General features: G+C 43.9%; 1 protein-coding gene across 4 annotated transcripts; it reads right to left on the reverse strand.

Moving 5' to 3' along the window:
- Nucleotides 1-19,577: 19,577 nt before the first annotated feature.
- Nucleotides 19,578-71,995, reverse strand: phf14 (PHD finger protein 14). 4 transcript variants are annotated; one of them, XM_062558430.1, is made up of 18 exons: nt 71,906-71,995; nt 70,494-70,604; nt 69,357-70,174; nt 68,580-68,712; nt 63,948-64,107; nt 63,123-63,234; nt 62,257-62,394; nt 61,525-61,671; nt 60,521-60,791; nt 59,847-59,953; nt 58,451-58,546; nt 53,647-53,753; nt 53,277-53,408; nt 51,507-51,657; nt 48,217-48,279; nt 47,603-47,724; nt 32,977-33,082; nt 19,578-20,377 (listed from the first exon to the last, which is right to left on the reverse strand). In XM_062558430.1, coding segments are annotated over exons 1-18 (2,868 nt in total). In that variant the 5' UTR covers nt 71,907-71,995; the 3' UTR covers nt 19,578-20,284. The 4 variants fall into 4 exon arrangements, with proteins under 4 accessions (XP_062414414.1, XP_062414413.1, XP_037330158.2 ...); XM_062558429.1 differs by having other exon boundaries at nt 19,578-20,383; XM_037474261.2 differs by having other exon boundaries at nt 19,578-20,386.
- Nucleotides 71,996-144,179: the final 72,184 nt, after the last annotated feature.

The following is a 144,179-nucleotide window of genomic DNA, read 5'->3' on the forward strand; positions in this document are numbered from 1 at the left end:
GTGAACTTTGCACTCTGTACCAGTTCAGTACGTACTGATGATACATTGAGAAATGAGGCGGTATGCGTTTGAGCTGCGGGTAAAAATCTAACCAATAAATAACCATTGATATAATTTGCGACATGAGACATAATCTAGTCCCCATGGAAAACAGAACCGCGTGCGGTCCATTCAGCAGACACTTTGACCTTTGTGGTCAACTGAGCAAATGCTTAGATTTTACTGCTGCCATCCAAACGGATCAGATCGGGAGCGAGGGCACAGATAACCATGCGTATGAGACAAATAACTTTAACTGTGTAAGTTAAATTGAAAATATAAATGAATTGTGCCATAAAAAAACCACAATGAACTACACCTGGTATTGGAAGTGTGATGCGAGCTGTGACTCGTGTGTTCAGGACAAGGTTGAGTCAGGAAAATTTGACATCACTCAAATCAGTAAATGTCCTACTCAAGGAGTCCTAAGAGTTTTCTCAATAATTCCAAACAAGCCGGGGTTTGTGCTCAGGACCTCTGACTACACTTGTACTCAAGGGTTGGGCCCTTGCTGATAGCCTTGTTGTGTAGATGTGAGCATACACCGTGTCCAGAGACCCTGTGGGCTGTTTGTACACCTGGGCCAGGTGTCTCCTGTTCTCTGCCGTGCAGCTGGTGAACCACATGGTGGCGCAGAGGATTGACTCAATGGTGCTCCTGTAAAAGTTCACCACGAGCTGAAAGGTGACTTTTGTCCACACAGTGCGGTCCCATTGAGGAAGGACAGGTAAAAAAAACGATTCCTTCAGGTCACGGCAGCACGTTGTCGGGTCATGGTGTTCGTGCTAAAACGTGGCACAACAGCAACACAAGTAAAACAAAAAAAGGGCTAAATTGAGTAAACAAACTCAGTTACACAGCCGTGTCTTTCTAAAGGTCATCACACGTAATGCATGGATGCAACTTTTCATTTGTATCATTTCCTCTTTAAAGGTTCAATAGTCCCGCCTGAGTGCAGTCAGACAGCTTGTGGTTCATCGCTGGTGGATAGAAATAATTAGCTTTGCCTTCGCCACGTCCATTTTGTTTGAACAAGTTTGAACATTGTTAACGGGTTGCTACACCCAAAAATATACAAAAAATGTACCCCAAAACCTCACCTATTGTAATTCATTCCTGGCGGTCAAGAGGCATGACAAATTATTTGAAATGGATGGGTGCCATTTGGATATTTCAAATGTCATGTCATTATGTTGGTAATTTCCTCCTGTTTCTCTAATCTGCTCGTCCATGCTGCCGTGGACGGTGCATCCTCACTGTGTATTCATACATTTCATTGTTCAAATCAAAAGAATATTCAGCAAATACGAAGCCCGCTATAGAGACGAAAGAGAAAAAAGATCCCATAGCATGTCATTAAAAGTCCATTTGATATTAAAAAAATTACACAAGACATGAGGAGCATTGTTTTCTTTGATGACATCCTTACTGACATCCTGTCAAAAAGATGTGAATCAAATAGACGACTCATGTTTTCTATCTCTAGTTTATTATGTATGATTATGCCAAAGGTATAATCATAAATGAATGGCCCATTAATACAATAATGCAACAGAAATAAGATGCCTACAAAGAAGACACTGGTTAAATGCTGAGTAACCAGTGTCAGATCCGGTTTATTTACTTCATCGATAAAATATCAAGGGATGTATTTCTGATAAATTGACTTTTTTTCTTAGTCTAATTTGACTTTGTAGGGTATCAGGAGGAATGCCTGCATTTTTTTGGGATACATCTATTTAAAGCAGGGCTCATGTTACCAAAAAGCTCACATTTTTAGTCAATTTCAGACATTTCCTCAAAATAAGACAAAATTAGACAATTTTTCCACAATTATTTGACTTTTGAACTGAACCAGAATAAGTCTTATTTACTTATTACTTTGTCCCAAATATCTCCAGGAATAATGATGAAATAATTGTATCATGGAATGTAAAGAGATAATCAAGGTAATGATGAGAGGGCAGATGATGGGCCTCTCAGAATATCTGAGCTTGTGTGTTCGATCCTCGTGCGCTGCTGTGGGTCTTGAAGTCCAAATATAAATGTCAAACGTACAGAGAGAATTGTTGAGCGCTTCGCTTTGTGGGCCCAGGGACCGGTAGAAGGAGACACGTGTCTCACAGGGTTTCAGAGAGACAGATAAATGGGGTTATAGGACAGAAAAACACTGCCTTGAGTCATAGTGTGAAAAGATGCAGACTTCCATAAGAGCCACTAATTGCACCACATGGTGATTTCTTTTGTATCACTAGAAATCAAATCTTGAATAAAGTGTCAAATATTGGTGGGATCATTATGTAATTTAATACAGACTACATTTTACATTAGAGAACAAACCTAGTGGTATAATGTTCAACATTTTAAAAGGAATAATTCATTTGCTCTGACATGCAGGAGTGCAATCATCCAGCAGGTGGCAGTAAAGCACCACAGTCCAGCTGTCCACTAGCAGATTCCTCCTGCTAACTAAAACATCCTCACATTAGAAGAAAACCATTGTTGGCCCTGTTTCAACTACTAATCGGCTTTGTCACAAACTCGATTTCCTGCACTAATCTCCACCTCGCAGCAAATCCGAACAGGGCACACAGAACAAAGGTAAGACTCTTTAAAATCAAATTAGGTAGCAGCAAGACTCGTGTAATCCTCTGTTTCCTACCCTTCTTAGCCATGCTGCTGTTTTCTCCATTCAGACGAAGCTTCCTGCTAAATCTAATCCCTATTTATCAAAAACAAACAAAAAAAGGTGATAGATGGCGTCGAATCAGCACCCTGCTGCTGGAACACGTGACCTCCGGGTGGATGACGACATCCCAGAGTTCACCACACAATCACACCGGTTGCTTTGCCCTTCACTCTGCATTCCCGTTGCGAAACAATCAAGCCGTTTAAATGAGCGGCTAGTTAGTGAGAGTGGTCCTTAATCAGAGGCCCCCTTATTCAGCCAATCAGACCTGCTGACATGGAGGCAGAGCTCGGAGGTTAAACCCCCCCCCCTCCCCCTCTCCGGCACTCCCCTGACTGGATCCGCATAGCTGTTTTTTGAGACCTGCTGTCTAATTTCACAAGCTAATGAAAAGCCAGATTCCAAGCTGAGATGTGCACACATGCTTAGAGGCAGAAGTAGTTCCACAGGTGCAGCGTTAACATAACAGAGCTCACTGGATATCACAGATGTGTAGAGTCTGCGTGGGGAGACAGTTCTTCAGAGATCATAATTCTGCAAGATTGACAGCAAGTTTTACCTCCTTTAAAATCCAACTCAACACCTCAACCGGTGGTGGAGAACGATGGGCGGTGTGACCTTTGAAATCACAGCTTGAAGGTTGTCTGTGACTACATCCACACTTTTTTTAAAAACGCTTATTTTTTGCTACGTTTAAACAACGTTTTCGACCGGTTTGGAAACACTTTCAAACCACACCCACCTTCGCTATTTGATTGGTTCTTAGCATTCATGACATATTCTTCCCTGATTTGTCACACTCCTATCACGTGACCGTGTATATCATCTCCAGTGTACGATAATGGTTCTCCCGGGATGGACAGACTGCAATGGATGTCATGTGTACAGAATCAACAATGTAAAGGATGTACAGTACATTCAAATCATCCATTAGAAATGATACAAGTAGTTGCAAGTAGCAGAACAAGTGTACGGCAGGACCACTGCAGGGACAACCACCATCAGATAGAACCACCATCCACAGAGTCTTCTGTGGGGAGGGAAAGCAAACACTTTAGGAAAGGGTCATGTTGGCATAATTTTATTTGGGTTCTTTCCATAGAGATAATCTGACCATCTCAGCCCGGTGAGTAACAAAACCAAGTACTTTTATAAGAAGTGTGTTGCGTTCAGCTGCAGCGATTTCCCTCAATACTGGACTTGACTTGCGTTGAGGCTGGCTCAGGTTTGGGGCTGGCTCAGGTTTGAGGGTAGCTAAGGTTTATAATTGGGGCTGGCTCAGGTTTGGGGGTAGCTCAGGTTTATAGTTAGGGCTGGCTCAGGTTTGGGGGTAGCTCAGGTTTATAGTTAGGGCTGGCTCAGGTCAGCTTGGACTGAAAAGTTCCCCCCAGAAAATCCGCCAAAGCGCTAAACTGCCAGACTTATGGGGACTTCCTAGGACACACTGAGCTCCTCTCTTCTTTTCTCTCTCTTTCTATATGAATTTAAATCTCATTAATGCACTGTGCTTTCTCTCCTCACAGGTTTCCATATATTTGTGGCTGTATCTGCATTAATATGTACAAATAGGGGGCAATTTTCCTTATTTGCTCTAAAAAGGTAAACCCCAGTGATCTAGTGCCCTTAAGCTGCCATTTATTCATAAGTCTGCTCTTTGAATTTCTTCTTTCAGCAAAAAACAATCCTGGAACCATAGCCATCTAGAACATGAACACCCAAGAAAGTCGCCCACCCCTCCTATTTAAATGAGTTTATTCCCGGTGTGGCTGCAGCTTCGTGAACTGAGTTTAATGTGTCAAATGTGTCAAATATTCAGTACAATGCTGCTGAAGGAGGCTTTTGTGGGCCATCTCACCGTCTCGGGGGACAGGGGACGGACTGTCAGATTGGGCTCTTTTGTCCGTCCATCTTGTCTCGTGGGTGCATTGTGGAGGCTGGACAGGCCGATGCCACTGGCAGAAACCAGCTGTCCTCCTTGCCTTGTATGCATGTCAGCCTTCCCCTTTTCCCTGGGAGGGATTTCATCGCCCCCGAACCCCCGCCCCTTTTTAAATCAGACTCCTTGAATGCTACACTGATCAAGGAAAAATAATTACCTGCCCTTTTGTTTTAGCAGCCGTTTGAACAGGCTAAAATAAACGTATGGTAATGAAGCCTTATCGTGTGCGGTTCAGACACTGGGTGTGATGACATTTGTCTTCCTGTGGCATGGATCCGTCCAGTCTGTAGCGGGCTGAGGCCTTCAGCCAGCTGACCTAGCTCCAATACATTCTAATGCTGCCTACGAGTCCAGCGTGGCGCCTCACTGACTGACTGATATACATGTGGTACAGACATCGTTATATGGGGTCAGATCAGTTTAAATAACTGCAAATGCACACAGAACGACTCACAAATGCAAACCGGAAGATTCAAAACAATTCAAACAATTTATATTTGCGGATCGCACTGCATTTATTTGCAGATCCCTTCACATTTGTGTGTGGTTTTTTTGAGACTTGACTTACATAAGAAATCCACAAATGACAAACAATCTGTAGCCAAAAAAATGTTGCCTTCATTTTCAACCAATCACATGAGTGAAGCTCTCCCCTCCCCTCCCCACAAGCCATCCAGCGATACAGCATCGCAACTTGCAAAGCGGCGGGTCTGAAGTCAGCAAACATTGGCGTCTCGTAGTGACAACACGCTGCTTCTCGTGTCACTCTAGTGAAGAGAGTGTCCTCGGTCTCCTCTTACTGTACAGACTATATATTTTTGTCTGCTTCCACAGTAGCAGATGTGCTCTCGCTCAAGCTAACTGGTAGGACATTTATATCTACAGTAGCTATTCTAGTAAAGGCAGTGTCCTTGCTGCCTCCTCACTGCTAAGAATCCCATGCAACCCTACCATAGGTCCTGGCTGAGGTAACTGTTGAGGCTGGACCCCCTGTCACCACCCCAGGGGGGTAATACTTAAACCTACTTTCTGGTAAGGTCCTGCAGCACAGGGCACTGCTTACCTCCTCTCACTTGGCTCGGTGGGGCCTCAAGGTGAACATGGTGTGGAAGTGCCCAAGCCATTCTCATTACCACTATTAGTGTGGCTCTGTGGGCCTGTTCGTTGCCCCAATGCATGTGGACGGATTTCCCAAAGCCTCTTCCCTTCTAAAGAGGCAGATGTTGCCTTACATCCTTCATCGATTATTGGGTGGACTGACAGATGCCTCAGCTGTTGTTCCCTCGGGCTTGCAGCCAGCTGCAGAGCCTTCACTTGTATGCCAAGTCTCAGGGCAATAGTATCAAAACACTGCCTACTCACTCTATCCCCAGGGAGCCTCCATGGCATTTCGTCTGTCATAAGAGGTGCCTGCCTCTGGAGGCGAGGCGCAGTATTGTTGAACAGGACTGTGTTTTGCACCACAGAGGCCTGCCAATGTTCAAGAGCTGGCGCTCAAACATTTCCTGCTATAGGTAGGGAAAGCAGGTGTTTGTCCGGTTGACAACAATATCAGGGAGGCAACAGATTTGCGGAACTGATTGCGGCTGTGCCTTCTTAAGTGGGCAGCCTTTGCCTGACCAGCCTTCGGCAATAACCCAGTCAGGAGTGGCTACTGCAGCCAGAGTTGATGATGACCCACTGCCCCCACTGGTTCTCCCTGACAGAGAGGACCACCGCTCCGGGTCAAGATGCCCTGGCCTTTGCCTCTGATCTTGAGTTATTTTATGATGGGAGGAACCTCTTGTTGCAACTGAAGGGTTGGGTTTGACATCCCAATCCCTGCCGCCTTCCACTATGGACCTGGCCATGAGGACACCTAATCGGATACTAGGTGGTTACATAGAATCAGGCCAAACTCACTATTCTGAATCCCAGAAACCGCACGTGAGACTTAAACAGATAGGAGCTGTTTTCTGACTGGTGTGCCGTTCCAAACAGAACGTAGGTGCAAGGCCCCTTGCATGTTGTACTTGGGTTTCCACAATCCCTCCTCTATAAGGGCCAGTCTCCCTCTACCCTTGGGGTATGCTGCCAAATTTATGACGCAGAAGGGAGCCATAGACTCGTGTTCCTCTGCCAAAAAAGGGGGGCTCCGCTATTGCGTCCTCCGATTGGCAGAAAAGCCCCTGTAGGAGATGTACCCTTGGCAATGGAGACTCTAGACAAGCCTCCTTTTGGTGGACCCGTTATGGCTATTGGCCAAAAGGGGTATTTCTCTCTTTGCAATCACAGCCGCTAAACCGATAGGCTGCATGCCCTGTTGGTGACCAAATCATGTCTGAGGTGTACTTCAGATGGCTCGGGCATTACTCTGTGACCTAATGCAGCGTCTCTCCCGAGGGTGAAGACACGCTCACGCATCAACCAGCCTATTTAGCCTGCACATTACAATTTCTCTGCTTTAGTAATACAAGATAGTTACTTGTAATCCTTGTGATGCTGTTGATATAAGTCATCCAGTGTGAAGCACTGCCTCTGGCAGTCCGGAAGTATGAAATCGAACAAAGGGTACGTATGTAACTACGGTTCTATGAATGCTGGATGACCCCCAGAGTTCTTAGTTACTCAGAATCCTGTGAACTCGCGAGAAGATTCTGTAGGACTGAACTCAGGATGTTAATGATTGCAACATGAATGAATCTTTTAGGCATTCTATGTAAAACACGCAAAGCTCTGAATTCTGAATACACTAACCATACCTAAGACCATTTGTACTTGGCTTTTTGTCTCAAATAGTATTGCTTCCGTTTCTTGTTTTACATATTTGTTTACTGACAATTTTGAAACTATAACACATAACTCAATGGTAGAAACCCTAGGGGACTATAGTATAAAACATATTTATTGTCCTGAAACTCCCCCAGTTCATTATAACTCCCATTATTTATTTTTATTAGATAAATAATAAAGAAGAAGTATATTTTATTAATCCTCATGAGGAAATTATTCTCTGCATTTCACCCCTGCCACACAGAGTGGGAGCAGTGTGCTGTTGTAAAGGTGCCCAGGGAGCAGTTAGCTGTCTTGCTCAGGGACACTTAGACACTGGACATGTAGCAGCCAGGGTTTGAGCCACCAAACCTGCGGTTACCGGCGCACCCGCTCTACTCCATGCACCACAATAGTCCCAAATATTTACCTTCATCTTACCAAATATGTACTAATTTCCGTACATTCCCAGAGAAGATATGTGGAAAATCGAACAAAGTCACACTCATTATTTGAGTTTCATTTTGTTGATATATTACCGTCAAAGGGTGTAACTACTGGACAAAATAATTAAGAAAACACTGTCAACAGCCATAACACAAACATTTTTTTTGTTTATTAATAACAGTTCATTATAAGTATGGCTATGAATGATATCTGAACAAAATCCTTGGTAAAAAAAATACAACATAAAAACATAATATAGATAGGAATAAATAGTAAATGGACTTGTACAGCGCTTTTCTAGTCTTCTGACCACTCAAAGCACTTTAACACTACATGAAATCATTCACCCATTCACACCCATTCATACACTGATGACAGGACCTACCATACACAGTGGCCCCTGCCCATCAGTAACTAACATACTAACATATGTAGTCACAGCTACAGGAGCAATGCTGGGGTTAAGTGTCTTGCCCAAGGACACATTGACATGCAGGTTGGCCGGGCCTGGGATCAAACTGCCAACCCTCTGATTGGAAGACGACCGTCCCTGGATGGTAGAATATGAAACCTTCCACTGGCTGTGTGTGCTGTGTGTCTATCAGAGGCTGTCACAGTTCCTCGGCTGCTCCTCAGGTGCATGTGAGCGAGCGAGCAGGGCCCGAGGAGGACCTTATTTAAATGGAGCTGCTACAGTTACACCATGTGCGATTACACGCTCTGCTCATATAAAGTTGAACCGGCCGGAAGATGAAGATGAAAACAAAACGTAGAAACTGTACTCGATGGTATCAGTGCCCGGCAGAGGTGGGAGATAGAAGCATGCTAAAAACGTTGGGCAACCTCAGCTCTGCGCTCTGCTGGACTGGCTGTTTCCCTCAATGTGAGCCGGCTGAGACATCACAGGAACGACAATCAACATCAGGCTACCGGGGAAATAAACACGTCAACCTTAGATACTGCCATCATGTGATTAGGTGCAGGTTTCCTCAATTTGAAGGGGGTTGAATAACATATTCATAGATTTAATGAATGTGTGAATGCACTGTGGCGTTTGATTGGAACACAATCAATTAATTAATGCCATGCAATTTTTGAATAGTGTAAATTCTATTACTCTCCACTACTGCAAGACTGATCAATATAAACCCAATAATCTCTCTATTTTAGCTCTTTTCAACCCCACTTTGCTCATCAGCTAATCTCAGACTGGAGGCAAACTCCAATTATGAAAAGTGAATCCAATGCAGAAGTGTCTTAAACCTGCATTGGCTCAGCAGAAGGTGACTGCTCCGATTGCAAAAAGAATTCAGATTGTGGAGGAGTTGATGAAGAGTATCTGCCTTTTTACCCCAGTAAAGCTGTAACACCTCTCTGCTTGCCATGTGGGTTGCTCTATGCGCAATGATACCAGTGAACACAAGTGTCACACAATTCATTATTTATTTTTCATTTTATATTCAGGCCTTGACTTTCGCCCCCACTCGTGTCTGGGCTTTGCTGACTAGTTGTTGGACCGCTTATCTTCCGTTGCTACTAGTGTTTATAGGGGCTAAGAGAGCCAATTAACGCCTAGAAAAGATACTAATGAGGCTAATTACGCCTGTTCCATGAAACCCTCCCCTACTCTGTCCCCTCTGCAGCTGAGCCCAACCAGCCCCCACCACCACCATTGTAAAAATGTAAAGTCTTCTTCAATACAGCATGATGTTCATCTACTAAATGATTAGCCGTTTAGAGTCAAATACACCATAAAGCATATGGGTATTGCTGTGATTGGAGATCTCTACCAGAGATGTATACACCGCCTCTACTCCTTGAAAAAAAGAATAATTAAAGATGAAGTATTTTTCGGAACGGCCTTTCCCTCCTCATTAATTCTACTACACCATTAGGCTACTCACAATGTTTTCTTGTACTGTACCAGTCAAAGGTTTGTACATATTTTCTTTTTTTGACTGAATGAAAAAATGTGTCCAAACTTTGGAATGGTACTGTATCACTTTAGCAAAGATGCTCAGTAATAGATTTGTGCAGAGGCAGTAGGACTGTGTGTGGGCTGCACCAACGGGCAAATTAAACATTGCAGATATAGCACAGGGTTGTGCGGCGGCGTTGGAGCATCATTTAATGGGCCATTAGCCCTGAGCTCATCGCCATGGCCACCGAAGCGTGGCGCCGGTTCGCCTTTCGCCAAAAGTTGATTTTGAAATGTTTCCACCAGAGGCCTGGTGTCACACCCATATTTAAATGAATGGCAGGACTGGCATTTTCACTGCAATGTGTGTTTTAAAGTGAATGCAGCCGACAGTCCGACCTTAATCAGGACAGTCTCTGCTGATCGGTTGATACAATAATGTCTTGCCGCTGCACCTGGATCAAAATGGCAGCATTGGTCGGAACTGTCAGCATTCTACTAATTCAGCAACGAACTGGAGGAATTGCCGTACTTTATCGCATCAGAAATGAGCAGAGTGGTTCGGAGAGGAGCAATCTGCTCATGAAGCAGCCTTCAGTGAAGGATCCCACCAGTGACCTTTAAATATGTACAGAGCTGGTTATTGGGACTCTGCCTCTGGAGGAATATTATGAACTCCTCAGCTTCCTTCTGCTCTTCAAAGTGCCGCAATTCAGAGGGTATTTTTTTTTTGTGATCGATGTTTGACTGTAAGGGTTACATAGAAATAACACATTCCTAACCTATTCAAAAGATGCTGATTATCATGTGCTATGTTGTGTTGTATTTACTATTAGACAAAGGAAGGTGCGATGGGATACATTCTGCTTTTTAAGGTATTTAAGTCTGTTGGGTACTGAGCAACAAGTATGTTTTATTCCTTCAGGAATCCAAATGATTTTAGTGACTGCTCTCCTTCCATTTTTTCCCCCCTCGCTGACAGTTCCACACTGACATGAATATGTTGCAAATATGTGCGTGTGAGCTCGCAGCAGCTTAATAATATAATAGCATTATATAGATGCATATTGTGACTATTGTTGAGTTTCCTTTTGAAATGCTCAGTGAATTTACATTTTGCACAATGTCAATGTGGGGGCAATGAGATTGTTTTTCCAAATGAATGTACAAATTACTTTGTGTTTGTTTCATTTAATATTACAGTTTATTGAAATGAATTTGTCCACTTCTCCGCCCACCAATTACATTACATGTTATTTAGCTGACGCTTTTATCCAAAGCGACTTACATTGCATTATAACATTGCATTTTTGCCTGGGGAGCAATTAGGGGTTAGGTGTCTTGCTCATGGACACTTCGACATGGCACATGGGGCAGCCGGGATTTGAACCACCAACCTTGTGGCCCCCAGCATACTGCACTACTCCATGCGCCACCAATTCCCGCCCTCCTTTCTTTATTGTGGAGTCCCGTAGATAAATAATAATTTACACTACATACAATGTGATACCGACACAGTCAGCACTTTGTGTTGCATGTTTCAACCTATGAAAGATTTTTACAGCTCGCTATGTGCAGCAGGGGACACATCAGCAGCAAAGTAAGATTTCACTGTGACATTTACCACAAGATTTCAGTGCTTTCTTATTCTGTTCTGGGTTTTTAATTGCTGGGGATAATTCCTCAGATAACATCTCCTCCATGTGGGAAAGATGTTTGGATGACCTTTTCCTGCTCTACTTTAATGCCAAATCCGGCGTCCTTATTGTTCCGGCTGCTGTCTGTGTGTGTGTTGGTGTGCATGTTCTTCAGTGGGTTCTGTAGCGCAACAGCACACGGAACACAGTGCGTTATATTCCTGAAGGAGGTTCTGATAGTATGCTTTCTGCCTTCACTTATACACACAAACACTTATACAGACACACTGATGATCAGATAATATGTAACACAAGAGTCGTTATTTGACAGACACTGAAAAACACACAGAGTAGTTAGAAATGGATGAGAAAATGAACCAATAAAACAGTGGCAAATAAACCAATTTCATTTATTTTGTACAACACGAAATCACAAATGGCGTTTGTGTCCCAGGACCCTCACATTAGTACAAGAATAATTCCATCCCCTTAAAAGCAAAAAACCCTGGTGGGAACAGAGGAGGGATCCCTCTATTAAAGACAAAAAGGTCATTTGTACAGAATGAGACCTTCAATATCATAAGGGATTCATATATGTGACGGAGAGGCAGAGGCATTCGGATTCATTTGCAGTACTTTATTCAAGCAGGAAAGCCAGCAGTGAAATGCCGACATTAAACTCAAAAGCAGCCAAAGTGCAGGGGCAACCCCGTGGTCGAAAAGCAGAGCACACAAAGGCCCGGGGTTACAAAACTATAACAAAGTCCAAGTCAAAATCACGAGCTCCAAACAGAAAGTACTCTAGAAACTGGGCATAGGTGCAACACGACTTCACAAATGAACAGAGGACGGGGGAGTCTAGACAAAGAGGAGCTGATGGCACACAGGTGATTCTAATGCAGTGATTAGCGAGGATAAGGAGAGCAGAGGTGGATGATGGGAGATGCAGTCCTAGTACTCTGGAGAGAGGGATCTGGTGAAACCAGGAGGAGGCGTTGTCGGGCGTTCCGTGACAATATAATTAGAATAGTAGAGTGTATAAGTGGGGAACTGGGCTGCATGAAAACATTCAAATCAGTCAGAACAGATTCAGGGCGCCTTATATGTGTTTAAAGGAAATATCCATGGGTTCAAAGAAACGTGTATTGATATAAAAAACAAAAACAAAAAAATTGTTTGTTAATCATTAAATCATAAAATAAAAACCCACAATTACACATCATATGTGCAACGTCATAATATAATATGACATTGCACATATGAGTGTGCAATGTGATATGTCTTCTTCATAGTTAATCCGTTCATCAAGCCCTTAACAGTCTCTCTCCCTCTACCACTCTGTGGTAGCCTTTAAGTCTATTTATAATCTACTTGACTCTAAATGGACCATCATTTACTCAATGAACATCATGATGAATTGAAAAGACTTGAAACTAGATAATGAGACCATAAACTCATGTTTACTGAGGGAATAAATAAAGAGAGAAGTAGAGTCAGTGGCACTTTCACATCGGCTTCACTTTCTCTTCTCTCTCTCTCTCTCTCTCTTGGCAGATGCACTAATATTTATTTGGACTCTACAAAAAAGTTTACACTTGGAACCAGAACATAATGCTGACCTCTGTTAAAGCAGATCCTATAAACTCCATGCATTTAAGGCCAGATGCAATGCATCAGCGGCCTGTGGCCCCGCCCCCCTCTGAGCAGCAGAAGTGCAGGAGGCGTGCAGTGAGCGTTATTAGCAATATTGACTCTAATTCAGGGGAACCACTGCTTAAAGTTGAAGCACTGCTTCCTGCACCAGTGTTTTGCCTCAGCACCCCCCATCGACTCAGGACACATAAATACAGCTGATGTTCCCCACAGATTTTCAATGAAAGAAATCCAGAGCTCGCTCTTCTGAGTCCGATTTATTGCTAAAGCCAGTGCTGACCAAGTGGACATGCTGCAATGAATGGAAAGCAGCCAAGGACAAAGAAGTCTCCATGCTTTCAGAGTCCTTAGCAGCCCAGTCTATATATATATATATATATATATGTGTATGCCTTGGATTGTTTTTGTTGTATGATTGAATGTCTGTTTTAAACCAAAGGTTTCACATGCTGTTACTAGCGAACATCATCTTGTAGAAACGGGTGTTGGGGGAATTATTGACTGCTCTCTGCTTCTATCAGGAATGTATTGGCAGATCTGGAGGAAGGGTCCATAAAAGCAGGGAAATTAGCTCATGGAATCTTTAGCTGGAAGGAAATCTTTCTCAAATTGTAATCTGAGTTATATAAAATGAATCTCCCTTTGCACATGTGTGTCCAGCACGTGTTTGATACGCCTCTCCCCGTCCTTTCTTTCATCCTAACAACAACCCATAATTTAGTCCGTTCATGTATCCGCAGCTTTTATGACAGATCCAACAATCCAACAAGCAGCAATCAGAGCCCTTAGGCAGACAGCTTTATAGTTATGAAACATTCATTCCCTCCACCTTGTACATAGCTAGTTGGATTTAATGGCCTAAAGAAAACACCATCCGTTTTATTGCAGTATGTAACCATTTCATTGGTAAAAACTCTGCTTTGTTAGTGTGTATAATAACTGGTTTTACTTTCACTCGAATGGATTCAGTGGTGAAATGAAAAATATATTTTTATGGTCATGTTTAGGGTTGACTATTAAAGTTATAATAGCTTATTCTGCTTCACGTGTAATCTAAAATGATCATTTTATTTTGATTGTGCCTCTGAACCATCATACACAACCCTGTCACAACATGATATTTGTGTTTTGAGTTTCCACGATATGTGGCCATATGAGTTAATACAAAAAGGAAAGATACCCTGGAAGAGGCTTGTCCTTGGCACGTGTCAAATTTACACCCACATAAAAGGGTAAATAGTCTGCAAGGCTGCACAGATACAAGCTGCTGATTGTCCTTCCTATTACAGCTTTATGGAAGATGTAATTCATACAGACATCACCCACCAGTGAGCCTGAACTGAGAATTCTCTCCCTTTGTGAAATTATCAGCTCATATACAGAGCTCCAGAATATCTCAACCAGTAAAAGGCCCCTAGAGGAGTGTCTTAGATGATGGAAATGTCTTTTCCTTTTTCTCGTTGTATTTCATGATAAAGAAAACGTGGTTATGTGATGTGTTGGTTCCCATTCCTATCTTAAATGCAACATGTTTAATCCTGGCTGTGCAATCACAATCTAAAGAGCACATGTCATAGCAGTAATCTGTACACACACACACACACACACACACGTCCATGTACACACCCTCAGGGTATCGGACACATGAATGTGTAGTGCGTCTGTGCGGTAGAGAAGAGGCTTGTGGTTGGGGGGTCAGCTCCGTCTCATAAAACACCCCCCCCCCCCCCCCGCCCCCAGAGGACACTGCAGACCGGCTCCTGCCATTCTTCTCAACTGCCCCCAAGGACATGCACATCACTTGTGTCCCCCAAGCTGTCACTGCACTTTGTTAACCAAGACAGTAAGGTTAAGCTGCTGTACTTGTTGGGGGGGCCGGCCGTGAGGTTGTACATCAACGCGCCAGTCTCCTGCCATGATGGAGGTGGAGCAGCGGATCCAGCTGGTTTTTGTCTTGGGTAGTTGTCCTTTGCTGCATCTTTGGTTGAGGTAGCTCATCTGCATCATTTTAATCACTGCAGTCTGAATCCGACCCACTTGACTCATCATTCTCCATGTTTTTGTGTCTGGGAATCTAATCACGGTCTTCAGGGTCCTCTGAGCTACTTTCAGATCACTCAAACTCAATGCTTAAGTGAGTGAATCTTACCTTTAGCTTTTTCAATTGAACCAGTTGGTAAGATCTGTTACAAGCTAGCACGGTCAACTCGGGGGTCTGGTAAGGGGAGACAAGGTCACATGATCTGTCATATGGCCCACCATATTGTTCAGTAGGTGTCACTTAGGGACTTAATGAGTTCAAATCAAGGAGAGGGCTGTATAAGGAACCTTACAGAACATTTAAAGCAGTGTTTCTCAACTGGTGGGTCCCGACCCACTAGTGGGTCGCGGACCCGTTTGTAGTGGGTCGCGGCTCGTCATTAAGGGGTAAAGGTGGGTCCCGGAGCCAGACAAGTTGAGAACCACTGATTTAAAGGATGGGTGATACCTGTGTCCTTGTGGGCTGATTAGGCTGTTCTTGAACTTCTTTAGACTCGATTGAGGTTTGTCTTGAACTCCTTTAGACTTGATTTAGTAAAAATAATCCAACTGTATAAACACAGGGTTTAAAAATGGTCGTTTTGTTGTTCTTATTGCAGTACAATGACTGATAACATACCTTGGTCATTAACCACAGGGCATTGATAGCAACACACCATCATGGTACTTTCTTGTAGCCTTCAGTTGGAACATTTTAATATCGTCAAAATGCCCTTTTGGGACATGGATACATTTAATTCCTCGCATATCTCCAGGTAAAGGCTTTCTAAAACTGATAAATAAATGTATTATTTTTCATTCTGAACAAATAAATGTCAGTTCATATATATCTGCTCCATGACTTTGTGTGTTTGCAGATTGTATTCCTTGTATCTGCTCTGTTTTTCAATCCATCTTGTGCAGCTATTGAAAAACAAGATTTTCCAGAGTGGGGGCTATGCTGAGGTTACTCTGTCTCACTTAGGTCTGGTTCTACTTCCGTTTGTTCCAGTACTCTTATTAAATCGCCATGCCGTAGCGCTCTCCATGACCTGCCAAGGATAAAAAATCTGTTTACTGTAAATTGCACCCCACTCTCTCTCAAATACCATCTGCTGCCCGAACTGTGCTTTGCTCACATCGTCTAAATATAGGCGTGCTGATTGGCTCCTGGGCAGACTGGGGTCCACATCAGCCTCAAACCCTCACCGCTGGATGCTGTTTTCATCTCTTTTAGTCCAATATTGAGTTCCCCAATCTGCCCTAACTCATGTCTCATTCTAAGCTAAGAACTGGACACCCACTTTTACAGGTCTACAGATTTTATTTTTACATTATTAAAGGTAAAACGTTTTCCTTACACCACTAAGGCTATTGATGTTTATTAAAGGATTATATGTTGTGAATAAATTACATTTGGGGCCACCGTTGTGCTCAGCAGATTAAAAATCAACCTCGTTGGGTGTGAAAAGGTAGATGTTTTCCTAAGGATGATACTAAAGCTCAGGAAGTGTCCAAAGTAGACATTGTTCTCTCTCTGACTGCTCGAAAAGTTTAGGACCATATGCCCCTCGGTTTATGAGACGGCCCTTATGTCTAGTTTGACCAGAGGGTGGCGCTAGAAGAAAGGACATGAAGTGTTAAAGGGAAAGGGATGATCCTTTGAGGAGCATGAATGTGCTGAGTGTGTATGTGTAGATTTGTTCTGTTCATGTGGACATCTTTACAGTCAAAATTACATTGCATTTGGTTTTGAGGTTTTTGAATGAATTTAAACATTTTAAAAATAACCTTTTTAATAATACTTTGTGACACTATCACTAACTACTGAAAATGCAGATGAGAAGGTCCTACGGACATTTGCTAAATTTCCACGGTCTGAGCAACCAATCGGAGACAAGTATCTGAGAACTTGAGGCATTGGCTGACATTTTACGACCTCCAGGTAGCTGACCAGTGAATTGTTCCCAAGGTTTGCTCTAGACTTGCCGGCTTGCTGCATAATATTGGATCACTGCTGCATGGTAAATAGAAATATGACCCAAACCACAAATCGACCCTCCGAGTCGCTGATTGTGATGGTGTACAATGTAAACTATAGTGGAAACATGAGGAGCGTCGTACATTATTATATTGTACACCACCCAAGTGACAACGAGATAAAGAAAACACCATCAGCATCATGACGCGTGAGTTATGGGATGGGAGAGGATGTGACATGGATGCGAGGTCATAACAAAGCGAGCAAGCTTCTAAGCACTGCTCCCGCCTCTGCGTACCATTGTCATCATCAGGATCTGCTTAGTATGCTGTGGGTGTAAATGGGAGATTGGCGGGGCACCGGGTGGCAGAGCGGGCCACTCTGTCATTAATGTGCCCATCGCTGTTATCATACGCCTAATGACATCGCTTTCAGAGAGCATGCTGGGAGCCCGACCGCGGGGAGCCCGGCTCAAACGTCTGCAGGCACCGACGCCTCCCGTCATCAATTCTACATGTCTCCACCAAAAATCGGAGACCTCCCGATAATGGCTTTCACGGTTGGGCAGACTTCCAGGGCTTCCCTCCTGCCTGGCCTTGAAATGGGCAAATTAATAGTTCCTTTGAAACAAATTGGAATTACACCCCTCGATGCCTTAATGTCAGAATGCGAGAGCGTTGACGTCCCGCGTCTGACTGCTGATGGAATATGAAGATCTGAGAAACATACTGGAGGGGAGGACATTGTGGCGGTGCAGAGATATGCAGATATGTGAGATATCCCCCTCACACACACACACACACACACACACAGATTCCTCCCCCACGGCTCAGTGGGGCCCTTCACAGCCCCACTGTGTGATCCGTGGGAGTGGAAGCTTGGAAACGTGGAGTTGAGCATCAAGAGGGGGAAACCCTCCTGCCCCGTGAAGACACTGTGAGACTGAATAATGTCAGGAGACATTATGCACTACAGTCTGACTTCATGCCGTTGATATGAGCTGTTCCCATAGCAACACAGTGTAACAAAGAAAAGTCTCAAAATCTTTGAGTTTTTTCTTTCTTTGCATTCTGTCCGAGAGTAATCCTGATATTCTGAGAGGCAGAGGGCGAGGGGGTGCAGTAGCAGCCATTTTGGACTCAGGCCTTTTAACAAAGCCTAAAGCTAAATCAGAATTATCTCAGTTTTATCAAGCTTAGTCCTCAAAACAGATCCAGGGATTATTGTAATGATTTATCTCACTATTAGATTAGCCTGGCTTCTATTAGTGTACAGAAACCTACTCAAGAACATTTAACAGTCTTTCCACACAACTCTCTTATAGTGAGCCATTATCTAACAACTTCTCAATCCTTACTACCGGAATGTATTCCATTTACAGTAAATGTCTATCTGAAAGTCCTCGAGCCAAATTTAAAGAAGTGATTCCATCTGGATTTAATTCAATGTAGTGTCTTAATGTAACAGAGGACTCCTGTGCTTGTACAGATTGATCATTTTGCCGATAGGCTCTCTGCAATGCCCCCCTAACAAAGAAGATGCTCCACACTATGGGACTGATCTGGCTCCACAAAGGTGGAGCAGAGGCACAACCCATTGGGAGATAATATCGCTGGGATTGACACTGACAGGAAACCTTTTTAGAACGTCTTTCTGCTTCAGGTGTCACACTGTGGGCTCAACTACTGAAAACTCTAAAGACCCTTTTTCCCACAGGTGATAATGCGAAAAATAAAATATGCCATTATTCCGGCATTGCTTTTAGACACTGAACCAAGGAGCGTAATGCATCCTCAGTGTCAGATTATAGATACCACTTGTCTAGTCTACATGTCTAGTCTGTGTATTGTTATCTCACACTGTGTCCATCGTGAGCCGGTACCTGCTGGGGGTCCCGGTGGGAGAAACCACGGCAAGGACTCTGTTCACAAGCCGACTCCTTCTTCCTCCTCAGCAACTCACGTCTCGCACCTTCTGCATCGCTGCAGCCAGCGCCAGCATCCACACTGATGACTGTGTGGTAGCTGGTCCTCAGCCGCTAATGAACGTTCCATTTACCTAAGAGATGTGGATGAGCGCTACCTCCAAGACTACAAAGTACCTCTATGTGTCTGTGATCATTGAGATAAATAAATACTCATACATCAAATAAATAGCTGCTTTGCTGGCTTTCACTGCCTGACTGCTCTTGGGACGCATGCTTGCATCCTTCCCAAAAGCGACAGCTTCAAGCTGAGGTCTGCAGCATGCCTGCTGCCAGACATAAATATAAATAAATTTACATTTATTGGGATGCATGCTTGCACCCTTATTCCTAAAACAACGTTTTCTGAGGTCTGCAGCATGCTACTGCTGCACAGATAATGCACACAATGGTAGATTAACCCTATTCTAGGATTAATGTGGATATGATAGCTAAAGCGGATGGATTTAAATGGAAATGCAATCAAGGATCAAACATTTAAGATTTTATTAGAAATCCAATGACAAAATAGATTAGTATATAGTGCTTAAAGATACTGTAAATGAAAGATTAAAATTTGTTTCTTTTTAACACAAAAAACAGACGCAATACTTCACTTAACCGTAAACGACTGAGCAATTAATGAGTTTCATATTTTAGATGGGGGAAGAAAGAGAATAGGCATGAAATATAAAAATAAAATCCTCCGGTGAAAAGTGTGCAAAGAAGATGAAAGGACGCTTCACTGCGGACGGCAGCGTCCTCAGCAAGGGGACAGAGACGTTGTCTTTGGACCCCACTGTGCTCCCTTCATCACTGAGGATACTCGGTTTGGACACAGCGGCCGATCAGCATTAGTGTATGAAAATAGATTGCGTGGAAAGTGCCATAGACACGTCAGGGTGCTCGGGGTCGGCAGCCGGTAGAAGAAGCATCGTGTGTGTGCCCCCCCCCCCCGGGTGGATGCTTTCGTGGGCTGCTTTGGGAAGATGTCTGAAATGTGTCCGTCTGTGCTCCATCACTCATAAAAAGTACAAACTCTTCCCTTGGATCCAAACATTTCAAATTAATAAATGGTGTTCTCTTAAGTCCACCTCTGCTTTCTACACTATGTGTGGTGGGAGCTAACTGCTGGCTCTCTAGAACTTTGGGAGGCTAGTCGAAAGTTACGTGTGCCATAGTCTGAACGGAAATGCTAAGACTGGAGGTGAAGCCTCGGATGGTGCGTTCGTGTCCGCTTGCTCAGGTTCAGTTTGGAATCTCCTGCTCTGCTGTTTCCTCTTTAACAGCGCCATCTTCATCCAGCTGCTCCTCCTCCTCCTCTTCCTCCTCCTCCTCCTCCTCTTCCTCCTAGAAGCACGAGACACAAGAAACCGTCACGTGACAAGTCACCTTTGAACACGGCAGTGTTAGCAATGAACAGAAAGAATGAATCAAACGGACCCTTCATGAATTCCTGACCACAGTGTGCTAGCTGACTACACAATGCACTGCAGGTAGGACTCATACAACCCACAAAAGAGTCACCATTATGGACCTTCTACTTTCCTAGTCTCCAAGATGATGGGCTTTCGATTAGATGTGGTCAACAAAAAACACAAATGAAGAGATTCGGACAACATGACATATTTAGGCAATACCCCGTAGCAAACTTTCAAACTTTTTTGTGTCTTAAAAAAGATATTTGAAAGTGTCTTAATGAGAATACCAATAATAATAATAATAATAAGTAGATGTGCTGATCAGTCAGTCTTTAGTGACAGGTCCAGTAGAATTATGTAGTTAGTTTATAATGTGACGTCCCAAAGTAGGACTCACATTCAGAAACATCGTTTCAAACACAAATTATCTTTAATAGAAAGAAAAAAAGTAGCCGGGAAGTAAGTAGACCCCTAGGCCAGGAAACATGCTTATACACCCTAGTAAGTGTCACAGGGAGAACCCAAGAAAGGTCAAAACAATTGTTACACCGGAGGACAGGAAACATGCAAAATTACAGACAGTGAGACAAAAGACACACAAGGCATGAGATGAAGTTAATTGGACACAGGAGGGAACAATAAGGGACAAAGCTGACAATCACGAGGGAGGGAGAAACACACCAGGGGAGGAAGTGAAGCTACACCACAGGAAAATACTAGATAAAACAGGAAGTAACCCCACACAAGGACAGTTTGTTTGCACAGGGCCTGTTTTCAGCAATAATTTAAAAAAAGGAACCAGCGCAACGCAAATCACAAATCAAATTCTGAAATGACAAATTCTCAACCGGAAAAACAAAAAAAAATTAAATGGCAGAAAAAAAAGAGATGAGACCGTATGCAGAGCGATGCACACCATTGTCAGGGTGGACATAAAAATAATTTAACAGAGAAAATGAAAAACCACATCACCTGGAGATCCACACGGACAAAAATGAAATTGAGGAAAATAACTAAGTTTCTGTAAAACTAAAGCAGTATTTCTTTTTTTACCTTATCTAGGTAGCTAAACACGCTTGTGATGTTCTGAAATACTTGTTACGGAGTTTAAAAATAAATCTCTGTTCAGCCTCTTACTGTAACAATTTTACTATTACCCAACATTTAACACTTTAAGACCTCTGGATCCACAAAACCAGCCTGATGATGAACCCAATCTGAGCCGGCCGATGCTTTACTGGCTCTGAGCTCTAGGGGGCAGGACTTCACTCATCAATCTGTGTGGACGTGGGTAAAAAAAGATTTCTTGAAAAACATGAATATATATAATAAATGCATCATAATAGACTCGAGCTTTTGCTCAGAATGCACAGCGTAAATGGAATGGAACAAGTTGTATAAATGTTAAGTATAAAATGTAACGAAATGGCTGTAAAGACCTTTCTCTACCATTATTATAGCTTCTGTTCACAACTGAGGGGAATTCATCCTTAGTGTTCTGCCCCGATAAATGTTTCATGTACTGTACATTTCTACAGATTTAAAGACGCTGGATCACATTATTAAGATGTAGCTTCTGATTTATTTTCATCAGAACTAGTCTGACCAATCCAGTGGATTTGATTGATTCATTATTAACCCAAATATGTTTTGCCCACCCTCAACTGTGTGTTGAAAACAATTTTTGGCCATAATTCCTCTATATTATTTCCTGGACCCAGTTGTACAAACAATAATCAAAAATGAAGAAACAGTTCCCAAATGTACACGTTTTTAAGCCAACAAAAGGGAAAGTGACACAAGTGGAGCAGGAGTCGTTTTGGGCCAAGGGGGAGCGAGCTGATTTAGTAAAACAGACAAAGTGAAAGTGACAGTGGTGAGAGCTGCAGCGGTGATTAAACGACTCTGACAGATACAATTATCCCCCCCCCCCAGGGGTTAATAAACACATTTACACTCCAGAATGTGTGATCACCAGGTTAGGACCTGCAGCCCACGACACCTCATGAATTCCCATTCCCCCTGCTAGCTAATTCTCTGTCAATCACGACGGGTTTCTCTCTGCTATGGATCCACACACATACGTCTTAAATATTGTGAACCTTCCACCAGTAGACCCACCCTTACACAATCTCGTCCAGGCCTACAAGGAATATTGGTTATTCAAAATAGATAAAAAAACAGAAATGCTAAATGTTATTGTTGCCCCTCAAGGCCCATCATCAGGGAAGCACTTTTTAATACTGCAGCATGTCCCTACTGTGCACTGGCTAATTAAGAAAATTCATTCATCTTTTGACAATAAATTGTGAAGGGGAGTTTTACTGCAGACTCATTTAGTAGCATTAATAGCAAATACTTTTAGGTTTAAAGATACTTTAGGATTTAATTCAAACTAGAAAATGAGCATATTTAAAACAAACGCTTCATTGGACAAAATGAAAATCTTTGACCTCATGATGTCACAGGAGGACAATGAATTAGCCAAAGGTATCCCCATCCAATCCTGTGAAACTATTTCCATCCTATTGCTCCGTTGTTACCTTTATTAAGTCAATGGTCTGCTCAAAAGAAGAAGAAGAAGATAGTCCTCCATTGCTGTACAAACATCTGCATTGATAGCTGGGGGGGACTAGTTAAAAGGTTTTAATATATTGCCCAACCCTAAAACACAAGCACTTAACTTCACATAAGTTAGGTACAGTGCATTTGTTCTAAGGAGGATGCAAAGGACGGATCATATATGATCTCTTTTTTTAACAGTGACCTCCCCCCTGGAGTCGTCTTGATATGCAGTCTCGCCCTTGAGAAAAATGGGCTTCTTCTCCTGATCTCTGGATACTTTGTTGTGCCGCTCCATGGGGCCGATATGAATCTAGCTGTGGGGTGACACCTCATGAACCCCGCTGTTGTATACACCCGTGCCATCCACCAAATCTCCCTGACAAGCCTGCCAATTTTCCAATTACCTGTGGAGCCATCCGTTATCGCGGGGCCAGTCAGCTCTTAAATGGGAAACAAGAGCGGGGAGTAGGGGCCAGCGCATACTAACTATCTCATAAAGCCAGAGATGTGCCTCCCCCACTGATTTAGTGTGTTTCCATGGGGAGAGCGGGGGGTGACGCCGCCCCCCCCCGGCGTCTCTGGATTTCTCGTGTGTTTTCATCCTCCAGACTCCAACCTCACCTGGGTCTGCCTAAAGGCTGCTTCACTGCTCCTGGTGTTAACCCCCCCCCCCCACCCTTTAGGCTGAGTGGGAGGGCAGCAGCGGGGAGAGACAGGCCCCAAATCTTCATCAGTTTTTGGTGTATCTTTGAACCTCAGTGAAATGCTATGCTGGGAGTGATACTAAAGCTTAAGAAGGGCCCACTCCTCCTTCATCCGGCCTTAAAGTCAGGCTTATGGAGTGAGTCTCCCCAAATTGCCTATGCAGCATGCAATTTAAAGTGTCAGAGAGATGAAGAGGACAAGCTGTTAGTTATATTTGAAATGCACGCGTCACCTGGGGAGTCACTTAAGAGTTGTTTAGAGAGGGGTTTAACTCTGGATGAAGAGCACATAGTGTGTCATTACCTGCGTCATCGGGTTATTAATCTTTAATGGAAATATATGTGCTGCAATTAAAAGAGTGCGAGGGAATTTTCTAAAGGTATATTCCCTTACTTCCTGGCCTCCTTAGCATCAGAAAAAGGCACATTTATGCTAATCCATGTGGAAAAAAGGGGGGGGGGGGCAAGTAAACAGGCCGTATGTTTGACACCACTGGTCTAATCTAAATGTACACTTTTTAATTGTTTCATAGGAATTCCTGGTAAAACTGTGTGCTTAGTCTGCAGGGGGGAAGTTCACCATCACTACAGAGGAAAACTTAATGGCGATTGATAACTAAGTCCATCATAGTTGCGTCTGTCCTTTGACAGCCTAATTCATTTCTCACGTGGCCCCACATGGATAATATTCTCTATTAATTTTAACTAAGTTTTGGTCCCCACCACCCACTGAGATAAATAGCCGTCTCTTAAGCGGTTAAAAGCCAGCTGCACTATGTTCACTAGCTAGGCACTAACTTTCTGTGTGTGTTGCTATGCAGGTAGTGTAAGGTGTGTTTACTAGAGGCTTCCTTGAGTCGCCTGCTGCCGATGGAACCAAAGTTGATGAGCTGTGAGACTAAACACGGCACTAGAGGCCTCATGCTGAAAATACTCAGAGCTCCTGAAGTAGTGAAGTGAACTGCATGACTGTGAGGATAAGCGCCCTCCTTCACTTCGATTCTCTTTCAAAATGAAAATATTGACTATTGGAGTGTGAAAAAAATCACCAATAAATATTTTTTATCTGGTAATAGAATTGTTTAAAAAGATTTTCCCCGGATAAAAATACCCAGTTTATAAATACATGAAAATACACAGGGAATAAAGATTGAATATACTACTTAAGAAAATATGTAAAAATGTCTAATTCTTATGGTGAACTATGTTGTTAAATCAATGTGCAATTATACATCTCATCACATTTACATTTTCCTACTTCAGGAATCTACATATTGGTTGGATCATCTTTGACAAAGTGAAAATACTCTGTGATGACTGGAATAATAATATGGTAGGCACTAAGATGATGAGGAATAAGGTGTAAGTGGCTTTACTGGGAAGTGTCTTTGGAACAGTGTATATGTGATGAATACGCAATCAATCAGACGCCATCATGTCCGTGACACCGATGAGCTACAATTATCAGTACAAACCCAATATTATCTGTGGTTTGAAGACCTGCAGCACGTTTCAAAGCTGATCCAGGGAGGGGAGCGAGGAGGCGGGGTACTACGGAGGTTGAGGTATGGAGCTGCGTTTTGAAACAGAACCCCCCCCCCCCTTCCCCCCCTCAAAGGACCTGCAGGAGCTGATGGGCTCTGGCATTGTGTGATATCTCCAATCCATTCCCTCTGGAGAAATGAGGGGAAGGAGAAGGGGGAGGGGGGGGTGTGTTAGCGCTCACTTTCCATTGGCTGGCAGGCCCTCTGGCACTAACATATACATGTATGATAATGAAATGGCACATTTTTCATCGGAGTCGGGGGTGGCGTTTTAAAGGGCAAGAGCCCGTCATGTGACGTCGGGGAGAGGAGGACTCACCCCCCCCCGCTGCTTGCAACATTAACACCGGCACAAACACGCTCCAAGCAATCACGCTCATAGCCGCGGATTACATTTTGGGCTGCAAAGGCAACATAATGCACCGCACAGTGTGCGCTTCAATAAGCTTTGCCTTCCTTTATCAAACTTGTGCAGTCCTCTAAACGAATTAGCAGCTAATTAGAGGCAGGGATTTCCTAATCTGGTTTTGTGCTTTCATCGTATTTATTTATGAGTGCGTCTCATGCTGCACAACGTCTGTATGCAGAAGAGGCTCCGCTTCATGGTGTCCTCTAACCTTTGATGGATTCCCTGTATCTCTCCCAGTAAGAGCAGCAGGGCAGAACGCATAAACACATCTTTCTGCACATCCGTGTGCACAAGAGGAAAGCACAACCATCGAGCTTTTCAATATCTATCCGAAAAGAAAAAAGGTTTAACATGTTTGAAGCAGTCCAATCAGAGGTGGATTTAAACGTTGTCATGTTGTACAATTCATTTTACACTAATTTGTTAAAAAAAAATCATCTTTCAATGCTCAAAAAAGATGCTCAAAAGACTGGTACGGCTCAAGCAGTAACTCACCACCAACCACAGGGTCAACGTTTGAAGCTTTGATCTGATCTAAATGATCTAGGCTCAAGGTCGACTTGTGTCAGCTCCACATAAAGACAATACTTTTTTGGGGGGTTTTCTTTTGGGGAATCTCATGTTTTTGGAATTCCAACAATTATTGGGAAATGAAAGAGAAGAAGTGTTTTTATTGGTGCTGTTACATTTGATAGCTGCAATTACTAACAGAACAACATGTGAAACTGTTGATAGACTAATTAACTAAGTGACCATGTTTGGATTGTTTCTTAAAGCTCAACACAAACACATCCCACGTGTTTAAATCTCAGTCACACAAATGGAATAAAACGGATTCATATCTTAAAAGGTATTGACAGATTCATCTGCTGTGCATGTAGTCAATATGTACCGTCTATTTATTTATTTTATATGATTATAAGATCTTCTCAAATCATGATCTATAATTTATTTTTATTTCTAATTTTATCTTATCTCCTCAAACTTACTAACCCATAGCTTTAGTGTACTAACCCATAGCATATAATTTATTATCCTTTTATTTCATTTTTATCTTATTGCTGCACTATGTCGTCATTATTGTACTGTCTTCTGTCATGCACCACCGCCAAGACAAATTCCATGTATGTCCAACATATTATGGCAATAAACTGATTCCTGATTCCTGACAAGAAATGCACCTGTAGTTTATTGCACAATGTCCATACATGTTCCATACATAAGTCCACTACATACCTGTAGTTTCATCAGCTATAACTGTTGTATTTACATTGTGTTTTTCATATTGTGATGTGAGGCTTTCGGGACAGAGGATGTTGCATGTGTACAGACTGTAAAGCCCTCTGAGGCAAATTTGTAATTTGTGATTTTGGGCTATACAAAATAAAATGAATTGAAATATTCCTTTAATTTCTACGTCTCCTTTTTTTAAAATTAGACACTCGTTCTAACTGACTGTTTCATTGTACTAGTTATGTGTCCTCTTCTCAGCAAAAACTAAATTCATTAACATGTTAATTCATTTTACCGAAGACAATACCTCATTGTGTGTGTGTGTGTGTGAGCCGAGTGTGTCTATCTGGCATCTTGTTCCCATCCAAGAGATGACACATTGCAGCGGGTCATAAACAGCGGCTTCATTAGTCTGTTCAGGCGGTGCGTTACGCGCTACATTTAACCAACTCTGCCCCCCCCGAGCGCTCCACCTACAACGCCGCCCCCCAGCGCCCGCAAACCAGCCACCGCAGAGCACAATTACATTTCATGACTGCGCATATTTGCAATTCCCGTTTCATTTATTACAAAGGGCATTCTTTAATGTCCCTTTTTTTCCTCCCTCTCTCTCTCTCTCTCTCTCTCTCTCTCTCTCTCTCTCCAACAAAGGTATTTCCATTTTAGTGAGGCATGAGCGATACCAAGGGTACCAGGCGAAGCCTAATTCAATCAGAGAAAAAAGCTTCACGGCAGGTTCTGCTTCTTTATCAGAGAGCTACAGATGTTGCCTGGAAGAGGATGTACGGTCGGGCTGCTTTTTCTCTGTTTCCAATTTGAAGCATTTAGAATAAAGCAAAGGATCATAAATAGCGTGAGTGCTGGGGCAGTGTGGTATAAGTGGTTGTGTATCTCTGCTTTATCTCTGAACCACGCAGGGAACACACAACACGTCTCGGTAAATGGAAACCAACCGTACACAACTTCTGAAGGATTTTACATGGCTTAATGAATTCTACTCCAAACACAGGATGCAGGTCCCCACAACCTTCATTACTCAACACCCCCCCACCACTTCTCAACCACTGGAGAATTATACATCCATGTGGAGACATTGGGTTCATCCAAGCTGTGTTCGTGTCCATACCTGTGGAGGAGGATTGGACCGGTGTGCACTATGTGGCAGCTATTCTTCTGCCTGATTATGACGTTTCTTTCTCTCTATTACAAGAACCTGCCATGTCGATCCAACTTTGTTAAACGTCTCCCACTCCCACTAATTTTCGGACAAACACTTTATTTCCATAGCACAGACGGCCTTATGATGTTCAGAACACTGTCTTTTATTTCCTGCTGGTTCAGCCACGGTGGCCTTTGATGCTTAATGTGACATTAGCGTGACGTTAGTCCTGTGAAATAGTCCACGGCGACCCCCGATGGAAGCTGTGTGTGTGTGTTTGTATGCTGCGTACGAGCCAGTGTGAGGACATCCGCCTCCTTCGGATTAACGCATTTAAACAAGTAAGGCGAACTACTTAACTGGACTCGGAGCCACATCTCGCCCCCCCCCCTGTTCAGGGTGTGCAATGCTGTCCTAATAAAGAAGGACGATCAAGAAAAACTCACAGCTACGAGGGCTGCTAAAATGAGCCAGGTCCAGAGAAAGGGGGGGGGGGGGGGTCCCTGGGGACCATGCCAGCAATCACACACTCCTGTTTACTCCGCAAATTGGCCCCTGAGAGGGGCCACCGCCGTCTGTGGCGCCTAGTTACAGTGATTGAGGTGACTCCCGATATTGATTTCCTCTTCGGCCGCCACCCTTGACCGCGTCGCGCGCTCCCCCCAGGCTAGTTTAGCTGCCCCCGGCTGGCCGTTAAATCACATTAAACTGTGGTTAAACTTTGGCCGTGACCAAAAGACAGCCGTCATTGACGAGGCTCTCGTGCTTTAAGCACTTCATATGCCTGAGTAGCAGGCCACCAACTCTGGGCCCATCGATCGCCTCCACCGCAATGCAGATAAGACAATTTAGAGAGCGACAAATTCAGATTGCTCTTCGGGATCCGTAAATGCACCAGTGACACTGGTGAAACCAATCAACCTGGGAATGAAAAAGGCCTCCTTGGGAAAATAAAAGCAGGCCAAAGGTTAGTTTTTGCACAAAGATAAGACATGCACTCCCTCCGCGTTCCTCGAAAATACCATAACGTCTGTTGAGTAATGATGCCTATTTTTCTTTCAATTGACTCAACATAGTAAAGGCAGCCAAGCGCGCCACTTCATCAAGTTAATTAGGCCACCTTAATTACAGTCTTTCACAGGTCAAGCGATGGCGCTTCTGATTGATGGCGCAGCGCGTGAAAGGTGATCTTCCTCCGAATCGGGAAGACGTCAAACATTACACTCTTAAGAGCTCGTTGCTTCGTAAACAGCCAGCAGTGAAAGACTTGAACACACAGCCGGCATTTACACATAAACAGAGCCGCACTCGCCTGGATGTTCCAACACAAGCTGATTGCTGTGTAGGAGAAGGCCGGGAGATGAAACTTTTATGGACAGTAATTCCAACGCTTGCAATCCTTTTGATGACAACACGTCTGAGTGCAGCTAAAGTAAAGAATCCCACACAAGTTCACAGTTGAATACTTAAAACACTGCCTGGGCAACTTCAAGAGCTTTTGGCATTTCAAACCTTTTATCCGAATCTCCGGGTTCTGAATCAGCGTGGAGCCCAGCACGCCAGGCGACCCCGCGAGGGTGTAAATAAAGCCTTAAACAAGCGCCCCTTGGCTCGGTAGCAGGCTTGAATTACAGGCCGTCCGTATATTAAGGCGACACTGTCACTTTACCGCGGAAATCAATTCAGCGAGGGCCCGCGGCGACAGCGGGCCCCGTGGCCCCCGGTCAGAGCGGGGTTTATCTGCGCCGAGCAGGCTGAGAGAAACACGCCGCCTGTAGTGGACTCCGGCCTGTCTAATAAAGCCTTTTATTGCTCCGCTCCTGCACTCGCTGGCCACACTGTAAAACCCGCAGCTTCCCTGTAATGACCACGGCAGAACAAACAGTAGCAGCCCGTCATCAGCACCGAAGGCTTTGGATCATCAGGACCTCACAGCGTATAAGAAAACAATAAAAAAAATACATAAACATCTTGTTTGGTGGTACAGGATATACTCTGTGGTACATTTGTATTTGGTTTGGTCACACTGAATATCTCATGGACATCTGTAATATGTATCAACATTACTAGTGATGTGCCCTTGGACAAGGCACTTAACCCCCATCGTTGCTCCTGTAGCTGGGACTAAGGCGTGTAATGGTGGGAGTGTTAGCTACTGATGGGCAGGTGGCACTGCCTATGGTGGCTCCTGTCATCGGAGTAATGATGGGTGAATGATGACATGAGAGCACACAAGACTGGAATAGCGACATACACTAGCGCCCGCTTAACGTGCAACGCAGAAACAGGCTTCCAAACATTTGAGCAAAGCGGCGCTCAGATATTTGGTGCCTCTTCCTGCATAGCTCCCCCTTCAGAAGTCATCCAGCTTCCCCTCAGATAAGAGCTCAAATCACTCCATGCACAACTCCAGGCAGAAGGGTTGACCGTCCGCTATCTCTGCCAGCAGCCACGTCTCACTCGCAATGATCAGGTAATGCTGTGCACTTAACGTTGGCATTTCAAAAAAAAAAAACAATCTCCCCCATGGGCAGAAAAACGGTGCATGACTTGGCATTTAGAAGCAGATAATAAAACTTTCCTTAAATACAGCTCTCATCTCAGAGTGCTTTTTAGATGCCCTGAGTGGAGACAATTATCTCCCTCCACTTACTATTACTGAGACACTCTGAGCACCTCGTGCCTTAAAAAGGTCTGAACACCGTGCTCTCAAAAATGTCACATTCTTCACTGCCTCTCAGAATGTACCCCCTGCCACATTAGACACGCGTTGGCTTCTTTTACCCTTTTCTTGCTTAAATATAGATCGGCGATATGCTAGAAGATCCTTCAGCAGCGGAAACCATTGACCCCGTCCATACATTTCCAAAGGAGAATATGAACAGATTGGTAGAAGCAAGGCTTCCAATGGGCTCAGTTATTTAACACGAGTGATCTCTGCCGGCGAGAAGAAGCCGAGAGAAGAAAGGTCACGGCGATTTGTCACGTCAACACATCAAACGTTCTTCTCCTGTCTCCAGTGAAACGTCCACCTGCTCTGGGCCAGAGAGAGCTGAAGGCAAAATGTTCTCTCATTTGATGTTAACAAGTAGGAGGGAGGGGGAGGAGGACGGGAGCTGCTTCATGGGGACGAGATCCACCAGAGGGAAAGGGAACGTCTAGATGAGAGCTGCTTAAAACCCACCATTTGTTTTCACACAACTTCTGATCGCTTGCAAAGTCACAGCAAATTTCAACAAGCAGCTGGAGCCGGTCGGAGTTGGCAATGAGACAGATTTGTCCACATTTTTGAATGGTACTGTATACAACATTTGGACTCAGGTGATATCACGTTCGTGCTCTGCAGAGGTTAACCTCCATTGAACTTTTTGAAGCGGTTTTTACTCAACATTGCAGCCTCTTTGATGAAAAAACACGTTTTAATTTCAATGTGTGAATACAATCCTATTGTTGCCACTTTATGCATAATATTGCAGCTTTCATTTTATTCCAGTAAAGTTTGTCGGGGAATATATTGACCTTATATTGACCTATTTGGGTTAGATCAGTTTGAGTGAGGGTTCATTTTAGGTCTCATGTCTTATCATAGCGGTGATGTCAATGCTTTGACACTGTTTTCTTATGTGTGTTGAGGGCAGAACAAGTGGAACCAGAATGAAGCCATAGAGGCCACATCAGTGGATCAGTGGACATGATTTGTGTGTATATAAAATGAAACAAAACATATGTGGCACTTAGAAAGTACTAGCAGCACATTACACATTAAAAGAGGGCTTTAACCTTTTGGTTTTTCATCCCTATGACGTAGCATCTCCACTATAGCTTTTATAATCCATTATTTGTGCATCAATCAGCCCGCATATTCCCAACATGGGCACTAATAGGACAGAAAATGGGTACACATTTAACAATTAGAGGCAGCAAAGTCCTCTCTGTTATTGCAAACAAGCAAAGAACTAAATGGAAATCAGGAAAATGCTATTCCGCTGTTGAGGATCTTTTTTTGAGATGGAAAGCTGCTGTACTGCCTTTTATTTAATTATTTTAAATGAAAATACCTTTGGTAGTGGCTCTGGTTAAGGATTGGGGACCTCTGGTCTATTTGACTCTAAATGGACGATAATTCACAAAGTGAACACCACGCTGTATTGAATAAGACCATAAAACTCTTGTTTACAATGTTCACAAAGGGAATAAATCAAAAGAGAAATGCATCATTTAGGAGAGCTAAAGAAAAGGCAAGGCACTCTGTAGCATGAATTATATAAATATCACCTTAGTCAAGACAGTAGTGTCAGTCCTCAGGCCGTCGAGGAAGGTCTTTCTTTAAGTTATGCTACATCCTTTCATATAGTACCTTTAACAAGTGATACACCATGAAACAATCTATAAAATACTCTATTCTAAGCTTGCAAACCTGTATTCTGTCCTCTCTATTTGTTTTTTTTATTTAAATTGTAAATGTGTTCAGTCGGTATGGTCTGACTCCTACACTGTGTTTGTATGCTGGTTGTTTGTGTTGCCCCCAGGAAATGGAAGCTAGTATGCTGATATCAGCATTGATTCCCAGCGGCATTGGTTTTAGCGTGTGCTATTTCGACACCTGTTCGGTTAGTCCTGAATTAGAAAAAGGACCAAATCTAACAAGCAATTGTCTCTCCTTGGCGAGTCCAATTTCAGTGATGGAAAATACAGGCCTTGGGGGGTCAGGGTAGGATTCAGATTGTATGATCAACAAAAAAACAAAAGCTTCACGTCAGGCACACAGTCAGGAGATACTGTGACTGCTGGGGAATGAAAGCGACGTACCATCAGGCGAGGGGCAAAATGTCTGAAAACTATTGTTCAGCAGCTAATACAACCAAGTTGCTCTGTGAGCCTTGCACACATGCAGAGCACACTCACCTTGTCACAGTCCTGGCAGATCCAGCCGTATCCCGTCTGCTTGGGCGATTTCTTCAGCGGGGGGTCCAGACACCCGAAGTGGTAGCAGAGTCGGCACTCGTCGCACCTGGACAGGAAGGGCACGCGTTACGCCTCACCAATACGAAGCGGCGAGGCCGGCGCGGGGAGCTATGATGGATGATGACGAGGCAGCGAGTTGTCATTCATGGGACTTTGTTAATGCGTCCCTACGCCCCTGTAATCACTCGGGTCCCTTGACCTTACGCGGCCATTGCCTGTTCAATGGTTCATATCAGGAGCCAGATAAATAGGTGCCTTGTTAGTGTCCCACACATCACGGTGAGGCCTGCTAAAGTGAAACAGAGGCTGTGTCCTCGGGTGAAGTAGCAACGGTCAGACAACGGACACCCTGGAAACTTTTTACGAAATCCCTCACTCACTGAATATTAGAAGCACTGACCGATTAGTCCAGAATGACACCATTAAACCTTTTAAAGGGGGAAACTATTTGCTGTTACGCACACAATATGAGTTGAAGTGTTTAACCAATCCCACGCTGGAGCAGCCCCACGAGCGGCTGATCGTCCGTAGGTTGATCAGCAAAGTGAACAAATCAATCCAGGTTGTGTCTGCTGACACCCCTCCTTCTCTGTCACATACCATCGGAGAAAATGCGATCTGAAAAGCATGTTAAAGGAGTAGTTCAACATTTCTGGAAACGTGGCCATGTGCTCTGCCAGCTAGCCTAGCTTAGCTTAAAGAACAAATAGCTGGCCTGGCTCCTTTCAAAGATCAGAAGGTCTAGCAACATCCTCAATGCCCTTGTGCATGCAAAGTAACGTGAAAACAAGAATTAGTGCTTTGGGACTATAACAATAACCACGATGAAAAGTCAGCGATTAAATAAATGTTGACAAGTCAACCAAAGTTGTGGTTGAGATTCTACACCATGTTTCATGTTCATCTACTTTTTAACTTCATTATAAGCTCATTGAGAAATTAAAAACCACTACAGTCAAGATATAAGCGAACACTCGAAAAAAAACTGATCCTTCTCCCCATTGCCTAATGTAAAGAAAATAAGAAAATTCTTTGGTTTGGAAAACAGCATCAGCTTTATTCATTTTCATCTGCCCTTTACAAGACTATATGTGGCTTGATCTCCTCCGCTCAACGATGCTGCATATTGGCTCACAAGAGGTGCAGAAAGGGGCTGGCAATATCCCACTCAGGAAAAGTGCTTTCAGACACTCTGCATTTTCTGTAAAAGATTCACTCAAATGGGACTCCATCCCATCAGAGTACTTAGGACACACAGTTCATTTAAAGCTCATTTAAAGAAATACTGCCAGCACTACAACCCCTCTGTCCTGTATGCACATCTTCTATTGTTGTTTCGCTGGGTCAGGCTGGCTTGTATACTTCACGTATTGGGCACGCTTTCATGCTTTGTGCTTCCCGCGTTCCTTCTTTGTGTGTCTGACAATGCAGAATACCTGTTTCTATTGAACATAATTATCCCTCACGTACTGGCTTCTTATATGTTGTTTGGGAGCCTTTGTGTGACATGCCTCGATGGCACGCATAGCACACACTAGTATGAGTGTCCTGTACGATATTTCAACTTGTATTAACATTCTCTCTTCTTGCGTGGTTTCTGCATATTTTGTTAAGGGTAAATATTGTAGAATTAATTTTGTACATTTTGTGGGAGACTTTGTGACATCCAACACAAGGCTAGAGAGAGAAAATAGCCCGTTGTCAGTTCTGGTGCATTTACAGGAATGTATTTTAAATGTGTGCTGTCCCTAACCAAATAATTAAATATACAAATTTTGACCGTAAAAATACCAGCAGTCAAACATGTTTTTTTGTTAATGTAATGGAACATATGCTAACACAATCATGTTGCCTTTTTGGAAAACAACACATCCTTTTTTGAACGGCGTCATCAAAAATCCAATGGAAGTGTCTTGTGCAAGAGCCATGCAGACCAGCTAGCAAGCTCTAAAAAAAACTAATCATAACTGTCATCAGCAACAAACTGTATCGTTGTTGCAAGTAGGGGGTCAGAACTACAAATGAATACAGGAAGATTATGACGGTTTCGGTGCATCAGCAGTTTAACGACTGACTTTGAGCCAAATGGCTGGTCCTAATGGACACTGTGGGCTGCAGACACAGCTGAGTAAGTAAGAATTCAAAATTGATTAAACACTTTTATGAAGACAACAGCATGTTTGGTTCATGTTTCCAACAGCTGCTGCCATGATGTGCATTCTGGTAAAGGGCTTCATTTGAACCAAATCTATGCTGTTGACTACCACTGGTGAAACATGCCTGTGTTTGTGAAAACTCAGGGTCTATGTTATGGATTATGATGTCCTGTATATGACCAAAGACATGAAGATTGCTCTTAAAGGGGACATATTAGGAAAATTCCACTTTTTTAGCGCTTCTACACGTTAATTTGACTATCTGGCATGTCGACCCACCCCAAAACCCCCGTGATTTGTTATGGTTCTTGTACGGCAGAAACGTCATGCTTGATTGACTACGAATGAGCTTCCTAAACATTCTCTCGTCACTATGAAAAGGGAGTCTCTTTTCCATGGCCACGATGACTGTTGGTTACATAAATCCACTGCCCAAAAGCGAACGCCAATGTCGGGTGCTTTTGCAGTATTCTGCGGTCTTCCATGGTCTTCCATGGTTACATTGCTCTTTGTTGTTACTCATGGACCTCAGTTCTGCGTTGCATCACATATTGTTGAGGAGGCTATGGGATGGGGTAGGCATTTCTGGCATAGCATTAGACTGGAATACCTTGTAACTTGCGGACAGAAGCTTCAATGTCTCTTGGGCTTAGTTTGGGTCTCAAACCTCTCCATTGTTTTGTGGTGTACCACAGGGCCCGTTCATGGGGCTAATGTTATTTTCTCTTTATATGTTACCATCAGAACCGACTGTAACAAGCTATGATGTTGCCTATAATTTTTACGCAGATGATATACAACTTCCAGTAAAACAGAGGTGTGCACAGTAACTAGGTTTCTGGATTGTGTCAATGCAATCAGTGACTGGACAACAGAAAACTGCTTACAACTGAACAACAGTGAGACAGAGGTTCTAGTCATTGCACCTGATGAGTTTGTCTCAATAATCAATCCCAGTATTGGTCTTCTTTCCTCTGCTGCCCACTGCAACTTGGGCCACCTAGGGATTTTCTTTGATCGATCCATTTCATTTGACCGCCCCCCTCCCCCCCGATATTAAGCAGCGGACTAGATCATGTTTTTTCATATTAGAAATAGAAGTAAACTCAAATCTGTGCTCTCAACTGCTGAACTTGAGATGACCAAACATCCATTCATCTCTATTATAGTAATTCTCTTTCTTCATCCCTTTGTGTAGCTTTTCTGAACCGTTAACAGGTCCTTCAAAATGAATGTTCTCACATCACCCGTATTCTCCAAACTCTCCACTGGCACCCAGTAGCTTTTAGGATACACCACAAAATTCACACCCTCATGTACACGCCCCCTCCTATATAGCTGATTTACTATACCCCTACGCACCTGCTCGCACTTAGATCTAAAGGCTGAGGTCTTCTGTCTGCCCCTCGTACACCGTGTATCACCCGCAGTGATCAATCTTTGAGGCAGTGGCTTCCTGTGGAATGCTGTACCTGCATGTCTACAAAAGTATTCACTCAGCTGCTCAAAAAACGCACCGTTTTAAACAAGTATTATAACCACCCTATTGCTGCTTTTAAACGTTGTTTTACACCATGTATTGTGTGTCTGTTACTTATTGGCCCCTTTTGGTCACACTGAGTTTTCCTCTTTAAGATGAATTGTTGCCCTTTGTGATCCTGGTCTGTGAAAAGCGCTCTATAAATAGATTTTACCTACTTACATGGAATGATCGATGAGCTTTAATAATTACAGACTACATATATAGTGTGTGTGTGTATATATGTATATATATATATAACTCATGTTTTTTTGTTTTCAGTTAATCCCTTCGCACAGCTTGAGAAGCTATTGCATTGATCATTCTCTTTAGAAACTTTCAAGAGATCCATACAACAATCACGAAAATCGAATCAATCACGAGAGCAAGACCCAGTAGAAGCTTGTCAAGTGAGCCTTAGTTCTGTAATGCCAGGTGAAGGAAGACAACCACTGTGAGTAGTTCCCTCCCCCTCTCCACCCCTCCCCGCTCTCCTGTCCACATGAGGATTTCCTCCATATGTCCCACAGTCTTTCTGATACATTGCCCATTTGTAGTTGCACAGGTTAGACATTAGACAGGTTAGACTTAAACTGAACCTGCAGATACACTTGTCCTTGTTGTCCTCTCGTGTTTCTTTAAAGCCCCCCCCCCACCCCCCGGTGTCCTTCTTTGGGTAGTAATGGAGACGAATCGAGAGGGTTCAGATTGACCTCCCTGGCTGTGAAGCTGTTATCAGATTTTCATTGAAGAATGTGAATCTCCTCCATTGATTAGGCCATAATTGGCTCTAATTGTGGAGTGTGAGTGTGTTTACCAGGCAGGGGGGAACTCGATGAAGGGCAGGCAGCCTCATAAATGATTAAAAGAAGTCTTCTCTCTTTGTGCTGCAGTCACAGGTCAATCGTTCCATGCCTTTAATGTGGTTTACTGTGGGTCTAAACAGCACTGACTCCTCCCAGCTTCTCTTGCTGTGAGGTATTTCAGTAGCTCTGCTGACCCCGAAAGAGACTTGTGAAAAATAGTAAATAACAAGATAGTAACGCACTTGTGCTGCAAAACGCTTAATCATCAGCTCGATCATCATCAGTCTGAACTGAGTCAGTTTAAATTGCACATCAATTTTAAAATACATCCATAAATATGACCCTAGCCCCACCACATCGGAAACACTGCAGTGCAGATCTTTATTTTAGTTTCTGTGAATTGATGGTAAGAATAAGAACAGACCAAGCATTCTCCTTGATTTCACAAGACAGTAAAAGCAAACAGACCTGTTTCCACTCAAAGAGATTCAAACAAACCCTGAACATTCACACTACTCCATAATCAAGCCAAGGTTTGCATGTGTGAAGCATTGGGGATGTTTCTGTGGTTAACAGAATACTTTGCACATTGATGTAGAATAGCATTGGACATTTGACTCAAACTGCATTTGGCCAGTAAGAAACACATCAGACATCCCCCCTCTCTCTATCGCTCTCTCTCTCTCAGTGCTGATCCGCTCTCCTCCCCTCAGTGAATACAAATTACAAAAAGTCTGGAATCAGCAGGGCACCACACCGATTGGGTTTCATTCTGTTGGGATGTTCCGTCTTTTGATGCTGTGTTTCAGGAGGAGTATCAGGAAATCATATTCTACGCTCCGTCCAAGGGGCTGTCTTGTCCGTGATTTATGGCAGCCCGTGTTTGGATATGAGTTACTAGCTCTTGCCAACAAAGCCAGCGTTTTCTGGACGTGTGCGCTCAGAGCAATTGGGCAGTTGTGTGCCAATGAAAATACAGCAATGTGAGCAAAACAACAGCACATTTATGACATTCAAATTCTCTAATGATCACCAATTGATTTAATACAACTCCGGCAGTTTGTTATTTTCCTGAGGATACTGATAACTGCCTTGTCTGATAGTAACCAATAATAAAAAATAATTAAAAATCATCCACAGCGCTCTGTACCTGGAAGGCTAAATGTATAACAAATGAACATTTACCGCTATTTGCACAATATCAAATTATTTCTAATATAATTGTTTTACACCCAATTGACAACAATAGACTCCGAGCCAAACAGTGGGCACCTGCAAATATTCATATGATTTCTGAAAATGTATATTACATAGAAACCGGTTGGGTGGTTTATTAGAGGACTGTGATCCCTGATGTCAGCGATCACTAGACAACGGCAAAAAGCACCACAATAGTAAGTAAACAGCGCAACATGGTGGGATCCTCCATCTGGAAGAGTATGGATAGAAGCACTGTGAAACCACGGCTGAAACTAAACGTCATTCTACCTGCAGCGTTTAGATATATGAAGTCTGGGGGATTTACTAAAATCAGAGTTGAAATCTAATTGGTGTCGATAATTGGCATCTTACGAGTTGAAGGGGCAAAAGTGAACAGCTGCTGCACATTTGCGCAAATGTGCAGAGGCAGGTCTCTCACTCTCTCTCTCTCACACACACACACACACACACACACACACACACACACACACACACACACACACACATACACACACCATAATCTTGGATGGGCTGAGCAGGCATATCTGCCTTGGAAATGATGAGAATTTTAAGTGCCCTCCAGCCACCTAGTGAATAGAAGACAAATGACCAAAATGTGTGCTCTCCACTAATGAGCACTATCCTTTTGTTGCACACAAACCACCCAAATGATTTCACATGAATCTCAAAACAAGGCAGCAAACTCTTCAGTTTCGCTGCAGGAGACTTTTGAAGACCTTTCAAACTCACAGGAGGCCTCTTTTTATTTTGCCGAGACTGTGGGGGCTGCACGCACGCTTCTCTAATTACGTTACCTTAACAAACCCTTGTTTTATGTCTGTTGTGTATCGCAGGAAGGTTCCTCTAACTAAAGCACTGCTCACTGATGCTTTTTTGTGGTTTTCAATCTTCATTTAAACATTTATAAATGAAGCTGTGATAGCATTAGCTGTGTCACAGTAGCATGCACTAAAAGAGGGAGGTTGATGGTCTGGTTCAAAAGGGGGCAAAGCAGTAAAGAGCCTTATGAAGAACAATTTAACATTTGGGGTATTCGTTTCGTAACGATTCTATCTAGATATACCACAAGCAGAGAGACCATAGACTGTATGAGAAGTGGAGGTGGTCACTGGGACGTCACCCACTAGTTTGTGTGTTGCCATTATGAACGCCTGATCCTGGTAACTTCGATATCGCCATGTTGTTGTTTTTTGTCACCAATGAACAGAAGTTACAACGAGAAAAAAAAAGAAAATAATTCACTCAAAGCAGATATTCAAGTCAGTTTCTCTGTTCGGCCACTGTGATCTGCAGGCTCGCTGCAGCGTACATTTTGTCCTCGTATACAAAATAATGACAATATCTTTATTGGCAATACACAATTTTTGTCAGATTTATGTTTGTTCAGGAAAGTCGTTCGAGCCACATAATAAACTTTGTGCCTGCGGCCTGACACCAAAGGTTACGCCTCGGGGCCTGGAGTGACTCTGGAAAGATCAGACTAAGATCTATTCTGACTAAACATCTCCCACACGTGGTTACGTGAACTCAATTCAAACTTCAATGAACGCAAACAACTGACAGAATATGAGGTTGTCAGTGTTGAGCAATCATTTACCAATAGAACCCTTTTTAAAAAGTGTATGCAGCATTTCATGTTATGACGTACCATGGATGAGATATTTTACCGTACCTTTTCATACCCTGGACACACTGTGCAGAGGGGATCGTTCAAGCATTCGTGAGTATGTTAGTGTGGTGGTCACCATTAGACATAGTGGGGGCCAAAGGCTTTTTTTGAAATGTCTGATAGGACCACTTCAAACCTATCTAGACCAGTCATGTCTTGAGTTTCTTGTCCTGGTCTCCAGCAGCTATAATGGGTCTCTTTAGCTGCCTAATGTGCTCACCACGCTGGACAGCTGAACAATGAGCTCAAACTGACTCTCTGGAAAGGACACCTTAGAGAAAGGTCCACTTTAAAGCCCATTTGCCCCAATTGGCATTTTCTTGCTTCGTGGTGGGTTCCATTTGCTTTTCACAGTTCCCAGTCGGATACTTCAACTAGAACTTTGCCTCAGGTCAAACTGTGGAGAACCTCACCTGGGCTCAAAATCCAAGGGAGCTGCTCCGTACAGAATCATTAGTTAATAGCTTAGCAATTAGCATGGCTGACTCTCAATAAATATGTTAGCAATGGCTAGCCTACAAGGAAATGGAAGTGTCAACTTTTGCTTACTAGGTCATTGGGGTTTGATTTCCTAGCTTCAATTCAAGACTTCCGAGGTGAATGGAAGAGAACTTTAATAACTAACTGGACAACCAAAATGTCAACCGTGGAAGTGTTTATTTAGCACGAATCTGGACCCTCGCTGGCTCATCTGTTGTCAGTGTGTTCACTGTCTGAGTCACCTGCTGCCACCAGCCTATCTACTCCAAACACTGCCCTCACACACCCAGCCACAGCAAGGTCCTTGATGTTATCAAAGCAATTTGGCCCTGCTTTAATCATTGGGAAAATTGAGCAGCCCCCCCCCTCCCGCTTTGGAAGCAGACAAAATCCAATCACTCATAAGAGAGGTTATTGATTGATGTAATCTTATTGGAGGTGATGTGGTGGAGGGGACATGATTGATTGCTTTTGTCTGCTACACATGTTGCTCTCAGTTGGCGATTCGTGTCTGCTTTCATCTGGTATTTAATCTCTGTGTGAAGTTCCGAGATCCGCCCCCCCCCCCTTCTCGCCCCCCCGGACCACCCCATCCTTCCCCTCTGCTTCATCGGCAGACCTGTCCTCACCACGCAGGGACCACAAATCTCAGCTGGCTTCATTTGATCTAATCCACCTCTTCAAAATCCCTGTCACGGTGCGGCCCCCCTTCGGGGGTCGGTAAAGAGCCCCCCCCCCCCCATTCCTCCACAGACGTATCACCAAAACTAGGACATTGATACCTCAATACAAGTCGACGGTTGGATGGAATAGAGAATGATGTTTTTAAATTAATGAGGATATTTAGTTCATATCTAGACCAGGATGTGGCTTCACAAACAGACATTTCTATATTAGGTCTCTTTGTCTAATTTCTAAACTTCATCACACTGATTTTTCTTCAGTGCTGAATTCCCAATGACAAGCGTTTTGTGTTACACAAAGAAATCCAACTGCTTCACACCCAAAGTCACGCTACACGATGGGTTTGTGGTCTTTTCTGTGCAGCAGCCCTGCCGCCTGAGCCCATGTGGCTGAAACAAGGCAATGAATTTATCACGAGTGGGCAATGCAATTACCTTGGGAGTGGCCACGGGACAGAAATCAATATGACACAAAGCACCGAGCCATTGACTCTCATCCATGACAAAGTGTGCCGCCGGTGTCTTTCCATAGAAAGGAGTGGATTATAGGACTTTGTGAGCCTCCTACCTTTTTTGATTTACTGTTGGATCACTACGTCATTAGAAAAGAGCCATTGTTTTACAAGAGGGGCGAGGAAAAGAATGGATTGCTGAAGTCGCACCTATGGTGAAAGACAAGTCAAAGTGGCTGGCTTTATTAGCTCATCTGGACACAACTCATTCACACCTCCCTCCTGCCTCGTATGGGACTGAAGGCATGTTTCTTTCGACCTCCAGCAGGGGGCCCCGGTGAGCTGAGAACAATCCTTGGAGGAGAGGGGGATTTCAGCGGCAGGTCCCTTGTAGCGTCTGACCCCGGTGAGGCACTCAGTGTTCTCTATTGGTGCCTCGATGCGGGAAGGAACCCCACTAGAGGTACAAACACTGCAACTGCATTAAAACGGTCCATGACCAGGTTATCAATTAAGATTTTAAGGCCCCCACGGGGGCTTTGGGACTCATGTTGGCTATGTAATGATTTAAAAAAGGTGTTAGGTGGCCACCCAGTGCCGTTAAAAGAGGAGCACGTCAGGAAGCGCTGGGGCAGACCCACACCGTGGGCGGAGTCGGTGGGATAAAGAAATGGTGGAAGAAGCTACGGAGTAATAGCTTTGAGCTGCTTGGCCACACTTCCCACACAGCCCACAGTCACAGCTCTGGTGTTTTCGGTTTTAAAAGTAGGGGGGGTGGGGGGGGGAAAGGGTGAAGTCAGCAAAAACAAAATGCCGCCATTAAATCATCTCCCCGGATCCGGTGTCAGAGCAGTAATGGGAAACGCACTCATCATCGGAAAGGTTACTGCCTTCCAGAACCCCCCCCCCCCCCTAGCCGTGTGTCTCCTTCCCGCACCCCCTGGTCCCCGTCTCATTCCAAGCAGGGCCGAGCGCATCACCGGTTGGCCCGTTGCTGCAGGGTCCCGAAAGCCCCCCTGAGAGGAGGGGGGGCCGGGGGGGGGGGTAGTACAGTTCACCACGGTAAGTTGGTTCCATCTCACAAAGATGCCACAAACCAAAATGTCTCTCTTTGTGTCGCGGTTTAACAGACAAGAGCAGGGCTCAAATCCTTACAAAAACTTTTCTTAATATATTTAATTCATCTGCTTTACTTTAGATTTGATTATTTTACAAACAATGACTCCTGGATGACACATAAAATATATATATATTTTTTTTTAAAAGATGTTCAATTCGGATGTGAATATTTAGCATTGAAAATATTGTTTTTGAAAGTCTAAATACCAACAAATATGAATTAAAGAAGAATTGTTAAATGTTAAATAACGACATGCTGTGGATTTAGCAAATGGCCATGGATCTATTATTTTTAATTGATACTCTGGATTTCTTGGAAATGTTTGACAATCTGACAATCCACCGCCGGCATGTAATCATTTACATTTCTGCTGCAAAGTGCCCATAAAATGTGTTCTATATCTGCATTTAGAAGGTACTAACAATAGGCATAACTATACCTTAATTAGTATATTTTGTCCAAATGAGCCCATCATAAATGAACAGGATGTTGGTGCATTGCCATATTTCTGCTTACTGGGAGTTAGGGAGGGTAAAAGCAAACTTTGGCAACTAAGAGAGTGGTTTTATTATGGTATGGTCCTAAGCGAGGCAAATGGCATTACCTCGCACACTTACTGCCAGTCTGCCATTGGCATGTGCCACGGTCGCATGCCCCCCCGATGAGGCCTAAAATTTGCTATCCATGCAGAAATGCTAGTTCGAAACTACATGAATAGACCAGTGCGATTGATGGGTCGTCTTCAGACATGAGAAGTTGGGATTTTGGGAAAAGGTGAAGGTCCTTCCAGCCAGCAGCTTCAATCCAGTCACTAAGAGTTAAAGGAGTGTGTGCTGATCAAACAGGGCCAACGACTGCAGAGAGGGTCCAGCAGGTTAGCTGTAGACTGGATAGTATGTGGGTGCAGAGTATGTGGGTGCAGAGCAGCAGGATCCTGTCTTAGAGCCCCCCCCCCCCCCCCCCGCCCCCCAACAAGAAGGCCACTTCCCAGGTGATAAATCACCGATGACAGAGGGCATTACACGCACAAACGGACTGCTGCCGCCGCCGCACCTTCGGGACAATTAATTAGCCGGCTGACAGTCATTTATCAACGTGGCAATAGGGTGAAAAAGTCAAGAGTTTATTAAAGCTCTGCTTCATTTTCAAGAGCTGTAGGCCAGAGGCTGAGACACTTCACATACACAACAGCAGCAACATCCACATTCCTACTTCATACAGTATCACAATACAGCACACAATTATTCACATGTATCCCCCTAAAGGCTCGGGTGTAAACAAGTGACGACTAATGTCTGGCGATTGAAAAAAGAAAATATGGCAGTCGCTCACAAATCAGAGTTCACCTCTTCTCACAACACAATCACGTATGTAGGCACCACAATGTATGACTGGCCTCTTCAATAAATACTGTACACAGTAGCTACCTGGCATTCAAACCCAACAAGACCACATCACTTATTTTACATTTTGAAATGACTGTACAGATGTGGACAAACAGATAAAGCCATGCATCGTGGATGTGACTGAGCGTGAGTGACGGGGGGGGGGGGGTGCAGCGTGGCGCTCTGCACCGAGGTCCGGCCTCTAAAGACGGCCCCCGGTGTGCATCGGGGTCTCCGAGCAGCAGAGAGCCGTGAACTGCTCCCACACGCGTGCACGCAGAGTGACACATGAGGGCAGAGCGTGACACTCGCCACGAGGCCTGACAGCGCAGCCAGCCCCTGCTGGTCATGACGGCTCGGACAGTGGCGCACCAGGGACATCTGAGGACACCTCAGGTCAACTGTCACTTTGAGACGTGGAGACGGAGGAAGACATTGGGACTAATGTACTAACTAACTACAGATGCTATATGCTAGCATTAATCAGGCTGAAAGACTTTTCTATCTATCTATAACACTGACCTCTCTTAATCATTCCTCTATGGACAGAGAAAACACAACATAGCATTCACATCTTGGGGGGGTTGGGTTCAAGTTAGTCCCTAGAAATCCTCACTGAAAGGTGCAGGGTGATGATGTCAATCAATAATGCTGATTGGTACTTATGAGAAGTGGCACTGACGGGTGACCAGTGAGGGGATCAGAAATGATTCCCACACACGCACGTTGGAGGCCGGGACGGTTCTCTGCCTCTTGGAGCGCTGTGATCTTTCAACGGTTTGCAAGGCCTGAGTCCTCTACTTACGTCTCACAAGGGAAGTTCAGCTACCACGAGGACAATCAGGAGTTACCTCAGCCTCGGACAAACTCATAGCAGCCAGGTGGGAACACAACCTTTAAGATCCCATGAAAGGAGCTTTTCTTTTTTTAGAAAGTTGCTTCTTGGTGGAAAACAGAGCCTCCTCAGTGGTTCCTGTGGTCTATGAGTGGCCTTTAGAAATGCATCTACTAACTACAACTACACAGGGTTTGTCCTTGTTTGTCCTGGATACCTTTTCAGAGGCTTCTACCTAAAACGCAAGGTAAAGGGGACACCTCAAACTATCTGTAAAAAGGTCATAGCCAGAACCCCCCTCTATGGAGCGGAGGTCCTGGATCGGATCCCTCTGGAGGTTCTATCTACAACGTTTCCAACTTCAAAAAGGTGTTAACAATAACCGAACAGGAGGGTTCCACCAAGAACACTTTATTTCAACACCAGTTCATGGGATATTTAAAGATAGCAATGACTCAAGGTCTTACAAAATAAATGTGGAGCACTTCGACCATAAATTGTCTCCAAGTCTAACTAACAATTCGCCTTCTACTTATTTATATTTGATGCGACCTAGCTAGCACAAAGCGATGTTGTGGTCATTCGCCAGAATGGTTTAATACATGAGTTGTATAAAAAAACATACATTTTTCTTACTTGGTAACACTTGGTAGATGCACAAAAATTGCATAGATGCAACTTGAGCCACAGGCGTTCACAGAAACAATCAACCAAGTCACAGGTAGTCTGTAAAAGCAGTTAGGAGTCCAACTTTAACCAGAAAACAAGTGGGCCTCTGGATTCTGGCACAGTTCTTGGTCCCGTTGGGATCAGAGGCGGTCGTGGGGGGCGGCGTGACGCTCTCGATCCTCCGCCTGACCCGAGCGCCATTCTTCAAACGCCTCAATTTGCCTCTCTCTGTCTCTAAGCCAACGCCGTCTGTCCCGACTGTCTACGGGAGGCGAGCTGGCTGCCCCGGCTCTCACAACCTGTGCAACGCAAAGATAGAAAGAGTCAGGGCAGCACAGCTCACAGCCTCACAGCCACCAACACACTGCTCTGCCATGGGGATGGGGTATGGGTCAGCACGGATTGGCTTCAGCCTATATATACTGATGTGTAAAGTGGTGCAAAAAAAACTAATAATTAAACTAATTTTTGAATAGAAAAATAATTTTCAGAATAAACATGCCATGCCACTGGGTGGTGGGACATTTTTGGAATAATGCGATAATTCTCATTTATTTCCAGAGATTTGAACGCTGGATGAAGCCAGGTGTTTATGTTATTGAAGTGAGTTGGGGTTTCTACAGAGGGAGTTTGAAATATCTCATTCGACCACATGTTGTTGTTTGAATCAGTATATAGATGATGCACAAACTATAGACCTGAGGAATATGGATATGAACCAAACTAGAAGGTTTAGTGTGAGATTTCTGGCATAACTATTGTGAAATGACATGCGTTCTGAAGACATATGCAATAGCATAGGGTCGAACTAGTGGAAAAAGGTAGTGAAGGTGTCTTTCCTTGAATGAAATTTAGCACTAAAATCAGTATTTATTAATTTATTTTGGATTTGGATTATTGCGCCAGAGCTAAAAGTAAAGTCTTCACATATCATTCACAAGTCATTAGTCAATAATCGCAGTAAAGTAGTAGTGAGTGTGTGACCAGAGCAGGTAGTATGGCCACACTGTAGGGAAAATAGTGCTTTCATTAATGAATGGTTAAAATAGGTTTATGTAGATAATGTACATAACACAAATAAAGCAGATCAGAATCAAGGAACAAGAATAGAGACTGTGACAAGAAGTGGGACTAATAGATAAAAGCTTCCTTCAGAAGTCAGAAACGTGTTCAAGTCACTGTGTACCATACTTTCATCACATGACCCCCTTCTGACCATGTGTCTGCTGTGATCTAATCTTTTTTCTTTTTCTAATATGCTTTCTCACAGAATTCCAATATCAAAGGGAAAAAAGCCTGCTGATTAGATTCCTGACACCTGGAATCCAAGAAGGGAGCCGAATAAATTGTGCTATTCATTACGCCTTAATGAACTGTGCAAATGTATGTGGCAGGTGAATGCAGGGGGCCCATGGATGAGGGACCCTCGGCCCCCTCGTTCTCAGAGCCCAGGCGGCCAGGCCTAATGAAGACTGAACTTTAATCATCAGGAGGATATGGCTGCCCCCCCCCCACACACAGAGCGTGTCCGATAGCCCCTCCCCCCGCTTTCCTCTCTCTCTCTCTCTAACCTCACGAGGTTCTCGTTGTCGCCCGGTCCGCTGCAGGTTGTGCACTCGGTCCTCGTGTCGTCAGCTTTGGGTTTCTTCTGCATTGCAGATTGCCGTTGTCGGCGTTCCCGTGGCAGCGGTTCCTATGGAAACACAGCTTATTAGAATCCAGGGCTTGTTTGAGCGAGGAATGTTAAAGTGGGGAGAGACGGGGACAGCGCCGGAGCATAATTCGGAGGAGGACCTTCTGGACACAGAGCAACTACTGTGTAACACGTCTGTGTGGTCAGAGACAATGAATCAGTGATTCCTGTGGATCACTTTGTTGTTTCTTAAAAGGATAACATCCATCTGCTGCTTCTTAGTTGATCCTGTTGAATCACATGAAGGCAAAAATACTAAAATAATTACACACACATATATATATATATATATATATATTTGCATATATTTTCATATAATAGTTAAAGTTTATGTTTAAGAAATCCGTTATCTGATCTCTTCTTTTTTTAATTGTTAATATTAATACAACTGAAATATACCTGGAATAGAAAAGCAAAAGGGTCCAAACCAATGTCAGCAAAGCTAAAGAGCAGAGGTGAAAATAGGTCATCAGCATGTGAGCTAGGACCAACCTCGGCTTTATCTTCTCTGTCTTCACCCATCGGAACCCTCTTCCTCTTCTGCCCTCTGGTTCTCTGCAACACACAATCAGCTCCACCAATCAACACATGACAACACTGCGGTGACATCTGCATGGATTCATTGTAGCATTTCAGTCACAATCTGACAGGGTCTTTTTTTAAGATGCAAGTATTGTAAAAATCTTTAAACTCATTTAGATCACATACTATTCACAAAAACTATGTCGTCCTATTTTAATGGTATTGTTTAAATGTTTGTTTGCTGGCTTCTCTTTTTTTTGGATTTGTCCAGTCTGTCTTCCAGTCTGTCTTTATTATTATGTTTAAATCCCATTCAGTCCTGGAAAAGCAAAACATGACTTTTAAACTACTACAGACGAATTTCCACCAATTCTATGTCATGTAACATGAGGGAGGTGTGTGTGTGTGTGTGTGTGTGTGTGTGAGCCACAGCCCACTTTGCATTAAACATCGAGCCTCCCTCAGGGAAAGGTGACAGCAGAGAAGCTACGGACGTCCATTCCAACGGGCCCCCGGCCCTGAATGGGATCCTGGCCCTCTGGGGGCCCACGGCAGCGATCCATTCACCTCCCAGCAACACGTCGGGCCGAAGCACTAAACCAAAGCGTGCCCCTCCCTCACAGCACAATGAGCAGAGCACGGAGGGAAAGAAGAAAAGTCAAACATCCCCTTCTTGTTTGCTAGCAAGTGAGCGTTTAAAAAGGGGAAGAAAAATCGACAACATATTTAAACAGATTGTGAAAACAATCCCATCTGTCGCCTTTGGCTCGCCGACACTCGCCAGATCGTTAAGAACGCTAACAGCAAGCCGGCTGCCAATTGGCTGCCGTGGACCGTCGCCGCTTCTCCCGCGGCCGCCACACAAAGGAGATTATTTAGTTCTTTGTGCATTAAAGTAGTGACTGTAAAGTCATGAAGGAGGCCGGGCACAGCCAGTGCAGCTCGGCAGCTGTTTCAGCAGTAAAAGGCTCGGGCTCACAGCACAGCTAATCTCTGCTCAGGTGAGCAAATTAAAACTGCAGGCAGTTTATAAGTCCTGTGCAAAATCAATTCTGTAATTAAGTACACCGGTGCGTCTTTAACGGGCAAAAATCGTCTCTCACAGGATTAGAGAAAAGGAACAGAGCGTAGACAGTGGTAGTTACCCGATCTATTAACTCAATTCTTATCATTTCCAACTGATTAATGGCGTATGTGCATATTGGAGGTTTTAATGTTGGCACTGCAGCAGTACATCATGTCCCATTATAGGGAGCATTTCATTACATCACATGACTGCAGAGCACTTCTCCCTGTCGTCCTTTTTAACACCATGTCATTACAATGGACAGGTTTGAATTAGCGTAGCAGAGATTAAAACAACTGCAACTACTAATAATCTACCCACAATGCAATCTTCTCGGCAGGAGCTGGTGTATCGCCGGTGCTCGATTTGAAAATATTACCTGACGTTGTGGACACACATCGCTTGTTTAAATAACTGTGATGTCATCAGAGCTTTGGAAAGAGTCATCCTCACAGAACCCCCCCCACAAGGTCAGGGACAACACAACGCCCGGGTGTCTTTTTTTAAAACCTAAAGAGACGCCGTTACGAAGCACGTGTTCCTTTCATTTCCACAGTGATCAACTAATGCGTCATATGACTATCTCTCAGAAACACCTTTGCTTGGTTAGAGCATGTGGAGGACAGGGGACAGGCAGCAGTGAGAAATGCTCGGTATGAAGTAGAGTCGGACTGAACTCAACTATCAGGTGGTACAGACCTCGCACGGAGCTCCATCTGGATGCGAGAGGGTCCGCGGCGGTCTATTCCTAGCAGGCCAATCATTTCTACAGCTACGTCGTGTACACGCTGAATGAAAATGAGCTCACGGGTTGGCTCTAACGGCATGCCCCAAGTAAGAGCCACAACACCCGTGGCTTCATCCAGGTGGAGCACCCACACACACACACACACACACAGACACACACAGACGCCTCAGAGGCGAGCGGGAGGTCGATTAGGCAGCCCTGATAGATTGAAACGTGGCTTTAGAGGAGTGCCAGTGCTTGGGCGCCCTGGTAAAAGCATTAGAAATGCAAAGCGGGGCCTTTTAGCGTCTGCCATGGCGCGCCTTGCATTTGAAGATAAACGCTGCACTGAAGTGCCGCGCCCGAGTGGCCGCGGGGGAAAATCAGAAAGCCGCTTAATCCCCCCGAGAGCTCCGGCGGGGTCCTCGACACACGCCTGGGCCCAGGGATTCCAAACATGAACAGAGGAGCACATTAACCCGGACTGGACTAAGACACACAGAGAGAGGCGGAGGCCTTTGTTCTTCTCCCCAGTACTAACGCAGACAGATGGCGTCTGGTGGAATGGACTCTGCTGCCTGCGGTCACTGGCGTGGAAAGTTCCCCCCAAGTTCCAAGTGCTCGGCAGCAGGTCACATGCTGACAGTGGAAAAAAACAAAAAGCCTGTCCACCGATATGTCAGATTGCAATCCGGATGTGTTCCGTTGAGGGAGCGGGGAGGCTGCTTTGTGTTGGCGGATCAGAGAGCATGCTGGGTACAGATAAGGTGGGATCCAGTGAGGGATAGAGGGAGGGTCCTGTTCCCTCGCTCTGCCGTCATAAGATGTTACACCACATACCGGCGCTGTGATAACAGCCAGAAGGTGACATGAAACAAGGGCTTTTAAAAGCTACACAACCCTCCGGTCGGGTCGCTGGTGCTCAGCATTTCAACATTTATCTGGGGCATTACCAAGGTAATATGTATTATTCATCAGTCGCCTCATCTTTGTCATAATTTATGAAGTCAAAATTGAATAAGAGGTCGGCCAAATCCTAAAGTCAAACAGATGATGAAGAGGTGCGGTGGTGTGTAACTCCTGTGCACATTTGCCGACAAACAATCGCTCTTTTGACAGAACGGGAGTCACGGCAACCACGAAGGGTCGTTGAAAAAGGTAATGCTGTTTGCAGACACAAACACACACGTGAGTGCAATGCTGGGTAGCTCACAGAAAGGGTGCGACCATGTGCACGTGGACACCTGACCATTGACTCGTAGATGTGGGGACACCGCTTGTGAGGTCTGATATTATTTATGTATGTTCAGTTTGGATTTCCATTTATTTCCCACCGAGCTCTCTCCTTCCCGCTCTTGTACTCTTTGCCCCTGACGTAGCATTCTGTACTGCTGCTCATAACGACACAAGTGAGTCATTAGTTATCGGTGCCGAACGGAGACACAGCGTTCACTCAACTCCTCTCACCTGATGTTTCTTGGGCTCCGGCGACATCTCCTGCGGGATGAACTTGATCGGCCCTTTGACCTGCCTCCTGGACCTCTTGGTGCCGTCCGGGAGCGTCTCCATGGCGATGTCGGCCTCGTCGCTGCTGGCCTGGTCACACTCGGAGCATTGCCTGAGCACAAGGAAGAGAACTCGTCTCACTGAACTGCATTCATTTGTTGGCATCACCCACCTGGAGCTGGTTTGCTTTTTACAGTCAAGTGAAAAAAATGAAATGCTTCTTCTCATCAACGGAGGAAGAAAAAAAAAATAGAGTCACAAAAGAGCAGAGTGAAAGAAAGAAAATCAATTTACCAATATATTCTTGGTCAAGACCAAAACATCTAGACTGATATTGGATTTTATAACGGATAGAAATCTAATTTGGACTTTTCATCGAGCCCCACCATGTAGATTCCTGGCTATCACTTATAGTTAACATAATGAAATGACTCTCTGACTTGGTATTTAGAAATAAAGCCACAAAGTTTTTACATCACCCAGCGATCATCAAAATACTTGGTGTTTATGTAAAGTGAGCTGCTAGCAGAAACTTGCTGGAGTCTGTTGATCCTGAGGGTGATAAAGGCGTCTCGTGGAACTCAGGTTTATAACGTTATCACAAAGCTTTAAGTCAAATTAAAATATCACAGGATCCATATCCAATGTTCCTTGTGGCTTCCGTTAGGTTGCAGTTTGCATAAAGGTCTATACAAAATAATAAAGCATCAAAAGCGTTGCATTGTGGGGGACCATAATACATATATGTAGGGGGAAATGTGTGAGTGGAGTGTGTTTTTGTGCTGATGATGGATCACATAACACCAGGTCCCATGAGATAACGTTGGACCCGGGTCAGAAGAGCCCCCCCCCCTGCATCCACACCATTCAAAGCGTCTCTTATTCTCCCTCAATGAGTGAGTGCGCTCACAGACAAACGGACACGTCCTGCATTCTAACACCAGCTGCATCTCTGAAGGAAGATGTACTTCACTAACAGCAGAATATCTCAGAGCGATCATCCCCCCAGGGGGGGAAGGGGGGGTAGCTGAGAGAAGAGAGTGACATTTCCACCATCTCAGCATCCGTCATCTGATAATCCCGCTGCCACCGACGGGCCTCAAATGTCACATCCAAAAGGAATGAACCTCCTCCGGATCCCAGTGTGCTGCTGCTGCTGCTAGCACACAGAGAGTGAACATGTACGGCCCTCCCCCAATTATATTCACTCCATGGAAATGTTTTATCATGTCAGGGTTATGAAAAGTAAAGAAGATTTTCAAAATGTATTAATACAATATGCAAAACTGGTACAAAGCAGTAAAGCCATTTGGTTTGGGGGAGACCCACAGGTGAAGTGGTGAAGCAGATCAATGCAAGTCTGAAGAATTACTCTAATTCTAACGTAAGGCCTGTGAGAGGATGCTTCAGGAACACAGGACGACCAATCACAGCGCGGAGGACCTTTTGTGATGAGCGCCGTGGTCGTGGTATGTGTGGTCGCTTTTCCATGAAGATACATCATGGTGCATGATGGGAGAGGAAACTACATCTATCCCTCACAGAATGCTGCTTTTAATGGAGCTAACGTCCTGTAATAGCGATATCTATTGACCGCCCGTGGTCTATCACTGTCACGTCCAATCACGTGGCGTGTTGGGAGGACCGGCCCACTGAGGTGTGAGTGCTCCTCCTGAGGAAGCTTCCGTGTGTGGCCTTCCTCCAGCCGACATTGCCCCCCCTGAGTCTCACCAGTAGCTGTTCTTGGTCTTCTTGGGCATACGTGTGAGCGGTGGCTCCAGGCAGCCCAGGTGGTAGTACAGCTTGCAGGTGTCGCACAGCACCAGCAGGTGCTGGTCCTGGTTCTTCTTACAGATTCCACAACTACAGGAAAACCAGGGACATGAGGGAGAATTATTGGTTGTTGAGCAGGAAACGTAGCATAGAATTTTGCAATAGAAAGGCCCTTATGTCTATACATATGTATGTTTTACCATACAAAAGGTTATCATATAAATGGCCTAAAAAGAATGATGGGCATCTGCTGTACTACACGGGTCCCTTTACTTGATCATTTAACCTTGGTGTTTGTTGCTAGCATCTCTCAGAACAATGTGTTCACCTGTAGAGGATTGCTGGCAGGCTGGATGATTTCCCGGGGGATCCTCCCTCCTTCTTGCTGGGCTTCCTCTCTTTAGGGGCTTTCAGAACAGCTGGGGTGTTCAGTTTCTGCCAAAAAAAAAAAAAAGAGGCACCTGTGTTTCGATGTTACGGCCATGAGCAGCAGCATTTCTTCCCAAAAAGAGTGAGCCGGTCCCGGCTTTAAAGGTCCCTTTCCTCTGGGTCCACACTGAAGGAAGCAGTTCTAAGAGGAGCTTTCAAAACAAATTCAGTAGAAGTAGAATACAAATAAACTGATTCAACATCCCACTGTTATTTCTGAGCTCACACTTGGAGAGATGAGGTTAGCGATGATCTATTTCTAAAGCAACTTACGTGGGGCCCACAGTTATGTTGGACACATTAATAGAATACTTCTTGATATATTCTTATGTAATATGTTGTATTGTTTGGTACATGTTCCTTTGCAATGGGAGGTTAATGTTGCTTGCTTGATTCAGTAGACCTGGAGAGCAGTTGCACTGATGTTGCATCTCAGTGCTTTCGGGTGGGTGACAGGGGTGAAAAGCTGCAGAAATGTGAGTGTAAGAGTAACGGAGTATGATGAATGCTGACATGAGTTTGGTCAAATGGCCCTCCAAATGGACATTTGTCCTTTAGTGAAGACCACCGGCGGTGAGCTGTTCCTTTAGACGGAGGGAAACAGGCTAATGCTTTGTGAATGCCCATGCTCCTCATTTGGTGGCGGCATGTCGGTGACGAGTGGCGAGGGCAACAGGCGGCTTCAGGCTTGGTGTGAGTGACAGGCAGACCACCTCCAGGTGTGCAGGAGGAGGGGTCTACGGATCCTCAGCCACACCACCAACAGGCAACAACCGGAGGACTGCTTCTAAATGTTTCTGTGATGTCATCAGCACCTGACCCTCAACTAATCCAGTTCACCCCCCCTCGCTGTGCCATCAGAGAAGCAACACGGTTCTACAGAAAGTCCCTTCTGGTGTCAAAGTGTGTGACAGTAACATCCTCCGTGTGGTGTGGGCTCCACATTAGATGCTAAGTGGCGAAGGAATTATTCACATCTTTTATTTAAAAGCACGCAAGGTCAATGTACACCACAAGATCCCCGCAGTAAACGGAGATTGAATAGATTAACGTCACATTTAGTCCCCCCCCCGTTTTTCCAAAAGAGGCGCCGCCTTAAATTGGTTCTAACATCAAATCTTGTCACTTCGAGTGATTGTGTTTTTCATCATACTCTTGACACAAAGTGCTCCTCTTTGTCAAATCAGCGTTAGGAAAAGTCCATGTTGTTGATACAGGAAGGAGAAAACTGTATATCATCCAAATGTGCTGAGTGGCTAAAAACGATTGAGAGTGAAAAGTAAAATTGTAGAGTAGTTGTATTAGCGCCAAAGTGACACTCTAATGACCACCTGCTTTGTGTCGGCTCCGAGTTTAGACTGTCAGAGCTCCCTCCCAGCGGAGTCGACGGGAACCTCCTGAATGTGTCAGGTGGAAAGCAGCAGCATCCCGTGTATCCCAGCTGCACCGCTGTCACGCGGGTTAATTAGAAAACTTATCTCGTAGGGACCCAGTTTGTCACCAAACAGACAAGGCTTCCCCTGAGGAAGCTCTAATCTGGGCGCGCTTGCTCTGCCTGCGGCGGCGAGGGAGCGTCCCCCGCCGGGAGGCCTGATGGATCGAGGGGTGGGGGGGCAGAGTGAGCAAAACACAAGGGCCTGCCGAGGCTATCTCCTCGACCTGGACTGCAGTCCACCTTCGCCCGGCCTGCTACGGAGCAGCGCGCCTTATCGGGCGGATGGAGACGGATTAGAAATGGGGAGTAAAAACAGCCGGCACACGGGACAAAGTGACCCGTTGAATAGCAAGCTGAGGCACGGAACGGCAGCCATTCGACTGAATTGAATTGAGAAGTATTTTTAGATGATGTCTATGTGCATTCTTGTTCAAATTTGGATTTACAAAAAAAAAGCAATGTGTGTCAGAACACAGGCATCCCAAAAGCCCCGCTACAGGAACTCAAGAAGCCAAATAATAACAATAACAGTGTTTCCTCTAAACACAAGGGGGAAGCCCTGCCCCCCCCCCAAGAAATCCTGGAATAAAATAAAAATACAACATACCTCCTATAAGTGAGCCAATGTAGAATAATCTATGGTACAAATGATGGTGGGTGCAGATCAATTTCCTAAAACAAATCATGTCTGGCCTCCACACCACATCTGATGAACCCTCAAGCCTTTATGACTGCTTTGATTGTCCTGACCAAGCGTCTAAACTGATCTGATTAAGATCTAGTGAAGGCTGGCTCAGGTTTGTGGTTAGAGGCGTCTGGAGTCAGACTGGACCAGCCCTCAGATCAGCATTTGTATGTCAAACGAAAGTATCATTAAGCATCAAGCTGCCATCAGCCTGGACCTCCTGGGGATTTGCTAGGATACAGTGAGTATCAGTTCACATCCCATAAATGCACATCACTAACATTGTCTTTGTGTTCAGGTTCCCATGGATCATGGTTCTATCTGGACCCTGGTCCTTTCTCCTGCCGTGGCCCTACTGACACACACTTCAACGGATAGTATTATTGGTTTATTAGTCACAAATAGTTATTAGTTATTAGTCAGCCATTTTTTTTGTATTATTCTTTCTATCCACTGCTGCTGTTTTGTGATTTTGGGCTATACAAATAAATGAATTAAAAGGCCCTTCAGTGCTGAATTGTACCAGTTGCTAATAGACCATGCATATGTGCTTTCAGGCCAGGATGGCAGTTATTCTAAACTGGACTACACTGGAACACTTATCCTCTTGAAAATATCTGCGGCCCAGTGGCTGTTTGTCCCTGGTTGCATTTTAAAGCGGGTGGTGGGAAATGTCTCGTGAGTGTTCTCCTGTGAAGTTGCCTGGAGCATCAGGAACAAAAGCTCTCAGTGGGAACTAGAAGAGGGATGTGAGTCCTGGTCGGGGACATCAATAATTTCTGCAAATGCCCAGGCATGATGACAAATAGGAGATGAAAATGTGTCAGATAGATGACACAAAAGCATGCAGTGCTGTGACTGATGTTGCTACTTAAATTCTACGTGTTCATAATTAGGTGATTTATGGTGGTCGTTGCAGATTCACTTCCACTCTCCTTCTAGTTCCTGTCCATTCTGCTGCCTAACAACCGCATTAGCATCACTCCCCCATTTATCTACACGGGTCAGACTCTCAAAGACCATACTTTTAATACGACTTTTTATTGCTTTTGCTGGCACTTATATACATAAAAACCCAGATGGAGTACCAGGCACCACGGAGGAAGTAGTGAATAAAGGAACAGTGTTCCTCTGATCTTAAAGGTCAACAAAAGGTATTATCCATGTAATGTATTGATCATGGCTGGATTGGAAATAATATGAAATAAAAGACATTTGAAACATCTACATGTATTGAGTGGATGCTATATTGCCGTCAGACCAACCTTTCCCACCGGGAACTGTAGAGGGAAATCAGCAGGGACGACAGCTTGAAGCTAGTTTCCACTCGTTAAATTGGAATATATTAAAAGGTGAGGTAAATTCCCGCTGTGACTAAAGTCATTGGATCGCTTCTGAAGGAGAGACGGCTTGGCACTGCACATAAACTGCTGTAAGCTCTCCGTCAATCATGATCCGATCACTGTGAGACATTATGGGACAATAATCCTATCGTATGTAATGGACATTTTCCTTCATTCCTTGTGTTTTATCCTAAAGGTCCCTGAAGACAAATGTTTAACTTAGAACAGGGATCCCAAACTACCTTTTACCTCAACCAGTGGGGGATTTATTTTATTTCAAATACATACATCCCTCCTCTCTCCTGTGCCTGTTGTATTCCTTGTTTAGCAAACAAATGTCACTTTAGACAAAGGAAGTCACAATAAACAACATCATGAGCTATCATAAACCAGTGTTTCCCCTACCATTAAAACACAGGGAGCGCCCCCCCCCCCCCCACCCCACCCAGAAAAAGTGTGGAATAAGCCCATTATATTTTTTCTGTTACTTTCCCACGCACAGCGAACCGTGTGCGAATGTGTCCTATTTCCCCATTGAAGAGTTTTGGGACAGGGGATGTGTCATGTATGCAAACTGAAGGGCTCCCTGTCAACTGTTTCATTGTATATATTAAATGAGTTCATATTATGTTCAAGATGTTATCAAATATGTTGATTTAAGATGTTGTGATTAGTGTATTACATATAGATAATAATGATGATATATTACATGCCGTATTATGTTTAGTTAGGACGGTAAAAAACGATGACTGCACTGGGCGGAGTTGCCTTCGAATGTGCAGCCAATCACATACGATTGTAAAATAATGAACACGGAAGCCTCCGGAGATCCATTGTTGTGGGTCATATTAGACTGGGGATGGGAGATTCTCTATTCCGCGGTGTATAACTCTATTCATAAGGCTATTCACTACGTATTCACTATGTATACCTGAATGCTGCCCCCCCGCCCCCATTTGCAGATTGCAGTTCATTTAAAACCCATCAGCCATTGTGGTAAATCTTTACAATTGGTTACCATAGAAACGGGAAGCGGGAGACGGCTATTAATTCCTCGAAGCCTGGTCGGACTTCGTGGCAAATGACAGGTCAATCAGTTAGGATTTTTTCACAAAGCCTGCTTGTGTCCCACTGCTGTTGGTCATGCTAGTCCCGATCTGATTAACTCTCCATCACACATCACAGCTAGGCTAAAGAGGTCGGAAGGCTGCGGGGGGGAGGGGTGTGGTGGTGGTGGTACCTGGCCCAGAATGCCCCCCAGCAGAGTCCACATGGCCTGGCCTTCACTCCGCAGCTCCCCGTTCACGTTGAGCAGCTCCTTCAGGGACTCGCAGAGCTGGGACAGGAGAGAGGGGACAACGTGAGGCCCCACCCAGTCACGTATGCAGATCGCATCACAACTACAAAATGCATTTCCTGCAGAAAATGCGGTGGGACGCTGAAAGCTGAAATTAATTTGAAAGAAATGCTGAAGATACAGAAACTAGTCAATTTTGTTGTTATATTTCCACTCACGGCAGTTCCACACTGACACGTTGGCTGAACCGTTTGCCCGACTAATACATCACCCCCCCCCCCCCCCCCCCCTCCATGTTGCTCTCTACATACACACCCATGTAAATCTCAAAATGTCTGAAAAACTCATGAAACATGATTAGTGATAATACAAAAAGTTAAATAGATATCAAAAAGGGGGTTTTATGAATAATTTAGGGTTTTGATATATTTGATATTTAATATTTCAAAGTTGAAATTGTGGCTTATGGAATTTCTTCTTAAGGAAGAAGAAGAATTTGAAAGTTTGAGAGGATTTGAAAGAAAACTCAATTGCAAAACAATGTTAAATATATTGTGAATATTAATTTATTAAAAGCTTAAGAGCTAGAAAGCCGAAACCTGACTGCAGGTTTTAAGAAACTGGGCGGTAGTAATACACATCGGTCAGAGCCGGACTTGTAATGACATTCTTCCCAAGGCCTAAGTCATGTAAGAGCAACTCGGGCAGTGCAATTAGCAACACACACTCCATTAATAACGCTTAACACGCATGGCGGACTCAACGCAACATTAACTCCTGTGACTCCTACTCGGCTGCTGTGTTCCCTTCCTCATGTTGACAGATGGAGGGGCGGACTCTTCAGAGGTCACAGCTCACACGGGAGCCCACCAAGCAGCACAGTAAGGCCATGTCTAATATGGTGATACTTAAGTTGAGCTGAAGAAACCAAGGCTGTTCAAAGCGTTACCAAAGGCAGGAGGAGTGTGTTTTATTGGCGATATTCTCTCATTCAATCGTACTCCACACATTGAGCAGCACTGCTGGTCCAGAGACTAAACTGGAGGTGACAACTATCTCGAAGACTAGTGAGCAGGTGGAAAGGATCTATGGCACAAAGCATGCATGAGCAGCTTTGGTGCATCTTTGTGCATGAATAATGCCTCCGTGTTTTATCAGCAGCCCAAAGATGGGCCTTTCACCTTGGATCAAGTGGCTGTGCTGCATCCATGAGCCCGACCAAACTTCCTTCTGCAATATACTTTGAGAAACACATTCTCTTTTTTTGAGTCTGCTAATTATGACATAATATGAAATGTCATGCAGCCAAAACGACAACCCCCCGCGTAGTGCTGCTCACCTTGTTGTACTCCACGTGCAGTTTCTCTTGCTCGCTCTCCAGCTTGTCTTTTAAGTTCTTCTGTTCCGAGATGTTGTCCTGGATCTGGATCATTCGCATGTTCCGCTCTGAATATCAATGAGACAAAAAGTAATCAATATCTTGATCCCTATCTATAGATACATAGGAAAAGGCACATGAGGGAGTGCACTGATGGCAGATAGGCTGACGGCTGCAGGCTAATGAAGAATCCTCTCAAGGTTACTTACAAATCTGTCATCCCAATCATTTATTTAGGGAGGGAGAAAACACCTTCACACAGAGGACACAATAACTACAAGTGCCAGGTGGGTTGTTTTCACGTTGTTGACCATTGTCAGTGGACTAAACACAGTGCTCCTGTCCGTCTGAACTGGGGTTGACGATGTATGAGTGGCTCAAACAAACCCCTTCAGAAGGCCCACACTGTCCTTCTAACCCTTCATGTACTGTAGGGAGATGCACACCTCTTTCAGCTTTGTCCAGACGACAATCCTGAGACATCATTTTGCACTTTGGATTACAAAATCTATTAGACGGTGCTTGTTCTAGAATGTTATCGATGCTGTAAATGCTTATCCACATCCTTATTCTTTATATTGCACCCTCGAAAAAAGAAACGCTGGCCCCTTGCAGTGAGCGGAGAGCCTCCTCACCCAGGTAGTAGTTGACAAAGTCGGCTGTGAGGGCGGGCTGCTTGTGCTTCCTGCGTCCGTCCAGGCTGGCGTTGGCATCGGACGTGTCCACGGGGAAGATGTCCGTGCTGATGCCCATCAGCTCAGCTTTCCTCATCAGCTTCCGGATGGCCGAGGCGCTCGAGGTCAGGGGTCGCGGCAGCTTCTCCCGGGGTACCCAGGCCTGAGGTCGGGTGTTCCTGGACAGCTCTGCTTTGGCCCTGTACTGCTGCAGGCGCGTAGTGATTCGGGCCTGCGGAAGGAAATGCATAACTTTGAATTTCTATTATCTCTTCCAGCCAACTTTCTATTGCAATGTGATGGGAGAATTCATGAGAAGTTAGGAAAAGGGAACCCAGGTGCTTGGAGGATCCGACATATTTCACTAAACTAGGTATTAGATGTTGCTCATGTAGGTCTGCCATGGAGAGCGTTATGAAGAGCGTATGTTAAGAGCTCCTTCCATCCTGCTGCTTGCTTTTTAATAGTTAAATATTGTTATAGGCCGGTGTTTAGCTTCTTGTTATTGAGACAGTTTGCTGTATTCCCGTGTTGTATTTCATATTCTTTTTAAAAATTATTATTATTATTATTTGCTACATGTTTATGACTGAATCCTAATAACTGTTAAACCTGTGCAGGAAAAGCATCAATTTCATTTTCACCGATGGCCGAATGCAGCATCACTTTAATGTTGCAGCTGCATTATGGTATTTCCCTTGGTAATGGAAGGCCCTATGTTGCCTATGTTAATGGAACTGAGAAGGGAAGCATTCAAGCATTTCCAGAATTCAAACAGCCCTTTTTGTGGTGCCCATTCCACTCAGAACAAAGCTTCCTAAACAAAAATGACGACGGACCACAAGGCTCGTCTTCACTACTCCCCTATTAACAGGACTCTGGGACATTCTCCTCGTCTTCCTCTCTGTCTGAAGTCAGATGAGCATTTTTAGATGGAGGAGCTGACATGAATGAATGAGCCTTACCTGGGCTTCCGGGGTCAGCTGTTTCTCCCTCTCCTGCAGAGAGACTTTGCAGTACGACTGTAAGGCCAGATAGTTCTTCCGTTTCCACTTCCTGTCAAAGCGGTCTGCATGCTGTTTGCAGTACGCAAAGAACGGATCGGCAATCTCCTGAGGAAACAAACGCGTGCAGTCACAGTTTTAATCATAGGTACAGAATGAGAACTTTGTGGTTTACAGTTTTTTACCACTGTGACAGATGAAATGAGGAAAGGTTACTTATGGAACTGCGGTTCAATGAATCCTGGATGAGCCAATGGCGTCTACTCCTACAGAAACCAAACAGAACGCAGCTGTTTGATATTAAATATTTAACTCCAAAATAGTAATTCATTTTTGATACCGCTTTAGTTTTATGCTAAAAATATTTGATTTGATGACCTTTAGCCTTGATTTCGTCCTGGAGTTATTGCATATGTTGGCAGCAAACAAGCAGAAAAACTCTGGAATCTTGTTCTACACATCTTAATAACATCTTAATTTGACCTTTATGTGCAACCGTGCACAAATACCAGGTTTTGGTCCAATCGAGCTCACTGTAACAATAACTCACAATAATAATAACTTGTTAAGCTGATCATACAAGGAGTAATGACATCCTCCAGTGTGATGAAGAAATCTGATGAGCTGTAGGACAAGACACGGGACTGCCCTTCTCTGGACGTGATTCATCGTTGAAATAGTTTATTCACTCACCTCCTCTGCTGCGGCCTCAGACAGCAGCCCCTCCCTCTGTGCACAGGTGACATGGAAGTAAGAACGGCACATTCCTGCATCACAGCTGATGCACACGCCGGTTCGAGCGAAGCGGGCGTCCTCGCAGAAGCTGCACTCCTGAATGTAACAACAAGGAGACTGACTATTGCTACCAGTAGGCCGTTTCCACATGGACATGTAAATCATGGAACCTGATTTCAGGCTCAGCGTCACTCACTTGGAATGCACAGAGGCATTGAGAGGTAACAGCCTGAAAGTCCTACTGACGTGTCTACTGTCACTTTCTGTGAGACACCCATCTGCAGCGCTTCCACTTCCACAGACATTTCTCCAGCTAAATGGCTTCCACATAAAGTTACATTTCAACCGCTTGCTTCTTTAACTCTTCACCTGACACTTAGTCTCATTCTTTCAACCCTTTTTAGCCGTGAGGAAGCCAATTTCATTCAACTTGATGAAAAGAAATGGATCCCGTAAGCCTCTCTGATAATAAACTCACTGAAACTAGTAACTTGTTATCTCAAAATAATGACTTAGAAGTAATAAGCTTTATCTAACTAATGACCTAATACCTCAAAATAACTCAGAGGCTAAGTATTTCTAAATGATGACTATGTATCTACATAATAAATCTCCTGTCGTTTAAGCAAAAATAGCCTCCCATACCTGAGGCTTTCATTAATGAAAATGTACAATTTCTACATCTAGTTGACAAAGCAGGAATAATGAAATATAATCAATATATTTTTTATATATACATTTGTGATGTAATCAAAAGTGGCCCCTGCAGGATGTGGAGCATGTGACATACGCATTGATTTATAATAAGTAAAGTGAGTACTTGCCTTGGCCCCATATTTTGAGTAATTCATCTCTGTGAGCGTTACCGGTCGCAGCTTATCGATGTCTCCAAATGCTACTCCGGGAACGTAAAGCGCACAGACCACATGCACCCATCTAAAAAAAGAATTAAAAGAAACCGTAGTAGCTTGATGAAGTGGTTTGTTGAAGGTTAACAGAAAGAAACACCATGACACATTAGTATGGAAACCTTGCACTGCTCTGAGAAGGTGACATTTGATTCGAGTGGTTTTAAGCATCACCATCACATTGACTGTGGCTATTTTTTGAATTTGGTACAGTGGATTACTGCAGACAACAAGAAACTTTGTTTGTCAAAAATGGCTGCAGTCAGTTGCTCAGACACTTCAAAAAGAAATGGATTCGTAAATGCATGTGGCCCCAGACTCGAGCTGTGCTTTGGTGTGACACTATTTCAAATGCGGACTTTAGGGAAGAGAATCCGAAGTCCAATATAAAGATATCCATCTCTAGCAAGCAACCGCTTCACAGTTTAATTTGCTGTGTTTTTCATGCTCTAGTGAAGTAGTAAATTCGGGTGCAGCCTAGCTGAGGAGCACTATCAGCGATAACGTGGCTGAAGTCTCCACGCTTCACATAACACACTCTTTTCTCGCACTCCCTTTCTTTCTGTATCTCTTCTCCTCCCTCCATCCGCCTCTCTCCTTCCTCTGCCAGTTCTCTCGCTCGCCTCCTTTATCCAACTTTCCTCCAATGCCGACAAACACTGGGTGTGCGCCATTCCGACGGCACGTAAATCGCCTCAGGGTCAGGTCATTGGGCGCCGATCGCCTCTCGCTGCATCCCACCTGCCGGCGTCCGTCTCTTTGAAGATGCCGTCCTGGTTGGGGCACAGCTCGCAGCTCGGGGTCACGCCGTTCTTGCAGGCGTCGCAGAACCACGGCTCCGTGGAGTTCTCCGAGGCGGAGCTCATGATGGAGTCGCTCTCGCCGTCCACGCCGTAACATCCTGGAAACACAGCCAGAGGCCGCCGGTGTGGCATTATTGATTGTGTTGCTGTTAACTTCACCAGGAAGACAGAGAGGCCCTTATTTTCTGTTATCTATGAAGGTAATTATATATTTTTTTTAAAACCCTCTGCTTTTCCAATCCTTTAGACTCTAGTGAAAATGAACAATCCTCAAACTCCTCAATCCCATGTGAAGCAGGCCTTCTGTTCCACACAAGTGAAGTGAGTGAATAGTATGAACGATACAACCTGAACCTCTCCTCCCATTTATGGTTTAACAAATTAACATGGTGAGTACAAATAACCAGGAATGATGACCACGTGGACAGAATAAACTGCAATTCAGATAATGAGTATAATGTGCAAAATTTTTTTTGGTTTTCTCTATTCCAATTTGCATGAACCAAGGAAATGATCTGTCACGGTAAGAAACCGTTGCTGATGGACTGCGTTTAGAGGGTAAACATTCAAGGAACCCAGTGTTGCCATTCCTAGATTGACATCCCTGCACTGCAGTAGCAGCTCGGTTCTGCCCTGGACTGAACAAACAAGTACACAGCAACGGAAGGAAAGTGTAGTGTCTGCTGGACGCTCATTGAACTTTTGTTTAAAATGTTCACAAATGCTTTTGTCATGTGCAGCTGCATCAGATTCTATCTTAAACTGATACAAATAGTAGGCTGGTAAAATATATGTAGCCCTGTGGTTCACGTTGTAACGCTTTGGGAATCAAGAAGAAGACCAAAAGCAACAGTTTTAGAAAACTAAAATGACCTTGTTTGCTCTGAGCTGACTATCTGCTGGAACACAAATTGAACATTTGATATTATAAAGTGCCCCGGAGAAGCCAAGCGAAATAGTTTTAATGTTGTCCTCTTAATTTTTCCGAGGTTGCCTAAACAATTACTTGGCTGATGTGGTTTCTATGGCAGCTATTACACCAGGCAGACGTGCTGTTCACTACCAATGAGGCCAGCAATCAGTAGCCTGCCTCCACTGGGGAGATAACACTCAAACTCCTAATTCATTCAACCAGCCTTCAGGCTTTTTGAGCAATAGGAAAAGACTCACAAATCCAAAGCTCATGTTCTGCATGCCCGTCCCCGCGTGCCGCACTGGGGAGCCTTGGAAAGCAAACACCGGGGCGGACAGAGTTGTTGATTCAGCGCCACGCTTTGTTTGGTGGGCGCGCGTCCTTTTATGATTGCGAGCGCTTCGCCGCGTGTCACGTTGAATCACTGATTCCCGATCCCGCTCCTCAGAGGCCCGGCAGGTTATATCCTCGACGCATTCCTTTTTCTGAGAGAAAAGGGGCATCACTGCAGTAACTTGGGCCCCTTCATCCTCCCTGATTGGGCTTGGAACCGTGGCGCCGCGGGTTGTAAGAGGACCACCGCGCTGGGTTAACCGACTTATGGCTGAACTGTGGCACCAATCGCCGGTGTTCCTTTTGAACTGAGATACAAAGCTCAGACCACTAAGGCACGGTTTGCTGGCTAATATGAGCTAAGCTGGCAAAAAGTGATGACGACAGGATATCTTCATAATCCCTGAAGGAAAGATTATCCTTGTCAGGAATGATGAGCTTGGCAGGAAAAAGAAATGGGGTGCAAGGTAGAGTTGTCTGAACCAAGAACGGTGCCTTAAACCGCCTTGAAATTTAATAGAAATAACTGTTAGCCCTCTTTATGTGGACTCTTTATGTGGACTCATCCAGCAGTGAGGAGGAGCATAACGAGAGCGGGGCTTTCCCATGGCTGGGTCTTCCTTGGTGATGGCTGCAGGCTCTCCTAGTTATCAATCCATCTGCATACCATCACATAGGCGTTCACCATCAACAGAACGAGGATTGAGCTCTGTTAAAGCCCTCATCGCCCACCCTCCCCATCGTCACAAGGAAACAACCTCCGGGTGGTTCTATGGGTATGACAATAGAACAAGTAGGTCTTTGACACCTGACTGCAGAAAAATGTGATGTCTTCCTTAAAGTCCTCACTGATCAAAAAGTGAGCTGAGTAAAAGAGGTTTTATGTGATATGTGACCACGAGGTTCATTTAGATTCAGTTTCTGGAACCACTTTAGCAAGTGATGTGCAAAGAGCGAGCTAGCAGCCTAGTTAGCCAGCTTGCTGATTCTACCATGCTAGCCTGGTTACAAAATACTAACATTGTTTGGTTGCCACTTATCCGGGTCATTCCCTGTCCTTAACTATCGAGTTAACTAGCCAGCCATCTGTCTCCAGAGCCCTCAACTTGTCTATTATTTTGGCAAGATATATTCATTTGCCAAAATTCCTCATTTTAACGGGGTTGATTGAAATACCACAACTGGTTGATGAAAACTACCTAGTTTTCATATAAATTGCAGCATGTTGTTTATAATTCCCCAAAACATTGAGAAGCATCCGGAAGATCCTATTCCTTTAAGTTGAAGTACTTGATCCCGCTGCACCCACTCCAATATGTTCTATATCACCTGTGTAGTTAGTGTCATTTCTAGCGTCCCCATTAGGCCAAGGATAATACAGTTTATTGTATAATGAAGAATTGTGTGTGTGTCGTTCCTTTGTTCCCTAATGTGATTTAACCAGTGAAGTATTTCACAGAGAAGCGTGTTGGCCCTTAGATGACAAAATAAGGGCTCTGCATGTTCAGACATTAATGTGTGACAGAAGGCGCTCGTTTGACATTTACAGTCAGATGTAAATGAATGAAATGGGGGCTGGGATGTGTGATCTGGTGACAGCGACTTGCTCGTTCCAGCTTGTCATCGCTCACCCGGCTCGTGTGCGCCTACCCCTCACGTCAGCCGCTCCCCTCGCCTGAGAGGCAGCGCCCGGACACCGGAACAAAGCCAGGCAGTGAAGTCGAGCAGCAGGACCGACTTGCATGAGCTCCAGATACAGACAGCTCATCCCTCATCCCTGCCTCAAAGTCGCTCCTCCTTTGACCTTGGGTTACCCTTCAAAACGCTACACACAAAGCGCTTACGAGCACGTCTTCGTCTCCACCATAGCGACCGCTACTTGTACAGCTAGAAAATAAAGCTGCCAATATACTGACGTACACCTGGGTCACGATTACTTTAACAATCGCTTTGATTAATGCTTAACTGAATGAGGTTTTGTGATATTGGGGGGGATTCTTAAATAAACTTTCATTAAGAGAACATGTGGAGTGATTAGTCTGTATCTCCAGTTTGTGCACTACTGGACTACACCTCCAGCAGCACAGAAGCACACATGTACTCATGAGCGGACTCCCTTCCTTACGGCCGGGCCCCCGGACTGCTCCTGCCCTTGGATGGGGAGATAGGAGCTCCCTGCTGCTCCCAAGCATCTGCTGCGCACCACTTACTCTCTCGTCTGTCTCTTTCAGGGAGATTAAAGCGTGTCTCAGAGGACGCCAGCGAACAAGATAAACTTAAGGGCTGCTCCTAATATCTCCTGTCTGCCAGTGGAGGATCGGTGATTAGGACGTTTCCCACCCGACACATACACAGTGTCTGAGTGTGCTGTGTTGTGTGTTTTGCATGCGATGAAATTACAACCCGAGCTTACCGATAACTTTGTACGTTAAGTTGCTGAACCCCCCCCCCAGCCCCCCAGCAGCTCTGCATTCACGACCATGGTTGTATGCAGGGTACATTTTCATATATGTGGCCTGCATTTGGTTTTTGTTTTTATTCTTCATAAAGTTGGTCACCGCTTTTTAGAGCTTTTGACCCAAAGATACAAATTAGAAAACCGGCAAATCTTCACATTTGAAAGGCTGGAATCTGTGATCAGTGACTTAAATCAATTCATTTTATGTCAAGTGAGAGTTAATTTACCATACCAATATCCAATTCAATGCATACCAATCATTTTAGCAGTTCTAATTAATATTCTTGTATATAGAGTAATCCTCTAGAGCAGTGGTTTTCAACTGGTTTGGCTCCGGGACCCACCATCACCCCGTAATCACAAGCCGCGACACAAATCGAGGAACATTCTCAACTTCTCAAATTTATTCAAAATCAAGTTCATAAGCTGAATTTTATATTTTATATTCAGGATGTTTAATTATCCTAAAAACCGAATGTCTCCCCCATATCAGAATGGTTTGAGCCAACCTGGCACACGCTGCTGAAAACATGGACATGGACATGGACGGACTAGCCGGCCAAAAAAAACGACACTCCGCTGCATTAAAAAAGTCCCTTCAAAATAAAATCACAGGAATTTTTTTGTGATTTTTTTTTTAATTCTAATTTTTATTTTCCCATGCAGAGGTCATTAAAAAACCAGTTGAGAATCACTGCTCTAGAGGAGCTCAAATATTGTGCGATAGACCTTTTCTCAGTCTGCCTCGCTTTGACTTGTTGATTCCGATCAGTACAGCACGGGGACATACAGGTAAGAAAGGAAATGCTGAACAGGTGACCCGAGGAGTCATTGATCCTGTTTTGGTCAGTCACCCAGCGGCCTACCTTCGTGCACAGTGACCCCACAGTTGTCACACTGGATGATCTCGTCTGCGTCCTCGCTGTTGTCTCCCAGACACACGCAGCAGATGAGGATGTGCTGCGTGTTCCAGGTCTGGGACCGCTCCAGCAATGCATCCTGGGAAATCAGGAAACAAGAGACACACAGTAAAGCCACTTATGTACGTCCCCCCTCCTCCTCCTCCTCTTCCTATCTGACCACAGATCCCGTCACTGACTGTTTGGTAAATCCCACATACAATGCTGGTGGACACTGTGCTGAGTCGATAACAACAGAGGCAGGAATCACGCCGATAGCATCGAAACCTCTCATTGGATTATACGGTGACTTAGTGGCTCACATTGTCGATTGGTGTTACGGACGATCGTACAGAGAAAGCAGCAGGAAGTGCACGCCAAATATGCAGCTCATCTGCAGAGGTTACATAACTAGAGCACTCTTTGGAGTGTGAGCACTAAGTTTGTCCACAACCACAATTATGACTTAGATCACACTACTGTATCAGAAACCATCGTTAAGCAACTACTTACACCCTACAGTCTTTCTTTTACATTCAAAGCTTCCATTGAGTGTTTTTTAAAACATACATGTCAACTTTCATGACGTAAAGCAAAAAAAATTGCTAAAGTAACAGTTTGGGTAAAAGATGTGGCCGATACAGACTGATGCTTGTGTTCTTCATGCTTTAGACTCTTCACTCAGTATCATTTACCAACAATTTTGAGATAAGTATGAAATATGCTGCATATGTGATTTTTCACCTCATTGCCCTTTCCCTGGGACATGCTGTCGTTCGTCAGCTCTTCATCAAAAGCGTTGGTGCTCTTGGGTTTCTTCTTGGGCTTTTTCACATCTTTGTCACTCTCACTGCTGCTGTTGTTGTTGTTGTTGTTGTTGTTGGTGGTGGTGGGGGTGGTGGTAGTGTTGGTGGTGGTAGTGTTGGTGTCATCCCCGTCCTCCTTGTCATCATCTTCATCCTCTTCGCCGTCGTTGTCGTCGTCATCGTTGTCGTCGTCATCGTCGTCCTCGCTGGCGCTGCCCCCGTCCTCCTCCTCCTCCTCCTCTTCCTCCTCCTCGGCGCCTTCTTTCGGAGCGCCGGCTTTGCCCTTTTTCTTTCCTGCCGCGGGTCTCCAGTCGTTGTCGTCCTCGCTGTCGTAGTCGTCCATCTCGTTCAGTTCCTCCATCGTGGTGAAGTCCAACAGGGGCCGGTTCCTGCGGAAATTCCATTTCTTGGGCTCGGCCTGAGGCTCCTCTGCGTCCACGCCGCCGCCCCCAGACGTCGAGGTGGGTTCCGTGCAGGCCTCAGCGGCTGGTTCGGACTCGGACACCTTCTTGCTCCTGCGCCGCCCTTTGGGGGGGTCGGTGGCGGGGGGGTCTTTGGTGGAGCTGTCCGAGGACGCCTGTTCTTTGGGCTTCCGATCGTCTTCCGTCAGGTTGTCCTCGGCCGCGAGGTCTTTGGCCTCGTCTTCGTCGATGCCGTTGTCTGCAGAAACGGCGTTGTTGTCCGAGTCACTCCCTGAACCCGCGGCGCTGGCTTTGGACCCTTCCTCGTCGCTGTTGTTGCCCGTGCCGTCCGAACCTGTCGGTACACACAAACATGGCACCTCAATCTGAGGAGTGGACCACCACACAGGAGCGCTACGCGATGGAAAAAAACAAGACATTTGAAGATGTCCCTCCGGGCTTTGGGAGATGGGGAGGGGTGTTTAGAATTGAATACTTTAAGAAGGTGACTTCACTATAATAAAAAAAGACTTATTGCAGTCCAGTGGCAGTGGTTCCTGATCCTCGGATGAGGATTCCAAAGATGGGGGCTCACAATATGGACCTACAGAAGCTTCTGTAGGTCTTTATTAACAGAACATTACCTCTAAATACCACAAAAAGACTGTGCTTACCTGAAGCATCTCCCACTTCAAAGTCACTGTCGTCAGAGCTGTCATAGTCCAAGGCATCGAGGAGAGAGGCAGCGAGGGGCTTCACCTGCCGGCGCTTCACACTGCGGTCCACTACAGGACAACACACGAGGAAACACTTTGAGTGGGCCGGTAGCTGGACACCTCTAATTAAAGTGTTGCCTGAAGCTCCCTCACAGATCAGATATATGAGAATACAAAAACACAGCGAAAGGGAGATGAATCAAAGGGATTTCAGTTGTGTCCTCCTCTTTAAATGGATCTATGCAGTGCCAATAGAACTAAAAGCATCAGGTAGGTTGCGATGAGCCATTTAAATAATTTCAGAACTTTGTCATTGTTTTAATTGATTAAGCAATCAAGTAACACAGATTCCCCATGGGAGTTATAGTGGGTATGTGCTGGAGTATTTTGCCTACGACAGGACAAATTAAACATTGACTGTAGTGAACGAGTCTTGTGACTAATGTTGTGGGTCAGTTTTGCCCTTGTTAAGGCTGCCTTCATTTACATCAACTCAGTTTGATTCAATTTGTGATTTTGTTGTTTATGAGGAAACTTATGCAGGAATACATTTTCATAGTGTCTTAATTACTTAAAATATAAGGCGAGTGGCGTGTTGGGTGAAACCCAGAGGTTCTGGTTCCGTTCCGCCTTCCGACTGATGTTTGTTTACATTTTGCAAACCTCTAAACGGACGTACAAGAAGGCGGTCAAAACAGAATTGCGATACACAGGTTGAATTGGGTTTATTTAGCTGTTATTACGGACAACTCTAATAATGCGAATAAGTCGGACACATATGAGATTCGTGAACATCACGTGCGCACCGAGTTAACGTTAGCTATTAGCAAAGTGTTAGCAGACAAAGAGCACCGCTAGCCGAGAAGCTGCAGGAGCAAAGTCCTGCTCTTTGAGCTCACGGTAAATCCAACAGGTTTCTGTCTGCACAGTCATTCTCAGGAAGGACCCCGCTGACACATTTATCGCATCCCAAAACCATAGTCAGCCCAGCAAAGTAACTGACTAACGTTAGCTAAAGGTGCATTAGCTAACTAGCATTAGCAATGGCCATTCGCGTTAAATTATGGCGTTGTGCACTCCCGTTAGCTTTCTACAGATCGGAGTGTGCAGAAATCATACAATATTCGGGTTGGACCGAACAATACAATGCCCAGCCAAGTGCCAAACATCAAATGAAATGAAAAATTAGTATTGTTAAGCAGTACCAAGTCCTAGTCACAAAGCACAGCTGGGCTAGCTTAGCAGGCTAACTGACAATTAGGAGATCGAGGCAACAAATAACGTGGTTAAATCGGAGCGCTAGCTAATCCAACTTAATAAACCCTTCCTGAATCTTCGAGGGAAATGGCAAAGTGGAAAAAAGCACTCACTTTGTAGTTGGTATTTACTACAATGAACAAGACAGGTTTCCCTTTAGCACCATGTTATGTGGACAATGAAAAACACAGCTGTGACGTATTCCCGATCGGAGGATGTTGCCATGGGGACATATATGGTACAGATAGGGACGATGGCTACATTAGAATCAGCTTTATTGTCCATGCATGTTAAGCATACATTACATCAAGTTTCTTTGCACAAATAAACAACACAAATATAAAAAATATATAATACAAAATGTTAAGACATTATAGACACGTTATAAATCAAATTGGCCAATCCTGTGGTTACCAGAGGTTCTTCTTTAGTCACTGTCGCCCTGTGTTGCCACTCTAAAGGACTTAGAACCTTCTCCTAATCATGCTTGCTTCTACTTTCCTCCTGGACTATTGCAATGCATTATTTTCCTCACTTTGCCTTTGCTCAATTTACTTTTGTCAGATGTGTGTGCTTTTACTTACTTACTGTGACATCACAGGTGTGGGGTGTGGCCAGATGTGCAACATGTGCAATTGTTTAACAGACCTTTTGATTGGGTAGAAATGTTTGGAACAATTCTTACAAAAATGAGCTCTAATTTGAATAGCTTTAGTATTGAAAATTATCCTGTTAAACTCATCTTCTATTTAGCTTGTAATTTGGTGAAATTGTGTCTCCTTGTAAATATATATGTATACATATTTGAAAGATCATATCCTTCCTGTTTTTAGACTCTCTTTGAGATTCATGAAGACGCTGGAAAGTTCCTTTGAAAAGATTTTTTTGCATAAAAAAACAAACAAAAAGTATTTTGGCTCATTTTCAAAAGTGAGCTTTCTTTCTGTTGTCCTCCAATGAGTTTGCTAGTTCAGCAAATACGATTCAAATAAATTATCTTGGATTGATCCCGATAAATGAAAGGGGGAATACTGATTGTGTAAGAAAGCAGAAGGGATGATTACAACTGTTCTTGCCTGATGACAAATAGCTCTGCATTGTGCTAGAAAGAGTTGTTTTTTATCAGCTTGCATCAAAACCCCGTGGGGATATCACAGTGGCCATCATTGTCATCATCACTATCAGCATTTTCATTACTTTCTCTCCTCTGATTTAATCAATGTAGAGCCTGTGATGCAGCCAGATAGTGTTGGAGGAATTGTGACAAGTGATATTGCATTGGTCAATTGGTCGGGATTATGTTAGTGAGGCCAGGTGTGATCTTAAAAAAGTTCACTCGCATAATAACAATTTTGCAAGTAGATCCCAGTTGATACAATTTTTTGTACAAATTTATACAAAGCACTAATGTAAAGGCTCCATTCTACATTTTTAGATCTAATGACACATTCAATCCAACAAGATACATTATGACCTCGACTTTGCAAAGTATCAAATTACGTAACAATATCAAAATCAGTAATTTGATGTGAAAGATGCAGAGCTTCAGTTTTTCGGACAGTGATTCCCACACATTTTGCTGCATTCTCACGTCTTAATTTGTTGTTTCTTACCAGATCACCAATGGCATATGACAGAATAAATTCTTCAACATCTGAAAAGGAGACGTGGGTATTCAGTTCAGCGTTCTTTGAGACAATCACCGCCCACCACCAGGCAGACGGGCCGGACCAAACGCCACCAAGCGGCCCCAGGGAAGAGAGGGAGGAGAGCCAAAGCGGAAGCTAAGCTAACCCATCAGAGGCCGCTTTACTACCCAGCATGACTTTGGCTGCTCCCCTGTCTCAGAAAAATACGAAGGATGAGGCATGAGGCGAAGCCCGCGGTGCAACATGAAACATTTAACAAAGTAGTAATACGTTTTTGATACTTTAATTGTTTCGCATTTAATCAACCTGGGATGTTTGCTGAAATTGATTTGATTTACTGGCCGCTGGCATCGGGCGAAATACGGGGAGCACCCTGGCAGCCAATCACAGGGCTGTCATAGAGACAAACCATCACCATTCACGCTCACATCCACACTCCTACGGGCAATATAAAATCACCAATTACCTTAGGCTGAATGTCTGTGGACTGTGGGAGGACACCCAAGAAAGAACTCACACAGGCACATGGAGAACATGCAATGTCCACACAGAAAGGCCACTGGGCGGGTTTGAACCCATGACCCGGTGCTAACCAACACACCGCAACACACAGGTTATATTTCCCCTCTCTAATATCTATTAATATAGTTGTGAGAATGTATTTTTCAAACTTTTCAAAATTAGATTGATCACGATGGCAGAAAGAATTTATTTTACACTGTGATAGTTAAGGTAAACTGCGAAAAGAATTCGTAGTTCACATGCGTTCCAAACCGAGAGGCCTACATAGCATTTCATCATGCAACACTGTGTCACACCGTATGTTATCCTTGACTCTTTTAAATCGTTTTAATTTTCTAATTCCTTGAATCAAGGGACAGCAAAATTCTCAAATAAAACAGGGCTTATAGAAAGAATTAAACAACAAAAAGTCCCAACTGCCAAAATACCCCATTTCCCTCCTTTGGATCTTTACAGTTGATGGTGTAAAGGTGTATGTATAAAGACGGCAGACAGTATGATCACTGGTCACTTTGTACTTGGACGCACAATCCATCCAATCGAATTCTGGAGGAACTGAAATCCTGTCAATCGGCATAGTACAATTGGTTCGAAAATATTCAAAAGCTAATCTTCGCAGCTGTACAGTCACTAGTTTAGAAACAACAAACTGGTGTAGCTAGAAGCCATCTGTGTATGAGGACTTGATCACACATAGACTCAACGGTTCACATATTGTGACTTGAAAGCACAGAGTGGCTTGAGTCATTTAAACAAAATCAACGAGGTGCATAAACAGATAAAAATGACCCTTAACCCATTATGCTGATGAGGAGACGGAAATGTGGCAGACAATAAAACTAGATTGTTGCAACTTCAGAGGAGCGGTGAGAAAGGCTCAGTGCAGAGAGCTGAGAACGTGCCCCACCACAAACATCAGTCAGCCTGATGAGCCAGAGGACAGAAGCAGTTACATTGAGAGCAAGAATAACAGGATAACGGTTAGGAAATAAAAACATTACTATAACCATGACAAGTAAGGTTTAATACCTCTTTTGAAGAGGAGTAATTGCATTGGCTGTGATTCATGAATCCTTATGTAAAATGTACCGAAATGTCTGTGTTGATCTACACGTACAACCTCCCTCCTCTTCAAGAGTTTGCATTTAGATTGGAATATCTATCCATTCAAATAGTATAAATCATGTGACACCATGTTCTTCATTCATCTTTCATGACACTACCTTTGCAATCCATTCTAGATCTGGAGGAAGTGAATCGTATTACTGCCCTGCTGGCAGTGCCTGCCCATGTGTTGCAATAAAAATGTTGTCTAGTAAGCAATTCATTCTGAGGCGTGCTAAACAAATTATATTGAAAAACGGGTTATTTTCTTGAATTCAGTCAAATTAATCTGTCCATGCAATATATTGAAGATGAAGGAAATTGTTTTCATGTGTTTCTATTTACTACAGCGGTTGCTCAAAGTTGCTCTGGCTCTGTTAAGGTCTTCAGCGTCTTTGTGCAAGAGGATTCCAATGGAAAGGATCATTAGAATTTTTTAGAGTGATTGGAGTATCATTGATTTGAAAATGTAGTTGGTCGAGACCTAGTGTTTCCCACTAACACTAAACACTAGCCTGGACAGCATGCATCATTAGCATGTTAGCATCAATTGCTAGTTTGATATCTTAACCATCACCAGACATAAACTGGTGCTGGTTTGACAGACAATCCGTTCAACCTGAAGATCTGAAGACTGAACTCGTCGACTTTATTTTGATTTGTGGAGAAAGTATTGTGAGCGTTTGGGAATACGAGGCGAGGCGCAGGTTGCCCAAAAGAAAGACGACAACCAATGATTCAAAAACATGAAGTCTTTAGTCTTAAACTTAAATCCGACAAAAAAACAAAAATCAAACATAAATCTCCGATACAATTCTCGTTAGCTCTCTGCAACGTCAACCTTCTTCCCTTCTTCTCTCGACTCCTCTCCGTTTCAGCTCTCGTCAGGTCAGTCAGCCTCATTCCCCCCAGGCTGCCCTGCCGACATGGGACATGGGAGTTGTAGTCTGCAGCCAGCGGGTGGGAATGCACCTCCCATTGAGGACCACACCTCTCAGGTCATCACAGTATTTTGAGTATTTTGAATACAAATTTTTCTACAAATAAGGTTTTTATCAGGCTCATCAAATACCAATTCCGAAATCCTCAAAAGTAAATGAAATGCGTATTTCAAAGTAATAGAAATACAGCCCATCTCTGTATACAAGGACAGTACATTTACCATTTATCATCCCCAGTCCCAGGTAGCTCCTGACAAGGCTCATCAGACTCTTCTATCTGAGAGACCTACAGACCTTGTGTTCGGCCATCAGGTCAGCTGGCCCCCTTCTAAGAAGACAAATCCGAGCTACGGATTTTGTCAGCTGTCCTAATAAAGACAGATATTCAGACAACACAGTAACACATTTACACACACATACATACACACACATGCACTCAGTCACAAAACACATTGAGCATAAGTATAAGCAAGGTTAATAGATTTCATGGAAACTAGCCCTTGACTTTGTGTTACTGAGTCACGAATCAGCCGCCCTCGGTGCAGCAGTAGATCCGATGTAGACTTTCAGCCCTGCCACTTCATATGTTATGATGCTTCAGTCATGTTTAAAGAGGCCCTCCATTGGAGATATTATCAAAAAATGCAGATGGCATGTGTCTGACAACTTCCAATTTCCTTTTAAAATGTGCAACTATTCATAAACCTTCCAGGCAGCCTCTCTGTGGCGTTTGAGACACAGCTTCCATTTCCCTGATGGATTGGCTGTCATATTCCGATACCGCAGTGCTTCTTTCACTTTATAGACGTATATCAGCTCCTGACCGTGCTGTAGTTTTTCTCCCTTATCGTAAGGCTGCTCATTGCAGGCCTCCTCGAGTAAACAAACAAGCAGCACCTTTGAATAATCATGACTTTGGGAGGGTCGGCTCAGTTGATGGGGCTCACGTGCCTTGGAAGGTCATCATCACTCACTACCTCATTGGAATAAGGGCTCATGATGATCGGCAGCTCAGCTGGTCCATGTCAATGTGTACTCAGGCAAGAAATGTAACCCCAAATTGCTCCCACGGGCTATTCTTGCAGTAGATGAATGGGTATGATTGCCTGTATGGTCTTCATGGCAGCTGATAGGGTGCCGTCAAGGCAATAAACCCCACTATTCTTCTCAATTATCTATCTGTTTTAGGTCTGGTCCGGACCTGGACTATTAGTGACTCCTCCTGTAGACACTCAATTAAGATAAAGAGTCCTACAAACAAACTGTAACGGAAGAAAACTGGACAGATGTCAAACACAATGTGTGCGACAGAATATCCAAGATGAAAAACTACAGTGGGAACTGTCCAAATAGCATTTGATAATGAACATATAGTCCTAATTCTTGATGCTTTGGAGATTTGGGGAGAACTATTCCTACTTTGCGTCTGTTTAGGGACAATGTGTACTTTTTGAACGTTGGGCCACTTTGGGGCCACAGTAGCCACTAACAAAAATGCACAGATTGTGTGACAAAGTAATACATGGTTGACTACACACTTAATCATTACTTACTGTACACTACATACTACTTACCAGTAGACAGCTTAAACTATACCCAAGCCATACATTGTCTCTAGATCACACAGCGGTTTTGATCTGCCGTCGATTGATAATTATCTATCACAAATCTATTAGTATAATAGCCGGTGCCTGCTTTTTAACAGTTTGCAGAAGGCTGGCCGGCGTACGCGGTTTTGAGGAAAAATATTGGTAGGCTTGTTGTTTATTCATTATGCCCCTTGTTTGTAAAGGCCTTAAAGGTATGAATTTCTACAACAATTTTCTCCACTAAACTAGACTAAACTCAATGGACATCGTGAACGTTGTCGTCGTGGAAAATCCGCTCCCCCCCCAGCCGGCCGTGCGCTTATCAGCTCTGACCAGAGTTAGCCTCACTCCCAAGCACCTCCATCGCCTGAGAGGAAAATAAATGACACCCCTTGCAGTTAATAAGAATCAAAAATCATATTGTGATGGAGTTCCTCACAGCCATTACAAATACCACACAGGAGTCGCTGGGGGTGTGCGTGTGTCTGTGGTGTTTTCGGGCGGGAACTTGTTGGCAGGGGGAGACATCTCTCTGGATCAGACAGGGGTTAGACCTGCTTCCCGTGATGAGCAGTTTGAGGTGGTCCTTGCCCCTCCTCCACAGAGCCAAACAAACATGTATTTCCTTTGCCCTACATCGCCAGTGTCACGGTTGCCTATAGAATTCCTGACAACACTGTGAAGATGTCCACGGAAAGTAATTACATATCGAATGGTCTTTTTCTTCATTCAGCTCCTGGAGGGGAAATCCATCTGTTACACCTAGAGATTGTATGGAGAAATGATGTTTCCTCAAGCCTTCAATCACATCCATTTACATCAACATCAAAACAGGTAGAGCAGTGTGGGGTACCTACGCCATTGTAAATTAACTCTTTGGAAACGCTGCACGTGATATATTTCCTGAAATAAGGTAGATGTTCTATCATACAATGCTCAAAAGGGAAACACATGGTTCTTTCTACAAATCAAATCTAATAGAAATATGTTGGGTTGGACTAGATGTTTTTTCTGAGAAGCGGTTAGCAGAACATTCTTCACCTTGTTAAGATAGGCAGGCAATGAGCAGGAGAGTATGGAAGCACAGTGTGCTGGATTGTGCTCCACAATGAGACAAAAAAGCAGAGCTAGTATAGTGCTTTCAATCAGGAGCCATGTTCCAAAGTGCTATCACTGTCAAGTTACTTTATGACATAGTAACACGTTTGTGAGCATGCGTCCCTTAATGTACTGGTTCATTTAAACTCTACAAACAAACATGACATTAAAAGGGGTGATACTGCCCCGACCTCTCACCTGAAGATACATTAATGTGAAAAAAATGAAGGGCCCACTTTATGATCATGAGATAATTCATGCAAAAATGTTTTTTTGCATGAATTTTCTGGGGAGCATGAAAAGTCTTGTGAATGCATGAATCGGATCTGTCCATAAAGCTGAGAGTCTTGCGGATCCAGTGTGCCGAGTTAATCCACATGGGACATTGTTGGCCTCCGTAGTAGCCATTGTATAACAATATATGGTATTACACTGTACGATCATCAAAGCAAAACAAATCATCAAACTCATTAACCGAGAACAAGGGGCTCATTCAGAGGACGTGGTTCTCCTCGGTGTAAAGACAATAAAAGAATTTCCAGTTCACCAAATTGTGCTAATTACTAGAATTGTGATATTTTGACCCTTAACTGCCTGATATATATCGAAACAGAAAATCCCTGCTAGTACACAGCCCATCCCTGCATGTCCCATGTGTCTCCTGGGTTGAACATGGAGCTTTTGTTGTGTGTAAGATTGTCAGCCTCAGCCCGGGGGATTAGCACTGGTAATATCTCCGGCTTTAGTTGGCAAATGTTGCACAGCGGCCTCAGTGCCAGGGAGCCCGCAGTGGAGGTATTGGCTGCTAGGGCGCCGGACAAATGACATTGAAGCCACCCCTCCTATCACCACGGACACAGACAACGTGTTCGCTGTAGTGTTTGAAGATGTGAAAATGCTTCTTTTAGGCCAAAAACCTCAGAACCCAGTCCTGACATTGTCGGGAAGTTTGGAATTTTACATAAAATATAATGTATGTTAATGTTTAAAATGTTTTTTATTATTATGTTACTAATCAAACCGTTCTCGGGGTCAGGTTGTACTTGGTAGACTCCTAAACTCAACAATTCTCAACTCCTTGACTGTCCTTGACTACTACCGCCAAAATGGAAAAAGACCACCAGCAAGAATTTAATGCAACCTCCTGCCAGGTTGTTAAAGGGCTCTACCGGCTTCATCTGTTTGTGTGTGTATGTGAGTGAATGCACGTATTATGCATGAGAAGAATGGTGGTCCCAGCTGATGTTTCGGCATGTTGGACATGGGAAGAGTTAAGTGTGGTGGATGTTTTGTGTCTTAATAAGTTGCAGCCACAGGGCCCACAGTAGTTTTTGTGCTACACTGCCAACAGAGATGATTAAAGGAAATGACTGCTGTCACGACGGGGTGGCGGAGTCAGGACTCAATCGCTTTAACTAACAAAATACTTCATTTCAAGGTCAATACGGAAATGTAAAAATACCTAGGGGTAAAACGCAAGACGAGGACAAAGACAGGGACAGGGCACTCACAGACATGGGAAAGACATTCACTGGACCGAGAAGAGACACACATGGTTTCCATACACTGGTAAAGGTGATTGACACAGGTGGAAACAATCAGGGACACGGCAGACAATCAGAGGGGGTGACATGACAAGGCAGGGCAGGAAGTGAAGTTAACCCAGAGACACAGGAGGTAGGAAACTACAAAATAAAAGAGGAAACAAACCCACACCTGACAGGCTGCTATATATGATATCAGGTCATAGTGATCATTTACACACATGCATTACAGTATGCTAAGGAACCTGCTCAAGCAACCAAGGAACTTTAATGTGTAAATTCTTTCGATTACAGTCCAGGTTGATGGGATGACACCGTATTTACAAGTGGAAAAATAAATGTGGTTAAATAACACAGTTCCCAAAGTACATGGGGCAGCAAAGAATTATTTTGTCATCAAGAAGTCAGGAAATAATTTATCTTATATTATCATCATTATATACATATAACAATATATATAGGAGCAGTAAAGGAAATGAAATTCAGATGATCGCCTCGCTTACTGTGCTAACATCGTTGCCTAAGGGAACACGGGCGACGTGGCCAACACCGTCAATGGCCGATAGCTAGCACTCACCTGAAGACCCCGCCAACCCCCCGGTGCATTATCAGCGGTAACTGCCAGGATGATTGAGCACTGCTCACGTGCACATGCCTGAGCCACCAAGTGTGCATTTCATAAGGGTAATCAGCTAGCCAGTGGGACATGAACACGAGGCGGGGAGAACAATAAACGGTACGGGCCATCAGTTTCAAAGGAAGGGACTCACATGCACTCACATGCACACGTTGCCAGCATGGCTACCACAGATAGAAAAGACAAGGTCGCCTTACACAACACACCGAGGGAAATACACTATTACACCACGCTTATTTTGATTAACACATTCCAAATTATTCCAATTAATGCTCTGAATATTGTATATTGCTACCTTTAATAAACCCAATATTATGCATTTGAAATGCAGTAGTTGTTTCCTATATACCTGCAACTATAATGTACACATTTGCAGCTGCCTTTGTTGGCTAATTGAAATGCATTGTAATGATGCCCTCTGGGTTCATTTATTGAATCACTGTTCAACAGAGCTTCACTCCGCATTGTGATTGCTCTTTTATGAAATGGAGGAGCACTTTCCATATCTGTGTCTGTCATTCTATTCTCCCTTTAGACTGCGTTTTTTTCTCCTCCACCCATCACACATGGCAGAGACCACATGGTTGGCCGCTGCCATGAGAGCACACATCTGCCTCACACGCCTTCAGACCACTCCAACACACAGAGCCAAGTGTCAAAGTGCACTCCAGCTCCGTTCGTATTCATTTCCTCCTGATTACGTCTTTTTTTGTTTGCCAATGATTACTCCCAGACAGCGCGCCAGGCTCGCTCATTCCAGAATACATCATAAACAATTTACACGTCATTAGTTTTGTTTTGATCATATTTGTTTGACAAAATGTCTCCCCGCATGGTGAGTGCTGGGGTTATTTACCCCATTTAGAGGCCCAAGAAACACCATGCAGGGTGCGTTATGTTGCTTTGTGTGATTAATTGCCATGGCTATGTGGGGAACTTTAAATGAGAATATCAAAGAGAGGGAGAAGTGTTTTATTGTATTGTGAGTGAAGTTAACGGGAATGCTGTTTGTGTTGATTGGATTGCAAATCTATGTAAGTAACAGCATAGGCAGTGTGTCACCAAATATGAACTCAGGTGATTTCAAATGTTTAATCTGTCATCCAACTGGAAATACCCCTCTGTACCACTGAAAACAGGCAAAGTGCACATTGTGTGTGTGTGTTTTGTGCCCTGTACAGATTCCCTGCAGGGGGCAGTAAAACTAACAGTAAACACAGTCTGATGTAAGCCAGAGCAAATAAAAGCAAACTCCTACTTTATTAACATGCAAAAAATGGAAACAGAGAATAGAAGGTCCTGGCTGATGGCTTCATTCATACACATGTCTTTTTAGTTCCCTTAAACTGCCTACACACTGAGACACTTAACAACTTGCTTACACCACTTATGTTTTAACTTCTCTAAAACCGAGCAGGAGAGGAGAATGGAATGGAATTTAATTTGAGATTTACAAGAAATATTGTAAATAACTGCAATAGTAACTGCTGCTGTATGAAGGGAGTACTGCAGTTAAAAGTAAAGCCCTGAGAAGCTTAGCTCAATGCTTTATTCACAAAATCTTTTGTACATTGTGGCCTAAATGTGTTGTTTCCATCTTGGAAGGATGGGACCCTTCAAAGGTGTTTAAAGAGAAATAAGTTAAATATCTGACTTATTGTGATATACCAGATACTTCTACCTCTTTACAATGACCATCTGTCCGAATCCGTTGTAATAAATCCACTTTAGCCACTGTGTTAAGCAGGCAGACGCAGTCAGGAACAAGCTGGTTGAGCATTTATCTGCTAAATATATTTCCCTTGGTTTCTTGGAGACAAAAAAATAGGAAGAATAGAGGAATCAGTGGTTATTAAACTATGTATGCTAACAATAGCAAGGCAACACAAAGCTATCATGTGCCAGATCCCATATTTCAACGTGCAGTGCACCTTGAAGGCTCTTTTTTGTTCTATTGCCTAATGCTCCTAATCCTATTCCAAGCTCACAGGAAATATTTTGGATGTCAAATGTGAACTGTTGTGCTTAAAGCCACTAAAATAAGAGATTCAAATATGTATTAGGAGATAATGGTCTGAAAAATGTGCACAAATAAAGAGCTTGCTTAGCATCTAGGTTGCATCTTAGTTTCTTCAGTGGATTTGGCTTCCCATTTATAAATCATATTGTACTTGTTGAATGGATAGATCAGCATTGCCTTTCTTTTTAAATTTCGTGACATCTAATACACAATAACACATAGCATAGGCGCAAACCTGACGGATCATCAGCTGCTTTTATGGTCATGAATTAAGGTTCAATGTTCAGTTATTTTCATAGAGAAACACCCTGTTGAAGGTTGGGTAGTGAGCAGCATCAAATCCAAGTTGGCCTTAAATCCAATGGCCATCTGTTCCTTTCCAATGTGTATCTCATGTATAGGCTCATTGGTGCTCCAGTAACAAAGGCAAGTCAATGACAGAAGATTCACCAGTTTTTGGATCCCTCAGTTTATCTGGATAACAATAGCAGCTTTGGTGAAGAGGCAAATGGGTGTAAGGTGGAGGTTAATTTTGCCTTATTTGTAGGGAGGTTTACAGAATTAAACCACTTCTGACATAGAGAAGATTGAAGTGGTTGTGTTGGTCCCTGGCCCTGCTGAACACTCGCCCACAATCAGTTATATGGTAGTAAAAATGTCCTCAGCCTCAGCTTGGTTGTCTGGCTTTATTCTTTTGCTGGGAAAAGTATTGAAGGGATCATTCTCATGGTTAGCACTTGTGCGACAGGTCTCGATGATGGCTGGCAGTGTTTTAATAACCAGTGTAATTAACAATTATCTGGGATTGATATATAGTTGATATGGTGAGAACAATTGTGTCCATGATCAAAACTACAGCTAATGAAACTAACAATAGGAAGATTTCATCATCACATGCTCGTTTAACAAGCACTGCCAAACAATATGGACTGTTATTAATGCATACTCATTATCCTCAATCAAACCTATCCACGATGACTTTTATTGTTTTCCATGTCACACGTCTGGCACAAGAAGTGAAGGTGCGACAGGACAAGGAACACAGCTGCCAGGCCCGATCAGTTTGAGTAGCCGCCAGGTTGGAAGAGAAAAAAAGGCTAACGATAAATAACAGCCATAAAATACAACAGAGAATCCGGAATAATCATTAGGATTTACTGGATAGAACTGTGTATGTATATATTGGAAAAACACATAATAAAACTTCAGTTAATCATTACCAGTAGGGCACTGTTAAAGGCAGCTAAGCTGAACATGAAGAAAGGTGAAATGTGTCTGAAGGCAAGCATACACTACTACAATAACGATCAATAAATAATTATATGGGTTTAAATGGGTTCTTTTCGTTTAAATTGAGTTTTCTTTCAAGGGAATGCTTATTTTCATGAAATATTCATGAAACGAACATCAGAATTACCAAAGGCTGAGAGACTGAATTTATTCTTGAATGTCCTGTCGCTGATCACACTACAGACGTACACTACACCAGAGACCCCCCCGATCCTTAGACAAAAGAAAAGAGCCCCATTGACTAAATCCAGACATGTGCCGCTCTCCATTACAAAAGCAACAGATAAACCAAACATACCTTTATTCAAATTACTACCACTGGTGTTGCTGAATACAGAAATGGTTCAAGTTGTTCTCGATAGCTTTTAGATTTTTTAAAACATGCAGAATTCTCCCCATGAATAACTTAAATAATACAGAAAAACAGGGGTTTGTTGTCACTTGCCAGACCTGTTTAATCAGCTTTGGAGGGACAGTTTTTGAATTAGGCTGTAGCACGAACTGATTGCACCACCACTAGACTGTACCCGACAGAACCCTCCTCGTGCATCCAGCAACACTCCACCAGGTTCATACACAGCTGCAGGAACAGGCTGCTGGTTTAAAATGATCAGCTAGCTTCTGTCGAGAAAATGGCATCATCTGTGTGTGAGTATGTTAGTGTTGGTCTATACAGCAGCGATCTCTAGGGGGAAACCAATGTGGAACTGCCTTCAACCGGTATTTCCAACGACCTGCAGGGGGTGACTCATGTTGCGTGGGGCATGGGGTACCATGACATGCAAGCCTGCTCCTCCCCAAAGTGCTCACAGCAGCTCGCCGAGCAAAGTCCACTAATCCAATTAGTGGCAAAGGAATACGTTCCTCTAGCACCGTCATGTATTTCTTATATGGTGTGGATGTTAGTGGTGATACAATAAGCTTCCAGTGCAGACAACCACCCCCATCCCCCATATAATTCATATACCTGCATGTTTAGGAGCAGTTACTTATCTCTGTTGACTCTTTTGATGTCCGAGTCCTGAGCCATGATAATGTTGGCCTGATGCTCCCGAGAATAAATGCCGACTGACTATCATCAGCCCCATCAGTTATTATTTCAAAGCCAGAGTGTGAGCTCAGCAGGCTGAAGGTCTGTGCTCCAGTGTCTGATCTAGGAGATCAACCCAAACAGCCCAGAGTCAATTACCAGGCTTAGCTAGGATACCAGCTAAAGTCCCTAAGATGTCCGCCAACACATGGGAAACAGATAGGCTGAAAGTAAGGAAGGCGAGTAAGAGGGAAAGTCTGATGGAGAGAAACCTTGGAGGCCATTTCCATAGTTCCCCCCAATTTATCTCCCTCGTCTCTCCTCCCCTGCCTCCCTCCAAACGCCTGCAGGTACAGATCAGACTTCCACTGAGCAGTTTTATTTGAATAATTCCTTCCTGTTATATATATTAAACCAAAATCGGAGAAGATCAGAGAATAGGGATAATGCTTGGGTTAAAATCAGTCTCAAGCTGCTTTTTTTCCCTCTGGATGGGTGTGAACAGAATTTGTGAGAACACAGTTGAAAGACATTGTCACATGGTAACTTCCACTTTGATGTGATATTAGCTCTTACGGAAGCTGAAACATTTAAAACCCGACAGCCAATTAGCTCTTTCATTTTTGTATATTTAATGGTGGTATGATTTTCAACATACCGAAACGAGGTGCACGGGTAATTATTTACACCTGTTTTTGTGTTGTACATGTTTTGAACCCTACTTAAGTGGCCTGCCCTCAGAGAAGATCATTTCCATCCAATCTTCCATGCGTCACTTTGTTTCAGAGGAAGATGTCTCATTGGATTAAATCAGAATTTATAAATGTTTTAATCAAATTTTGAATCACAACATTAACAACATGGGAATAATCTGAAAGTTACACCATAGGGAAGTTAGCACATGTCTGATATGGAACTTTAGGTTTTCAGGGAAATCTGTTGGAAAAAAATCATCATGATTTCAGCGCAACTAATAAAACTAACACTAAAGTCAGAACGTTCCCTTTATTGCTCTATCATTTTTAAAATATTGCATAGAAAACCTCTATACTTTAATACTTTAGTACTTACTTTTACTTACTTTATTTCCGGCATTCACTTCTTCATTAAGTCCCTCTCCACATGTTTTGGCCTCCAGCATTGCTCTAGTCCGTTGTCCTGACTGAAATATCTCAACCACTACATACGGAAGCATCAAGTTCTCAGGAAAGGTACAATGGATATATTGGCTATAAAATCCCCGGAAGAATATGTTCGGCTGGTTTTAGAGCTTTCAGTTATGACATTTACTCTACTATCACATTCCAAGTCCTTTAGTTCTGGTCAATACTACAGTCTTACCTTTGTAGTTCCATCGGGACAAAAATGTAAATCTACATGTACTATAGAGGGCACATTTATATTCATTTTGAGCATATTAAGGTCCCAAGTCCTTTATCTAAACCCCATGATCTGGCTCGTTCCACTGGCTGCTCTCCTTTCTGCCTTAAAAGCCTTGTGGCAGGAGTATGGAGAAAATTTAGTTTTTTTCTCTTTCCTGCCACTTTAGATTCCATCCAATAAAAAGTGTCCCAAACTGCACCGACCCTTACAGGAATCAGGAGTCAGGAAACGTTTATTGCAATATGATGTCAGACCTACAAGGAATTGCATGACGGCAGACAGTACGACAATGGACAACAGAAAACATGCAGGAATAAGATAAAAATATAATAGAATATGATGCTATGGGTTAGTAATCTAAAGCTATGGGTAAGTTGAGTTAAAAATAAAAATAAAGTGCACCAGGCAACAGAAAGTGACATAGTTTATGTAAGAGTCAGTTAGGGGGGGACCAGGGCTCTGTTGATGAGCCTGTCTGTCGATGGGAATAAGTTACTGTGTCGGGATTCTTAGTCCTGATGGACCTCAGGCTCCTGCCGGATGTAAGGGGAACAAACAGTTTATGTCCGGGGTGAGAGGGGTCAGCAACAATCTTTCTAGCTCACTTCAGAGACCTGGAAGCGAACAAGCCTTGAAGAGACACCAGATTGCAGCCAATCACCCTCTCTGCAGAGCCTGCCCTTGTCCTTGGCTGTGGCTGCAGAGTACCACACACTGATGGAGGAGCAGAGGATGGACTCGATGATGGCAGTATAGAAGTGCACCATCATCGTCTTTGGCAGGTTGAATTTCTTCAGCTGCCTCAGGAAGAACAACCTCTGCTGGGCCCTCTTGGTGATGGAGCTGATGTTCAGCTCCCACTTGAGGTCCTGGGTGATGATGGAGCCCAGGAAACGGAAGGAATCCACAGTGGTGACGGGGGAGTCAGACAGGGTGAAGGGGGAAGGTGGGTGTGGCGGCAGGCTCGGGTGCAGGGGGGAAGAGAGGGGGGAGTGGCTCTGGGAACGGTGCCAGGTGGAGGCAATGAGCCTCAGCTGGGAAATAATGACTGTGTCCCCATATATGACCAAGTGAGGCGGCGAGGGAGGGCGGAACGAGCGAGCCACCCATGTGAAGCCTGGCGTTACTACGTAATAATAAATAAAATAAGATTGAACCCGCACTGAGTCATCGGCTGCATTTTTCCGGAGCCCCTAAACACCCACAGTGTGACAGTGGGGCTACGTACTTCCTGAAGTCCACAACCATCTCCACTGTCTTCAGGGCGGTGAGCTCCAGGTTGTTCTGGCTGCACCATGTCACCAGGTGGTCAGACTCCCACCTGTAGGTGGACTCATCCCCACCAGAGATCAGTCTAATAAGGGTGGTGTCATCCGCAAACTTCAGATGCTTGATGGACTGGTGACTGGAGGTGCAGTTGTTGGTGTACAAGGAGAAGAGCAGAGGGGAAAGAATGCAGCCTTGGGGGGAACCGGTGCTGAAGGTCCGAGGTCCGAGGTCCGCTGAGGCATGTTTCCCCAGATTCATGTGCTGCTTGCTGGACAGGAAGTCAGTGATCCACTTGCAGGTGGAGGCGGGAACGTGTAGCTGGGAGAGATTGTCCTGCAACAGATGGTGTTGAAGGCAGAGCTGAAGTCGACAAACAGGATCCTGGCGTAGGTTCCTGGGGAGTCCAGATGCTGGAGGATGAAGTGGAGGGCCATGTTGACAGCATCGTCTACAGACCTGTTGGCTCTGTAGGCGAAACTGCAGGGGGTCCAGGAGGGGGTCGGTGAGGGTCTTCAGGTGGTAAAGGACTAGCTAAGACGTGGGCCTATAGTGATTAAGTCCTGTTATCCTGGGCTGGTCAGCACAATGCTTCAGGGTGCTGGGGGAGACAGAGTTCGGACCGGCTGCTGTCTTTTAAAGAGCCAGTTAACGTCTCTCTCCAGAATAGAGAGGGTCGTTGCTGGTAGGTGGGTGGAATCAGACATACAGAAGTATGAGCCACTAATGGGTCAGGGGGAGGGAGGGGTGGTGGAGCCGTGGGCGATAGAGTCTGCAGTAGAACTCATTCAGCTTGTCTGCCAGGCGGGGGTCATTCATGGAATGGGGGGATTTTGGTTTGTAGTTTGTGAGGTGTTTAAAGCCTCTCCAAACTGAAGCAGAGTCATTAGCTGAGAACTGTTGTTGAAGTTTCGGAGTACAGTCGTTTAGCTTCTCTCACCGCCTTGCTAAACCTGTATTTTGGCTCTGTGTACAAGTCTTTGTCCCCACTACTAAATGCCTGATCCTTCTGCAGTCTTAGTTTTCTGAGTTCTGCTGTGAACCAGGGTTTGTCGTTGTTAGAAGTCACCCTGGTGCATGATGGCACACAGCTGTCCTCACAGAAGCCGATGTAAGAAGTCACGGCCTCTGTGAAGTCATACAGATTGTCAGTAGCAGTCCTGAAAACATCTGTCTGTGGAGTCCAAACACGGTCGAACATCCTCTAGCTCTAGAAGTTCGTGGCTGAGGTTTCCTTTGTTAAAGTCCCCAGGGACAATAACCAAGGAGTCCGGGTTGGTCCACTCCACCCGCCGTATCTAGCTGGCGAGTGTCCGCTGTGCCTCGTGCACGTTGCCCGGCGGCGGCATGTAAACACCGACCAGGATGAATAAAGCCAACTCACGGGGGGAGTATAAGGGTTTGCAGTTGATGATGAAAGATTCCAGAGCAGGAGAACAGTGTTGTAGGATCACTGTTCGTCGTTGCACCAGCTATTGTTGAAGTAGAAGCTACACTCTCAAGATACAAGTGGTATTAAAGCCAGGACTGTTAAGGGCTTTGTATGACCCAGCACGCAGAGATCCCACACAGGACACCAACTGGTGATTCAAGTAGTTTTAATGCTCAGCTTGAATGTACAGGTATGGCAACTCAGTGCGAAGTCCAAATGGAGACGTCAGACTGGTCGGGGTGACAGGCAGCACAGCAGGGAAGGACCAGGTGGGTAGTTGGATCACGTAGTGGAATTCAACGATCTGGCGCTGGAGAGGTGAGCAGCCCAGGGCTAAATGCTGTCGGGGTGATTGCCGGATGAGGTTCAGCTGTGCAGCCTGGAAGGCCACGCCTCTTGCAGGTGGAGCATAGACCGGCACAGGGGAAAGGGGAGATGGAAACACGCAGGATGGGGAAAAAGGCAGCTGACCCACAATAAGGACAGGTTAGCCCGCTCATTTCAGTGGATCTCTGAGCATCGACATCTTTGTGGACATCCTGTTGATATTGGAAGCAGGGGTTGTTTTCGCCTTTCTTGTTGTCCACCTTTGACCGACAAAGTTTATTACCTGCCATTAAAATAAAGAGAGGAGATCTTTTCTAAATGATTATATTATTATTGATAATAGTTGTAATACAATACGGTATTTGAGTATCTCCTCAATTTCTGTGAGAGTATTAAATATCTGTTTTTCATAAACAGGATATTTTAGTTTTGCATTGTGGAGCTCTGAGGTTTTGTAATAATTGATATACAGGACAATGTTGTAAATTGTGGATACATGAGGGAATGTAGAAAAAAGATGAATAGTGTACACACACAAAGCACATGTTCTCCTTGCATCGGACAGACGACGACATGGCCCTGAAGTTTATGTATAAATATATATATCATCATTTTTATTTGAGATATTGAAGACATTTTAATAGAAAAAATGTTGCAGAATATTTATTTAAAGATAGCCATATAACGTGTTGAGAGTGATTGATAGTCCTTAACACACTAAGGTTCACCAGTCACTTATGTGGCTGAAGCAATTTCCACTAGAATCTCTGATTTACTGAGTGGAAGCGGGACCAGTGCCCTGTTCAAAAGGATAAAACCCCAGATTTATCTGCGAGGGTCAGATTGATCCATTAGAGGCCCTCTGTTGACACCACATCCACCATGTCCTGTGCTTATGCTTGCTAAACGCCCACTCTCCACTGCAGCTTTCTGCTGAAATAAGCAGAGCTCGGGCTCCTCGAGGTGGGAAAACCTATGCCATGACGCGCCTCGGATCATCCATAACCATAGAACCGCAGCACTGATAAGTATTCTCCCTATAGTGGAGGAAAAATGGGGGGGGGGGATTTTGGCAAACGTTTTGTTTTCCTTGGGCTCTGACTAATACGTTCATTCAATCAGTGTTGTCAGAATCAGTGCAGTCTCAAGATGCCACTGTGTTGGATTCTCAAACTGGTCTTTGATTGTGAAAGGGAACGGCACCCCTGGGACACTGAGAACAAGTAATGCAATTACTCTACCACTCGATGTCCTGCAGGCAATTAATTCATTTGGATGTGCTGTGTATTTCCTGGGCCTCCTCTCTCATTAGTAACGATTAATCACGGAGTAGCCTGCTGGTGTCTTGGGGTTCAGTCTCTTACTCATCCAGTGTGGGAGTATACGCTCTCAGGTTAGGGGGTCACATTTTTGCAATGTTTTAAATCAACAGGCTCAGATAATAGGATTGACTCATTTTTTAGGTGTGGAAGGGAAGACGTTTCTGAATTAGCTCTGAACCGCGTTTCGTGGACAGATTGTCCACAGTCGGTTTGAATTATAATTTAAACAAGATCAGCGCAGTTAGGAAGCAAAGACGGACACAGTTGGAATGAAATAAACATGTCTTCCATCCCTCTGATAACTGGCAGGGAGGACTAGATCTGGGAAAAAAGATTGCCGAAGCTTCCCAGCAGCAGTGTCCCTCCCCGGCTACCAGTGGTCTCTTCCAAATGGAAGGCATGGGGTGGAAGGGTGGGGAGAAGGTGGGAGGGAGAGGGTGAGGGAAAGAGGAAGTTATCACCAAATTGCCATATCTATAAAGCTCTCCCTGCACGCCACAGATTTTCACTCTTTAATCTGACACATACAGCCTCATGCCTTCTAAAACCCTGCAAGGCGCTGTGAAGCTCAGCATCCTGGGCTGAAAGAACGCCGCAGCCAAAGAGAGAGGGGAGTCAGAGGGATAGAGGGAGGCGCGGAGAGAAGAAAAGATTGCATGTGTGAGGGGGGAAGAGAGAGGGAGAGAAAAAGAGACCATTTTATTTGTTCTTTGGAGCAAACATGCACCCGGCTTTATGAAGGGAGTTAAATCGTGGAGGTTAATTGAAAAATGAGATAAACAAAAGGCTGCGAAAAGCAGAGGGAAAGATTGTGGCTGGCAGTGCAGGCGGGCCGCCACTGAACCTCCTTCAGACTGTGCAACCCTGATAAAAAAGCACAGTTAATTGTCTCGCAATTCCTTCCACCTAATTTCATTCAAATTAGAGAAAAAAAGCAGCGAGGAACTGTCTTCCTCCTTTCACTGCCACTCACGTACTGTACCTCCATAGAAAATAACTTTAATGGTTGGATCTCTCTGTCGACAAGCTTTCATTTTGTGCTGAAGTCATGCTCAGCAAAGATGTCTCTGAATACGAACATTATGTCCTAAACAATCAGCTTTTTACTTCTTACAATTTCTCAGCACAGGTTACAATAGTTTTACAAGTTTAACTTAATTGAAGTTCAGCTCACTTGGTGACTAACAACTCCTTTGTGAATTAAATGAAGCAGCACTTTGTGAGCCCAAAATGCTTGTGTGTCACGCGGCAGACGTCTGAGAGGGATTCAGCCATTTGGGCAAAGAGAAATGTCAAAACACTTTGAGGTGAGGGAGTGACCTGTGAGGTCACAGCACAGACAGCTCTCCATGGGTTGTCAGCAAGTTTTCTGAATAGCATTTTGAGGCATTAGTGAGGAGAAATACCAGCAAAATATATTTTCAAAATATGTTTTTGTAGAGGGGTTTGACTACAGTAGAAAGGTAGACTTAGGTACAACCAAACCATGAATAGTGCATTTTTAGTTTTTGTAAATGTTACACTGGGTCCTGTCAAAGGGACGGAGCTTGGACGTCATCTGCAAACTTCAGGAAGCCACATCAGAAAGAAATGTGCTCCGACGGCGTTTTGCTGCATGAGGAAAGTACGGTAATTCCACGGACATTAAAAGAAAGGTTGGAAGTAGGAAAACTGAGTTTCAATATAAACGTTACAAAATGTGCCCTTAAAAACCAAGGCCGCGTCCTGATTGTGATAATTGCTGCTTGTTGCTTTATTACACTTGCATTGAAAAGGGGAGTTTGAGCACAACTACGCTAAATGTCATAAACAAATTTCCTCTTTGGTGATTTGCAGGTAACAGGAAGTTATCAAAGTGCATATTTGGTTTTAAAAATGCAAAAAAAATGTCTTTAAAAGATGAAGGCACTATCATTACTTTTGACAGAAAAGCCAATCTCCCTCTTTTGTCTGCTCATTCCAAAGAAAGAGGGATCATAACGAGTATACTATAAGTTAAAGTGTGATGGCAGCTTTGGCACATACAATCCTGTTTAAATATAAAGTACAAAAAAAACATAATTTAAGATTTGTGGCTTACTTTGAAGACTCATGGCTCACGGACACGAGGTGTGATTAGCATATGTTCCCGGCATACTGAATGAATTTGTGGGGGGATATACATACATTAGGAGTTGTCCCATTAGTAGCCCGGCAGAAAGACTGATTTATGTTTTCTGTTGGCATCACCTGACAGGACATTAGTGTTACAGATGAGGACAGGTGACGTTGTCAGGACCATCAGTCTCCAGGAGACACACTGCCAAAATGATGTGAGAGGAGCAGGCAGCGAGGATTATGGGTAGCGTCACTATTAAAAAAATAAAACAAGTTTTTTGCGGCTACTCCACTTGCTTTGAGAGCGCCTAGTGGAAGATTACTGTTTGAAATATCAAGGCAGATGCTTTGATAGTACATTATTTCTTTCAGGAAGAGGACTTCAGTAACAATTCATAAATCACTAAATAAGGACTAAAAATGTATTTCTAGTTCTAACTGCCATTTTAAAGTTTCGATATTGACCGTATGGACGTGTACGGCTTGGATCGATAAAAGCCCCAAAGTAGAGAAATGCCCGGACACTTGAGGTGGTGAGGCTCAGCAAGTAGATGTGGAAAAATGGTCTTTTCAAGATAATAAGCTGTAAAAACATCATCAGTTGCCATCCAATTTTCAGGCATATTTCATGGGCAAACTTGGAAAATGTTGCAGAAAAATTGAATTCAGTGAGTTTCCCGGAACTGCAATGAATAAATAACTTTTGGTGGCACACACTAGTAAACCTTCTGTAAACAGAGAAGAAAAAGTTGAGGCTGTGAATAGGCCATCTGATCTATGATGGTCTCCATGGACCATGAAAACGTAGCTCCAGGACTTGGTTCCAATTGGGAAAGTTAGAATAGTTCTGTCATGTCAGCAAACATTGATTATTTGAATCAGTAGCTGCGCCGCCTTCTGAGTGAGAAGGGGTTGTATTCCCCTGATGTTGTAGAGCGTGTATCTACAGGATCATATTGTCGGATAGTGCAACTAGGAGGCGTGAAGGCCAATTGGGGGGCTGGGTGGGCTGCCGGCATCTCCATGCCGTGTGCACTGGCTAGAGCTAGCTCCTGTGGGAGTAGGAAGTGCCGGGCCCTGGCATCCCGGTGCCAGTTGCTCCTGCTAAAGCTAGCTGGAAAGGTTTCTTCTTTCTACAATGTTACGTTATTATGTAAATGCTGAGGATTACGGCTGTGATCTGGAATCTTGGTACAGGTGACTCCAGCTAGCATTGGTGGCTACGAAATGGTGTGATTGCAATGCATGAAGGTCTGGATCCCGGTGGAAACGGCTAGCAGTGGGGTGGCTGGAAGAAGGTGGTGGGGCTGCTGGCGTCCCGGTGCCGTGAGCCCCGGCTAAAGCTGGCTGGAGAGGTTGAGGATTGTAGCTGTGAGCTGGCATCCCGGTGATTTCCATTTGGTGTTTGCAATGCACTATAGTGTGTGCTGAGGGCAGTATTGCCTCTGTGTTAACATGCAACCAAGGCAAGGAAGGATATTGTTTTTTTGAACAATCATGGGGGAAAAGCAAGACTTCAAAGGTCTTGGAGTATTTATCAGCAATGACGTCATCTGGAAGCGAACAGCTGTTTACCTGATGGTTGGCACGGTGGCTGGACGTTCAGTAAAATCAAGAGTTTGGCTTTTGTGTCCGATCTGTTGAAAGTAATTCCGTTTTCCTTTAGTGCTTTTTGCGGGGTTACAACGGTCCATTTGGAGATTGGTGAAGACTGTATTTCTGAGGATCGCCCGCAGCGTGGTGATGGACCTTCCGTTAATGTTACATGTCGTGAGCCCGGAATAGCCAGAGCGAGGTTGGCTTACTCCACTCGGTTGCTTCTCTAGTGAGGAAAGCGGCATCTGGATCACGGAGACGCCATTGGAATTTTCAGATCTTATGGAATCCTGAAGAATTCAGAGTTGTCCAAACCTTGTAATTATGGAGTAACATTCCAAAAAAAAAGTAAGACTAAAACATTTCCTTTCTTAACTTCAACCAAAACAAAAATAAGTATCACGGATGTCAAATTTGTCTGTCCGCCTTTCTGTCTGTCTGTCTGTCTTTCTGCCTGTCTGTCTGTCCAACTTTCTGTCTGTCTGTCTGTCCAACTTTCTGACTATCCACCTTTCTGTCTGTCTGCCTGTATGTCTGCCTGTCTGTCTGTCTGTCTGTCCGTCCGCCTTTCTGTCTGTCTGTCTGTCTGTCTGTCCGTCCGTCCGCCCGCCCGCCCGCCTTTCTGTCTGTCTGTCTGTCTGTCCGTCCGTCCGCCTTTCTGTCTGTCAGTCAGCCTGCCTGTTTGCATGTCTCTGCAATGATAAACTCTCGACTCACACATTGTAATACGCTGAGAGGGATATACAAACAAAGGGAGAGTGAAGGGGGGGGGTGGTGTAGTGGCATATGGGGGAGGGCGTGTAAGCAGCGATGTGTGTGTGAAAAGGGGGTGGGGTGGCGGGGGGGGAATCAAACGCTGGCTGAATTGGGCCCAAATATCCAAGGTTAATTTTGTGAGAAAGCTGCAGTGCCCAGATAAGACCATCCCTGCAAATGAGTTCTGCCTGCCTGGATTACAGCTAAATTTATGCAGCTTTCCTTATCCTTTCACAAGCTCCTCTGAAGTGGCATAATTAACTTGCGCACATAAAATGTGCACATTTTCTGCATGGTGGTAGCATTCCTCATTTGAGTTCTTTGATTTTTTTCTTTTTTTCCCCCTATTCTTGAAGGTACTTTAAATTTAGCTTTTTCCTCAAGTTTAGATGTGTCATTGTAATGGCACAAGATGATTCTTTCACTACCTAATCGTGCTAATTAACCAATGACAAAATTTCTGCCATCATTATTTCCTTAGATGCGACAAACAAACGGTACTGTAAAATGCAGAATGGAATTTGTGGAAAGCTGATTTAACCCCTGACTCTGACATATCACAGAATATGAACCTACAGTACATGCATACACTGAGCAGGTAAGCATGGGCACATGAGGAGCAGAAAGCCCACATGAATCATTGAATCTTCACAGCACATGCAGTTGAGATGCAAATAGTGAAAGCTGCACTTGAGAACAGGAGAACATGCTGTGCCTATTACACCATTTGTGTTCTTTATTTCCCAACATGTACGAGGCTGCACTGTTTATAGCCCCCTCCTTCCAGAAAAAAGATGTCCACGTCGGCTCCTTAAGTAGTAGTAGCAGTGGTCCCAAAAACTTGTTTAACTGGCAGCCATGACAACTTGATTAATAGTCTGGTGGGGTCTTTGAGGAAGTATTAATGATTGCTTGGACACTAACGATTAAGGGTCCAACACAGTCTCACTGTGGCTTCACAAAATACAGACTATTGGTTTTGTGTACAGGGAAACAAACTGTCTTATTATTATTGGTCTGTGTATGTTTTTTTTACAAACCAAATTACATTAAATACTTGTTTTTTTGTTTGTAGGACCCATTCACTTTTCAATGATAAGTATTCTTTTTTAATTTGACGTATACACATTTGTTTAAATGGATATGACAAACAACTTATCGCTTCCCAATTTCTAATGATTTGCAACTTTCCGCAACACCCAATTAGTTTGTGCTTATTAAATTAAAATGCTTGTTGCTTGTATTCATTCATATTAGAAACAACTGAATATGGTGAGTAACAAAAGTATGAAAAGAAGTAGCAGTTGTTCCTTGTATCCTCTGAAAAAGGAAGGTATGCACAGGACATATCTACACACAGATATGCCTGCTTCATACTCATATATGTATAATCATCACGTACCTGACTAATAAATCATCTAAATCGCCCTAAAATGGAAAAGCTGGTGGCAAATATATTTAGTTTTGCCAACATCTGGAAGTATATAATTCATTCTGAATATTTTCTATTCTAAAATGAATAAAACCCCCTCATATTTGTCAGGGGAACAAGCCAGGGTCAAATACATTGACCAGGACTATTTACCACAATGAAATGCAGAAATAATGTTCAAAGACAACACTGGAGCCAGTCTCCGGAGTGACTGATTCATTCTGTTGTAATCTGTTTGAACTTTTAGCACAAAACAGAGCTTCTAAAGATGTTTATTCTTTTTAATAAATCGTGCAAACTTTTTTGGTTTCATTGTTAACTTAGCTGGACATAATAATGTAGAAAATGCATATCACTTCAAAAGTTACACTGAACATAGTGTTAAGAGTTAATATTTTACACTACACAGATTTTACACTAGGTTATAAATAACACTCGTATAACGTTTCACTTTATATATTTTTATTTACTTATTCCAATTACTCAGAACACACATTGTTATTACTACACTAGATAATGTTGTACCTTACATATTATTGTTCATTAACATATTGTAATCAACTTCATAGATAGTAATAGTAATATAAATCCATGTAAATTTAAGTTTAAATTGCTAGAGCCTCTCTCTCTCCTCCGTCCTCATCCTTCTGGACCTTTCTGCTGCATTTGATACAGTAAACCACCAGATCCTTATCTCCTCCCTTCAGGAACTCTGTGTCACAGGTTCTGCTCTCTCCCTTCTCTCGTCCTACCTTGTTGGCCGCACCTACCGGGTAACTTGGAGGATCTGTGTCTGAACCTTGTCCTCTTACTACTGGAGTTCCTCGGGGCTCCGTCCTGGGTCCCCTCTTCTTCTCTAGACCAACTCTATCAGCTCTGTCATTCGCTCGCATGGTTTCTCATACCACAGCTATGCCAATGGCACCCAACTAATACTCTCCTTCCCTCATTTGGACACTCAGGTAAAAATCCTGTATTATTTCAAACCCTAAATAAGGATTTACGTGAACAATATGACATGCCAATATTCCTACCAGTGCCGGTTAAGCGTATATTTCATTTAAGGTTACCACAAACATGTGACCCTGCTCTTTTGTAAATAACAGAAGCCTTAAATTGTCTACATGCAAATCAAGACCATCTACCTGTTATGGCTTGCACTTTGGCAACGTCAAGTGTTTTATTAAGAGGTGCCCCCCCCTTTCCCAGACTTCCCAGTCAGGGTAGACAGTGCCAGGACCTCCTTTGTGAATGCCAGGAGGTTGCTCAAAGAGCAGTATACAGCATCACAGCGGGGTTCATGTTGTCCATGTTGTAGTGTAAAGTACTTTGACTGCTTGGAACATTAGTAAAGCGCTATATTAGTAAAGTAGATAGTGTTTATTTAGCATTCCAACTTTTAATAACTGGTTGTGGAAATCAAAATTCCAAAGTCAAAGCTTTAAAACAAAAGCCCACAAACCATTGGATGACTTCACAACAACTATGTCCACTCATGTACATCTATGTTTTGGAACATGCAGGTTGGCCACTGGTCTCATAGGGTAATGACGCCGCGACCAACACCATTGTCTTGGTCATGTAACACTCGGCCTCTGGCTCGGCTTTCTTGAAGGACAAATGCTGAATGCCGTTTTTTTTACAGTGTACATGTTTGAAAAACATTTGCAGGAGCAATGCAAGCAGGGGACCTCAGAACTGAATACTTACGAGCTGAATAAATCAGATATAAATGATAGTACTGAAAAGGGAAAGAAGCAGCGCTTTTTCTATGGAAAAAAAGGTGCAGCGCTTTGTCCCACTCTGTCACTATGGTAACAATACAATTAGCGAATGCGCTCTGTCACTGTCAGCAAGAGAGGACTGAAATTAATTTTCAACGTTTCACAAATGAGTTGATGAGTTTGAGATGGAATGGATTCTGTTGGCCGGGACAGATAAAAGGACCACTGATAATGGAGATGATTTGTGTTCATAATTCAAGCTTCAGGCCTTTACAGAATTCTAGATTATTATTATATTTATCTAGATTAAAGCGCGTCGACATTCTACGCTGTCGCATGAGCAAAGTTAGCGTGGCTTTTCTCTCGCACTCATATGCCAGCCGTGTTCATCAAATAATCTTTTCAATCATGTATGCCTTGCATGTTGAATGAAGGGTGAGGATTACTAAAACCTTTGTTACAGCTCTTGGCATGGAATAACCAAGAGCCAAAATGACTTTTTCCCATATCTGACGTGATAATCTGTACTTGCATCAACTTCTTGCCAGACAGAAAGCGCTTTGCAAAGTCTCAATCACTTCTATTGTGATGAATTTCTGTGTAATCCAGCAATTTTCCCAATCCGGATTATTTATCATCTCTTTCCTGATAAATGGAGGCAAAATAAAGTCAGTTTTAATTGACACCGTCCAGGACATAAATAATCACTCCCAAGCGCATTTACAAATCTTGGTACGTGCCCTAGTTTTTGCCAAAAACATTCGCTAAACTTTTTGTCCCATTCGCAGCGGATCCAACGTATTTGCTTGTCAGTCAGTTTATCCATCATTTAACATATTTCGACCCTGTGTTCTGACCTTTAGCTCTCCACCCAGGACTAGAAGCGGGGCTTGTAAGGGTTCATTTTATATGTGAGAGAGATTGAGCAATGCCTGCAACTTTGTAGCACTATGAAAAATAAATAAAACCCACAAAATGCGTCTCTTTAGATTATAAGAATATCTTAAGTAAAAAGAACCTTTCATTGTTAAAAAATACTACAATACCAGTAATATAGTATTGTACTTTCTTTTAATAAAGCAACCCATTCACTTCCTGGTCACACCACCACACATCCATAAGGGTTTCCATTGCACAATAATCACAATATATTGTTAATGTTAACTGACATAAACTCTTGTGTGGATGAAGGTTTTTAATGTTTAGCTCTCTTACTCTGTCAGGATAGGATATGAAAGAAAAGTTTATTTCAACCTGACTGCAATGAAACGTCCTTTTTCCGGATGAAACCAAACAACACTGCATGTTTTTTAGCGTTGGCAACTTTGATGACATGTGCCATAATGGCGCCATTAGGCCTGCAGCTGATCTAATTCAATCCTACATTCCAAATGAACATGAGAAAAACTCTGATAATTAGTAACTGTCATTTCTAATTTGTTTTAATCTTATATTTAAGGTGGAATGGTGGTGGAAAGGGAAATCGGGGCATCTGAATGATCAGGGCCACGTTGTTCGCTTATTTCTTCTATTTTTTATTGTTTTCCAAATAAAACGTCACGTTGTCCATGTACTTCAATATGTTGAAGTCGTGATCAGTGGGAGATTGCAGTGTAAGGGGATTGCAGGGTTTGCCAACTTCCACGAATGAATGTCCTCTGATGAAGAAGTACTCCATTATTAAAACTACCAAGCACATTGTACTGCAATCAGGGCATTGATTGCAGGACAATGGAAGTGTTTGATTGAGACAATCAGACACTTCTCTAATTCAGCTTCAGAGAAAAATCAGCAGCGTTCAGACCTGAGGTAAAAATCACATAGCGGTCCTTCTCTTAAAGAGGTCAAAGCTGTCGGCTCTATAAGACACTGGGGCCCAAAGTGTAATTGTTGACAGCATTTCCAAGTCGAAAATAATTATTTTATCCCATTTTATTAAAAATGTCAACTGTTATTGCAAACTCTCCCTGACATTTTTGATGAACAAGGTTCCTAATTTGGTATGTTTGACTTGACTGGTTTGAACAACACACTTGTTACGGTTTGGGTTCATGTCTTGTTTTATTTTATTTTGTAGCTTAATGTTTTGTGTGTCCCTGGGGTAACTTCACTTCCTGCCTTGTCCTGTCTTCCCCTGTGATTGTCTGCAGTGTCGATGATTGTTTCCACCTGTGTCCAATCACCTGCACCTCCCTTGTGTATTTAAGCCATGTCAGTCTCTTGTCTTATGTTGCATGTTCTGCATGTTCTACTTGACTCCATGTTAGAGAGTCGTCGTGTCCTTGTTTTTGTTTTTTTCTCCCTTGGTGGTTTTTTGACTTTTTTATTCTGGATTTTTATTCTTATTAAAAGGTGATTTTTGTTCAAACTCTGCGCTTGAGTCCTGCCTCTGCCTGCCCAAGCACATACGGTAGCTTTCAATATGAAAACTGAAGCAGTGTCTACCTTGTGTAATGTGGTAAAAACTCTCTATTACAGTCTAAATCACCTTTGACTCCTGGGAAGATATTAAAAATAAAGATTGTGAAAACCAAAAGGAATTTAATGCAGATGTTATTGCAAGATTAAGCAAGCAGTTCAAAGGGTCAAAAAGAGTTAGGAAGTTGAAACTATTTCTCCAGTAGAAAAATCTGGTTAAATTTATAGAATAGATGAACCAGAAGAGCAGATGATGGACTAACAGCCACCCCATAAAAGATATGGGTCAATCCTGTACATTCCAATGACAGCGCCATATAAGGTATGAGTTTCTCCAGGACTTGTTTGCTTCCACGACCCTGAAGCGAGCTAGAAAATTTGTTGCCGACCCCTCTCACCCTGGTCAAAGAGTGTTTGTGCCCCTTCCATCTGGCAGGAGGCTGAGGTCCATCAGGACTAAGACCTCCCGCCACACTAACAGTTTCTCGCCGTCAGCAGTCGGGCTCATCAACAGAGCCCGGGTCCCCCCCTGACTGACTCCAAACGGGTTCATCAGCAACCAGCACTAAAACAGGCTCCGGCCCGTTGATGGCTGCAGAATATGGGCCCAATCTGGCTTCATAGCAACGGCCCTATTCAGGCCAAGACATGGCAGCTGGATTTATTGGCAGCCAGCACTGAAACCGGTTCTGACCCATTGATGGCTGCCAAACCTGGGCCAGATCTGGCATTACAGAATCAGGCCTATTCAGACTGAGACATGTTGCGAGAAAGAAAATAGGTTGTATGTCGGGTTTCTAAGGGACATAGACAGCAGAGTTTTTTGTTAGTGAGTACAGTGTGCACTGTTCTCGAATCTAAGATGACTGTGGATGGCAGCCTTGATGTTGCCGTCTCTTATTTTTTAAGCTTTTAGCAGTTTTTAGCTCTCAGCTTGCATTCACCAGGGGTAAACACTCATGCAAGCTTTCAACTTAGAAGAGTATTTAGCCCGCTTGCCCCAGTGCTTCCAGTGTTCCAGTGTTGGGGCCACAGCGGTCAGTCTGGCTGCCACATTGCTAGCCGGCACAAGCCCACCTGTTTACCCTGCCAGGATCTTTCATGGGGGATCATGTGGTTACCAGACCTGTACGGGTTGTCAGGCTAACAGGCTGGAAGCTCTCCAAACTACCAGCCTGCAAGTCTGAGGACCCTGTGGCCCATCTCAATCTTGTCAAAGAAACTGCAACGTATTGTCACTGCACAACTCTAAGCCCACCTCAACTCCAAAGATCTGCTCCAGCCATTTCAATGAGGTTTATTTTATTACATCTTAAACAAATAATATTCCATTGCATGCATGTAATAACATCCCTCAAAGTTGCCTTATATAAACCAACACAATAAAAAAGTATTGTAAACTGGCTGTGTGAATGTTTTTTTTTTTTAAACGGCCTCCACTAAATAGGAACAGACCTCATACTCACACTTTCTTTTAATTCTCCACCAAAGTCCACTGTTTTTAGTAAGTATTTGGTTGTTGTTTGTAGGGCTGTCTAGAATAAAATATTTTAATCCCCAATACAAGGGTCACCTTTGTAGAAAACCGGAAGTAAACAACAATGACTCGGAAACAAAACAGCCGCTAGCTGCAGTCAGTTATCTAAATCAGAACTTACAATTTTTTTTGGGTATGGTTTTCACTTGATATCTTTTCTGGACGTACATTCATCACCAAACAATCTGATCTTGACTGGCTTGATTTTGTAAGTAATAGAAGTGTGTTTTTGTGACATGACGAATATATTCAACCCGATTCTGTGGCGTCGCAGCCGAGTCGGCAACCGGACCTGAAGCGAGTCATTTTGCAATTGTCGCCCAGTGACGGCAGTGTCGTGCAACTGAATCGGGCCAGTGTATTCGGCGCCATCCTGTGGCGTCATTCATCCCGAGTCTCGGACGGGCCGACTACTGTCTTTTCTAGCGCCGCGTGAGGGCCAATGCTGGCCAGAGATGCTCACGAGTCCCAAAGCTCGAGTCCGAGTCGAGTCTGAAGTCTTTCCAGGACGAGTATGAAGTCGAGTCTGAAGTCTGAAGTCGAGTGTGTGCGACTCGAGTCGCACTCGAGTCCCCATCTCTTATCATCGTCCCTTTTACCGTAAAAAAAACCATACCAACAACTTTTTACTCCTCCTTTACTCTTAACTTAATGTTTTTTTGTGTTTTTTCCCATAAAATGAAAATACGAAGCGTAGCCGCTAAACCGGAAGTACGTAGATTTTCACAGTAGGAATCGACGCAACCGTCTGTAATGACAGCGGTTACTAGGGTAACAAGAGGAGAAAAGCTCATTAACGGATATAAATAAATAATCCTGGTTCGACGGGATGTGTTAGCAGCAGTAGGTGACTACACTCGCTGCTCTTGTCCACGTATTGTTTTGCTTCAGTGAGGAGAGCAGAGACAGTTTAAGGAGATCGCAGAGTAAACGGTCCGCCGCTGGAACGCATACGTCCCGACGTCAGCGAACCGTCGGTCGGACCGCCAGCGGCACCCCCGCCTCCCCGTCAACGCCACCCAGCAGCGGCCGGTGCATTCGACATCTCTCGCAGCCAGCAACATATGTCAATGTACATGTTACGTAGGCAGGTAACGGAGGGAGCGGTATAGCGAGCTCATCAGATTTTTCCTAAAATTAAACATTGTTCACGAGTCCCAAAGCTCGAGTCCGAGTCGAGTCTGAAGTCTTTCGAGGACGAGTCTCAAGTCGAGTCTGAAGTCACCGTGTGTGCGACTCGAGTCGCACTCGAGTCCCCATCTCTGATGCTGGCCCCGGTTATTTTCTGAGTGTCGCCCAGTGACGGCAGTGTTGTACGCCAGATTCGGGCCTGTGTATTCGGCCTGATTCTCGGCGGTCATTCCTCCCGAGTCTCAGGCCCATATATGGTATGGGTAAATCGTCTAGATTATAATGACAGGCCCATATAAGGTATAGATCAATCCTGTACATTTCAATGCTGTTAAATTAAATTACCCCTTAAATTTTACTCTCTCCTATTTTTCAGGAAATGTGCACCCTAGTAAATACAACCAGGTGTTGTAGAAATTTATAACTTAAATTAAGCCCACTGCATTCTTCAGGAGCTACTTCATCCAAATGCAGGAGGTCTCGTACCAAAATCACAAATTTGCCTCAGAGGGCTTTATAGTCTGTATACACCAGACATCCCTTGTCCCGAAACCCTTGCATCGGAAAACTCCCCCAAAAAGGAAAAAGGCTCTTCGATTAGTACAATTTTGTTCATTTCATACGACAGAAATCAAGGTTAATTTTTAAAAGACCCTTTAAATGTAACAAGCATGGCATGAGCAGATTTTCCTAATGAATGTCGGGACATTGACCATCTGTATTTGAGTTGGAAGAGATCATGTGTTGCGTTAGGCACAAGGAACAAAGTCATTATCAAGGTAGTCCTTATTATCATACAGAAATGCCTCAAAGACATAATTTCCCTGAAAATAAATACATTTTGATCTCATCTAAAGACGCTACTTGGAGATGGATGTTAATCAGTTAACACTGATGGGATCATACATTTATTTAGTGAATATTTTAATTGGCCCTGAATCAAGGAGCACTTGGCAGCTTCTAATCAGCCCAGTGTGTTTGTTACCTCTTGAAATTAGCCCGCACTAATTATGCCTAAAGCTTAATTTTGTTTTGCAACAGTGTCAGAGCAGTGTAAATACATAAAGGAGTGGCTCACCAGAGACCGTCTCATTCACGAGTGCTTTGCTCTTTTTCATTTGGTCGTTGTTGAGTAAGAGGAGGCTCCCCATGGACCTTTCTATCACTACCTACGAGCGCTTCTTCCGACCAGCCACAACATACAGCAACAGCTTGCAGGTAATTGATCAGCCAAGTGAACTGTAAAATATTCATTTTCTACTTCAACAGCCAGATAAATCTCTGGATATGGTTCGTGGAGGATGCTTGCTGGAAATATTGCTTATGCACCACGAAGTACGGGCTGCGGCAGCATGATGCTGAGGGGCAGATAAGAGGGGAAGCGTCTCCAGTTTTGGGTGTCGCTGCCAGTGATGGCCAGTCATGCAATTCCCTGCTTGGCTTTAGACCAAGAAACCAAATCCCCCCACTACAGCCCTGGATTTCATGCTGCAGAGATGAGGGGGGCTTGGTCTGCAACCTCCATGGCTGGCGGGCTAAAAAGCTGATTCCGGCCCCAGTTTGCCTCAACTGTTTTTGTGTATTTTAGCTTCAAAACACATTAACACATTAAAGACAGCGCCACTTCAATTCCCTGATTTTGTGTGTGTGTGTGTGTGTGTGATTGACACTTAAGCAGAGCGGAAAACAGCAATTTCCAACACTGTCCTTTTATGTGGCAATGGAATGAGACATAAATCTCTAAATGTCCCTCGATGGGGACAAGAATAGAAAGGTCACAACTTTAGAAAGGGAAGGTTATTCAAGATGTTGTTTTTTCCAACATTTTACAGTAACACATTGACATTTAATGCAAATCAATCTATTCATGTCATGATCAACAGCAACGCAGATAAAATGTTACGACTGGTAGACGTTTGACCTTCAGTTTTTTCACACTCTTGTGCATCCAGTATATGGAAGATATGTGTTTGATTATTCACAAGTACACCAGTCTTACTCCTGTAAAAGATGAGCTTTGAAAAAAATATTTTAAAAAAATGAGGTATCGTTCAGTTCTTTCTAAATAAAAAATGTCACATTCCTTCTAACATTAATATGGTACACATATATATATAGATAAATAAATAAATGTTGGATGTATAGTCGTACAACAAAATGAGTCTCACAATATGCTGCGTCACTTTGATATTTTGAATGAAATAAGGGAAAAAGCATGCTGGTCGCATGCTGTGCATGTGGAGCAGAGGGTGGCGGGCAGGGGGCCCTCGCTCAGCTCACACATGCCATTATCGCTGCGTATGAAGTGCTTTTCAAAACACTTCACATTCTGCAAAAATACGACAAAATGGCCAACTCAGTGCTGCAGCAAAGCAACGTGTTTGTAATTAAGTAGTTAGAAATCAAAGCAATATGGGGAATGATTAATATTTAATAACATGGAGGGGTTTATGGCTCGGTTAATTGAATACCTTATCTATATTATGCAGATGCTTCATAAATATTACACATTACAGATAGCTGCTCTTGAAAACATCACTGAAGCATTTAGAAATATAATTAAGCTTGGCAAAAATACACCCAGGACTTTTCCTCTTTGCAATTTTTTCCTTGGGAAGCTTTATCTACAATAAACCTACATAAACAAAAAAATAAATAGCTTTGCGGACTTGTATAGAATTTAACTTCCTCCATCCCCTACAATAGAAAAAACAACTTATTTTGCTATGACTTCTCTGCCCCCCTTGAAAGGGGTGTACTCAGACTTTTATTCTTTAAAGATCAATGTAAGCTCCCAGAGAAGGTTGATTAATCATGGGATTACGTTTGAGCTCAACTGAGTTGAATATTTCAATATAAAATGTAATCTTGTCATTGTTTGCTGCTCTCTGGTCAGAGCATGCACGGTGGATCGGAGTCCAACAATGATTGTCTGCAGTGGATTACACAAAGCCATGCACTGTATTAAAGCTCAGGAACTCAGCTGATCACGCAGTGAAGTACCTGACTTTTTATGTTCATAAAAACAATGTCAGATAGAAATGTCCGCCACCAATTGGTTAGCAACAGCTGCCTCGGCGGCCCCACACTATGGTGCGCCATGTAACCGTTTATGGACGATTGTGGAAGACACAGACACACAAACTCCTGGATTTTTTATTGTGATGGGTATTATCATATTCAGAATTTATTTGTTGTGGCTTTGGTAATTGTTTTGGCAGTCGAGGGGAGGATTTACCTGTATTGTGGTACTGGTCTGTAGCAGTCTTCATAAGGTGTAAAAAAGGGCTTGTTTTGTAGTTCAGTATCTTAAGCAAATCACACAAGTTAAATACATTAGTAGAAGAAGTAGAAGAATATTTTTCCTCAGTGCTCCAAACACGTAATAGTAGCAGCGTAATAGTTTCACAAAATCCCCACATGGAGGCACAGAAAAACGGAACATGGAATGTAAAATATCAAAAAAGATAACAAAGATAACTAACAAATAATTCTCTCAGTTTATATATTTTTACTTACAAACTTCATTTTTGCTTACAATGCAAGACATTTGCTCTCGAAACATGTTTTTTAATTTGCATAATAAAGACACAAATCTACCTTCATACACAAATTCATAACACAAACAACCCCAATACTTTAAGGAACTGTCTCGCCTCAAAACCCTTACCCAGCCTCTCCTGGACACCAGCATTTCACCTACAAATTCAACAGGTCGGTCACATTAACTCGGCCCTTCACATCCTGTTTTTGGACTCCATCCCTTCTTTCAACCATACCTGCAGGACATGCTGTTCCATCTCCACGCGGAACAGAGACTTTCTGTGAAGCTAGGGAGAGCTGAATATGGAAGGACCTCTAATATAATAAAGCAGTCCTAATAAATAGAGCTCACCTACATGTCTTAATGTGTACCATTTATGTAACAGATCGTTACTGCAGATGTAAGTCACAACTTTAACTTGTTTTTCCCGAGACAATACATCTTTACTTAATTTTTGCTTGCAATGCAAGAAATTTGCTCTCGAAACATGTTGTTTGGTTTGCATAATAAAGACACAAATCTACCTTCATATTTGTGAGGAAGATTTGTAATTTGGGGATTTACAAAATTATTTGAATTGAATAGAATGAGACTGCCTGCATTTTGGGATTCAAAACAAAAGTTACTTTCCCACAACAAACTCCTACTTTTAAACTACTTTTGAGCTCACTCTGTTGCCGTAATAGTTGCCATCAGAGATGTGTGCAGTATTACTACACCCATTATGGACTGCTTTTCAGTTTGAATATAATAAAAACCTTATTTTTAAATGAAAGCACCATTTAACACACTGATGTTTAAGCTGTTTATGAGGGTTGCGAGCCCTTTACAGCTGAAAGATAAATCCCTATGAGACCAGAGAGTGACTGGTAGCCTGAGGAGGCTTTTAAAAATGATGAATATCGGCCTATAGGGAATGGGAGGTGGAGGTGCATGTGTAACAGCAGCATGAATTTACTACAAAGAAAAAGATTTTCAAAACAAAATGGTAGAATGAAAAACAAAAAACATGCACCTGACAAAGAACAGAAAGAAGAAAACCAATTAAACAAAATATAAATAGTATATAATATATAAAAGAAAACACTTGAAAACATTCTTACTACACAACAACAATGTTGTCAGTCAATCGTGTCAAGTTTATATTCATTGAGCAGAGTAATTGTCTTTAATAGCCAATAACATAAGCAGACAAAATAAAAAATAAAAATAGGTAGGAAGGGCACGTCACCTGCCCATCCCTTGTTCTCACAAATATTTGGTGTGTATGTATCTTTTATCTTGTGCTGTGTCCTTTCTTAATCGCAGAAGGAAAATCAATTCATCCATATTGTGTCGATAGGTGGGTCGGTTTATAACAATTTACTTTTACCCTTTTTTTGCTGCCAATATGTCAATATTTCCCTAGGGTTTCTATTTCCTGTTATTTCTCCCAAATAGATTAACTTGGATGTCTACCGGATCTTTTGCATGATTCTCCAAATGTTTTACAAAAGTATTTGTATATTGGGACAGTTCCAAAAGATATGGTGGTGTATTGGATTTTGTCGTAAACCCCCTGGAAGATTGTTAGAAGTTCAAAGTGAAGCCTCTTGAAGGGTTGAGGATGAGTTGGGGTCCTTCCACTCTCTCCACTACTCTAACGTGCAGCACAGCTGTGTAGTTTGAATGTTTGAAGGATGAGGATCAAAGACAGGAAACTGTGGTATTTGACTAATCATGAAATTGTTAAAACTCAATTCTTGGTGATACACAACAGCAAATGTATACAAGGTTTCTTTAAAATGTAGTATTGTATTTAATATATTGACTCTGATATATTTGACTTTTTATAGCATGGCACTCAATTCTATGAGGGGCCGTTTAGGACTTAACTACTGAGACACTCTCACACACACTACTGAGACAGTCTCACACACACTACTGAGACACTCAACACTCACACATACTATTGAGACACTCTCACACACACTATTGAGACACTCTCACACACACTACTGAGACACTCTCACACACACTATTGAGACACTCATGCCATCTCACTAGTCTGCGTGAGAGCATCTCACTATACAACATGAGAGCATTTCACTATACAACATGAGAGCATCTCACTATACAGTGTGAGAGAATCTCAGTTACACCGGAAGGCGGAAGCAAAGAGCGCTGATTTTGAACAGCGCAATGCGCCAATCATACGCCCTTCCTTCATATGCCTTGAAGTCCGGGCTCGCCCGTCCAAGTTTATAAATACTACCATATTCAAGGGACGGAATGTCATTTTAGGACGTTTTCAGGCGAGAAATTAGGTGTTTAAGCAACATTTCTGCGGTCGGTTTGTTAACATTCAGCCATCGTAAAAAATTCCATGGAGGATGTGGGAGACGTGAGGCGTAGTTAACGGGACCACCTGATGCCCCCAGCACCGGGCGGTCAGCCTCATCTCACGCCGCAGACAGCAGCCTGTTCTGGGCCAGACTTCTGTGAAATTGACTACTTGTATTAGGGGGATGTTGGACCGTCCTGATTTACCGCAGAAATATGAATATGGTAGTATTTATAAACTTGGACGGGCGAGCCCGGACTTCAAGGCATAGGAAGGAAGGGCGTATGATTGGCGCATTGCGCTGTTCAAAATCAGCTCTTTGCTTCCGCCTTCCGGTGTAACTGAGATTCTCTCACACTGTATAGTGAGATGCTCTCATGTTGTATAGTGAAATGCCATGAGTGTCTCAATAGTGTGTGTGAGAGTGTCTCAGTAGTGTGTATGAGAGTGTCTCAGTAGTGTGTGTGAGAGTGTCTCGGTAGTGTGTGTGAGAGTGTCTCAGTAGTGTGTGTGAGAGTGTCTCAGTAGTGTGTGTGAGAGTGTCTCGGTAGTGTGTGTGAGAATGTCTCAGTAGTGTGTGTGAGAGTGTCTCAGTAGTTAAGTCCTAAACGGCCCCTCATACAATTCCCTACATGTGCTGTGATTATTATAGCAAGAGGTTCAGTGTCTGTTCAAAGCCTGCTAGTGCAGAACTTGAGGGTTCCTTGGCTTGTCGTGTTGCTGCTTACAGCTTTCTTGAGAACCGCTCATCCAAACAACTTCACACTCAACACGGTGCTTCCTCGGGTCCTCGACATTTCACAAGCCGTGAAATAGTTGTATGCCCAAGCAATGCTTGACTTTACTAACAATTGCTTGCAGCTTTTATGCAAAGGATTCAAATGTTTGAATTTGGGGACAATTAAGGGACAATTTAACATTGTGTATACTGAGAATCTGTCTTCATTTGTACTTCAATGCATTGTAAAGAACCACAAAAGTATTATCATACATGACGTTCATTGGTGTAACAATCAAAATCTCTGAGTCTCTGCTCAATACTCTGGTCAGTGTGAAGATAATTGGGTAGTACTATGAAATGTGTTTCTTATCCCATGGCGTGGATTTTTAATTATACAATGAGTTGTATTGCTTTCATGTCCGCTCGATGGAAACAACTCAGATGTCTGCAGAAGTGGTATGCAGAAAATAGGTCAAAGGTTAAGCATATACAATTCAGTTGAAGTCTTAATAAATTAATACCAGGGTTAATGGGGCCCTGAATACTGACAAATGAATAGGATGCAAGTTCAAATCCGTTCTTAGTTGATAGTATTTCATGTTGTGCACTTCAGTGCTCTAACGAGATGCCTTCAGTATGGACACTTGTATCAAAGATGAAATCAGAGTCATTAATTCATGTAAATACAAATTCGACAAATATAGAAAACAACCAAACTCCAAAGGAACATTAGATTCATTTGACCCTTTCTTTGCAATAAGTTGTGTTTCTGTATTCTGTATTCTCTTAGGAAATGAAGACGATTGTTGAAGTAAGGAGGAAATATCTGGATCTTCAATACTCCATGCGGGCTTGTCCCTCCTTTCCTTCTTTTGCTGATCGATATTTTTAAGTGTAAAGTGCAGTGAAAATGTATGACGTCGCCTAGTCCTTTGCGGGCACTTGCCACCCTCACCGATGCATCAAGCAGAAATCAGGGATTATAGTAAGTTCCTTTGGGCAAAAGCTTCAGCTAATGGATATAGTGAAATGTAACGTTTTTGTGGCACGTTTTTATTTTTAAAAAATATGAAGAAGCAAGACAGTAAAGCATACAGGGATCTGAGATGTTCCGTTTGGCCTGCTGTGATTCTTCCTCTCGTTTTTCTTCGAGGTGTGCTTTGAGATCCATTCAGCCAAACCCTCTCAGTCAAGTTACATGATGACAGCTCTTCACAGAGCAGTGACAGACAGCATGGTTTCCCTCCACTTCTCTCCCTGCAGCCATAAGTTGTCATGTCATTCATTTTGGCTGAAGGCCCCTCGGGTTCCCCTGAGTGTCTCACTATAATGCGACATCATGGCAGACATTAACCTGAAATTAAATCCTGAAGGTGAGATGGCGGTGGGGATTTGTGGCTGTCACAGGCGCTTTCAGAAGATGTGGTGCATTTTTTATTTTATTTTTCGGCTTGGCTGAAGGGGGGATGTAATTAACCTCCTTGGTGGGGGAAATTCTATTACAAGCTCCTATTCTGCCATGCAAAGTGTGGTGCGGGGAGATGTCACAGGCCGTCAAGCAGAAAGCCAGGGCTTTCTGCATTCTAAACCAAACTTCCAATTTTCTCCTATCTTTCTTCATTCTCACTGAAGCTGGAAATTGAGTACGGCACACTTATGTGGAGAGGGAGGCAAGGGAATAAAAGGCACGCAGCTTTTCAACCAAGTTATTTACTCAATCTACATTACCTGTACGTTAGTATGGGCACAAGGTTGTTTGGTCCCTTTGAATGCCTGGTAATATATACGTCTCCTGACTGAATATCTGGGAGTCAAAGTCAACAAAGTTTTTTGGCCAATCAAAATCGTTTTATTTGAAATGACGAAAGTCATCTATTTGTGCAATTGTCAAAATCTTATTTAGGAGGAAAATGTTCTTCAATTATGATGTATTTTGGAATGGTGCCAAGAATGTAAGCCCTACAGCTAAGGGTATTTTTAAATAACCCTCTTGGTTTTTGAAATATTGCTGTTTAGTTACCTATGTGATCAGCATTCATGCTAATATAAAAGGGACACAACTTACAGCTAAATTGTTAATGAGGATCAAGTGAATGTACCTTGCATACCGAAGATAGACTGTTTTGTTAACAGTGTACTTGAATAAGGATCAAAACATATGGAGCTTAAGCGGTAGTTCTGGAAGGAAGACACGGCGGGTCCTTAAGGAATGACTAGCATCTCAGCATTACGCAAGCAGCGAAGAGGGTGAGGGGGTCTACAAGTAACAATCAACCAACCAATCATATCCTTGCTGTGAAGCGGGTCATGTCAGCTGTCATTTCAGAACCGAATGCAAACGAGGGTGTGAACAATGCAAATGCAGAGAGACGCTTTCATCCAAAGCGACTTACAATAAGTGCAGTTCCACATAGAGATACAAACTCAGAAGAACAAGTAACAAGAAAGTACAATTTTGTCAAATAAGCACTTTCAAAACATGTTATAGAAAAGTGCCATTATAAGTACAATTTAAGTGCTACCATTTGTTAGTGCTACGGTTTCCTAGTGTTTTAGTCAAGGTAGAGTCTAAAGAGGTATGTCCTGAGTTTTCAATGGAAGATGTAGAGGCTCTCTGCAGTCCTGATGTCATCAGAGAGCTCATTCCACCATCTGGGAGCCAGGACAGCGAAGAGTCGCGATCTCGCCAAGTGCTTTTCTCTCAGTGAGGGAGGAACAAGCAGCTTGGCAGATGCAGATCGGAGTGTGCGGGTTGGGATGTAGGGTTTCACCATGTCCTGGATGTAAACTGGTCCCGATCCATTCACACGTCAGTACCAATGTTTTGAACTGGATGCGGGCAGCCACTGGTAACCAATGAAGAGAACTATTTCGGAAGGTTGAAGACCAGTCGAGCTGCTGCATTCTGGATGAGCTGCAGTGGTCGAATGATGGTAGCAGGGAGACCTGCCAAGAGAGAGTTACAGTAATCAAGGCGGGAGATGACAAGAGCCTGAATCAGTACCTGTGCCGCCTTCTGAGTGAGAAGGGGTCGTATTCTTCTGATGTTCAAGGGGTTGGGCTGGTTCAGGCATCCTTACCCGCGCAGATTGAAGTGGCCCAGTATTCTCTGGTGTCCTCAGCCTCTGCTCTTCCAATGGGTAGTTCTTACATTACTCAGGAAGCTAATATAACCCCGGGTCTCGGGGATAAAACGTACTTTACTGCATGGTAAAGATGTTAATCTGTTCAGCATCATTTTGCCATTTCCAGAGTGCGATAGAAGCATAGCCTCCGTTGGGAAAGTTACAGCAATCTTTAGATCGGCAGTCCTACGATTGATCAAAGATCTATCGATTGGAGTTCATGGTTGCTTTGGGGTGTACCGGTGCGGTGTTTCACCCTCCTATCCTTGCACACGTGGTGACGCAGGCGGAATCGCCACGGGCATAGAGTATGCATGATAGCAGAGGACGGGATTCAATGTCACAGTAGCATGAAAATTTGTAATAATCTCAATGAGAGTGTGTGTACATATCCCAACTGTCATTTCATCCATGTCAGTTTGACCCCGGCACGCAGCCAGGATCCCATCACAAGGAGGGCAACATTGTGGGTCAAAAACATTGACACCGCATCCCTCAACACCAATAAAGTCCAGGCATTTGCAATTGAACTGTCATTTCCTCCGGACACTGTGTTTGTGGACCATTTGCTCATGGGGTTGTCACAGGGTTTCCGTGTGGGCGTCTTCACTATGCCAACGGGGACATATATAGAAAAAGTCAGTGGTAAATAACCCAGGTACGGTTTGTCAGGTGATCGATATAACTCTGCTCTGCCTCTCATCGTGCCCTAACGCCTGCTGTCAAGCCATGTTTGATAAAGACATTAACTAAACACTCTGTGCCGTTGTGCTGCATTTGGCTCCGTCACACGCCCGTGACAACTATAGGTGTAGCAACAGAGAAGTATTCAGGGAAAAAAATATGAATTTTATCTAAACTAACTGCTCCCCGGTTTTGCCCGCTGGCAAGCGTCAACAGCCTCATAACGCCCTAACCATTCCGCTTTCATTACGCCTCGGTTGACAATGCCATTAAGTTAATACAACTAGCGGGACAAGGAGCGTGGCTAATCCCTCAGCATTCCACTAACAGAGGAGAAAACCATGGGGCCAAACACGCTGTCACGGTTTGGTCTCTCTTCCTGTTTTAGTTTCATGTTCCTTGTGGTCTTGGGTTAACTTCACTTCCTGCCTTGTCCTGTGATTGCCTGAGTGTTTCCACCTGTGTCCAATCACCTGCACCTCCCTTGTGTATCTAAGCCCCGTGTGCCTGTTGTCCCTTGTCGCGTCATTATCTAACGTCACTCGTCGTTGGAGCACGTCTTGGTTTTTTGAATAAAAGACAATTCGTTGGAAATCCTGCGTTTGAGTCCTCCCTGCATCCTGCTCCAGCTGCAATCCTGACAAAATGACGCGACCACCTAAGGACTCAGCAGGGTTTGACCTGAAAAACCCGTTCTTGGGAACCCGTCTGGCCTTTGATGGGCCCCGCAGCGTGCAGCAGGCGTTCCGGTCACCGCCCTCGCCGCTCCCGCCGCCCTACACTGACCTCAGGGGAGGTCACCAGCGGGCATTTTCCGGCACCAGGACCCCCCTTAGTCTGGCGGCCCTTCCCTGGGGTCGACCCTCATGTCGACCGGGTGCTGACCTTGGCTGCCAGGCTGCAGGCTGCCTACAGCAAGGCAACACGGTCCCCCAGACTCCAGTCTCCGCCCGTTCCGGCCCCCAGAGTCTCGTCTCCGCCCGTTCCGGCCCCCAGAGTCTCGTCTCCGCCCGTTCCGGCCCCCAGAGTCTCGTCTCCGCCCGTCCCGGCCCCCAGAGTCTCGTCTCCCCCCGTCCCGGCCCCCAGAGTCTCGTCTCCGCCCGTCCCGGCCCCCAGACTCCAGTCTCCGCCCGTCCCAGCCCCGGCCCCGTCTCCGTCCGTCCCCAGCCCCGTCTCCAGCCCCCCGACGTCTGTCTCCGCCTGTCCTGTCTCCAGCCCCGTCCCCACGACCCCTGATCGTGCCCCCTCCCTCCCGTCCCTTGATCCTCTCCCCCCCACCCATGGGGGCCGTCTGGGATCCGGCCCTTGAGGGGGGGGGTGGGGTCAAGGGTTGGGACGCCGCCGCAGAGCCCGACGCCGCTGCAGAACCCAGCGGTCTCCGCCACAACGACGCCGGAGCCGCACAGCTCGGCGCCCCCCGCCACGACGACGCCGGAGCTGCACCGCCCGGCGCCCCCCGCCACGACAACTACGGAGCCGCAACGCCACGACGACGCCGGAGCCGCACCGCCCGGCGCTCCCCGAGACCCTGAGGCCCGGTCGCCATTGCGGCCGCCCCCCCGAGACCCTGAGGCCCGATCGCCGTTGCGGTCGCCCCCCCGAGACCCTGAGGCCCGATCGCCGTTGCGGTCGCCCCCCCGAGACCTTGAGGTCCCGGCCGCCGTTCCGGCCGGCCCCCGAAAGACCCGACACATGGCCGCCATCACTCGGAGTTCCCCGCGCGGTCCAGGATCGTCGGGTCCCCACCCTCCCTCCCCTTGTCTGATTTTCTCCGGTTGTGCTCCCCTTTAGGACCTTCTGGAATTCGGTCCTTGAGTGGGGGGTTCTGTCACGGTTTGGTCTCTCTTCCTGTTTTAGTTTGAAGTTTCATGTTCCTTGTGGTCTTGGGTTAACTTCACTTCCTGCCTTGTCCTGTGATTGCCTGAGTGTTTCCACCTGTGTCCAATCACCTGCACCTCCCTTGTGTATTTAAGCCTCGTGTGCCTGTTGTCCCTTGTCGCGTCATTGTCTAACGTCACTCGTCGTTGGAAATTCTGCGTTTGAGTCCTCCCTGCATCCTGCTCCAGCTGCGATCCTGACACACGCGGTTGGAGTTTCTAGGCATCATGCTAGATTCCAAGAGAGATCAAAGCATCACTTCCTATCGCAAAGTTGCAATGCATCTGGGACATTTTGAAAACATATATAGCATGGGAGGGAGCATAACTAAACAATAGTTACTCTCACTACTGGGGCGTCTCAAATTTGCCATGCGGATCATTCCTCAAGGATGCTCTTTCATCTCCCGGCTTCTTGACACGATAACCAAGGAGTGGCTGACATAATTAACAAAGGGAACTCTTCTTCCAGAGACATCATGCGCTTCATGATCAGTATCACGTGGTCAGCTGTCACTCATAACTTTATCATGACCGCAGGTCATGTGCCAGATCTCTGTAACACACTGGCTGATGCGTTTTAAATTCCAGGTTTTCCTCAGGCTCTGTCTGGAAGCTCCGTGGGGCTCTCAGTTCTTCTATTGTACACCCTAATACTTTAATGAGGTTATATATGGAGTCCGTAAAACAATATAGGAGGAAGGGTTTAGCAGCGTCGACGTAAAAAATGTATGATTTTTCCTGGAAGACCATTGCTGTGCTTTGTGGTTCTCTAACTGTTCCTCTTAAACTGGTTCAATCAACACAGTTGTGCTTTAATTTGCTTCTGCGCCGACGTGCCACACTAAACACCCATATATTCGCAGTATGATTGTTGGTATTTAATTTCATATTCGATGTTCAGATCCAGCTTCACCAAGTTTATTTACTAATGCGGCCATCAAATTACGGCTTAAAGGAATTGTTAAATGTTCTCCCCAGAATCGTGACAGTTGACAGCCTATCACGCTTGGGATATTGTACTTAGAGAACTTAAAATAGGGGTTTCGGCACCCTGCTGTGATGCCTTGCTCAAAGCAGTGATTTTATAACCATTTTATGCTTTCCTCAGATGTGGCGAGTTTATGACTGCTACTATGTCTTTCAACCCTGAGCGAGATCACATTGTTGGATTTAACATTTCACCTTAGGTAACTCATTTTTTTGATGAGATATGGGCTAATTAACTTCGCAAGGGGTGTGGCTTAATCTGGCAGATTTTTAACTTCCAAATGACTTGGCCTGCCCTAACCAAAATCATAGCATGTGTGAACATTGAAGCCCTAAACACACACTAATATTTTCATAATTTTTGAATAGGGGGCGCTGTAATTAATGGTTGAAAATCTGCCTTTTTGCACGATTTCTTACAGTTGTAAAAGACCAAACTCCTCCCAGGGATTAAACCTGATTCTTTTCAAAATCGCGCAGTGTGATCCTGAGACCTTAGGCTCTAAAAATTGCATTTAGCCGGAAGGATTTCCAAACTATGTGTGTAGGGAGCATTTTCAAAAAACCACCATTCGCCACGAACGTTTAAGTTGTTATAACTCCATCAGACTTTATCTAATCTGCTCCATATTTCTCATAAAGCATGAACTTCTCACCCTTTAAACATCCATATGATCATTTCTGACCTGTCTTATGGTTTTAGGAAGATATTACAGTTAATGAACTTTGCAAGGGGTGTGGCTTAATCTGTCAAGATTCCTAACTTCCAAATGGCTTGGCCTGCCCTCACCAAAATTGCAGGATGTATAAACATTGAACCCCTGAACACACGCTAACTTTTTCAGAATGTTTTAAGATTAGGGGGTGCTGCATTTAATCATTAGACAGCCTTTTTGTCATATTTTAATAATTTCTTACAGTTGTAAAAGACCGAACTCCTCCCAGGGATTAAACCAGATTCTTTTCAAATCCACGCAGTGTGCTCTTGAGACCTTGGCCTCTAAAATTTGCATTTTGGCGGAAGAAATATTAAACTGTGTGTAAAATGTGCGTAAGGCTCAATTTATAAAAAAAACACCTTTTGAACGATTTTGAAGGAAGTTGGGTCATGTATGGTATTTTGAGAGAATGTCCTGGTCATCACCAAGTCACACCATGGTGTGGAATGGTCATGAAAGTATTGATTGTTTCCTTTCAAATCTAATCTAAAAATGACAAAATGTAGTCTGGTGATTGAGATATTGAAGAAAATGGCTATTGTATGGTATTTTGAGGGGCTTTCATTTTGGACAGGTACATCAGAATGTCTTGGTTATCACCAAGTCACACCCTGGGGATGTGTACTCTCTACCTGAAATGGAATTACTGTGCAACTATTTATGGCCGCTGAGCCACCTACTGGTAACAGGAAGCCACATTTTCTAGTTATATTTATCTCTTTCATTGAATAGGTCCAATATAAAAAGTGAAATGGTGCCAGCATCTCAATAATTCCATGTTGGGATCATGTGCTCAATGGGATTCTCAAGATGATGGGAAGTTTTGGGTTCAGGGTCCATTTTGGTCACATCTGACCATAGCACCTTCTTCCACATGTTTGCAGTGTCTCCCACATGACTGGTGTTAAACTCCAAACTGTATTTCTTATGCAGCTCATCCAGAGTTACATTGGGCTCTTGATTGCTGCTTTATTAAAGACATCACAATCTACTCAGAAAGAATGTCACCTTTGACGATGTTGATGATAGACTAAATGAAAACTTAAATCGTGGTAAAGAAAAGAGAACAAATTTACTTCATACTTCATCTAAACTGCTCCATATTATATATATTATATATTGCCCCAATGTGCAAGGAATAGCGAGGACCAATCTTAATTTTAAGACTCAAAATTTATATGCTTAAAAAAAGCCTCTTAATCAGATATTCATTGTTTAATTATATACATAAAACACAATATCCAGTAAACTGCCTGAGAATCTTTAGTGAGCGGTAACTAAATGAATGTCTCCACCATTATATTTCCTTTTAGCCTACAAAATTAGCACGATGTGTTAAGTATTGTTCTGCAAAGTGCTTCTCACATCCCTGTCTTTGGATGAAAAGCTTCGCACTGAAAGGCCACTTTACAGTAAGAATAGCTTGAGTGTGAGAGAGGAATTAAAGGGTTTGGTTAAACGGTCTCAAGAAAATTACAGGCCACAGAAGACCCCCCTTTGGTTCTGCTTCCCTGAAGCTTTGACTGACAGCTCTGTTGCTGCTACTGTATCTTTACCTTGCCAGTGAAGTCTGCTTTGGCTGTAGATGTACGCTACAGAGAGAGGGACTGTCTGTGCCAAAACCAGCTCTTTATGTTGCACTCCCTGGCACTTCTCAAGACAGATGTACCATTCTCCTCCTGAAAAGGTAGCCATGTTGGAAATCGTAACCATTGTGAGGAGTTACAGTAACAAGTAAGAATCTGCGGGGGCAGAGTAGTTGCTGTTGGCTAGGAGAAATGCACCTCTGGTGGGGAGGTGACTGCCCTTTTGCTTACAGTTTCTTCCCTTATTTCTCTCCATAAAGGTTTTTTTTAATTTTTTGGGCATGTTTTCCTATGCGCAGAGGGTTTCAGAGAAGGGGATTTCGCATGTAAAGAGACTGTAAAGCCCTTTTAGGCAAATTTGTGATTTGCAATTTTGGACTATACAAAAATAAAATGGATTGAAATGGGAATGGGGTAGGGTCATCATTTTGTTAAATAGCTAGTTTGGAATTAAATTGTTGAATATGATTATAACTGATCACTAAGAAGAAAAAAAAAAAGACTAACCCCCAAGCATTAAAAAGGACTAATGACCAAACTATAAGATTCTATATAAGGTTCTGATTGGAGAGCAGATTCTGCCAGCGACGAGGTTCGGCGCAGCTTGAATTGTCCAGGGAGATGAAATCTAGGAGGGATGGGGTGAATGCGGCTAATGCTAAGAGGTGAAAACGATCTTCCTTGAGGGACGATACGTAGGGCGGGATTAGGTGGCCCAGAAGATAAAGAAGTTGACGTTTGGCGCTGTGTGTGGCAAGGTATAGTAATAGTATGAGATTGGAAGGCCGATACGGTTGAGTTTTTTCGGTTGGCAGAGATGCCTCAAATGTCCCTGTGTTGAGTGTGATTCCAAGGAATTCAGTGGGTGTAGATGGTCTTGTTTTTTTGTTTTTTTTTGCTGAGAGAGGAACTCAGAGTTCAGAGAATTCTTCACTAGGAATCAAGCTGTTTATGGTTGGTATGGTGCTGCAGTGGGGTGCGGAGAGATCAATGTTGATACAGTTTCTTTCCCAAGTATTTCCTAGTTGCGATGCCAATAGGGTTTCTGTGGTAATGAGGGAACGGCGTTAGTGTGGATGGGTAGATCATAAAGCCTTTTTTCACTTCCTTGGCGAGGAGCTGGTTGACTGATTCTGTTTGGAAAGGGTGGACGGTTGAGGGATGAGTCCCACGTGGAAACATTTAAGTCCATCGATGAGGATCTCTGCAAGATGTACACTAGTATCCCAGTGCCATGAGCCTTGCGTTGCGTTATATTCTGAGGTCTGGTTTCCCAGTGCCAGCGGAATCTCGGTGCCTGAGCCCCGGCTGCGATTTGCGTTGATGCGTTATCTTGTTGCTTTAGCCAGTTGCATTCCTTGTTGGGTAACATTTTTTGAGTTACATTGTGTAAATACTCAATTCAAAGAGTTGTCCGGACTCAGTCTCGCCCCACACCCTGAAGCATTGTGCTGTCTCCTGTGTTCACCGCCATCTTCAACACCTCCTTGGTGACATGCCACGTTCCAGCCTGCTTCAAGGCCTCCACCCCTCATCCCTGTTCCCCCCGGTGCCAAGGGTTACGCCAGGGCCGTTGGGGTGGCTGGTTTGTAACAGTTGGGGGGGTCCCGGTGCACCGGATAGAGCTAGCTGCTGTGGTAGGAATTGGCGGTCCCTGGCATCCCAGTGCCAGGTGTTCCTGATAAGCTAGCATAGCAAAGGTTTCTCTTTTCTACGATGTTACGTTATGTAAATGCTGAGAATTATGTCTGTGAGCTGCATCTCTGTGTTGATGGCTCTAACTAGTATGAGTGGCAACAATTGGTGAGACTGTAAGGCGTGAAGGTCTCCATCCCGGTGTAAACGCCTAGCAGTAGGGTGGCTGGCATTCCGGTGCCATGAGCCCCAGCTAAAGCTGGCCGCTATAGTTATTGGGAAATTGCATAGAGGGGCCCCAGCTTCTCGGTTCTTGGCGATCCTGCTAAGCTGGCAGGAAAGGATGAGGATGTTGCTGTGAGCTGGCATCCCGGTGCTGATAGCTCCAAATAGCATGGGGGCTAGCTGATTTCCATTTGGTTTTGCAAAGCACTATAGGAAGTTCTGGGGGCAGTAACGTGTTTAACTGCAACCGAGGCAAGGAAGAATAGTGTTTTTTTTTGTTTTTAACAATCTTGGCAAAACAGGACGTGGACGGGCCAGAAGCGAGACTTCAAAAAGGTCTGGTAGTATTTAATCAGTAAGCCATGCCAAATAGTACGAGGAGGCATCTGCAAGACAGCACTCCTAAGAATCACAGCTTTTATTGTGTTGTACAGCATTGATTGGGGGGGAACCAGGTAAAAAGGAACCAAAGTGCAAGTGGGGTTGCATTGCGCCGCCTAGAGGGACGGACGCCTTACTTTTGTCTCATATTGAAGTTGGGACAACGTGCTTCTGTTTTCCAGGTTTGTACTCTGAAAAAGAACAAGAACTGTTTCCTCCTGGGGTGTATGAGGTGTGTTGTAGCTGTGGCGGGTTGGTAGTTGGGTGGGTGGAGCCGAGTGGGAGAGCCGCGTTCGTGATCGCGGGAGAGGGCGTGTGTCGGCAGTTGCTCAGCATGAGCGTATTGATACTCTGAATGTATGGGTCGGTGCATTGGTGTCCTCACTCCCCAGCGGTGACTTATTTAGAGTTTGTGAATATCCTGACATGTTTTGAATATGTTGTAAATGTTGAGAAAAGAGAGATGTTAAAACGTAGAATAGATAATATTAAGGTTACAGAAGAACAGTTTCCCTATGTGTATTATTCATGTTGTGACTGTAGTCATTTAAATATTCCTAAAGTGTTTGAATCACATAATTGCCTTAGAGAGACGATACATTTCTGAAGTTTAACAGAAAACAAATAACTATAAATATAGATAACCATATAGCTTTAAGAATGACTTATCCTTGTGATATTATTGCATTTATTATAGCACTTTAAGAGAGGGACATTTATTTCTGTTAAGACAGTATTTTGAGGATGTAAGTTTTGAAGATGAACACTGTTAGGTGTAGAAAACTTTATTGACATGTTAAATTGACATTAACAAACTGAAATATGTGTACCTTAGGAAATGTTACTGTTTGTTATTGTGACTTGATGTATTGTAATAAAGATATTGAAGTTGGCATCTAAAGATGGCGGTTCGCTCGTTCTCTCGCTGACAAAGTACTTCTGTTTTCCAGACGGACATCGAGGTGAGGGTAGTGAACCCCATAAAGAATCTTTTTGTTACTGCCGTTACTTCCCATTTGAAACCGGTAATACGATGACGTCATCAGGAAGTGTGCCGCCGTTTACCTGATGGTTGGCACAGCGGTTGGACACAATGTTCAAGAGTCAAGTCAAGAGTTTAGTGTTTGTGTCCAATCTGTTGATGAGATTCTGTTTCCTTTAGTGCTTCTTGCGGGGTTACAGCAGTCCAGTTGGAGATTGGTGAAGGCTGAATTTCGGGGAATTGGCCATAGTGGTGTGCAGCTTCCGGTTATGACGTAATGTAGGTAGGGCGGTTGTAAGTTACGTTCGATCGTGTGTTACCTGACCTCGGTCATGTTTCAGAATGCGTACTCGAGAACAAGATGAGTGGGTTGAGCTGTATTTATAGAAATACCGGAAGAGGCGTGTTGGAGGTGTGGTCTTGCTCCAGAAATTATGCAAATTAGATCCACTTCATGAGGAAAAATGTCATCAACTCATAGTTCCATCTCTTAACAATGGTGATAAAGATTTACTTGCTTTACATTACAGCCGTGATATAGTTTAATTTGATGATTGAGAGCCTCATTGAGTGCTTATTACATGTAACTGGGGGTTTGATGAAACACCCCTTACTTTCAACTCCCATATCAATATATATAAAGCCAAAAATAGGACATGTAGAACCAATGTGCAGAACTGCACAATAGCTGCTCAAGATGCATCACTAAGCAACCTCAAAAAATGCAAATAAAGCTAATTTTCTGCGTGGCGTTTGGCTGTGCGCATCAAAGTTGGCTGTGAAGCCAAGTAGCGTGAATGGGTAGCATCTGCATAGTGGCCGTGTCTCTACTTATACAGTTATGAGACTAGATATGAGTGTAAACCACATTAGACTTCTCCCAAGCAGGAAATATCTTTGCTGTCAACTTGCATTCTGTCAGTGTTCTCACTGATTGCTTCCTACATTTCATTATGCTAAATGTGGCTTTTTATACACAAGGCGAGGAGTATTTTATAGGGCAGGCGTCCACGAGCATCTGAGCATGCCAGCCACGAAGAGAAAGTGTCCCCAGCCAGCTGCTTATTGTGAACAGGTTTTGGGACAGGGTGGACTCCAACAGCAACCAACCACATCATCCTCAGTTCTCCTCCTGCACTTCCAGTGGTTCGACAATGCTGAAGACTAAGCCTCTGAGATCTGTTTGGGGGATGACAAACATGTCTTTTTTTTTGCCCTGCTGTTGGAAATATGGAATGTATATGTTGGCTAGCTCAAACTAAACGGGGACAGGTAAATTAGTTAAATGGTTCATTGCTGTCATAATCACATGTATGGATTGGTGTATTGGATTGTAATGCATATTTTTTTTTGGCTCACAATATCTCTCCCAAACGACTTGTGACAAAAATAAAAATAGTAGGATTGCTGCTTTATCAAATGGAAAGGCCAATGGGGGGACGGTAATTGAAAGGAAGTAGGTGCCCCGAGGTCACTTTACATGACCCATTAGCGATTGGCAATGCGAAAACCCTTAAACTGTTCAACAGGAATTAGGTAGTGCCAAATAGCGGACTAATATCAGAATAGGCGACAGTCACTATTTATGTAACCGTCTCTACATTGAGGCAAAAGAAAGAGGGAATGAGACACTGAAATAATCTCCTTTCCATGTTTATGAAGTTGGCTGTTGGTTCAGACATTTGACTTCCTAAGATTATAGTTTGAAAGGACACTGTGGAAATGGCTAATGTCATTCTGGCTTCCAACTAATGGTGCTGACGGTGTTTACCCTTCGGCAGAAACCAACCACTGATGGATGTGAAAAGAATGACTGTTCTTGACAACGTCCGAATTGATTGGAACGAGGAGATGGATTTGAAGGTTTTGAAGTGAGCAGGTAATACAGAAAAGCAAATAGGCAGGTGGATAGCAATCTGACCATAACGATCAATGCTGAATTAAAACTATTTTTTTTAAACACAGGAATTCCAGAAACACTTCAAAAAAACGCAAACTTACGACTGCGGTTGAAGATGGAACAATGTGGTCAAGACTGGGACAAAGGCCAAGTTGACTACTACAGTGAAAATTGTAAAAAAAAGTAATAAATAGCCATTCTTTTATGAAAATGATCTTCTACTTGTCACGGTTTGGTCTCCCTTCCTGTTTTAGTTTGAAGTTTCATGTTTCTTGTGGTCCTGGGTTAACTTCACTTCCTGCCTTGTCCCGTGATTGCCTGAGTGTTTCCACCTGTGTCCAATCATCTGCACCTCCCTCGTGTATTTAAGCCCCGTGTGCCTGTTGTCCCCTGTCGCGTCATTGTCTACGTCAGTTGCCGTTGGTGCACGTTCGTCTGTTTGGTGAGTCTTATGTTTTAGAATAAAGAGCACGTCTGGAACTCCTGCGTTTGAGTCCTCCCTCTTCGACCTGCACCAGCCCGATCTTGACACTACTGAAGATATATTTGTTGGTATCCTGGCTTTTCCTCTAAAACAACTGAGATTTCAGGTCATGACCAAATACCTTTAAAGAAAATAAATAATCTTACCTACTGTTGTGGTATATAGCAGATGTTAGCGTCGTAGGAGGTTTCATTATTTAAACAGGAATAAGATACAGGCATTTTTTTACATAGAGTAGCTACATGAACTTTAAAACAATTTTGGTCATTTGATCATTGACAGGGAGATGCCCCCAGCAATGTCCCATGTTGCAAGGAGGAGAAAAGCTGTTGTAGGCTAGTGTGTAGCTCGGCTCTTCGGTGGAGGAATTAAGGGACTGCCAGTTCTTCCACTACTTCCCAACAAGCGTTGCACAGTGCACTGCGCTGATAACAAAGTATGCATTGTCGAGCCTTTTACAAACAAACCTCTCCTCCACCCTGCTGGGACAAACTATCTTTGTGGGAGCCATAGAAATTCCACCACTACCATTCCCAAGCTCTTTCCAAAACACATGCCAAATGTAGTGATGATCCTTCTTCATGAAGACATATTATAACACTAAAAGACCTTTTCAACGGACTATGGAACAGTTTAGGGCCTGACTCCTTGTCGGTTTCAGTGATTCACAAATACAAAACAATCACATTGGTTGACGGTCAAGGTAAATGGATTGGGGGAAAAAATACAACCAAAACATTTACTTATAAGTTACATAAATAAATAAGTTAGGCAACGTTTTTATAATATGTGAAATACATGATTTACTTTGGATACAGAACATATGTATATTAAAAGCCCAAAACTACTGGCTACATGAAAAAGCTATTTTATCCTCAATATATTTAATAAAATGAGATATAGTGATTAAGTGATGGATTCTTCCCTATAATGCAACATTGTTTTGCTTTATATAAAGTTTTCAACATTGGTAAATTGACTTTGAATGCTAGTGTTCAACTATTGTTAAGTATTAACTTCGCAGAATGAATCAACTTTAATAATAAAGTTGTTTCAACACCTTAACTTTTGTTGCGGCTACTGCTTGTAATTATTATTATTTGGGTGAACTGCGGAGGGGGGCGGGTAGATCGCTATGACCTGAGAAAAAGTTAAATGAAAAGTAACTCGCGAAAAAGTGTGAGGACACCTGCGTTAGACCTTTTCGATGACGGCGTTACTCCAGGGAGCAATGCCCGCTTAAAAATGACTGTGTCCTCACCATCGAGCGTCCTTGCCCACCTCCCCCCGCCGGCTAAACCATCCGCCGGACCATACGCACCAACACCACCCCCCCACACACCTGTCGGCTGGACCATCAGCGCAGCAGCACCCCCCCGATGATTTTGAATGGTCTGGCCCACTTGAGATCAAAGTGGGCAGTATCTGGCCCAAACCTAAAATGAGTTTGACACCCCTGGTATAGTACATTTTGATTCAACTTAGCAACATAAGTTTAAAACAAAAATAACTTATTACCATGTATTCTATTCACTTGCCCAAAGTAGTACTTTCTACTTTGTAACACAAGTTATCATGCATTCTGTTATACTAGGTCTAACTAATTATTTCAACTCTTTGTTGAGTTGGAATAAAATGTTAAAAATTACTTCCTTTCCTTAATTTTCCATTGTTTCAAATAACAATATAAAGTTATGAGAAACACCCTGTCTTATTCCGTACATTGGCCACGTCTGTTAGGTGTGCACGCAAATAAAATAAAAGAAATGAAGCTTAGGCGAAAATTCAGTCAGGAAGACTGGACAGGCGTTGCCATTCCCGGTAGGCTTCCCCTCACCATGGGGGCACATGACCAGCTGATTAGGGGCGGGGTCAGGTAGTACCAGCCAACCAGATGTGGGTGATTACCATAAACCAATTGCATCAGTGCTGGCAAACGTTAAAAGACTGTTCTCTCTCTCTGCTGTCAGTTGTCATTTCAGCGCGTACCAAAGGTGAATCAGAGCGCACCAGACGTGAGCAGGTGTCATTGCAACGCAAAAAACAGATGTGATAGGTTGGCCCTGACGGCAGGGCATTCGCGGTAAGACGATTCCGGAAGAGCAACTATTATCCCTCAGCCGCCGTCCTTGCGCAACTGTGCATGTGACCGGTTGACGTTTAAATCGAGTTAGTTCTCAGCGGCACGTCCTTGCGCAACTGTGCATGTGACCGGTTGACTATGTGATCAAATAAGCTATTATTCAGCGGCAGAGAAGCTAATGTAAAATCTGAGCCGGCGAGCAACCCGCCGAGGTACCGGCGTAGTAACACTTTTACGAGGCGCAGTAGGAAGCAGTTTTGCTAAACACTAAAGAGCGCGATGCGGTCCCAGCACCAAGCCCCCCTCTGCCCAGGTGTGAGTGGGTAAGGCTCACAGAGCTGGCAGAGTCGATCCCTCCCGGCCAACCGCACCGAATTGAAACAACCCATTATCTTTTTATGTAACGTCATTTAGCATAAGATTTAATCCAAGGGACAAGGAGTGCATTCAGCAGAGGGTACAGAACAAGATGCAAGAGAGTACAAATAAATCAAGTAGCCAAACTATAAGTGCTAGAGATGAGCGAGTACAGCAGTATCTGTATCCGTATCCGTACTCGGACTGGGCGGGGCCTAACCCGGAATTAGGAAGGATTTACCCCGTAAATTGTCGGGTTAAGCCTTTCTGCGGTTAAAACAGCATTCCTTCTTAATTCTTATCACTGCTGATCATGAGAGAGAGAGGGGAAGTGTGTGTGTGGCTTAATTTGTAACATCAATATTTAGTTATTCAACACAACTAGTCAACGTCAGACACTGAGTGCGTGAAGAGAGCCAGCAGACGGTAAAAAAAACTGATGAGAGAGAGAGAGAGACAGAGAGAGGGAGAGGGAGAGAGACAGAGACAGAGACAGAGAGAGAGAGGTCAGTGCGTGAAGTAAAAGAAAAAAAACTGGTTAGAGCCGACTGAAAAAAAAAACCTCTGACAGGCAGAGACGCAATGCGAGTCGCATTCTTAAGCACCACGTCTCAACCAGCCCCACGTTTACCTGAACTCTACTAGTTAAGAACAACAAACCGAAGTAAAAAAAAATAAAGGCGAAGAAATTGTTTAAATTTATCGGGAAAGACCCGCGAACCTGGTGACTGAGGAAGGGAGAGAGGAGTTATGTGTATGTGTGAGCCGAGCGGGACACAGCAACACAAACAGTGTGTGTGTAGGGGAGGGGCGCTGTGACTACCAGCCAATCACAGAACGCAGACACAGACAGCTACCCAATGAGGACTTTTATTCAATCCGAGCACAGATATTGACTTGTATTACTCGTATAATACTCGTACTCGGCAAAAGTGCTTTATCCGTAACGGATACTCGTTTCAGCCGAGTATCCGGCTCATCTCTAATAAGTGCGTTATAAAGAGCCAGGGTATAAACAGCCGTGCTGTTAAGGACTTAACGGTAGCTCGCGCTGAGGGAGCGTAAAGCACACGCTCCCGGTATCGCTACCAGCCGAGGCATCGCTCCCATAGATCGTGGTACCGGTCCTTTTAGGACGCAACCACGCAACCGATATCGGAGCGGTACTGACGGAGCGTGAATGTCAGTGGGTTCAATGTGGTAGTGTAACGGCCACAACAGCGGTTCTGAATCAGTAACATTGAGGCATGCAGGCCAGCTGTGTTTAGAGGGTTGTGGTCAAAGTCACGGCTGGCTAGACCATGGCCTCCTTTCTTCAGATGATTCCATTTAGCGTGACAATCAAGCGCGGCCAGCAATCTCAACTAAGGGCTAAAATTATTCTTGGTTGGCTGAAATATTTATCCGGTTAAGAAGTTGGCCCAACAGTACGCAGGGCATTCATTTAGGGGCAGCTACTTGACTATAAACCAAGGTATCTCCTCGTCATCCCTGCCTAAGGGTATGTTGCGCCGCGGCAACCCACACATTCTCCAACATCAAGGATGGTGAGTTGGATTCTGGAAACCTAAGAGGGTCTGTGAATTCCAGAAGGTAATAACTGCTAGAGCTGCTAGCATCCCAGTGACAAGCTTTCAGCCAATAGGGCAGGGGGGTCGTCAGAGGTTGTGACGTTCCTCCGCCCTGGTCGTAGCGCAGTACGTGCAAAGAAAGATCTATAAGCAGTAAATGAGCGGGTAAGCATGCATATAACTGGTGGTGGTGGTGTATTCCCTTTTGGCATGTTGGAAGGCCAGGTCAGCGTCCCCTCGCAGTGGAACGGCATAGTTCCTTCCAGTCTCCCTAAGAAAATCTAATTTCCTAGGTGAACGTGACCTGACTTAACGTGGCTGTGTTTCCTAGGTTTAACGTTACCTGGCTTAACGTGTCTGTTTCCTGGTCTAACGGGACCACATAAATTTCCCCAAAAGATGTCTGAAAGGACCCGTCAAGCTGACAACACTCTGTTTCGCGGTCTCACGGGACCAGTCAAGCTGACTACCTTTCTTTTTAGTTGTCCCGCGACCAGGTCCCTATAGATCAGGGCTAGTTGCCTGTCTGAGCAGGGCCCGGTCCAAGCTGGACCCGTCAAGCGACACAGGGCTGTTCAGCGGGCGCACAGGATCAGTCAGGGACACCATGTGACCATCTGTTTCCCGGTCTGAGCGAACCCGGTCAAGTTGTTCTGTGAGGGGTCCTCCGCAACTATGTCTATTCTGTGGTCTCCCTTGACTCTGACTGTCCTGTTCTGCGGTCGACCGTGATCACATCTATCTTGTCTGCGGGCTTACACGACCACTCCCTGTCCTGGGTCTATCTCGACCCCAACCTATACCGTCTTTTGGTCTAGCAGACCCTCTCTTTTACTTCGGGATCTGTTGAAATCCCACCATGCCTTACTATGGCCCAGCTAGGCCCTCGCTACGTCCTGCGGCTTCCCTTGCCCCCGTGTCCTTGTCTGTGTTTCAACGAGATCTTCCTGTCCTTTCCTTGTTAATTGTGGCCGCTATCGGCTCTTGACTCCCCGTGACCCATGCTATGTTCCCCTACCAAGGTAACCCCTTGTCCCACCAGCTCCACTTAAAATCTGGCTAGGACTCCTCAGTGGCCGTAAGTATTATTTTATTAGTCATAAAATAAACCTGTTTTTGGGGGATATAGCTCGGCTCAGCATCCCGGCCCCTGGTCTATCCTACGGCAGGATGGAGTCCAAGCCCCAAACACATTGCAATATCAATATTAATGCATGTTATAATAAAGCAGTGTTCAAACTTCAACAAGTCTCTCCGGATGGAAATAGTATTGTGACTTCGTCACCACCAACGTTTTCGTCTCGTTAACGAAGGTTAGCATAGATTTAGTCCGTTTTTATTTTTTAAGGTCCGTTTTCGTCTCGTCTTAGTCATGGAAAAAAGGTCGTTAACGAATATTTTTCGTCATAGTTTTCTTAAATTAACATTGTTGCATTGACATCTAAATACAATATTTATTTACAGAAGGAGGAATTGCTTGTTTTACAGCAATACTATGAACTTGTTATATGGTGGCGCATGGAGTAGCATGATGCGCTGGGAGCCGAAAGGTTGACAGTTCAAATCCTGGCTGCCCCATACGCCTTGTGGAAGTGTTCCTGATCAAGACAAGGAAATTAATTAATATTATTGTCTGTTCGCTAGTGAACTTTTTCGGCAGGAGGCTGATGCTGCTGCCAGCAGTTTTAATAAGCCAGGCCCAGAGTAACGGTTGCTCTTGTGGGTGGTAGGAGCATCCGTCGGTCCGGGCCTCGGTTGATGCATGCGAGAGAGGAACAGCTCGTCGCTGATACGTACTTGTGTCTCTTTTCAGGAAATAAATGATATTTCATTAGCCATAACATCAAATTAAAAAATATAATATATACCAATATAACTGTAGCCATAATATATTCCCATTGTAAGTAACAATGAAGTTAAGTAAATAAACATTTATGGCTCTCTCAACTTCCCCACTTTTGCTCTCTTAGGTCAACATTAAAAGGATCCGATCCAGAGATTGACTTATCTACCTGAATCCAATTTTCATGTTCACTGACTGCAATGAGCGGCTTCATTCCAGGATGAATTACGCTTTTTCTATCAGCTTTTGATAAACAAATCGAGCGTTGCTTCAAGCCCCGAGAAAGGAAAAAAATGTTGAGCTTTCAGCATGAATAAATTACAGCTTAGAAGCATAGACTTCAGGGGGAGATTTTATTTAGAAACTAAGTCAAGATACCTGCCTCTGGAAAATAAAAAGTCAAACCAAAGAAGCAGTCCTGTAAAATTGTTGGTTGTCTTTTTTTCCTCTAATTTCCAATTTTAATTTGTCCATCTGTAATCTGTTGCCTCCAATTGTCAGGTGTGTCGAGGGTGCAGGTTGAGGTGGAAGGCAGGCAGGCAGGACTCAAACGCAGGATTCAGATTTCCAAAATGTGCTCTTTATTATGCACAAAAACGAACTGAAGCCAAAAGAACGTGCACCAACGATGGGTAGACATAGACAATGACGCGACCCGGGACAACAGGCACACGGGGCTTAAATACACAAGGGAGGTGCAGGTGATTGGACACAGGTGGAAACACTCAGGCAATCACAAGACAAGGCAGGAAGTGAAGTTAACCCAGGACCACAAGGAACATGAAAATTCAAACTAAAACAGGAAGAGAGACCAAACCGTGACACCAATAACCTGACTTCTCATTTTAATTCTTGTATATACAAAATTATAAAACAACTAAAGTCATTATCATTTGTAAAAAGGGAAATGCCTAAAAGCACAACCTTACCCTACAGTACAGCATGTTCAGTATTTCAAGTTCAATACACAATTATGAAAAGAGCAACAGCAGAGAGAGCTTCTTTTTACCCATAGTGAATAATAATTTCTGGCAGAACTTCACCTCCTTTTAAGGTGGAAAAAAAAGTCTAAAGCAGTCAAAATTCAGTCAACACTTGTAGTATAAAGAACATATGTTTTGTTGTGTTTTAGCTTGTGGGTAAGCCACACTACTAACTTAGCTGCTCTCTTGTCCCAGGTTTTCATGAATCATGGTTATATCTGAACCCCGCTGACACGCACTATACTTATTACACCATACTCATTATAAGTCACATTTCTGCTACTATGACCGATACCATTACTGCTATTATTATTGTACTATATCCACTGCTGCACTGTTTAAGAGGCACATTGGGATTAGGCTCCTCCCTCAAGGCCCTCTGGTTCTAGGAAAATGACTAGCCTGTGCTAGCTGTCTATTTGGTCCTTTTAATATTTCACAATGATTGTTTGGAAGCAAATTTCCAAAAACACAGTCTTTTTCTTACACATATTTGATACAGTACTTTTTAGCTCATATGTTCAGAGCTGTTGTATGTGATGAACATATTACTTTTTATTTCTTCACAAGTAAAGCAACCAATATTTTCATTATTTTAACAGGTTGTACAACAATCAAATATACCTAGCCCCGAACCATTGGATTCGCTTCCAGCATTTAATATTTTGAGATTAGTAAAAACTGTATTTCTTAACCTTGAGAGTGCTGATATATTCACTCAGCACACTTCCTTTGCCTACTCAAGCATCAGCCAGCTACAGAACATTACATTTCGGGAGATCTCGATTTGTGTCCAAGGACAAAGGAGAACAGCTTGTCTGAATGTCACACCTGTTTGAAATGCAAAGGGCTCAATCTTAAGACTCAGTAAGCTGGAACTGTTTGTAATGCAATGCCATTAGAGTCTAGGAAGAGGTCAGGGTTGCTGAGGCACAGTTCAAAATGCCACTCTAGTGAGCTAAAGTCTTTTTACCTCAGTAAACTAAATGCTGTCCATAAAAGCAAAAGCAATGTCCCTTTATTGACCTTTTTTAGGGATAACAGAAATGCCTGAAAGCCAGCAATGAAATCAATGTGCGAACAAAATTTATATTCATAACAAAATATTGCTCTGCCTAATAGGTATGAATGTGTAGTTAACGCCAATCGTCATGCATTGGTATTTAAGTTATTCATTTTAGAAACAGAAAGTGCATTTCAGTTAATATTTTCTAGACATATAATCATGCATTGAGTTTATTTAAGAAAATTATTTTTTTAACTATTAGCTTTTTTTCCGGCTTCCTAAATTCATGAATTAGGGTTTGGGATACTTTCCGGACACCCCAGATGGTTTGTTACCCAGAATCACCAGATACGGCATCATTGGAAACTTATGGGAAAACAACATGAATTACACATCCCTTGTATCAGCTGCCCCGTCATGAGGTCTAATTTACAGATATTATGCTGATAATTTACAGTAAAATTGCCGGAAAGAAATGTTTTCCTGGTTCATTTTTATAACACTGAGAATTGACATTGTCAAAGTCTGTCTTTTTCCCATCGATCCCCTTCTGTTTAAGATCTATTTTGAAAAACAGTAAAAATGTATTCTTTGAAGTTGTCAAGTTAATGCAATTCTGCCACTATTGCCATTTTCCCACAAGATTGAAAAAAGACTTTTGTTTTATTAAAATGAATCTTAAAAATAACATTTGCAATTACTCAGTCAGTCCATTTTGTGGCTTATCCCTAGAGGGTTTGGGGGAGGGTGGCTGGAGTCATTTTCAGGTGACATTAGGCAACTAAATGCAGGGCTGACAAAGAAACAACCAATAACTCACATTCACACACTTACAGGCACTTTAGATTCACCAATTAACTGTTGGCAGGAGTACCCAGAATTTGGGAAATATGTTTGGAATGAGGCTTTTAGTGTAAATTTAAGTGTGTACAAATTACTTTGCAGTTTGGGGGTGAATGTTTTGTCTGAATGACATGGTTTCTTGTTGTCGTATTTGTCCAGGAAAGGCAGCCGAGTGAATTTTGAATTTTTGCCTGACTCAGAACCAGGATGGCGATCAGGGAGGCAAACAAATCCAAAAGGGAGCAGGCAGGTAATCCGGGGTCGAAAGGCCAGGACAGAGGTAGATCAGGCTCACGAGGGAAACGCTGGAAAACTTGGCAAAACACACAAGACAATCTGGCAGGGAACAACTGAGTGTGACGGGCTAAAATAGCGCTGCAGATGAGGGCAAGGAGAACCAGGTGAGGTTAATGAGGTGACAATGTGGGAGGATCTGAAATGACAGGAAAATTAGATACCATGCAGTGAAAATGAAAATAAACTATGATGCGGTCAAATATGTGACAATAACATTCATCAATAACCCACATACTCACCTGGAAGCACCTGTCTGGCATGCTACATAACCCAAATCCAAAAATTTGATGTTTGTAATATGATGTATATTGGTCAAACAAAAAATACACTCATCAGAAGACTAAAACTTAAACTAAAATCTATATTATACACAAAAACAGACCAAAAAAACGTACCTTTATGATCACTTCCTCCAACATGGTTCACGTAACCTAAGGATCATGGGATGGTAGACCGAAGGACAACGTCTCCACAAAGAAAAACTGTGGATGATGAAATTGAATACTATGTATCCCTACGTATTGAATCATTACTAAACTTAACCACCTTTTCACTTGCCAGTTAGAGAAATGCCAGTGTCAAATCAATGGGTTTTTAAGGGCTCTTTGGCTTTTATTTTGAACCCATTATGAACCCTTTCCAAGGGACTTACCCACAAGTCAAGTCAGTGAGGACAGAGCCTGAAAGAAGTTCAAGTCAGAGAGTTAGTACCCAATCATATTGGTGACATGTGTCAACAAAGTCATGTCCCATTCATATTTAAACCATTTCAAGCCCTCATAGACTATCATCCTCAACCATTTGCAAGTTGACATCTGTTGAGTCCTTGAGGGTTTAGGGTTAAGGGTTTAGGAGCAGATTGGGATTAGCCCTGTCTTCCGTCATTGTAGCGCTCTGCTGATTCTGGTTGGCTAACAGTTCTGCCAATCTCCTATTGATGATGAGTACAGCTGAATTCTGGAGTGCTGTCAATCACGCTAACCGGCGTACTGCAAGGCCATTTTAAGACTTTTATGTATTTTTTAATGATTTGAAAAATACATGTATGTCTGGTTTCATTTTACAATAACATCCCTCTTCAAATTAAGTATTGGGATGTATTGACGACTATTAATTACATAGATAGTTTGGTATGTGATGAAATGCAAATGGGAAAGTTATGGAGATCTTGCCAAAACTGTCTGTACCAAAACAATCTCTAAAAATGAGAGTTTATGTTTGCTGTGATAAAAAAATGAAGAAAATGGCTCTTGGGTGTAGAGTATTAGAGGCGGTGCAAAGGGATTAAATCTGGCACTTTCCCTGCACAACAATCAATAAAGTTCACAAAGTTCTACCCTATTTGAACAAGCAATAAAATCTTATGTTACAAGTGAACAATATTGTGATCAAATTAATAGAATGGACCAGTGATTGCAAGCCAATAGAAGGCAATGGGGCGTCACAACACCTGGAGCGCCCTCCTTGAGCCCCCGCAAAAAAGAAAAAAAAAGTTTATTATAAGAAATTGCTATATTTGTGTTTTTGAAATATGTAATGTAATATTTATGAAATTTGATGAAATAAATCCATGTACCTGCCTGTTATATTCTCGTCCTGTCCTCATGCACGTTCTAGCTGCGCTATAGACAATCTCAAAATTGCACCCAGAAGGCGGGTCTTAGAAGCACTTTAGACAATTGCTGATTAAATAAAAAAAGGTTTCTTGCCTTAGCTCCTTTCATGCTTTAGCTTATCAACCTAAAGTGGAATTTTCAGAGCATGTTCAGAAATATCAGATTTTGCCCTTACAGCTCATTCTTTTGCTGACAATTCACACTACCTCACCTTGCCAGTCTTTTTAATTTTTTCCCTGTTGACAAAGGAGCCCTGACACAGTCCGACACTATGCTATTCTCTCCATGATGAGATCCATGTTTGATTTTGAGGAAGTCTAGAGCGCTGAATGATTTCTAACCTTAACCAGGCAGGTGATGAGCAGGCCAACGTGTAAGCTGCGCATGGCCGCCCTTGCTTCGGGTAATTAATGAGACTCCATCAAACAGGTTCATTGCAAAAAGAGCTGGGCTGGCCTGTCTGTGTCCATTACACAAATGTCACAGATGCACCGAAGCCCTGACTCAACACTCTGTGTTCACACCTCCAAACTGCAGCCGGGAAATCACAAGACTTTTTGAAGCCAGATGACATTGTGATTGCTGTGAGAACCCATGCAGTAAACCAATAGTACATATGCTTAACAATACAGAAGTCACTATGCATGTGGGCCACGCATATGTGCTCTTTGGAAAATTTCCATACCAGCTTTAAAATAGCATGACTGGATGATGCACTGGAATCATCAGAGGACCAGGAGCTGAGTAATAGCCTCCATTAGATAACTTACTGTTAGATTTAACACTTTATTAAGGTTTCTGGCACAACGAAGACTGGGGGGTGGGGTTAAAGCACATGAGGTTATCTCAGTGGTGTGTGCATTTGCCTATCATAAAGTATGATAAGACAGAACGTATTCGTAATATTTGTTTAATTTGGAAGAGCAACTCAGGATACCACATGTAGATATTTCAAGTGAAAAGCAACACTGTAAATCTTCATTACACATTGAAAAGAAATAGATTAAATAATTTTCATAATATGAATTCCATATCTCATAATTGTAAGATCCATATTATGTACTTTCAAAAAAATTAAGAAAAGAAAAAAGATTTACTTGAGCTCTGAGACGCAACACAATATTTATATAAAATGATTTCTTTGGATCTCAGCATCCACACATTTCTGTGTCTGATTACATGCACGTCCCTAGTCATGTTATTTTAGTCTTGTAATTTTAAAAACATGTTTTGTAATCATAGGATATGGATATTGTTGTAATTAAATTGTTTTAATGGGATAATGTTTTTTTCATTTAGATATACCGTAAACCCTCAAATAAAGACCGGGATTCAATTAGTGGCCAGGCTTCAGATAGGGGGCTCGGTCGATACGGACAAATATTATATTAGTAAAGAATATACTGCTGGAGGTAACATGAGAGCCCCTGCCCGCTATGGAATGCCGTTTTAGTCAAAATTAAATAAATGAACAAATACACGGTAATGCATAATGACACTGCATTTCATAATAAATAAATGAATAAAAACACGGTAAAGCATAATGACACTGCATTTCATAATAAATAAATGAATAAAAACACGGTAATGCATAATGGCACCGTAATGCATAATGACACAGTATTTCATTTCACGTTCTTATATGCAAATCAGGGGGCGTGGCTATCGATCACATTCAGAACAGACAACGGAGACGTGTGCAAAAAGGGCTGGCTAAGGCAGTGTTTCTCAACTGGTGGGCCGTTTGTCTAGAGCTGCCGAAGTCGGAACCGCAAGCCCTAGTACTTCCAGAAAACCCTCAATATGTGTCAAAATAGTATCTGCAGATAACCCATGTTGATCGATTTGATCCGCTAATGCTAGCATGCTATCTCGGAGCCCACCGATGTCTTCCATTATGTCAACACTCTCACGTCCCTTAGCCCAGTAGTTCTCAACTTGTCTGGCTTCGGGACCCACCTTTACCCCTTAATGACAAGAGGCGACCCAATTCGATCGGGGGGGGGGTGCTTCCGCGTTCGCTAGCGGTGTCGACGGCACACGGCTCTGTCGTCTGTTCTCAATGTGATAGATAGCCACGCCCCCTGATTTGCATATAAGAACGTGAAATGAAATACTGTGTCATTATGCATTACCGTGTTTTTATTCATTTATTTATTATGAAATGCAGTGTCATTATGCATTACCGTGTATTTGTTCATTTATTTAATTTTGACTAAAACGGCATTCCATAGCCCGCCACCTGCTAGTGAACTGGGTAGTCGCTGCTTGGGAGAAGCTGGACAAGGACATGATCCGAAAGTCCGTCAAAGTTTGTGGACTGACACTGAAAGATGACGGGAGTGAAGATGATCTCATCCATTGCTTCAAAGCGGGACAGCCATGCGCCGCTGGTAGGGATGCGCTGGCGCAGCTCCGGCAGCGGGGGGAGGAGAACCGCACGTAAGTAGCCCAGGATGAGGAGAACGACGAGGAGGACACTGCAAATAAAGCGCTATACGCGATTATGGAAGTAAATCTGTGCCATCGGGGGTTGAAATAAATAGTTGATTGAATTTCTAGCACTGAATATTTATGCATTGAAATTATGTACCTGAATGTTTTTCAACATTAAAACACCGCAAAAAAATTCAACCTAAAAAAAAAAAAGTTGAAATATTCGAAATGGAGGCTACAATATTCAACCCAAAAAAATTCAACCTTGGCACACCAACATCCGGGACACTAAGGAAGAGCAATCGATTCTAGATTCAAGATCAGGAGCGTGTGTCAAGCTAAAGGAGCGAGCACCCAAAACACCTTCGGCTTTGGATTGTATCCATGTCCAATAATAACAGGGCTTTAACTCTTCTTCATGTCATCAGTTTCATTCAGCGGCAGAGAGAACGAGGGAGAAAGAAGGGGGTCCGACACAAAAATGTTGCGGTAAACGCCGAAACGCCGATGGGACGTCGATTGATTGTGATCGATCGAGAAGCTAAAGCAAAATCTGAGCCGGCGAGCCACCCGCCGAGGTACCGGCGTAGTAGCACTTTAACGAGGCGCAGGAGGAAGCAGTTATGCTAAACGTAAGAGCGCTGCGCGGTCCCAGCACCAAGCATCCCTCTGCCCAGGTGTGAGTGGGTAAGGCTCACAGCTGGCATAGAGCAAGTCGATCCCTCCCTGCCAACCGCACCGAATTGAAACAACCCAGTATGTTTTATGTCATTTAGCATACGATTTAATCCAAGGGACGAGAAGCAATAGAGTACAAATAAATCAAGTAGCCAAACTACAAGTGCGTTATTAAGAGCCAGGGCATAAACAGTCGAGCTGTTAGGGACTTAACGGTAGCTCGCGCTGAGGGAGCGTAAAGCACGCGCTCCCGGTACCGATACAAGCCGAGGCATCGCTCCCATAGATCGTGGTAACGCTCCTTTTAACTTGAGGCACCGGTCCATTTAGCTCCCCCGACCGAGGACCCGGTCTCTTGACCGAGTAAACACACGAGGCAGTTGCCACGACTCGGCATTCACAGGCACCCGCATTCCCTGATTGTCCACCGGGTAAGCACGCAGATACTAAGCTGTTAACGTATGGACACGCTCCGCGATGCGAAGCTATTCCCCGGTTAGCACTGTCCAGCTGTCCTCATGTGATGCTAGCACGTCGCGAGATGACGCTCTGTGGTGTTTGAAGTAAGCGCTCCGCGGTGGAGCACGCAGCGCCGGCGTCTACCGTTGTTTGCGCGGTGTAATGTAATGTTTACCCTGAGAGGGGGCATGAGCTAGATTCTTACAGAGCTGGGTAGCGATCTCAGCGTGAAGTACGGGAGTAACAGGTCGGCAACCAGTACCGTGAAGCTTCTAAGGTACTCAGGCCGGGTCCACCGTATTGACTACAAGTAATTGATCAGAATAACGGCTACAACTGGACATGATGTTCTAGTCAAATAGGCTAATGTATAGCATAAATAAATACAGGACCACTAGCAATAAGGGGGAAGTGTCATAATTATGTGCCTATGCAGGTGCATGGCTTTCAAGGCTTTCAAGCTAAAGAAATATAAGGATGAATAAATAAATAAATAAAAGGAAGCTTGCGCGACTCCTGCATACAGAAACAAGTCCCGGTAAATAGGTCCTGGTGGAAATGGAATCACTGCCCAGGGCCGCAAGCGACATTCAACTGCAATCTATCCGTGCGGCGCTTTGGGTCACCCAGCTCAGATTGCCCGTCAGCGACACGTTAACCACCGGCATGAGGTCCTAAAAAGCCTAGTTCATGGTCCTGCGTTTTCAGAGGAACACAGGGGCATGCACACAGGACCCGGTGCACGCCCGTTCCGTGCTTGGTTACCCCTTCTTGCAGCTGTCAACCAAATGTGCTGGACTAGCAAGCTACGCAAGCCTCGCGCAACCCGCAATGCTGTGATTGGTCGGATGACTATGTCCTTTCCATCCATCCTGTAAGCATAATACCGGCGTATAAAAGATGTTCAGGAGAAACAAATCGACTTGAAGCGCTTTTTCGGAAGTAATACAGAGCTGCGTTTACCCATTCAACCAGTCATTAGCAGATTATGAGGACGCACAGATGGGCTCCAAACTCATTGTGGGAGATCTCTGAAATTGCCGGTTGAGGGGCGTAAAAGTCCTGGAGGAAACTATGGAACAAACATGGCTGCGGAAACTAATAACTGAACATATCAACAACTTCCACACGCAAAAGACTTTGTGTTCTGGGTCACCTTCTACAAGGGGCGGTGTGCCACCTATGCTGGCGGTGAATAGCTTTGGACCTTGGAGAGGATCGTGTCGGAACCTTGTCCTCTTACTACTGGAGTTCCTCAGGACTCCGTCCTGGGTCTTCTCCTCTTCTCAATCTACACCAACTTTCTTGGCTCCGTCATTCGCTTGCATGGTTTTTCCTATCACAGCTATGCCGACGACACCCAACTAATTCTTTCCTTGTCTGACTGACATCTCCCAGTGGATGTCCGCTCATCACCTGAAGATCAACCCCGACAAGACGGAACTACCTTTCTTCCCCGGAAAGAAATCTCCCACTCAGGACCTGACTGTTAACTTCGGCGACTCTGTGTTAACGCCAACTCTGACTGCTAGGAACTTCGGCGTGACACTCGACTCCCAACTCTCCCTGACTGCCAACATCACAGCGACAACACGATCCTGTAGATACACGCTCTACAACATCAGGAGAATACGACCCCTTCTCACTCAGAAGGCGGCGCAGGTACTGATTCAGGCTCTTGTCATCTCCCACCTTGACTACTGTAACTCTCTCCTGGCAGGTCTCCCTGCTACCGCCATTCGACCACTGCAGCTCATCCAGAATGCAGCAGCTCGACTGGTCTTCAACCTTCCGAAATACTCCCACCCCACACCACTTCTCCGTTCTCTTCACTGGTTACCAGTGGCTGCCCGCATCCAGTTCAAAACATTGGTACTCACGTACCATGCTGTGAATGGATTGGGTCCAGTCCCAACCCACACACTCCGCTATGCATCTGCCAAGCTGCTTGTTTCTCCCTCACTGAGAGAAAAGCACTCTGCAAAATCGCGACTCTTTGCTGTCCTGGTTCCCTGTCGAAAACTCAAGACACACCTCTTTAGACTCTACCTTGACTAAAACACTAGCAAACCGTAGCACTTAAATTGCACTTATAATGGCACTTTTCTATAACATGTTTTGAAAGTGCTTATTTGACGAAATTGTACTTTCTTGTTACTTGTTCTTCTGAGTTTGTATCTTTATGTGGAAATGCACTTATTGTAAGTCGCTTTGGATAAGTGTCAGTGTCAGAAGTGTCAGCTAAATGACATATAATGTAATACACAATTGTATTCTATTCCTAGACAAAAAAACAGTACAGTAACCATTGTCAATGAAGAACTAGGCTAAGACTGGTGAACATGAGGGATTTCAATGGTCCTCTGCCATAGTGACAAAACAACAACATTTTGACTTAGAGTGCTTACACATTGCCAAAGGGACAAAGCATTTTGGGGACACTGACTGTTTAAACGAGAAAGAAATGTAGTTTTGACAAATGGGTGAAGTGTGTTGGGGGTTATGTGCTTGTGCAAGTGAGCATTAGTGTTCTTCAGAACTGTAAGACTGTTTTGCCAAATGATCTTAGAGTTTTGAGAATGTAATTTCAGTTTAAAAAAATGAGCCAAACCAATGGAGAAAAACTGTAACTGTACACCATAAATCGCTACTGAAAGGGCATTGAATATCTATATATTTCAATCCGGAGAGACTTGTTGAAGTTTGAACACTGCTTTATTATAACATGCATTAATATTGATATTGCAATGTGTTTGGGGCTTGGACTCCATCCTGCCGTAGGAAAGACCAGGGGCCGGGATGCTGAGCCGAGCTATATCCCCCAAAAACAGGTTTATTTTATGACGAATAAAATAATACTTATGGCCACTGAGGAGTCCTAGCCAGACTTGAAGTGGAGCTAGTGGGACCAGGGGTTAGCTTGATAGGGGAACATATGGTTTAAATCTTATTTATCGGATCAATCCCAGTTTGTGTTTGTGAACGGTGAATCATCAAGGACCACCAATGTTGGTCACGGAGTCCCACAAGGTTCTGTGCTTGGACCGATTCTATTTACCCAAAGCACTGAAATGGGCTTCGGCTATTTGGGAGCAACGAGACCCCTGTACCACCGCATACCAGGAATTCACGGCAGAGCTGAGGAGGCTGTTCGATCACCCCACCCGGGGTAAGGATGCAGCAAAGCGCCTGTTCTCTGTGCGTCAGGGAAACCGCAGCGTGGCAGAATATGTGATTGAATTCCGAACACTGGCTGTAGAGAGTGGGTGGAACAACGAGTCCCTACAGGCAGTTTTCTACCAGGGGTTGACCGAGCCACTGAAGGATCAGTTAATTTTTTATCCTGAGCCACAGAATCTCGAAGACCTGGTGGCCTTGTCCATCCGGGTGGATAACAGATGTCGGGAGAGAAGAATGGAGAGACTGTTGGGATTGCCAAACCATCCACGGTCACCCAATTTCTTTCAAGGCACAGAGCACCCCAATCACCCGACACTTAGCGAGACAAGAGAGGTGAGACTGCCTGACCCTGAACCAATGCAGGTGGGCAGACCGGGGTTGTCCACTGAGGAGCGCCAGCGGCGGCGAGATACCAAGAGCTGCCTCTACTGCGGGTGCGCTGACCATTACTTTTATTCCTGTCCTCAGCGCCAGGGAAACTCCCGGGCTCGCTAAGTTTGGGAGGCCTTCTAGCGAGCCAAACCACTCAGACCCCCTCCCCTCGTGCCAGACCCCTTTTTCCTGTCACCCTCACCAAGAGAGACCAGTCTGTGGAGATTAATGCACTCGTTGACTCTGGCGCAGATGACATCTTCATCGATGCTAGTCTGGTGGAACAGCTGGGGCTCTCCAAGGAACAACTTCCGGAGGCCATGGAAGCGACCACCCTGGACGGCAGACTACTAGCACGTGTAACCATGAGAACGGAGCCAGTGAAGATGCAGTTATCGGGCAACCACTCGGAGAACATCTACTTCTTCATCCTGTCCTCACCACGCATCCCCCTGGTTCTTGGTCACCCTTGGCTGAGGAAACACAACCCCACCCTGGATTGGGTGACAGGCAAGGTAACTAGTTGGAGTACTCACTGTCATGCTAACTGTCTTAAATCGGCCTGTTCCCACTCTATCCCCCGCCAGGTGGTGTCTTCCCCTCCCCCGGATTTGGCTCTGGTGCCAACGGTTTATCACAGCGTAGGTGAGGTTTTCAGTAAACAACAGGCACTGGTCCTTCCTCCTCACAGACCCTATGACTGTGCAAACAACCTGATTCCTGGCGCCACCTTTCCCAAGGGACGCCTCTATAGCATCTCCCGACCGGAGCGCGAGGCCATGGAGACCTACATCAGGGATGCCCTGGCAGCGGGCCTTATTCGTCACTCATCTTCCCCCCTAGGGGCTGGATTCTTCTTTGTGGGTAAAAAGAATGGGTCCCTTCGGCCTTGTATTGATTACCGGGGTTTGAATAATATAACAATCAAGAACAAGTACCCGCTGCCCTTGATGAACTCTGCCATTGCTTGCTCAAAGCTTGATCTCCGCAACGCTTATCACCTCATCCGAATAAGAGAAGGGGACGAATGGCTGACTGGGTTCAACACTCCCATGGGCCATTTAGAGTACCTAGTCATGCCATTCGGTCTTACTAACGCCCCTGCAGTATTCCAGAGAATGATAAAAGAGGTACTTAGCGACATGATTGGGCGTTTTGTATTTGTCTACCTGGATGACATACTAGTCTTCTCGGAGAACTACAGTATCCACACCCAGCATGTCCAGCAGGTCCTTCAACGCCTTTTGGAGAATCGCCTCTTCGTAAAAGCGGAGAAGTGCGATTTCCACGCCCACACATCATTCCTTGGATACATCATTTCGGAGGGACAGGTGAGGATGGATCCCGATAAAGTGAGGGCGGTTCTGGACTGGCCTCAGCCTGTTACTAGATTGCAACTCCAAAGGTTCCTGGGGTTTGCAAATTTCTACCACCAGTTTATCCGCGACTACAGCTGGGTGGCCGCCCAGTTGACAGCCCTGACGTCCAGTTCCAGGCCCTTCTGCTGGAGCCCGGAGGCGGACAGAGCATTCCGGGACCTAAAGAACCGGTTCACCACGGCACCCATTCTCACACAGCCGGACCCCAAACGTCAGTTCGTGGTGGAGGTGGATGCTTCTGAGGTTGGCGTAGGCGCCATCCT

This window comes from Pungitius pungitius, chromosome 17 (assembly GCF_949316345.1).
Source record: "Pungitius pungitius chromosome 17, fPunPun2.1, whole genome shotgun sequence".
NCBI classification, from domain to species: Eukaryota; Metazoa; Chordata; class Actinopteri; order Perciformes; family Gasterosteidae; genus Pungitius; species Pungitius pungitius.

What these genes read in the sequence shown, in the direction of transcription:
- phf14 (XM_037474261.2), bottom strand. An exon ending in TGAAGTGGGAGATGCTTCAG is followed by an intron (nt 70,175 to 70,493) that starts GTAAGCACAGTC and finishes GTGTACCGACAG; the next exon opens with GTTCGGACGGCACGGGCAAC. An exon ending in CCCAGGGAAAGGGCAATGAG is followed by an intron (nt 68,713 to 69,356) that starts GTGAAAAATCAC and finishes CTGATTTCCCAG; the next exon opens with GATGCATTGCTGGAGCGGTC.